Source organism: Battus philenor, unplaced genomic scaffold, assembly GCF_028537555.1.
Source record: "Battus philenor isolate CCGP_79_NKW_IND1 unplaced genomic scaffold, ilBatPhil1.0.hap1 SCAF_1, whole genome shotgun sequence".
Classification (NCBI taxonomy): domain Eukaryota; kingdom Metazoa; phylum Arthropoda; class Insecta; order Lepidoptera; family Papilionidae; genus Battus; species Battus philenor.
Genome location: NW_027181661.1, coordinates 18,262,882 through 18,384,777, shown reverse-complemented (window position 1 = coordinate 18,384,777; position 121,896 = coordinate 18,262,882). Strand labels below are relative to the sequence as shown.

General features: G+C 33.0%; 4 protein-coding genes across 16 annotated transcripts; 1 reads left to right on the top strand and 3 right to left on the bottom strand.

The window, feature by feature from the left end:
• Window positions 1–691: 691 nt before the first annotated feature.
• Window positions 692–25,901, bottom strand: LOC137933102 (ankyrin repeat domain-containing protein 11). 13 transcript variants are annotated; one of them, XM_068777096.1, is made up of 17 exons: window positions 25,715–25,901; window positions 25,437–25,593; window positions 25,204–25,359; window positions 22,399–22,656; window positions 12,099–12,269; window positions 9,031–9,226; window positions 8,784–8,952; window positions 8,457–8,664; window positions 8,249–8,385; window positions 8,047–8,166; window positions 7,710–7,763; window positions 7,193–7,256; window positions 6,910–7,076; window positions 6,115–6,299; window positions 5,570–5,678; window positions 4,806–4,967; window positions 692–3,501 (listed from the first exon to the last, which is right to left on the bottom strand). In XM_068777096.1, the coding sequence occupies exons 2-17, from the start codon at window positions 25,570–25,572 to the stop codon at window positions 3,328–3,330; spliced, it is 2,466 nt and encodes an 821-aa protein (XP_068633197.1). In that variant the 5' UTR covers window positions 25,573–25,593; window positions 25,715–25,901; the 3' UTR covers window positions 692–3,327. The 13 variants fall into 13 exon arrangements, with proteins under 13 accessions (XP_068633197.1, XP_068633445.1, XP_068633026.1 ...); XM_068777344.1 differs by having other exon boundaries at window positions 8,805–8,952; XM_068776925.1 differs by having other exon boundaries at window positions 8,249–8,394; window positions 25,715–25,900.
• Window positions 25,902–27,178: 1,277 nt separating this feature from the next.
• Su(P) (prostaglandin E synthase Su(P)) lies at window positions 27,179–40,266 on the top strand. Its single transcript, XM_068762290.1, has 5 exons — window positions 27,179–27,508; window positions 33,866–34,075; window positions 37,083–37,285; window positions 38,630–38,842; window positions 39,758–40,266. The coding sequence occupies exons 1-5, from the start codon at window positions 27,233–27,235 to the stop codon at window positions 40,020–40,022; spliced, it is 1,167 nt and encodes a 388-aa protein (XP_068618391.1). The 5' UTR covers window positions 27,179–27,232; the 3' UTR covers window positions 40,023–40,266.
• Window positions 40,267–41,653: 1,387 nt separating this feature from the next.
• On the bottom strand, window positions 41,654–48,116 carry LOC137920173 (uncharacterized). Its single transcript, XM_068763434.1, has 6 exons — window positions 47,982–48,116; window positions 47,307–47,437; window positions 46,292–46,547; window positions 45,939–46,123; window positions 43,293–43,494; window positions 41,654–42,530 (listed from the first exon to the last, which is right to left on the bottom strand). The coding sequence occupies exons 1-6, from the start codon at window positions 48,073–48,075 to the stop codon at window positions 42,409–42,411; spliced, it is 990 nt and encodes a 329-aa protein (XP_068619535.1). The 5' UTR covers window positions 48,076–48,116; the 3' UTR covers window positions 41,654–42,408.
• Window positions 48,117–59,930: 11,814 nt separating this feature from the next.
• LOC137919887 (dendritic arbor reduction protein 1-like) lies at window positions 59,931–69,396 on the bottom strand. The gene is made up of 8 exons (XM_068763111.1): window positions 69,276–69,396; window positions 67,239–67,339; window positions 65,795–66,232; window positions 65,468–65,650; window positions 62,986–63,148; window positions 61,543–61,602; window positions 60,712–60,950; window positions 59,931–60,142 (listed from the first exon to the last, which is right to left on the bottom strand). The coding sequence occupies exons 1-7, from the start codon at window positions 69,394–69,396 to the stop codon at window positions 60,760–60,762; spliced, it is 1,257 nt and encodes a 418-aa protein (XP_068619212.1). The 3' UTR covers window positions 59,931–60,142; window positions 60,712–60,759.
• Between the last annotated feature and the right edge of the window lie 52,500 nt (window positions 69,397–121,896).

Sequence of the window (121,896 nt, the reverse complement as noted above, 5' to 3'; positions counted from 1 at the left end):
CCATAGATATCATTACATCGATCCCCCATAGATATCATTACATCGATCCCCCATAGATATCATTACATCGATCCCCCATAGATATCATTACATCACAGGTAGACGTCTACGTCCTTGCAGGCCTGAAACGATGACTATACCTGCCCAGTTATTAATATCTCTTTAAGGTGTTATTAATTCCATATTTAAAAACCTTGAAGGTGTGTATCACCTCTATAGATATATTTGTGGGGAGATCTGTATTGCAGTGTGTAATATCTACTAGTTTTTTTCGTCAATTACGTTTCAAATTAACATTTCCACACAAAAGAAATTATTTGTTCATTTTGTATACATCTCGTTATTTTAATAATAAGTGTTCGGTTTGTTAACCCTTTCGTTGCCAGCGCCGGAGTTTGCCGGCATTCACATTGCAATGTTGGCTTATATGTAGATCTCTGTTTTAATATTTATCACAGCCAAATAAACTACTAAGATTTATCCTAACTTCCATTTTTAATTAATATACCATTAGAATCTTTATATATGTAACATGATAAAATTCAATGTGCGCTTTTGGCGACGCTCTGCCCGATGCAGTAGTGTTACTTTGGCAGAAGGGACTGCGGTGAGGAAAGAGTTTTAATAATTTTGAACTATACAGTGATATATATATTATATATATATGAAATAAATAAAACAAATGTTTAAGAGACATTATTTATTACAGACACCGAAGACATACATTTATCGAATAAATTGTTCCAAAGGACAATGGTAGACTTGTTTAGGAAAATACATTAATTGTTTTGAGATCTGTTTTGACTTTTAAATTAATTAAAAAAAAATCTATAGAATTAAATCAAAAGAAATCAGTAAATAATCTTAACAGGTTAATAAAAAACACTTCCGCCAAATATACAATTCCCGGGGATTTCCCATTTCCTAACCAATCGTTTCCTATATCCCCCTTAATGTTTTATACCTATAATAATAGGGGTCCACAAAAAATAAGTGCGAGCAATGTTAGCTATATATCGACCTTCGTAGGGGTCCCGGGAGCCAAGCGAAATTAATTACAGCTTAAATAAACAACATTTAACAATGTTGCAACACAAGGAAAATCACAGAGAATTCTTATAAATAAAGGCCTTTCACAATTCATTACGGCGATATCGAGAACATGGGACAATAATGTGATAAGAAGTAAAACAACATGCAAATATCTTAAAATACCCGGCAGTCTTATCGTCCCAAAGATATTTATGTATTGGCAGATCGCAATTACTTTTAAATAGTTGTTTACTGCCGCCATCACTGGACTTCGTATCCAAACTCACGCGTAACATTTTAGATTTAACAACTAAATCGCCTAGGGTGAAATATCTAAATTTTAAAAAAATACACGACATTTAGAGAAAATCTTAACGTTATTAATAAATTCGAAATTGTTAAGTCTAGTATAGAAAACCAATTGAACGAGATTCTCGCCAATAAATTGTAAAAGGTCATGTACACAAACACTTAGACTTTTATAAATGAACAGGGCTGCCAAGATCAAAGTAATATAGCATGCAACATTACATACGTCTACGGAAAAAAAACTAAAATTAAACTTAGCAAGTAAATATCACAAGGTATACTGCGAATCAAGTTATGGGACGATCACAAAACGAAAACATATTATATAGAAATATAAAACTACCCGCGAATGTGAATAGACAAAATGATTGATCAACGTGTTGAAATTTATAACTGATATATTGTGATGATGAACTTAGAACAAAGTGTACTAGGATAGATGGCAGCCCTGTTGCTATTTCAATCATAAGTTTCCGTCAGATTTCACTGATGATTCACAAGATGGCGCCAGGTGTATCCGGCTCATAGCTTTTACAAAGCCAGTTCGCTACCGTTGACCCGTTTAGAGTTCATCCGCTACCGAATTACCACCAGAAACACGCCGACACGTCCGAGAAATACCCAATTATAGTGATTAAGTTAAAATCATCACCATACAACCAATGCGTTTACGTTGTATTATTTCACAGCGAAATCCGACGAAATCTTATATATAATAAAACTTTTCTTACAGCTAAGTACATGCGCAAGAGCAGAGCCTCTGACCGTTGTGCCATCGCGTTCATTTAGAGCGATGCGTCATCAAATCGCTTAGTAAACTTTAAATTTTACTGTCAAGTTATCTATCAGTTAAATCCTCTCGCGAATTTAACTAACGGATCTGTCTGCACTTGTAACCGGCACCAGATACTGTGCTCTTCACGCATTCAATGGTTTTACACCTACATATTTTACGTAGGCCCGTAAAGGCCGGAGTATTTCAACTGATAAGGACGTGTTCAAAACTAAAACTTGGTACAGCGGGTACGGATGATCAGCGAACAGTACGGAGGCGTTACCTAGACGCGGATCATACGTCACCGGTACAGGGGTCCGCGAGAGTTGACCCAATGAAGGACCTGTTAAGGTCCAATTAAATACAAAAACGCAATTTAGCGCCACCGTCTCTGACGATGATACCAACTTGCTATTATAATTTTTTTTTAAAACGGATTGTAACGGAACAAAAAATATTTTAAATACAACAATGTACAACTTAAAACTAAAATCTTAATAAATAAAAATCTTTAAAAAACTAAATAAAGTATTTTAAACTATAGAAATTAATTTAACAAAAGTGAATCCGTTAGAATCCTAAATGAAATATAATTAAATGTACATATATATATATATAATATAAACAAAATGGCATTTAAGGTGTTGATGCCCGTGTACACTGTTAAGGCTATGCTTTCAGACAATCTTTTGTCAGGTGAAAAGCCGAAAAAATAACCATGACAGATGCAATAATTTAGATTTTTTGATGTCTGATTTGTTATAATTTCAATTGTCAAAAGCATCGGCATTACCAGTGTACAATTCTAGTCAATTGTTTACCAACTGGATATTCAATGAAGTTGTTCACGCGTACAGTAATGTTATATATGAAATGGTTGATCGCTTCAAGGGCTGTCGGTATGTACAGAGGTTGCGGTCAACAAGCTCGGCACAAACCGGCAGATCCTCAAAACTGATCCGGGCGTGAAAACTCCGCTTAGAAAGGAATGACGACTAAAACTTTAAGAGTTTGTTAAAATCCAATTTTGTAGCTCCGCTTGAGTTATCACCAATAGACGTCTTTAATACGTGGGCTGTAACAAACTTGCGTTAACATGCACTTATGGAATACGCAATGTTGTTACAGCCGCACAGTGAAGTTAGTACATTGAAATAAATGATAAGTGAGCGCCATCTAGTAGGCATTCGATATAGGCAACAACTTAAAATTCAAGCGGGCAAGTCAAAATTCGACACGTGTATCTGCGGCACGTGCATGGGATCTATCTTAGGCGTGGTCTTATAGTCGCACATTCCCATCTCCTTGAGTTTCCACTCCCAGCACATACTCTGTACAGCGTGGAGAGTTTCAGCCTCGGTGTGTTGACGTCGTAGCATCCCCTCCTGTTGGTGCACGGTGTTACATTATCATTCATATAAACATACTACCCTATCACCTGTTCACTTGTAACAGTCAAACTTAATGCATCATCTCCGTTGCTGGTAGAATCAGTTACTAACTGACCTCTACTTGGAGGAATGAATATAAAAACATTTCATAGTAATCAAATGTCATGTCACTAAGCCCTATTAGTTCCAGAGATATCATTGACACGATATATAAGATCTAAATATCATAATTTACAATTATAATTTTCTAGCTAAAACCGTGTAAATCGAAAAGCTTGCAGAAAATGCATAATTTTGCTATTTATATTTTTAACAGTTGTGATTTATTTCAATATTTTAAGGTGTGCACAGAAATAAAAATAAAATGCATTGAACAAGATAAAAATTTTAATATTTTACGTAATCATTGTTTTTTTGTTTTATATAATAACAATACATTAAATAGAAAACTATCACTATTAGAAATTGCTTGCTTGCACTTTCATCGCTCGTAGTTTGTTGTTCTGATTCGATGTATGAAGCAGAAATATTTGTATACGTGTTCAATCACAGTAGCCTCTAGTAGAGTGCGATAAAAACAAAAAAAAAAAACTTATTTGGAAAACAGTGTAAAAGCAAAAACGTGTAAAACGAGTACCATGTAAATCGGGGAATGGGTGTATACTAATGTGATCAAAAAGTAAACTCCTGGGCATTAGGAAGGCATGTTGTTTATCATAAGTTGGTGCGACTGTCTACATTTGCCAAGCGACAGTTTGTCAAAAGTTGGAAGAGAGTCGTTTGGATTGATTGATGTCACACTGGATTTGAATCCGTGTGACTTTTTGGCTATTCAGCAAACTTAAAAGACATGCAGGGACGCAGGGAAGATAGAGGAAATAAAATCCATCCCAACTGTTTCGAAGACAGGAATAAGCATCAGCAAGTGTGTTTTATCAGATAGGAATTACTTTGATTTGGAATAATAAATAAAGAATTTATATTTAATCACAGTACTATATATATGATTACAAATATATGTATGTAAAATTGTATCAACCAACCCTTTAATAATAATTTCATATATTAAAATTGAAAATTTTTAACAAACAAAGTCAAAACTATTTCATAATCAAGCATGTGATTTGAAACAAAGCCAATTTATAGTGTGGTTAATACAAAACATCTATACCCAAGAGCTTAACAAGATACAAAATATAGTCAAGATTTATTATATATATGTTACTTGATCTGATTTGTATGTAAATTATAAAACAACTATGGTCCTGGAGGAGGCAATTAGTGTAACCAACACTTACTTTAATCTTCTCCCATTTGTCATCAACCTCTTGGAGCCAAGAGTTTATCTGGCGGCCGTTGCATCGTGACCGCTGCGCATTCCTCTTCTCCTCCTGTTCTGGAGCCAGGACGTTGTAGACTTCCTTATCTCGCAGTATCGTGCACACGGAGAACGGTAGTGCCTGTGTCCAAACATAGAAACCTCGATGTAGTATATATACATTGAATATTTAAAAAATCTATAAATGAACATTTTTACATTGATTTTAGTTCTTCACCTACCACGGTGATTGTAAATTGGTGTAAGGCTAGCTTATTTGTCAGCAAAATGCCTTTACACCTAATTCCAATCATCATTTATATAATAATAATTGTGATTCACTCTTGAAAAATGTCATATTTATTTTTTCTATTTCAATAAAACAGGCCAAAACATCTGGCTGTTCAAAATTTGTGAACACTTTTTCTTTTTATATTATCATTACATGGTTATTATTTCTAAAATCATTGATTTTGTAATAAGGGTACCATTAGTTACAATAAACACATCAATTATATGCAATACATTAAAACTAATAGACTTAGTATCTTTAATATATTAACAAATTTATATGTATATATATATACACACTTTGTTCTGACAACTATATACCTCTACCCCAAGGTCAGTGCTGATTTGTGAATATCATCTTTTAGACAATTAGTGCTAGATGTACCAAAACTTCTTATTAGTTTTTCTTTTACAATTGTCTTAGATAACTATTGTATATTAGAGTGTAATTACCTGATTAGCTACAGCACGCTCAGCACGTCCATGCACACGCAAGATCTCTTGTTCCACTGCCAACACCAATTTCTCCTTCTCTACTAGGTGTTGGATGCGAAGGCGAGTTCTGTATGAAGTTAAAAAAACTTAAGTAAATAGTTAATTAAAAATAGATTTAAAACCATATGCATGTAACAACCATACCGATTTAATAACTGTTCACTTTAAAAATATACTACCTACTATCTACTAAAGATCATCATTATGACAGATCTTGCAATGCCTGTATCTAGATACACCTACTTCCTGTGACATTGGGTATGTGGTGGTTGCTACTCTAGAAGATTTCATCTCCAAATGCTACTTCAATTCTTCGCGCTACTCAGGTGACCTTGTTTCTTCTGCATATCTTCTGATTCTACCTTGCAGTGTAACATCCTAGTATAGTCCTCTTCATTATTCTCCAGGTGATGTTGTGTTGTCTTATTACTCCCATTGTAAACGACCATACGTCGAGTAGCTCAAATTTTGCACACATTATTAGATATAATTCTAGAATTTACCTCTCTTTCTCTTGTGTCAAGAACTCTGCCATCATCTGGCTTGGCAGATTCATTGGTATTTCAACAGGGGGCTCAGGGTTGACGTTGTTCTGCAGCGTGTAAGTGCAGCGATTCATCAGATACTTGTTGAAGTCCTTTGGTGGTTTCGGCTTCACTGGAAACAGGCTCTTTTGGCGGCGGTCAATCTGTATAACGGAGAAATATTTTCACTTATTATACTTAAGTAAAATAACGTTCTCTTTGGCAATTTAATATACAAAGGGGTAATGTAAATAAACCTATACAACTTATTAAGAGCAAAAAAAGATTTTTTTTCATCTTAGGGTTCAATTGCCCATAGAATGGTGCTTAATCTTGTTACCAAAATAATTTGATAACACCATAATTCTTATAAAATACTGTTTAGATATATATATTGGTGCTCCAGCCTATCTAGACCATAGGTTCTCAACAGAGTTGCCGACTTCTAGTGGGCTCTGGATATTTCCAAAGAGATAGCCGAGATATGTTTTAGATTGCCTAAATAAACAGTAGAATATTTAAGTAAGTATTAAGAATGTGCGTTATAAATCTTTCAAAGTTTTAATACCTATGACCTTGAGTCTAGGTCCTAGACCAATAGTTTTTTAGCTTTTCTAAATTCTTACACCTCCCATTGTTACATATATTTTTTATATATAAAGGAAAGGTTTGAATTCATTTCGAGTCTACTTTTGAATTGCCCCTCTGTGGGGCGTGGGCCACCATCCCAGACTGTCTGTAAAGAGGCAAATATAAAACAAGTTGTGATGATACCTGTTTGCGAATGTGGATGTACATCTGATAGGGGTTGGACTGACTGACTGTAAGCGCCATGCTGCTTTCATGTGCAGTCTCACTTCTGGTCTCTCGCGTATGATTGTCCTTGGACGCCTTGATCTTACGCTTCCTCGGGTGCAATTCTATAGAAGGACCAGGTGCTGCTATATGGTATGAAACACTAACATTGAATACAGAAAAAAAAATGTAGCAATATAAATCAAAATAAAGCCCCGAAATAACCAAAAAGAAAAAAAGATTAATATAACAGAATGCATACCAGAGGTTTCACCTTTGCCTGACGGGTGATCGTGGTGATCTTGGCCCTGGAAATTTTTTTTAACCTGTTCACGTAATGGTAAGTAAACATTATCGTCTGAACATATACACACCAATTAACAAAAAACATTAATGTAAAAAAATAACAAAAAATAATCGTACAGTAAATAAATCAACATTTACTAGGATGAAATGTTGGCAATTAAAAGAGTTAGTTTTTCAGTTAGTTTGAAGGCAACATTCATATAGACACTGATATAGTACAAAATGCATGCAAACAGTGAAAGTAAAACAGAGACATTCACTAGTAATAGCGTTGTTTGATCCAACGTAATGCGTATGCGATATACATTGTCGCGGTTGTACCGTTCATTTAATTGCATTGGTACATTCATACCCGTTATGCAGAGACCTCGCACAGATACTTTCATCTCCATTGAGTAAAAACAAAATCAAAACAGAGAAACAAAATAATAATAATAATTATTAGTAATAAATTCAAAACTGTGTTACTTAACGAGTCTAAGATTTGAAACTCGTGCGTTGGCAGCGTTAGTATCACGCCATCTCGCCTTCGTGGGTTTCATAAAATCAAATTATTTTGTATTAAAAAATATGTCATTGTTAAATGTTTCATTTACATTAAATTGACAATATTAGATTGGCATGTAAACATTAATCAGTGAATCAGTAAAATTATTTTTTTTTTGGTAATATAATCTGTTTGCAATGTTAATAGTTATTACATTAACTTGTACAGGGCAGTGAAATGCTTCAAAATTTATTTTTTGTTAGTAAAGACAATGAGAGAAACTGAGAATCATTCTGCAGATTTAGGTTGAATTGTATACTTACAGATCCTGATGGCGGGGGGCTCTTGTTGGCGTTCAGGGCTTGATTTGCCCCAGAGCCATGTGGAGAAGTTCTACCCTTATCATCATTCGTTCTGTGTGAACGGAGAACTCTCTGCCCAGTCTGTAGACAAAGTTAAATATTATTATGAAAATAAAACAAGTGGTTTTGCAAAATAATTGTTTTTATTTTGTTGGTCACATACCTTACCACCCTCACTGAGTCGTTTGTCATCGCAGATGCCGTCCGAGCTGTCGGAAGTTTGTCCTGTATCAGTGCTGGTGCATGGTATGACGTACGGCAGTGTTCCGCCACCACGACCTTTGCCTCCGCCCCTCGGACCTGTGCCGCCTGGTAAAATGTTAATTATCAAAAATGATGTGTTAATTTAATTTTGGAAAAGAGAGATTTACCTTCTTCCTGTTCATTCCTACTTCCAGACCCACTGGCACCTCCAGGGATGACGATTTTTAGTGGAGGCACTTTTGGAGCGGAATCGGTGCTCTTTTGGTCATCGAGATCGTCGCCACCGTCCTTCGATAGGTTCGCCTTTGGGCTAGCAACCGGGCTCTTCCTGTCCTGTTTGCTCTGCGACTGCGACTTGGCACTACCCGACTTGCCCTACACAGGAAGAGTTTCAAATAAATATATAGCAGAAAGAAATGATATTACAAAAAACAAAAGATAACTAAAAATAATTGATTGCTCCTCGAAAATAAAAAGTTTTAATTGTATTTTACTTGATGCGCTTGAGTGTTTACTTTTCCTCCGCTGCCTTTCCCCGAGGATTGAGAGCTTTTGCCTGATGATCCGGATCCTTTCCCAGCGCCCTGGTTACCGCCGCCCTTGCCCAAGTGTGAGCCGCCTGTTTTACTTGCCGGTCCCGGCGGCTTGCCACCACTAAGGGCTCTGCAAATGGTGAGCATTAGTTTAAAACAAACTATTCCTAATTCTCATACATAAGGTAATGTTTTCTAGTGTAAGTACCGGCCGGGTCCACCTCGCGCTACGGGGGCTGGTTTCGCCATCGGCTCCTTCTCTTCCGTGTCCTTCCTCTTCTTCCGTTTGGTGACTTCATCTTCGCTCGTCTCCACATCCTGCCCATCGAAATTCCTTTTCGCATTCGATGACGGTTCGTCTTGTGTAGACGAGATATTACAGCTACTCACCTGATTCGCCGCCTCTGGAAAAAACAACAAAGTGTACACTTTAACATCACCAGTTCAGTTGAAATCCTAAAACTAACAAATTTTTAAATTTTAGCATATGTTCATTAAATTATGCTGGCTAGATGAACCAGCAACATAATCATGGTTGCGGGTTGTCGCTAGGAAGTGGGCAGCGCAGGACCCTGCAGTGGGTATCATCTCTGTTTGGTGTGGGACTACAGTTTACGTAATAAGTTCATCTGATATATTTTCTTATTAACTTTTATCCTCTTCCTTCCTTCACAGCATCTCTCATGCTTTTTCTTTCTTTCATCCATCATAAAATTTTTCACTTCATAAGCATTATTGTCATTGATCATGTAGAACCGAATCTGGAGTGATGATCACCCACTACCGTCCACACGTAAGGTAATCTGTTCAGATTTTGTAAAGATCGTTGGAATACGCTAAAAGCAGGCGGTAACTTCAAATTGATCCTATTGGAAATCTATAGGGAAACCTTATGCCCAACAGTGGACAACCTATAGCAGTGATAATGTTATATGGTCTACACCGTAGAATATCGATTTACGTTCTGTGGTATGCGAAGTAAAAAATATTTTTTTTAAATAAATTATTAAAGATTTAATTTATTATTACAAGAAATCTATGTTACATATTATTTGTCGATTTTTTCTGGTAAGTATCAAAATTGTTTTATCTACCACACTAAAATGCATTTTAAAAGAAGGCGGTGTTACGTAATAGGTTAAACAATGAGCAATTTTGTTTTAATAGGTAAATGTCTAAATGGAAAACAGAGTCGAAATATATTACAATATAGGTATATAATAATATAGGTATATAATATTTTATTTGCAAAATAACAATGCACAAGGATTCAAGTCATAAATTCGTTGCGTGATGCGAGAAGAATTGATTATATAAGCACCTGACCTGCGCATTGGGGAAGTCGGCCGAGAGGGGACATTATATAGGAGTTGAGACTAAAGTCTAACCTACAAATACGTTTATAAATCTACTCTTTTATTTACTTTTATATCCTCGTAGTGAATTACGTTACTATTTTAAAAAAAAAATCTATTTACATAACCCGGCAGATGATTTGGCACGTGGTCATCTAGAAATACGATCGATTTTAACTATTCCACATATAGCAATACATTACGTGTATTGTATTTATATAAATAATCGAATAATATTATCGTCGTGCCATATCACATGCCGGACACCGTACTAGATATATATTTATCGCGAACGAAGAAGCTAACTAATGCTTTATTCTTATTGATATATGAACGCGTTAACCCCTAAATGCATGACTTTTATACTTTCAAGAAATATATATCTTGCAGATAAGTACACTACAATGCAGAGAAAAATAGAAAAACATATGTATGTAATGTTTTTTATGCTTATTTATTTTAAAAACCTTATGTTGATGATATAAAACACTATGGATATACTGTTCACTATTGTATTCAAAGTGGCAGTGGCAGTTTTTCATCATTATGCATTTAAGGGTTAATAAAGATCGTGATCTGAAAAGAAACTTGTATGAGTTATATTAAAACATCTGCTTATGGACAACGAAATATACAAGTATCGATTTTTGAACAGGGCGTGGACGTGTGGACGTGCGTGCCAATAAATCAAAATATGTTTTTAAAGCTTCTTTCCCCTTCGATTAATTACTACGTGACCTGATACTGCGTATTTTCCTTCTGATTGCTTTTAATTTATTACATTTATAACTCTTAGGTTATCTCTTACAATTTACAATGTATCTTGTGCATTTATACACACACACGTATATCGTTATAGATCTATATATATGACGACAATCATACAGATTTATTATATCGTCCAATAAGATATATAACTATTAAATGTTTATTATAAAAAATTCGTCACAAAAAAGAGATTTTTTTAAACCATGATCTAAATATTTGGTCATTAAATAAAAAGAATACTTCTTATTTGAAATCTTCAATATATGCAGTAGTGACTTTTTTTTATATGTTATATATACAGTAAGGAAGTGTCATTGTGAAAATAAAACTAAAAAAATAAACATAACTAAATCATTCACATAGCTTTTTAAATAATTATTATGTGGCATTTTGAGGTTTTATATGTTTTTTTATTTTGGAAAGAAACATATAACAAAATTTTGATTGTCTCAAAAATTTTGTCCTATAATAAATGTTTTACTATGATAGTGAAATTATGTAATTCTCTATCAAACTCTTGAGCCTTACTTAAATATAATAATACCTGTAAGAGTAAATATTAAAAAAGAAATAGTCTCATGTATGTCTGATTTAACTTTGCTTCCATAAATGAGCATAATTACTGCATGTAATTAGAACAAAATAAATATTAAAAGTGTACATGAAATATAATTTCAAAGGAGTGTCTTATAGAAGATAACATCCCAGCTATACCTACAGAAAGTATGATAAATCAATACAATGTATTCAGGTCACAAAATGTCAGGCCATATCTGTAGGGGTATTAATAAGACTTGTTGTTCCATTTGCAAATAAAAACTTATTTAATCTAATTATTATGTAATTGCATCACAAGAAAAATATTGTCTTCTGGCATTATAGGAATTTATATGCTATAAAGATTCTACTGATGACAAAAAAATACAATTAAAATACTGCTATATTAACTCTGTAATATGAATATATGTATATTTTAAATATGTAAAATAGATTGATTGTTTGAATGTTTTAAATATATGCAAGTTGTTGCTTGAACCGCAGAAGGGTACCGACCACTTGATGTGGTATAACCAAGAAATGTTATATGGGTTTGTACCCTTTGTATGTTGTATCATGACTGGAAAGGTTAAATATAAAAAGATTTGAGGTTTACCATCTGCATTGTTGACTTTGTCTTGGGAGGTGGCGTCTTTATGATCAAAGTGGTCGCCCGATGCTAGCACCTCCATGCTACTTCGCTTATTGCTATCGCTGCCGCTAGAAGCATTGCCTCCCTTCTTGGTGTCATCCCTTGTACGTCCAACGTGGGCTGCTCTCGCTGTGTCTGTAATTTTAAATTTTATTATCACAACTGCTATACATACATACACATCAACACATAGATATATTTCCAGCACATTGATCTAAGATATATTTCTTTTATATATATAAACACATAGAATATAGTTACATAAGAGATATGAAATATTCCACATAAGTACTACCGCCAGCATACAAAAATAAGCAATTCATAATTATTCAAGGGGAAATGATTGGTCAGATTAACAACATATTTTATTTCTATAAAATTGGTCAAGGAAACATATATGAAATTGGTAGAGAATTAATATAATTTTCCAAAGTAATTACTAAAACATTATTCATATTAGTGATTGTTACAATAATTCTAAACAGATTTAATAACAGACATTAACATTTCAATTTAAATAGATGTAATTGAAAAAAAAAAGTACATTTGATTCTTGTTAACATGAATTTGAGGACATCCCAATAAGACTTAGTGGTCGACGAAACTTGCGAAAAAAAAATTAAAATAAGCAAATAAAAAACTGGAACATCGATTCTCACAAATATATTCAAAATTCCTACTTACCTAGGTTAACCGCAAGATTAGTACACTTGTTAAACAATTGTAGAATATATTAGTAAGCACATAATATATTTCACAAGATGTTTACACTGGATAATTAAATGCAATGAGTAGGTTAAGTTGAAACAAGTTAATGTTATAAAAAGATACTTTCTAGAAATAGAACGAGAGTCACCTATTCCGGAACTGAAATGAATCAAACGGAACAGACACCTCGTTTCATTGAAACGGATAATACAATTGTATAAAACATAAAGATCGATAACGTGCAGCATTAATTACCTCGTCGATTTGGTTCCTATGTTTAAACTCAATCTACGCGTAGAGGTCGAAACGGTTCGGTAGTAAGTACTGTTCGTACATTGTCACGTCAGTCGGGTCATTAATATTAGTCTAAACAGAGTAGTGTAATGAAGTCCGGCGTGCCTTCTACATTTATTATACTCGATACAAAAATGAAGCAACCATTAACTCCCCTTTATTGTGCGAGAGTGCCCGCCTTTGCATCTCACGTCGTCCCGCTCTATTTTGATATCCACCTTGATTCGAGTGAGAATTGTTTTCAACCAAAAAAACGCGCTGTAAGGATTCGCGAAACCACCACCACCAAGTTGACGTTACTAAGCGGCCATAACGACAGTTTTAGCAACGCCCAACAAACATGCGCGTACCAATTGCGAAAAGATATATCGCGAATGACGAGCTCAAGAAAAATATTATATATTTTTTAATATTGCAAATAATAAATTAACTGACCTTAAAGAAAAAAATAACTGTAAGAATAATTAGCAGACTAGGTTATATCCAGATAAGGTAAACACGAATGAAAACGTGACGCCACAAGCTAGTTCGTGTAGTGTTCACGGCGCAGAGCGCATGCGTTCCGTTTTACCAAAATGGACGCCGACTCTATAATCTATGCTACTCTGTACTAATTCCCCGCGATCATATAAGATTCACTTACTACTTATTACCACAATGTTAATAAAGAATTTAACGTAAATACTTGTAATTTTTTTAATCGATATTCAATGAAAAATCGTGAAATACGCATCCGAAAATAAAAATAACCTATACATTAAAATATTTAATAATTTTATTTTAAACGACTAAAATATTTATTATTAGTATAGTCATCAATAATGGCGTTATTTAAATTAAATATGACAATATTTTGTTTTAATAAAGATGATTTAAGATTGAAATAGCTCGGAAATAATATAATTTTTTTATTATTATTTACAAAATTTTATTGTAATATGATAAAAAAATAGACTATAAATTATTTATATATGTAAATACATCTATTCATTAACAAATTTGTCTAAGCTTAAAAACTAGTACCGGAACGTAAGTCCCTGTCTGAAAACCTTCTATATCTTTCTCTCTCTAAATATATTAATATATATTGGGTACTAAGATATATTTCAAAATATTTACCATAAATAATTGCAATTTATAATATGTAAAATTGTTATTAAAAATCCAATTAGATTTAAAATGTTTACAAAACGAAAATATATAACCGATATATATTATAGTTTGACAGTTGTAAAATAATTATGTTCATTTTTAATACTGGCAATCTATTTCAGTTACAATTTTATGTATATATGAAACGAAACTATTTAAATAAATCTGATCATGTACGTCACAAAAACAGAAATCCTAGAAGATATCTGTAACACAACAGGAAATACGTAAATAAAATAAAATATAATATAAAATAAACAAGATCTAACCTAATCCACGGGTCGTGTTGAACGTACTCACATAAACTATATTCCTTTAACTGCGTCTACTCGATAAATGCTTTAATTCAAATTGAAAGCATCTTCGCAGTGAAAAAATGCTTTTTAAAATTTATGAGTCTAATTTAATCTTTACTCTATGATTGATGTGAAAGGTATGCGGTTATTGCTTAGTGAAGGCGCAATATCTAGACATATAGTTCCAACTACGATGGCGGTTGGATTCAATAAATTCTGCGCATCTAGTCTAGGTACCTGAGAAAGTCTAGAAATAGCATGTAATCAATAACGATTGGTGACGGGGAGAGCACGGGGGGATGCAACCATTGAATACTACACCTGTTGCAATAAATTAAGGTCCATATTGCACTGATGCAGTGGTTGACGATCAATAAGCAACGGTCGCAGCACTTGCGCAGTTCAACGCTTATTATATACAAGGCCTGATACCTGTATGACCTAGGTCATCCGGGGGAGCGAATTGCCTCGCTCGACGCATCCGATAATAACGGACTACTATCATATCTTACTTGTGTATTTTAAATTTATTATTGTATTTTATATATAACAATAAGTTTCGTGACGCGGCAGTTGAAGATTTTCCATTCAGGCCGCATGGAGCGTATACCCACACTTTAAAAAATTAAAAAAAAAGTAGTTTAAAACGTATGATTTACATCTTTTGCAATACTGCAAAGCTATAATTAGCGATAAAAAGTAATAAATTTTAATATGCATTACGTACGCGCATACGTGATATGAAGTTATCCATATTCGACCCTATTATTCATTTTTTTTAATAATCCTTTGTTTTTTAATGAGAACTGCAAATGGCCTGAACGGAAAGTGCAGCGGGGGTCCTATACGCTCCACATGCGAATGAATGTCTTAATGTTTAATATGCCAAAATAAGGAACACCAAAAGTATTTTATAAATGATGTTCAACCCTAATGGGTGGATAACATCTTAAAATCCTTTCTTAGCTGACTTCTACTTTACATAATAAATATTACTATAAAAGTTCAAGTTTCCAAGTCCTTCGATTCCAGAGATACTGTGATGAGTCAGCATATTGGTGTCAAAAAAAATCTCTAAAAGATATACAGACATAAACATATATATCGGAGAAAAATATCCGGTTGCAATGATTAAAAAAAAAAACAACGCTTCTATCGATTTGAAATCTGTCGAATTTGCCACCCACACGGCGGAACGATGATATAAAAAGTCGTGGGAAGTGAAACGCAGATGGGCTGTTATGGCGATTCTGTGGGAGTCCTGTGCGATGCAGTGGGCATAGGGTTGACATGATTAACGAATTTAAAACAAAATTAAAAATAATTAACCTCACTTATAGAATTCTTTTTTTAAATATATACGTAATGAAGGCAGTGAAAATTATATTTGCAAATAACATTCGAATGCAACATTACTGAGTTTCTTGCTGTACAAACAAAATGAACACGTGTACGTTGTTTAAATTAAGCATATACTTCCTTTGTTGTTTATCATAGGATTTGTATTGTGTATCAAAAGGCACTTCGTATATGTCAGGGGACACCAATCCGCGGCCCGAAACCAAACGTTCAATTTCGTTTTAAAAAAAATTTAATTCAAACATTGATCAGTATTAACTAAACAGAATATGAAAGAATATCTGACAAATGTTGTCAATTATTAAAAAAAATTCTTATATATATTTTTACACAGACTATCAATAAGGTTGGCCACCCCTGGTATAGTACATAGAATAAAAAAATAAAATATTATTAATAATAAATACTTTTAAGCAAAGCTTACTTCACCTGTTTACAGAATACAAACTGGAAGCCTTTTTCAGGAGGTTTCGGATTGGATACAATATTCAATTATTGTTTACTAGAGGTATACTTCGTATGTACATCAATAGATGGAGCCACTAGTTTATAGCGGGTAGAATATATATATACTAGCTGATCCCGCAAACGTTGTTTTGGTATGTATGTAAAAAAATAGTTTTTGGTGAAAATTTAGGGTTGTATGTATTTTTGTATGCTGTATCATAATAATATAAAAAAATTAGAGGTGGACTACCCTTAACATTTAGGGGGATGAAAAATAGATGTGGGATTCTACACCTTGGCCGATATGCGCGCTAAGATTCACGAAAATCAGTCGAGCCGTTTCGTAGGAGTTTAATCACGCACACCGTGACACGAGAATTTTATATATTAGATTAAATGCAACAGTTTTAGAACTCTTTTAAGATAAATATGGGTGTTGTTGGGGATCATAAAGGAATGCATTCGATTGCTTGACTGACTTGGCCTCTCGTACCGGGAATTTTTTTCTTTTCAGCTGATAGACGCGCATTGCAAGGCCACTCTGACCGTATCCAACGACTTCCCATGACCGTCCGTGTCATGGTCCACCATTTACAGAGCTCACCATCCTCGACTCGACTCGTGGTCACCACTTGAAAACCTTTCGGTTGCAAGAGCGATATGTCCTGTCATTACTACCACTTGAACTTGTGGTTTGATCTCATTTCTGATTCGCTATTGCAGAATTTCGACCATAGCTCTTTAATATTTAATAGAAACAGGCGTTACCTCGCGGAAGTCCATCCTAAGTAAGAAAAGGACCAATATTTAGCCACTTCCGCACATGTTGTTGTTCAGCATGCCAAGCTGAACCTCGCGTTTATACATCAAATTAACCAAACTACATCGGATGGCAACTTAAAACGTTTGGTTTAACCAACAATGCAAGCGGTTGCATGTAGTTCCAAATTATATCCGTTCCAACACGGTCAGCCATACGGCTGATATGGCTATACGTAAGGCTCAGAAGGTCTGGTTAGAGGCGGAATCTCGGTGGTTTAAGATTAGATATAATCTAAAATTACATCTGAAAAAAAAAAACATGTGCGGAAGTGGCTAAATATTGGTCCTTTTGTTACTGACCATAGCTCTCCCCATTGCTCTCTGGTTGACTTTGGGCTTAATTATGAGGGCCCCAAGTGACCATCTCTAAGATTCATACGTCATCACCGGCAACACATATTAGTCATAGGTCAAATAGTTAAAAGTAAACTGCGTCCATGTCGTTTCTGTATAATTTTTTTAAAACCTTAACTAAAACCGAGACGAAGCCGAGAGAATCTTTTGGGAGACTCTGATTACAGCAGACCGCCAAACTTTAACATCATTCACGCAGACACACGATAGAGTAAGAGCGAATTGTTTTTTTTTTTTCGCTTGTCGACTCTTATATGGAATTAAGTCATATTAACTATTTAAAAAAAAAAACTTTTGAAAGCATCTGTCACTTAACATTTTTACCGCCTAAAGACAATTGTTTTTTTTTTTTACCAGAAGCCGTAAATAAAAATGGGTCCGTATTAACTTGTCAAAGTAATTTATGATACGTTTAAAAAGTATAATTTTATGCAAGGAGGTTATTCTTTCGTTTTTAATATATTTAATAATTTGAGAATTATATACGACGTTTTAGTAAATGTAGATGCCTCTGTAGTGCAAATAGCAAATATAATTTAATAAAAGGACCAATATTTAGCCACTTCCGCACATGCAGTGGTAGTCGTGCAACAAAGTGCACCGCCTGCCAGCCTGCTGATAAATGCGCATGCGGCAAACTATGCGAATTACACAACTACCACTGTTAAATCACTCAACACGTGTTTCACACCTCCACGGGGCATCTTCAGGAGTTATGTTACACCGATTAGTGCCAAACACAGAGTTAAATATAATTTGAAAAAGACGATTTTATAACTAAAAGTAATGATATACCTATATGTAATGTTATTTTGTATATCATAACCTCGGGCAACACTTTATATTTTATATACAAAACCGATAACAGCAATAAGCAAGGCTTGTTGAAAGTCATTTACGCATATCTCTTTCATTGCACTATGAACACGTAAAATATGCTGTGATAATTTATGATTTTGAATGACGCTTCTATAAAATTTATTTTTATAAATCGTGCCGTAAGGTAAAAGGGCAAATAGAAGCTTCCCATCTAAACTTTTTTATCATATAAAATTTGATATTATAATTGAATACATGGTTTGACAAAAATTATTCAGACATTTTTAAAAATCCGGCCTGTTTTCAAGTTCCAAGTGTATCCCTAGGAGTTATTTACTTACACAAATTAGCAGGGTTCCGCGAAGAACTAAAATCTTCACCTATGAATTTATACAGAAAACTAGCTGATCCCGCAAACGTTGTTTTGCAAAAAAAAATTGATATTAAAAGATTGATATGAGGGTTGATCGTAGAGGGGTGAAAATTTATGGTTGTATGTATTCTTGTATGCTGTATCATAAAAAAATAAAAACAAAAAATTTCGTTAAAAAAAAATTAAGTGTGAACAACCTTTATTACTTAGGGGTATAGAAAATAGATAGTAGCCGATTCTGAGACCTACTGAATACGCATATTAAATTTGGTAAAAATCAGTCAAGCCGTTTCAGAGGAGTTCAAGTTGGAACACCGTGACACGAGAATTTTATATATTAGATGTTTTAAGAAACTAAGCGACCGATATATGTAAAAACTTTCATGTCCCATATTCAGTATGTGTTGATACTTGAAAAGAACTGACGCCGTCGGCATCGTTCAGACACGCAAAAGGGACTTTACTTCCACTCACATGACAATTAATTAATAAAATAATCCTCCCATTTTTTTGGAAAAATTTTGGAATTATATATAGCTATTCGTTCAGAGAACCTCTGCAAAGTATGTATTTTCGTATCGTTAAAAAAAGTTCAATTACCTAACTTATAATTGTCCTATTTACTTTTAAAAGTCATTAAGAAATGCTTTATTTAAAAATCAGTATGTAAACAAGGAAAAACAAAAAGAAAAAAGAATTCGAAATACGAACACTTTTAAAACAGCGGCCAATATTTTTTTAAATTTAATTATATGGAGTTAGCAACTGCCCGTTCTATTACGGCTTCACGTTAAATTTAGAAGTCGAATAACAAAAAAAAGTATGGATTGACGAAAATTAAAATGACTTTTTCATTTTAATATTTTTTCTTTATATATGTTATAGAATCTTGGCCTTCCAGAACATATACTTCATTGTGTTTAATTTAAGAAGTAGTGGTTATTGCAATAACTGAAATGAACGTCATACCAAGGTGACAGGAGCAAACGTGATTTGTTAAGATCACATGTTTCATCTAAACAATAAAGATTTTAAAATAAAAATCGATTATAAAACGAATCGATTTCGCAAACGATATAATAAAATCGCATTCGATAAACAGTTTTAAAATTCGAAATGATGTTAATAAAAAAATATAGAACAGGTAGGACGTTTAAAAATGATACACGTTTTTAATTTTCTAATTATACTGTTATTCCTTATGAAACGATCACCGAAGCACCTGCGTCATCCCATTTCGACACACAAATAAGGAGGTCGATTCCAAAAAGTTTTCACAACTCCGCAGGCACTATGACGTCCGTCCAATCGCACGAGCGTTGTGAAACATTCCCTTAAATACGCTATACAATTAAACATGGGTAAATGAGAACTGGGATACTAATAATATTTACCGTACATCTAAAACACCTATATTATTCTTATTTTGTAATTAAAAAAAAAAAACCCTTTATTGTAAATACTATGATTTGTTTTTGTATGCTTTGCATTGATCTTTTAATCGTTCCATATTTAAATTAAAACCCTTTATTATAGATAAAGATTAACGAAAAAGTCTTCATTAGCCAGATAACTCAAAAATACTGCCTTTATTAAGTCCCATCACTTAGTCCGAAAGCCTATATAAGTGACGATTCTTTATACATCAATTTAAGTAAGATTGCTGCTTAACTATGCATTTATAAGCGACTGTTGTATAGCTTGGTTTTATTTTTGGACCTGAATCCCACTGCTGCCCAAATTGAAGACTCGAATTTAAACCTTCAGGACGCGAAAGGCTCCTAAGCCTAAAATCTCTCGGTAGCAGAGCTCGTGGTCTACCGAAGGAGCTTCGTCTTGGGTCAAGTAACACATATACACGTGTAATAGCCTAGACTAAATTCAAATAAAATAAAAATCAAACATACCCGTAGAGAAATCTATGATAAACTATAAATAGTAATAGACATCTGCAGTAACATAAAACAACTGCAGTGTTTGAAGATGAATGAATGGAAAGGAATGGAAGAGAAAGACAGTTGCAACTGTAGAGTGAAAGAACGGAAAGATAATAAAAGGTATGGAAGAAGAGAATAGAAATAAAAAACAGGTATGAAAAAATGAATAAAGAAATATAAAACCCTGTTCCCACAAAAATAGGGATATGAAAAGAGAGGTCCACAATAGCAGAGACCACAAAAAATAATTGCCCAGATCAGTGCTAAGCAACCGATGTGCCGTAGATCGGATACGAGTGTGTTGAAATTTTAAAATTTTTAATTATACATGTTTTGTATTTTGTATTACTCGTCTCACGAATTCAGCTTTCGGTGTATCGCTAAATTCTAGAAAACATTTTAATGTTTAGATGAGAAAAGGTTGCGAAGCACTGGCCTAGATGAATGTTCGTTTTTCAAACCACTATTACTTTTTAATTAGGGTTACCAATGTAATCGGTAAATTTTTAATTCCAAATTTAAATAATGGTGTAATGTTTACACAGCTGCACAATTATTCGTAGAATCTGCTGATTCGAAGTGGCAGGGCACGAAGGGACGCCTAAAGTAAAACCTCTTTTAAGATATGAAGGGATACCGAGGAAATATCGTCTCGTTCCGCTTCGAATTACATTTTCACCGGATTGGGAGGAGAAATGTCAAAATTTTGTAGGATTTTATTATATTTTATGGGTCTCTTTCATAAAAATAATCAAATGTGAGTATTTGGTTTCTATGGTTTTAGAAACTTACTTTGTCATATATATTTTTGTCGTATTTTTATAAAACTTTATAAGTCAGATCCCTCGTGTAACAGAAAAACTAATGCAGCTCCTTAAGTTCTCATTTATCCAAATTTGACTGTAATATGTAGACAGATTATTCAAAAAAATATATGTTTTTTTATTAACGTCACAATAGATGTCATCTACGAATATGACGTCATAGTTTTATTTTTAATTTTTTAAATAAAGAATAATCTGTCATAATAACCGTTTGCGATCGTCGCCAAATATGGCGACGTCTCTCAGGGCATTTTTAAATGTGGAATGCGCACTCGATGCTATTTTTTAACCATCTATCTATATTGTTATTAATCTGTTTTTAATCTGTACCCGAATATATTAACCGACATAATTAATATTTATTACCTGTGCAATTTATATAATAAAGTGACATACGAATTTTTTTTTTATTAAATAAATCGATTAAAAATGACAATCGCAAAGGATTAGCTTAAAATTTAATATTGATATCTCTAATCGTATAAATTCATTTTATAAATCGACTGCTTCTAAGTAGAATAGTTTAGAAAGATCATTTTAAAGAATGACCATTTGAAATGTTTTTCAAAATAATATTAGCAATATTTTTTACTTATTTAATATCTTTAGTCTGTTGTATTCAATTAGAGAAATATCAAAAAAAACATCTTGCAAAATAGCCTTTTCTCATATCGAATAGTAGCATAAAGACAATACAAATATGTATGTTTATATACAATTAGAGATAGCAAGTGATTTAAAGAACAATTCGACATTGCAAGTTATGATCCCTGTGCCATATATACAATAATGTATCATTGACTTTAGTTTAATCAGGAGCTTAGATGTTACAATAATGTAAATACAAAATATAAAAGAGAATATATAAATTACACTTACCTTTCAATGTCTGCAGATACTCGAGGATATGAGGGGCTGCATAGTCACAAGGAGTCTTGCCTTTGCTGTTTTTAACAAAAGGTTTCGCTCCGTGGTCTATTAAAAATTTGACCATCTTCAAATTGCCAGAGGTTGTTGCGTCATGAAGTGGGGTGTCATCGTCTAAACCTTTAGCATTAACATTGGCACCACCGTTAACAAGTTCCACAACAACTTGGTGCCATCCGTAACTACATGCCTCATGTAGTGCTGTCCAACCTAAAATTTAAAATGAACAATAAATTCTACAAATAATATATATACATCAAATAACTTTGTTCTTTTTGTGAATGAATGTTATAAAATAATAAAAAAATTACAATTATAGCTTTTTGATTTATATAGAGCAATAATGTACATAAAGCATAATTTATTTAATCCGATTCATCAACACAACACAGTTGCCATGCGTCAAATTAAAAAACGCAGTAAAAATAACATATCTGTGCCAATTTTTATATATAAATTTTAATAGCTGCCAAAATAATCAGAAATTATAGCACAAGAATTCATATAACAAAGCGCGACATTTATAAGTGATGGAATAATGAGTAAATTATAATTATGAACTGTATTTGTCTTTTAGGAATTCTAAGTTTCAAGTGTATTGAAAGATTACTGAAATTATATGATATTAAAATAATACATAATTTATCCAAATTTCACAGCAATGCAACATTTGACATATCTACAGTAAAAAAAATGCAATTTATATTCCAATAGCTAAAAGAAACAGGGATCTCCTAAGACATACATTTCGTACCATGAGATGCATACCTGATTTTACTGTACCCCTCAGTAGGTTGGACATCCAATAAGTCTCAATTTGAGGTTAGCCATGAGTTAAAATTTACACAAGAATTACAACCAATTTTCATAATCTTATTATAATTAAATTAACATTTATTAAAATAATTTCAAAGTTATGTTTTCCTAACTCGGCAACAAACCATTACATGTACCAAAATATAATGTAACTTCAATCAATATTCATGTAAGTCAATTTGTGATATATGTTTTTAAAAGTATCTTTTTAATGTAATGCAACAATTGTATATATGTATGTTTGTTATGTATGTCTCAAGCTATATAGTTATGAATTTTATGCGCTATGCATATAAATAAAAATGTTAGTTCTGAATATATTTCAAAATGTTGTACATATAATTTGAAATCATTCACTGAGTAGTGAAGAAATTTTAGAACATATAACATATATGTGTGCAGTCTGAATTATTAATTTAAGATCTTTCATTATATTTAGTTATATTCAGTTATTTAAACACTCTGATGGAAATTAATATATTAAATAATATTTTCTTGTATATTTTGTAATAAAGAGATACTTCTTGCATATTCATCCTATTTTAAAGATATATATATATATATATATATATATATATATATATATATATGTATAAATTATACCATATTTAATAGAAACCAATGTTTCACCAAATTAATATGAACCTCCCTATGAATTGAATAACATACATTTTATTCCAGTCTTTGTTTTAGGTTGCCATATCAAATATCTTTAAGCCAACCATCTTTATTTATATGAAACAGAATAATTACAAATTTAGTGTTATATACATAATACAGTATTAATTATTGGGAGATGTGTTTGTCAAGTTTTTGTTTTATCAGGTTCAATCTGAAATATGTCCAAAGCAATTATAAAATGTAATGGACTTAATTTCAATATTTTAAGTATAGAACACATTATTTATATGTTAATAATTTTTATTATAACCATACAAATATGTATTTCTTTGTTTATATAAAGTATGTCAAAACTGTGATATACTGATCAAATTATAATTTTTAGTTTGGCAAATATATTTAGTGCTTTTATTTTAATATATATATATATATATATATATATATTTATATATATATTCAAACCATTATCAGCTTTGTGCTTAGTGGTATAATAGTATGAAAGTATTTATTTTCGAGAGACAGGTATCCATTAGGCAGTCCTATTTTTTAAATAAATTATTCCAGTGTAAAATATCATGTGAAGTATCAAAATCTATTGATTTTATGTACGTTACCAAGAAGTTAATATATAGGAAGTTATATCCATTTGTCATATAACATTAATTGCATTGTATGACTGGAATATGATTCCATGTCATGTGATCTCCGTGTGAACATGTATAATGATTGCATATGCTTAGTCAGCATATCTGTAATGGTACTGTAGAAATTATATATAATTTATCATAAGACACTGTAAATGTTTATTACAAACAAATAAATTGATGACATATACTTTTATAAAACAAAATTTTTTGCATATTTTATAAATAAATAGCTTTGTTAAACATTTTATAATGTTTAGTATTAATTAATTTAGTTTTTAAACCACGGTATGATAGATTTGTGAGATGTTTATGGTAAAATCAATAACTTGAACAATCTATCAGTTTTATATGTTTATTATCTCTGGACAATTTTGTTCAGTTTTAATTCTTTTTGTTGATTTTTATTATGTTTAAAATGAAGAAGTAGGCCAGAGACTCAAAAATATGCTCATTGCTGGTGCATATACAACTAAGTTGCTGTGTTCAAGAATGTTGGTAAAAATGATTGAGGATATTATTGTAAGATAATCAATTTATTTATTTAATAATGCACTTGTGCAATACCTAAGCTCCTGAATAATTAAGAAATAGGCTTCCATATGCCGTTTATCAATAAACATATGGAGACATATAAACTATTACAATGATATAAATTATTGTATCTATAGCTTACCCGCAAAGTCAGGCACGTTGGGATCTTGTCCTTGATCTAAAAGCTTTTTCACTTGGTCATGGTCACCTCTTATTGCAGCCACATGAAGTGGTGTTTCTCCACGTTCGTTGCGCTGCTGTCTAGTGCGCTTCCTCTCTTCAGCGGGAGACGGAGCGGCTGCATATGAAAAGGGCGGGAAGTCTTACATGACCTACTTCTTATCCACACATGATGTTGAGGAAATGACTGTTCACCTGGCGGCGCATCCTGTGATGAGATCTGCATGACCAGTGCCAACTGCTGCCGCTCCGACATAGGCGCGATAACCTGAGGTCGGGCTGCGCCATCAAGCCCCCGCCCGGAGCCCCGCGACCGCGACGTCGACGGCATGCTCCGGGCATAACCACTCGTCTACACACAAAGCATCAGCATTTAACATTTCAATACCAGCAAATGGCACATTTTAAAATATCTCACGGCGAACTATCGCGCCAATAGTTACATTGCGACGTAAACCAAGTTAAGGACTCACCTTCCCTATAACGTTAAAAAAGTAAACTGGTTATTTAAAATAGTATGGTAAAATCACAAGTAATAAACAATAAAATATTAAAACGTAATTTACGGCGAGGCATTTTCAATTCACCAGAAAATGTAACGTTTCACAAGTCACACACATCGCGACGGACAACGACATTCGACATTTCAACAAGCAATCTTAGTGATGTTTTTTTCAAGTCTCCGCTAATTTGAGGCGATATCGATTTGGTCGAAAGATGGGCTGTGAAGTTATAGCGGTTATTGCTTTTATAGCGTCAATCGTTATAAAAATCGTTTTTTTGACAAAATTAATAAAATAATATAACTTCTTATTAACTAAATATTTAATTTCATTGCATTATTGCAAGCTTTTACTTTAACAAGTATTTCAGTGATTTATTAAAATAAAAAATATTAATAATATAAAACTAGCAATTGGTTATTGATTCTGGGTAATGATATAGAAAATAAACTATAATAGATAATATTTTTAAATTAGTTTTGCCATATCAAAAGCAGAATGGCTACATCCTTGATATTTTGGTAAAATTAGTCATTTTTTTTAACCCTATCTTAAATATTCTCATTAATTTTTGTTATAAATTATTACTCACTTACGATAATTTAAAGCGATAATTTGAACATGTAATATGAATAGAGTAACGGAAGAGTGAAATTTGGCTAAAACCGGAATTAGATCGAAGCTCCTTACAATGGCATGTTTCATTTTAAAGCTACAAGAGTTCCAAAAACATCCCGATCTAGGAAGAGCCCACAACAAATTCCGACGAGCTTTTATTTTATAGTCATTTAATATCCTTAATATAGTAAAAGATCCCTTAATTCTGAAGCTGTATTATCTCCTAAAAATATCTTGACACTTCAATAGCATTTTTATACAAGCTTATGCAGAAAAAACTTCTTAAATTTATTAAGTGCCAAATTAACTAACTGCCCACAATAGAGTTACTTTACTATTTCTAGTATTTTTATTTACGAATAAAAATCGAGAAAAAGGAGAGTCTAATTTTCAATTGGAACTAAATTTGTGAACTAAGCATGCTACAAACAAGCTTAAATAACGGTAACGTGAAAAAAGCGGGTAAAAACTGAAATGTCCGCGTCTAGACATATCTAAAGGTGTTGGAAATGTATTCAATTGCAAATGGCTTATGAATTACGACATAATTTATTTTTTTGAAAATAGGCTTCTTCTGAAAAAAAAATCCTTATTTTAGACGATAAGATATATTTATAATAATGCATTGCAATAGCGTTTGTACTTAGGTACAAACATTATATATAATATTATGTATGTATTTTTTAACGATTCATTGTTTAATATAGAAAACAAATTTATTCTTTAAATATCGCAATCGGTAACGGCTTTCCTGAATCATAGACGAGATTTAACGTCACTCATTTTCTATGATTATCGATTTTATCGTTTCATGTTGACGTTCGTTTTTCTTTCTAGTAATGTTTGAAATAGAATTATAATATAATTAAAATGTGGCGGCCGACATTTACGGTATTTCGAAAAGTTATTTTACCATCTATAAAAGACAATATTAATATTTCGAGGATCTTTTATACGACCAAGAGCCGGTTACCAAGGTCAACTGCAAAGTTAACCCTTATAAGCGCGAGTGTCGGAATCCTAGTTGGGGCAGGCTATGGAGGTTATACACATTACGTAGTTAATTCAAAAAAACATACAAAGCTCACTGAAAATGAAGAGTATGCCTTTCTGAAAGAAGCCCCTAACTATCAAGCGCAATATAAGGTAAGATTATGTAAATAAATACTGCGAATAATTAAGACAATCTGCGTGCAGTATGATAGATAAATAGACTGTGTAAATAAATACATTACTACTTGCAAGAGATTTAAATCTCCGTACAATTGTTGTTTTGTGAATTTGTTTATGAACAGAAATCACATAACCCAACCCTTTGCACTTGTTTACAAAAGTGAGGTCGAATACATTAATATTTTAAACTGACATAACATCTTAGCCTTTCATGGATACATTGCGCAGGTGTTTTACACCCGTTGTTTTGCAGGAGATGCAAATTCACTGTGTTAATACTGTTCGATAGTATATTATCTTTGCCCAGCGAATAAAATGATGTATCTAAAATCTGAAATATGTATGTTAATTGCGCAATCATATATACCATAATAATTATATATTAAAGAGGCATTAAAATGTATTATGTATCCCAAATTTGAAGCGTCAATTTTTATTTATTTATTTGAAATCCTTGAATTATGTGAATATTTATTTTGTTATATGTAAATTAAAGCTATTTAATAATTTTAATGAATTAACATCTTTTAATAGATGAATGTGTAATGCTTTTGCAAAATTGTTGTGTCTACATGGATGCACCAGTGTGGTAATTTGATTTAAATTAGTGTGTATAATTTAATAATAACATTCTAAAATAACGTTTAATTCTAGATAGTTTCATATGATGCCTTTTTCACAAATAGTGAAGGAAATTATAATAACATATTTTGACAAACAAATATTTTGGTGTGTTATATTAATACATATTAGACTGGTGTGTTGGACAGCCACATTCGCACACTTGGATGAGTCTTAACCTTATGATTGGCTCACTACCAGGCTGGTAATAACAAGAATATACAATATAGTACATGGCATTCGATTTGGCACTTTGAAAACAATAGTTTTTAAAAACACAATCGCATTTATTATTCTATATACATGTACAAAGGTAGGCACTTAGGATTTAAATATTATTTCTTGTGGGATTTCTCTAGAGATATACTTGAAGGAACATGGCTTACAAATTTAAAGTCGTAAGCTTATGGTTTACGTAAATATAATATTTGGTGACCACAACTGGAAAGACGCTACTTGGAAAGGCCTATAGTTGAACTGACATAACCAAGGTTGGGAGAAGTAGCTGGATGCTGTCAGTGCAAGACCATCCATTAGCAATCTGTCAGGGAGGTTTATGCTTTGAAGTGGGAGTTGTATCGACTGACATGAATGAATGAATAAATTAATACCTTCCCAAGACTAGTAATCTCTGAACACTCATAATTGACTGGTGGAGATTTCCTATTAGGAATTATTTATTCAAAAGATTAATACTTTGAATGCAAGATATTTCAGATGTGTAAAATTAAATGCTATAGTTACCTATGGTGCTTGAGTCCTTTGAGCTATGCAATTGTTTTATGTTATACTAGCTGAGCCTTTAACTGTGTGGAATTTAACAAAAACGATTTTAGTTATTTTCGTTTTGTTCAAGTGTTTCTTTTAAAAGAAAAGTAGGCAATGTTACCCCCTTTTTAAATCAGATACCTGTCAGTATATATCCCGTCAAAATAGATCCAGCTATTTCAGAGATTAGTCAGAACCAACAAACTGATGTACAAATATACCTGCAAAAATTTGAATAATTTAAGTTTGGGTATATATACCATGTATATTTTTATATGCATGTAGTAATAACTTAACCTGAATTTTTAATATTACAAACAGACATTCAAATCATATTTATTTGTATAGATTTAGCTCAGGTACAGTTTTGTATATGGCGAATGATTTTTTTTGGATTAACTGCAATTCCTTGTAAGTTTCATATTTTACCATTAAAAACATAACTTTTTTTATGGCCAATGCATTTATTTGCATAAAATATACTTAAACAGAGATAAATATATAGACTTAAACATTTATAGCAGAGTGTATGAGCAGTGGCAGTTGACAGGCCACATGGCTTGCAGAACTGATGAGTGTTTAGACCTTAAGGAGGGGATGCAATGGACTGGTAAATGTAGGATTTCTATACACAAGGTGGAAGTGATGTGGTTGTCAGAAGCGCTTGGATGCAAGCCGCTTCTTCTTCTTTTCAGTTTTCTGCAAGATATAGGCTTCCACCAAATATCAGCACAATAGCCGCCCCTGCGTTGACCACACCCGGTGATTTCCTACTTCCAACCGGTGCTATTATAAATCCTCCCATGGCTCCTCTGTTACCAGTCTATGTCCGGCAGCTGATTGACTTCCTATGGCTGTCGTGATGATGATCATATCGAAAGCATTTATTTTACTCACAATAAGTTACATAACAAATAAACAGTATATTTATAAATGTTTGATATCGTAAATATTTATCATACAGTTGCGCCTATTTTGAATATGTTTACGGAAAAATACGTCCACATATTTATGATTCAGTGTTTTTGTCGATGTTTTGATATTTGCCTGCATTGCATTATAATTGACGTCATGCAGTTTCTCATGAAAATGAAATATATGGTGAATTTCATTGCGAAATGTTTTTTTAACTTTGCTTATTTTGCTGATTTTGTTTTGTTGCTTATGAATAATATTTATAAATATATGATCATGATAGTGTAGTAATTAAAAAAATATTTTGGTCATGTCGCAAGTTTAAATCCTGAAAAACTAAATGCTTTGTGGTTAAATTTTAATACCGGAAAACCGATTGATTTGTTACCGCTCAGGCATTGATTTGTATACTAGATGGCAAAAGGTTGTTGATAACGAAGTTGAACATGTTGTTGATTAGAAATAGAAACTTGTTAAAAATGTAGTCGTGTGATTTGAACTTAAGAAAGCGACATTACTTTCCGGTCTTATATCTGGCCTGTCCCAAAAACATTTATGGTACTATCGAATATGTCTCGAGACGTGACCATAGCTTAATTCAAGACTATATATATATATATATATATATTTATATATATATATATATATATATATATATATATATATATATATATATATATATATATATATATATATATATATATATATATATATATATATATATATATATATATATATATATATATATATATATATATATATATATTATAAGTGTTCTAACATTAGTAAGAAAAGGACCGATATTTAGCCACTTCCGCACACGGGAACGGAACTCTATGTTTGGCACTAATCGGTGTAACATAACTCCTGAAGATGCCCCGTGGAGGGGTGAAACACGTGTTGAGTAATTTGGCGGTGGCAGTTTTGTAATTCGCATTGTTTGCCGCATACGCATTTATCAGCAGGCTTGCTGGCGGTGCACTTTATTACACGACTACCAGTGCATGTGCGAAAGTGGCTTAATATTGGTCCTTTTCTTACTTAGGATGGACTTCCGCGAGGTAACGCCTGATTCCATTAAATGTTCTAACATTACATGCATTTGCGATGTCCTTATATAAATCTCTGAGTGTTTGTGGCATCAACCTTAAAAATGGATGAAATTCTATGTCTACTGTTATCATTTTACGCGAATTGTGTTATTAAGCATCTTAAAATACAGTTAATATATGTATAATATTTGCAATAAATACTATGTTTTTATATATTAAGTTTTTAGTTGAATAAACGCGGTTAAAGTTATTTTGCTGTGAATAAAACTATGCGAAATTTCATGGTAATTGACCTATATACTTCTCTGTCCTACTGCCCAACGCGACATGATTATTCATATATAACACATGACTTATAGTGATAAATAAATAAGAACATATTTGAAAATCTGTATTTGTATATAAAATTTATATTTACTTTTGCGAAATTTTATAATGATTTGTTACACAGAAAGCCATAAAAGTGAATATATATATGTGAAGCGAATTTTGTTGTTAGCAACGCTTGTGCCACCCGGCATTTAATTTGGCACGTCAGTCTATCTGTACGATAAAGACAATCACAACACTAGACTCTTCCGACCTTTGTTTCTTTGAAGTTAGACGTGCCATATATACGGAATTAGACATCATATACTAAGTAGATATAAGAAAATATATGTTGTTCTGTTTTTAAATTTCTCAAGTTGTGTCCATGCTAATGCAGACATTGTTTATGTAAATCTATTAATTTATATCAATAATATGTTACTATCATGACCAGGGGTGGCCAAACTTTTAACCAACGGCTCAATTTAAATTTAAAAATGTAGTTCGCGGGTCGCACATAAATCACACTTAATAATAATACATTACACAAAACTTTATTTACTAATACACATCAGAATTAAAAAAATAAACATAAACAAAGTGAACGTTTCACATAACAAAAATGATCACAATTTGGACGATGTTTTTCCGATACAATCTGATATATATATATATATATATATATATCAGCCGGAATTGATGAGGTACCTTCATTCCCTTTTTGAGGGACTGTCACTGACCAAATGGCATTTGCATATTCACGCGTGTTTCAAATGGCAGGACGTAGACTTCGTCTAGCCTAAGATCTGTTTTAAAGTACCAAAGCTCGTGATCACCCGGGGCGATCTCCGCACTCTACTATTTTACCGGATTGCGAGATCGCAGAGTTCATCAGTGAACGCTTCATTCAGTAACTAGACTCAAGGGTCCCATTAACAAGACCTCAGTTTGAGTTGTCGCTCGTCGATAACACCCGTGAGGGCCGAACCTCGCCTTGGCCGGTTGATATTGTTTAGCTAATACTACTATTCCCGTTTAGGAAAGCTTCAGCGCTGAAAGAAGAAGTAGCGGATAAAAATCCAGGAAAGCTTTTATCTAGTATGAATGGTGATTGACTTCCCCTGTGATATACGAAACGACTCCGAACGAACTCGTTTCCGACGAGACGTCGATAACAAACCGTTGTTATCGAATGCCGTGGTAGCTACACGAACGCATCCTTACTTCATCCTTGGTTACTCCATCCTTGGCTCGCCTGTGGTCCACGCTGCCGTCCCAAGAATATCAACACTATACAGCTCTACTCGGGTAGAGCGGTTTACAAATAGAATGTGTCTATCCATTTTCTGTTTTATTTTTAAGTTCACAGACCTTTCAGCAAGCTGTGAAAGTCCCCGCGCTAGTAGCATCAACATACACCGAAATATTTGCTATTTGATATATTAGATGTTGTGCTGCTAGCAGGTCTAGGCTTAGTACAGCTTCATCATAAATTGAGCCCGTGGAAACAGAGCTCCACGGACTAAATACACCGAAACCAAGTCAAACCAAGATATATATCTTTATCTTATAAATAGTCTTTTTCAAATCTTGCTTAATTTTAAATTAATTAAGAAAAATCAATAACATTCAAAGTAATAAAACACACTAATCAATAAAACACCACACTAGGCAAGGCCTGCCTCGTGAAATGTATTACATTTTGAATAAGGTTTTAGATTCCCCCAAATTTTTTTGTGTCGTAGACCTCTTGCCATGTTTTTCCGTGTTGGGTAGACCTAATACTTACCTGATATTGATTTCCTGTAAATTTCTAACTGTAGTGAAGCTTAGTGTTAAAAACTTAAAATAAAAACACATGTTAATTTATACATTTATTAATTGAATTTAAATTAAAACTGCTCAAAATAAAATTTTGTATCTGTTATGTAAAATATACGTAACATTAAATAAGTTTATTTCATAACTATAAATAAAATAACATAAGCAATAAATCAATATTTTTAGTGAGAAGGATGAACTTGATGCTTTAATAATAAATTATCAACATTTGGCGTCAATTTTGTAAGAGTTAATCTTAAATCTCCTCGGCTAATGATGTCCAGTCTGTGGACCCCCATTTTCATTTCATGGACCCCTAATTTTTTTTCGTTGACGTAGACCCCTTGCAGGTTGTCATAGACCCCCATGGGTCGATATAGACCACTTTGGGAATCACTGCTTTAGACTGACGTGTAACGTTAAACATTATTTAAAGTTTGGCCACACACAAACATTCTATGTATGTTCGTAAAAATATTTAGGGGAATTACAATTTATTTTTGAATTATTTTGCTTGCGCCCGGCTAACGGAAAATTGACAAAACATCATCTTATATATATTAGGGATACCGAAAAGTAATGTTGTTTCTGTCGACATATAAAGAAAAACCGATTGATTTGTTACCGTTCCGGCATTGATTTGTATATTAGATGGCAAAAGGTTGTTGATGACGAAAGTTAATATATTGTTGATGAGAAACTTGTTGAAAATGTAGTCGTGTGAATTTAACTTGAGAAAGCGACATTACTTTCCTATACCCCTAATATTTCAAGATGTATGCAATGTATAATATATCTAAATAGTATGTAACAATTGTATGTATATATGTTGTTTATATTTCAGGTGGTGAACGAGTCGGATGCGAGTAATCTGCAGTTGGTTTTGTTTCAATACCGGACCTGTCCATTCTGCTGCAAAGTCCGCGCGTATCTGGATTCGAAGGGTATCAGCTATGAGATAGTAGAAGTCGATGCCGTTCTCCGTCAAGCGATAAAATGGTCGGAATACAAAAAAGTGCCGATTCTTTTGGCTAAAGTCGATGGCGGATATCAGGTTTGTTTACTTCAGCAATAACTGAAAAAGTATGTACACTTAGAGCTATACATACATATATATATATATATATATATATACATATATACATACTTATATATATATACATATATATATATATACTCGTAATGATATATATATATATATATATATATATATATATATATATATATATATATCATTACGTTCTTTATTATTTATGAAAGCATGTCATATATTAATAGACAGCCTATCACCTATGTACTCTTAAATAGGTGTACTATTTACAATTACCGTGAATAAATTGATCATTCAGAAATATGTTACAATGTTTTTTTTTCTATTGGAACGTGTAAAGTCAATAGTGGTATACTAAGTGGCAGTTGGACTCCTAGGGCTGTATAGCAGTGTCCGTGCGATGGTAGCTATACGACGTCACTCGAATTTGCGTGTATTACGCGGACGAGACTCGAGATACGATCGCAAGGTTAATTCATGTGAATACGGCAACCACCGCACAGACACTAGCGCACAACCCGAGGATGGCATTATGGAGTAGTAATGAGAAAGTGAAACGAAACGTGATCTTAAAATCTGGGCATTGTCAGGGCGACGTGAGCAAACAAGGCACTGATGACTTAAGAAACTAATAAACGCGAGAAAAAAAACTGGAAGTGTTAAATGTAATTGTTAAAATAAAGGCACGCGCGCTAATATCTATATAAAGGCGTAGTAATAATTGATTTGAATATGCAGTATTCTGAATTATATAAGGGGGACCGAAAAGTAATGTCGTTTCTGTGCATGTCTATATATTATAGTAATTTGGTAGCTTATTACGTTAGTGTAAGACGTGAACTAGACGGCAAAACGTTGTTAATAACGAAGGTGAATATATTGTTGATTAGAAATAAAAACTTGTAAAAATGCAGTCGTGTGAATTTAACTTCAGAAAGCGACATTACTTTTCGGTCCCACTAATAAAAACGTTATTTCTTAATATATTAACGTATTTATTATCTTTGAAACCTCTGCTTTTTAAACGGTTTTAACTAGTTCGACCCGTACGGAATTTATTTGGGTCAAAATTATAAATTGAAATTTAAGCACCTTACCGTTGTCAGATTGATCTGAAATTTGGTACACACATTTAATTTAGATGACAATACAATATAATAAAATCAACAACATTATAAATCTAAGATGGCCGCCGATACAAAATGGCGGATTACGTATTTTTCCTTAACCTCCTCAATATGGGTATCAAATGAAAGGGCTACACTAGTGTAATCGTGTCGTGACATAATCATCGTGTTTTACTAGTAAAACACGATGATTATGTCAAAATTTGAAATTCAAGATGGACTCCGTTCCAATATGGCGGACTAGGTACATATTTTTCCATAAGCACCACAATATGGGTATCAAAAAACCGTTTAACTTAAAAGTTTTTTTAAATGTATTTATTGTATAGAACGAACTATACATTGATTGACAGCAAATGTGCTAAATAAAGTATTTACTTAGTCTGGCCATAAATACTGTTACTATTCAAAAAAAGAAAATATTACGTTTGAATTTGGAATCTGTCATTTTTATATGATTGCTTGATGTGTTTTCTTATTTTCGCGCCATTATATTGTTAAATATTTTGTTATATTAAAATGGAGTGGGGTGATAAAGAGAACCGAATCGCTGTGATTGCCTTACATAAAGTAGGTATGGAGAAAAGTGCAATTTTTAAAACCCTCCACCCGCTTGGTATTAGTCAAATGTTTGTTTACCGGGCTATTGATAGGTACAATGATACCTCCTCTGTTTGTGACAGAAAAAGATCTGGCCGTCCACGTACCGTTCGTGTGAAAAAGGTGATTAAAGCAGTTAGGGAAAGAATTCGAAGAAATCCTGTCCGTAAGCAAAAGATTTTATCTCGGGAGATGAAGATAGCTCCTAGAACCATGTCGCGTATATTAAAAGATGACTTAGGACTTGCAGCCTATAAGAGACGTACTGGTCACTTCTTAACTGATAATTTAAAGAAGAATAGGGTGGTAAAATCCAAACAACTACTTAAGCGGTACGCAAAGGGAGGTCACAAAAAAATTTTGTTTACGGATGAGAAAATTTTTACAATTGAGCAGTATTTTAATAAACAAAATGACCGTATTTATGCTGGAAGCTCTAAAGAAGCTTCGCAATTAGTAAACAGAGTACAACGTGGGCATTATCCCACTTCAGTGATGGTTTGGTGGGGTGTTAGCTATGAAGGGGTGACTGAGCCATATTTTTGTGAAAAAGGTATTAAAACGTCGGCACAAGTTTATCAAAATACCATTCTTGAGACGGTAGTTAAGTCTTTAACTAACACCATGTTCAATAACAAAGAATGGTGCTTTCAACAAGACTCGGCACCGGGTCATAGAGCTCGATCCACCCAATCTTGGTTGAAAACTAACGTTCCGGACTTTATCAGCACTGAAAACTGGCCGTCGTCAAGTCCTGACCTAAATCCATTGGATTATGATTTATGGTCAGTTTTAGAGAGTAAGGCTTGCTCTAAACGCCATGATAATTTGGAGTCCCTAAAACGATCCATTCGGTTGGCAGTGAAGAATTTTCCTCTAGAAAGAGTTCGTGCTGCTATTGATAACTGGCCTCAACGTTTAAAAGACTGTATTGCAGCCAATGGAGACCACTTCGAATAAACATTGTATATTTTTAATAGTTATATATTGATGTATTAAACTAACTCACTATGAAAGGAATAAATGTTACGTATAAAAAAAAAATCGTGCTTTTCTTTATAACAATATTTATGGCAAGACTAAGTACATAGATATTCAATATTCTTCCTTCTTCTTTTGAGTCATTAGACTGCACTGCAAGGTTATAGATCACCGAAGATGAACGTCCTTACACTTGAGTCTGTTTCTATGACTTTAACTATGTCGTAAGTCCACCTAGTGGGAACTCTATGCCCACGCCATGCATAAGCTAGTTAAAATTTATGTTAATAATTTTTTTTCAGCAACTAATGGATAGCAGTGCTATAATATCGGTCGTGGAAACGCACCTTCGTGATAAAGTATCGCAGCTTCGTGATGTAATAAAATTTTATCCCATCACGAGATACGATAATGAGGATGGTAAAAGCGTAACAGATATAACAAATAAATATTTCATAATGCACAACTCACCAGTGCCTGATGAGAAGGAGCGGAAAGAGGAGAAGTAAGTTCATGTAATATAATTTTTAATTGGTAATCAGAAAATAAAGTAATGTTACAAACTCTAAACAATAAACACGGAACCCCAGGATCAATTAAGCACAAGAAAAATATTTCCACACAAAGCTCGACAGTTCTAGTAAAATTGACTATATAGGAAAATTAATCCTTGTGGTAAATAAATAGGTGCCGTATTCCCGTGAACTCTAAACTAAACTCTAGATGTTATTTATAAATTTTTGTGTACGGTTCTCAGAAATTCTAACCGAGTACTATCTCGAACTTACTAGAACCTTATTTGTATGTATAAATAAGTGTACTCCCCATGTCGGCAGTGTTGTTCGAGTTATAAGATCAAGATCTTACCACCAGTGATATAAAGTGAGGATTTGATAAGTTATTTGAAAAGTGATTTCTTGAGCGAATAAGAAACGAAAGTATAATTTGTGAATAAAGAAGAACTCCTTGTGAATCGGTGGTGTTTCATTTCAAGTCAGAATCCACAGTACGTAACAGTAGCAATATACTGATGATAAGGATTCAAGGTGTGGTCGCTTACGATGGGCCTGACTAGAAGAATCAAGGTGAACCAGGTAGCATTGGAGAAGAAAGGAGGAGTTCCGCAGAAGAACCAATGTCAACGATGCAGATTAGAGATGGGCGAAATGTATCCCTGACAAGAAAAAGAGTGATTTATATGTTTTAGATCCTGAGATATATAACACTCTTTTATATCTCCAACTCATTCAGCTCAGTGCGGCTCGGAAAAAGAATAAGGCAGCTACCACTAAAATATGTCCTTTATATCATCGGCTTTTTTAGCTCAGACTCTCTCAGCCACGACATGGACAAAATTGTTGATAATTGTATTTGGTTATGTGACAAAATATTCCGCACAGGAGTATGCAGCTGTGGTGTTGGTAACAAACAAACTAATGACCATGATCGTGTAATTATTGACACGATAATGCAAAACAAATGTACGCTGTTCGTTGAGGAAAAGCGTCTATAGCAGAGCGCCAGAAGGCGCTGTTCGCTGAAAGAAAGCGTCTATAGCCGAGCGCCAGAAGGCGCTGTTCGCTGAAAGAAAGCGTCTATAGCAGAGCGCCAAAAGGCGCTGTTCGTTGAAAAAAGGCTAATACAAGACTGACTTAAAAATTTTTGTTTTACTACATCCTTATGTTACATTTTATGGTTTTGGTTAAAGTCAAAAGTTTAACATGAATAAGTGCATTAATTTACTCTGTGCTTTGTATGGGAAAAGTCTTTTTATCACCATTTTACTATATCTATTTTTATCTATAAGAATTTTTCTATTGTGTTGTAATGTGTTGTGTGTCTTTTTCAGTGAGGAACGCGAATGGCGTCAGTGGGCCGATAGAGTATTAGTTCATACGCTCTCACCTAACGTGTATCGAACACCTGGAGAGGCTTTGGAGACCTTCAAGTGGTTTGAAGATGTGGGTGGATGGAGACATTCCTTCCCCAGTTGGGAATGCGCTTTGATGGTGTACGGTGGAGCGGCAGCTATGTGGATTATCGCAAAGAGGCTTAAAACTAGGTAATATATACAAATAAATACAATAAGAGTGTCTGTTTGTCCAGACATGTTTCAGTATTTATTAATTAATATGTATAATTAAGAAAAAGTCACGAACTAAATTTAGATTGTTAAACTCGATACACAATAAGTATCGGATGTACACTCACAAGCTGACCAGATGATCTAGTGCAGTGATTCCCAAAGTGGTCTATATCGACCTCTAGGGGTCTATGACAACCTGCAAGGGGTCTACGTCAGCGAAAAAAGTTTGGGGGTCCACGATAGTGGATCTCAACCCATACACTGATAGTACCTATTTACTTACATCATACTATCTTATAATATCAAAACATTTATATTATTTATAAAAGTACCTATAAAGTAAAACAAATATAAATGTTTATAAAATTGTGTAAGTTGCAGGATGTTGGTATTCGCTTTGTGGTCGCAATACATTTTGAACTTGTAAAAACCTGAGAGTCGCAGTCCTTGACGTTGCACTGATTAGTTCACGTCACTCTATAAATACGAATGTGGGTCAGATACGTATATTCGTTTCCTGAATCTTGAAAAGGAAAGTGCTTAGAAATTATTTTAAAAAATATAAACAGATAGTACATCACACAAATTATAGTGAGTCAGTGTTATTTTGTTTGAGAGCGTTGGAGAAGTTAGAAATTTACAGGAAATCAATATCCGGTAAGTAGGGGGTCTACCCAACACGGAAAACATGGCAAGGGGTATACAACACAAAAAAGTTTGGGGAAATCTGATCTAGTGGATCATTCAAGTCTTATTGGAAAATTTAGGGGGAGGTTTATGTGCAGCAGGAGACGGCATATAGCTGAAAAAACGAGAATGATACAAATTTAGACATATAAAGATGTTGTCATTCCTATTTTTTATATATTAAATTGTATGGTATCTTTACAGACATAATATCCAAGGTGATGTGAGACAGTCACTTTATGATGCAGCCCGTTCTTGGACCGATGCTGTAAAGAAGAAAGGCACCCGATTCCTGGGCGGAGAAGAACCTAATCTTGCTGATGTGTCAGTGTATGGTGTGCTCAGTAGCATTGAAGGATGTAAAGCTTTTCAGGATCTTCGAGAGAACACTGATATCGGCAATTGGTACGATGAAATGGGGAAGAATATGGAAGTTAAAAGAGGCAAGGTTCTTGCATTGAATGTGTAGTCACAAACATGACTTAGGAACAAATTATATGACAGAGCAATAAATTGTATGACGGAGCAATAAATTGTATTAATAGGTCAGTTAATGTAACAGTTAAAATAACCTAAGGTTCAGTTAGAACTTATTATTACTAAATGCCTTTGTTGAAACTAGCGCAGTACATATACAAAAACATAGTAAAAATAATGATTTTGCACTGAAGGAAAAATATACGAACAATAAAAAATAATTAACCCTTTCGTTACCAGCGCCGGAGTTTGCCGGCATTCACCTTGTGATGTGAGCTTATGTGTAGATCGCTGTTTTAATATTTATCACAGCTAAATAAATTACTAAGAATTATCCTAACTTTCATTATTAATTAATATACCAATAAAATCTTTAAATATGTAATACAAATGAGAGAATTCAACGTACTGCGATAATGAAAGGGTTAAAAAATATAGTATCTACATTTTAAACAGTTTAGCAAAGCACTTTCGAAAAATAAGGATAAAATGTAAATTTAAACATATGTTTATACATATACTACTGCAAGGTTCGGAACATTGAATCTACTAAAATTTCTATATTATATATAGGTTACCATTTTTTTTTGCAGTGACGCCTTTTTTACATACAACCTTTATAATTTTAATATATTTTCAATTCTAGTGCATTAGGTAATTCCAGTTTCAATATAGGTATTTAGTAAAAAATAGTTTTAATTTAGATAAATGTGATATAACCAAAAAACTGTTTAATATATATAACATCTTCAAAGATATATATGCTTATTAGTCATATACCACATACTTTAAAACCATATTTTCTTAACGGATAGAAGTTATCATTACTTTTCTTTTATTGAAGATTATAGTTTTTTTTTTCAAATTAAATAAATATTTTCCATAAATGTACGGTTTTTATATTTTTTTTGACTGAAATAAGATATTTTTCATGGAATTATCTCAACTCAGAATAAGACAGTTTATTGACATATATATATTAGTTTTACGCATTACAATTCAGTCAAAAAAAAAAACTAAACATGTCTTTCATATTTATAATTAGTATTTCATGTAATATCTTGTATATTTCTGTTTTAAATTCTCTAATTATTTTTAAACAACATCAAAAGGAGACAGCTGATTGCATATTCTTTACTTTGATTCTATAGAAATAAGACAGTTTATTATTATTTGTATAAAACAACTGTCTCATATTTAATTTTAATAGTCATCCATGTCCTACATATTATTTATTAATGTTTCATATATACCAAGGTTGTTTATGTTGCAAGTGTTATTATAATTGAATTGTTATTACTTGTTTAGTCTCCTTTAGTATTTGCCAATTAATGCGATATTAGTATTATGTTGTTTAAAATTATTATTAAAATAAAAGAAAAAAAAACATTGCTTCATTTTCTATTTATTACTATCCATATATATGTTTAACCCGTAAATGCATAATTATGAAAAACTACAACATACCATTTAAACTTAAAATTAAGTGCATTAGTGTTGTATATCTGCAATATAAGGTTTTTTTTTAAGAAATGAGTATAAAATTTCTATTTTTCCCTGCATTGTAGTGTGCTTATCTGCCAGATATATATGTATTTTTAAATATAAATAAAAATTATGCATTTAGGGGTTAATAAGGAGAATGCATTAGCGAGAACGATCAACATATAACAGCACAGCGAGCTGAAGAACAGTGGACTGGTCATACAATCCGCAGAACAGGTAACCGCTGTGTTCATAGAGTTCTGGAAACTTAGACCATGGTCCGGCAAGATCAGCGTAGAACTTCCACCAACAAGATGAACAGTCCAGCCAGCTATTGGGAATCTATATCCAGCTGTGTATATCCTAGTGTTAAAATAATAGTCGAAAGAATAACATGGTACTTTTAATCCATGTCGTTCTTTCAAGTTTATCCGTTGTGTTTTCTTTTTACAACTATGTAAATACATTAAACATAGTACATAGTATCTATAGCTAGATTTTTATATAAAAAAATACGTATATTTATGATTAATTTTTGCAGGCAGTTGTTTGGGTAAAGGGGAATGTATATCCTTAGTTGTTAACACTAAACCTTTTACACCTATTTTCTGTGAAATATGTTATAAAAATTTTTTTTCTTTTGGAACGCAACAGTACAACTGACAGTAACTATGCAAGGACAGATAGTAAATAATAATTAAATTTTATATGCACTATATCAAATGAGGTGTAAAACAATGGTGACAATTAAATCAGATATGATTACAGGATCAATCAACCTGTATATTTGATTTCAACGGTACTCCAGTATGATATATGATCCAAATTTGTATAACGTGAAATGAAATAGTATAAGTGTGTTGTATCTGATTGTAGTGGTGTATGTGTATAGTTTAGCAAGCTATTTGGTTATAAGCCAGGGAGAATCCTCGATTGGCGACATCAGGTGGCGTGGTAGCTGTGGCGCCTTCGTTGGCGTTCGTAACGACATATAGCACGAACGGCTTCGCTCCGGCTGTGAAACAAAAAACATTTTTAGAAACGTTATTAAATAACATTGATTTATAATGGTTAGGTTAGGTTAACCTAACCCTTTGAGTGTCCTTCGGAGTCGCGGGAGTTTAGGGTGGGGGCCCTAAACTCCCACTAGCTTCGGCGACTCTGAGGCGGACGATGGTTCGACGTGGTCTCGAACCATCGTGATAGCACCACGAGGGTTTCGGGGGTAGCGTATCCACGCATACCCCGGGCTATCGAAAAATAGCACGGCGCGCGGGAAGACCGCGTGGCGATCCCTGACCGGGAGATACCGCGGTCCCCCGTTTAGCGCAGAGGGTGACCACCGGGGGGGGGGGGATAGTGGGTAGGAATCCCTCATACCCCTGTCCTCCCCCCAGAGGCAGGGCATCTTGAATACCGGAAGCTTTCCCCCAACGAAACAAAAAAAAAACCCTTTGAGTGTGACACTATGGGGAATGGTCTCACGTTACCAGGCTTCGTTAAGGCGAAGAAAGAGCGTGTCAAGAAAACAAAGTGGAAAAACAATTTGAAGTATAAAAGTCGCTGTCCTATATGATACGTACGATAAAAAGGATAAATATTATCGTAGGTATAAATAAAAAAGTATGAATTGGTCTGACCTGGGGCTCCCAGAGGAGCGCTGGTGCATGTGCACACCCCCTTCAGAGAAGAAGGGGGTGTAGGGGGGGATGGAAATGCGGAATCTGATTGGCACGTAACTAGCAGTGTAAGTTAAAAAAAGAATAATAAAACTCACTCTGAACAGTCTGGAAGCCAAGACCGCAGAACCGATCAGTGCCGGCCGATACTCCAGTCGCTCCGATGGTGGGGTTGGGTATCACCACGAAGTCCGTGGTGCAAGCGGCGCCAGTGACAGCACCCACTGGTGTTCCGAGCACCGTATTATCAGAACCATCCACATCGCCGGTCACCGTGAAGGAGAATATATCATTCGCGGCCTGGTGATAGATTGATTTTTATCGATTTAATTTTTGGAACAAACGAATACATTACTTGTGATGTCTATAAAATATCTATACAAATAAATAAAACAGGCCTGTCTGTTTGTAATATTATAGTAACCGCATTTTTAATATATATTTAGCATTTGTCACCAGTGTACTATTGTTTTAATTTCATATTTTATAGTACTTTTATGTGAGAAAAAAAATATTTTTAATTTACATAATTTAGACGATACTTACCCGATTACAAATCATGACCAAAAAGAGAGGGTGAGAGAAATAGTTATTTTTAGTTTTTAATCTGAGATAATTAAATAAATATTAGACCAGGGGTCAGCAACCTAATTAATCAAGGGACCAATTTAAATTTTAAAATTGTTTCGCTGGCCGCACAAAAGTTAACTTTTATTAATAATCTACAAAATATTCGCGCAGACGCGTCGCATTTTGAACGAGTCGCAGTGTGAGTAATTCGCCACAAATTGTTTCCGTTTAGTATATACTATCATCTTATTAAAATTAATCATATAAAAATATATTGATGAGAGAAAATAAATTAAATTTTCTAAGTGCTTAGCGGACCGCGTAAACTTGTTAAAAGGGCCGCAAGAGGCATGCGGGCCGCTTGTTGCACATCCCTGCAGTAAACAGATATATCAAGTCGCTATAAAGGCGCCCCTGGCCTCTAGCTCGTGCAGCACCCTTGTGCAATGAAACCCTGGCGCCTCCTAGGCCTGACCCCCTTCCCCTCCCTGTAACCTGTAACTATTAGCTTTGCCGTCGTAATAAGGAAGTGTTTTCATATTCCAACAAGCTATTTTATAAGTAGGTATAGCTTACAGTATGGTATTGGTTACGGCCTTTCTTCTTATGACGGCAGAATAACACTCGTTGTTTTTATGCCTGTAGCAAATCTCTGTTGCCGCGGCTCCCGTGTGCATTGCACACCCTGCACTATAGGTTAAGCCGACCCTAGTTATAATTAATCGTTTAGTAAATAAGGTTTAGTATTCACTTGCGAAAACTTCGTATTACTGGCCAGTACGTCGACTGTACTTTTTAAAATTAAATTACGATTGCTCGTTTGAATTGAAAATCGAACGTCGATTTGAATTAGGAAGCCTTTAGATATTCGCTTTAATTGCGTTCAGGTCAAAACTGTTTTAGTGAATACTGGCCATCAAACAAGGAATGTACCACCGGTAAAACACGAATAAAACGTGAGATTTCTTTTTTCAAAAAATTGGTCGTTGTCACATTAGCCTATACAAGTGCATTGCAAGATATAGGCCTCTTTAAAGACATTTATGGGGGATACACCTTAGTTGCTACTCATCACCTGTGGGTTGGTGATCGCGGTATAGTATTACGATACTTAGAGAATGCTATGCGGTCTAAAAAATTGTTTATGAACAGTGGCAATCCTATATAAAGTATGAAGAAATTGTCACAGCAAAACTTCCTCTTTCACGCTTTCACTATTTGCGAAATAAAAAATGCGACCCAATTTTCTACATTCGCGGCTGAAAATTTGTTTACTCTCGTATCTAATAAGTACGTACATAATAATCAAAGGATTACAATAGATATCTGAATAAATATCCTTTGTAAATGCCGTCAAATGGACTAATAAAGAAAGAAGAAGAGGCTTCAAGAAGCACTGGAAACGTGACATTTAATTTGAAAAATCTTAGTGAAGATTTAAGAATGGCAAAGTAGCTTCGCAATTTATTTATGAACATTAATAGTCTAAGGAGTAAAATCTTATTTTTAAGAGGCAAATTGCTAATACGACTGCTGCATGTTAGTCTGAATTGAAGATGCTTTTAAAAACTGCCAAGCAAGAGAAAACTACAACATTCTTTAAACCATTGTTTAAGTCTTAAGATAAATAATCATAATATGCAAAAAAATCAATGTGATTGATATTTATATATATTTATTTTGTTTTTATTACGTCACCTAGAAACGTATCGCCCATAATCCAACATAAAGTAACATTTCGTATGCATGTTTTCTGTTTTCGCGGCATATTTATGGAACATATAACCTGAGAATAAATAACTTTTGTTTGCCCGATTAAGTGTTATATTTATATCGATATGATATATCGATTATAATTATTCTTTTATATACGAATACTTTTGATTTGGATTGATACGTACTTGATAGTGTTTTATTTTGAACGCTTTTATTTCTATGTGGACCAATTGATTAGAATAAGAAACCGTCAACGAAGAACGTGTTTTTTTTTCGTCGTTAATAACTTTCAACGCGTAAAAAAATGTTTCTAAAGAGCTTTTACTGTATATAAGATTATATCTCGGGAATAGTATCCGCGACATACGATCGCAATTCTAAATGCTCTATCGCTTGGTTACCAGTGCTCCAAAAAAAAATAAAACATATGGAGTCTATATAAAGAAAAAATTTCTTACCTGTGCGTATTGTATAGCACAAAATCCCGCTTCCATTCGAATGCATATTCCGTAATTCAAGTTGGCTATCTGCCGAGTTCCGGTGACGAGAGACGCGCTTAACGCTGTGTTTGGGGTGGTGCCGTAATTAAAACTGTTGATCACCCCTGTCTGGCCTGTGTAGTACTGCAAGCAGCCGTTTGGAGCTGAAACAATTGTCTTTTTTCAAAAAAAGGTTGATCATGCCTGCCTTAGATTATTGTTTGTGAAGATTTACACATTGAAATAGCCTAGAGATAAACACATCTTTCACAGGGTGTGCTATTTTCAATAATACACAAACTTAAAATTTATATAAAGCAACTAAAACTTACCAATTCCTGGACAGTCGCAGCCGAGTTGTGTGAGTCTGATGTTCCATCGCCTCGCGAAAGTTGTAGCCAGAGATGCTGTTACAGTGATGGTTATGGCGGCGTTCAGGTTGAAGTCCACGAAGAGGGTCTGGCCGGTGTTATCACCGCAAAGTGGTGGCACTATCGTGTTGCCGCCGGTGATGATGATGGAGTCGGTGACGCAAGCGCCGTCACCATCAGGCTGAGCCAGGACCATGTCCAGGAAGTCGATACGCAACTAGGATTATACATTTTGATTAATAAATAATAAAACGTGGTTAACAAACTGTCTCCATGGTGTATTATTTATTATTTTTGATAAATTGTCTTATTAGCTTATAGGCTATTAATTAAGGTAAGCTTTTATCATAGATATCAGATGTACACATAGGTTCATTCTGGTTTAACTAAGAGATAGAACAGTGGAAAGCACGACTATTAATTTGAACGAGTAAAAGCAGAAAAAAAACTCAAATTTTTGTTTTATTATTATGGCATCATGATAAATTATTGTATGTGTTTTTAGTAATGTATGTTTGTATATATGCATCTCTCCTTCATGTCTCTCATCTCCATCCAAAGGTTGTCTGGTAAAGATCGCTATCGATAAGACCGCTTCTTGTACCATATGAATTCTCTTTTTTTTCTAAATTATTGTCTATAGTGTACAAAAAGTGTTAATAAGCAATTGAATTTGAAAAAGGGAGACATAGAAAAAGTTTATTGTACGTAGCAAAAATATTAAAAGAAGGTAGAAACTATGATATATGAAAATATATGACGTAAGGTCAACGAAAGCTTTTCAGACGGTAAGGCAGTATTAAACTTTTTTATTTAACAGTATCCGCTATTGTTGACTTTATTGCTCCTTCCTAATTGTTTATCGACATTCTTTTTTTTTTTCAAATTTTCATATGTTCTTCTAAATATATATATATATATATCTCTCTCTCTTATTTTACCCGTCACATTGTTTTCCATTCATTTCACAACTCACCTGACATACGTTCGCATTGCACCTGTTCACTATCAGATTGCAGCTCTGACCGCCTGCAAATGCCGCCGGGTATCCAGGGCTAGTGAAGTACGTGTTGTTCACATTAGTTCTAGTTCCACAGGACCTGGAGACTGAAGAATGGTTTACGTATTAAAGTTATAATTATCCATGTTAGAAATCTACTGACAAGGCCATAGGGTTTTCTTTGTGGGAGTCGTATATACACTGACGTGATGTCTGAAGGAATAACAGGTGTAAGATTTTGTGGGCGAGCGTAGCCGACGGGCGAACTTAGTGTGCCGAATTAGTGCAGCGGGCACATGCACGCACCGGTGGCGCGGGCGCAGACCTTTTGTTACTTTTGTTTCTTTTATTTCTTTTGCGCCTTTGTTCTATTGCCCGCTTTCACTCGGTCGCGGAGCACATTGCGCCCCAGAGTCCTACGACGAATGCACGTCCTTTTTGCTCGCACTCAAGCGCTAATAAAAATTTGTTCGTGTGTTAAATAAATTGATAAAGTGTTACAAACGTCTTTTAATAAGCCACTAACTCTTTATCTTCACTGATTGCCACGGTGACCTATATTGTGATGTTCACATTTATCAACCTTGTATGTGCCAGGCTAGGTGCCACTTTAGACGAGTAAAGTTACATTGGTGGAAGACGAGTACTTACCAATACAGCATCTTCCTCTTCTAGATGCGCACATGCCTGTAATGGTGCCGTTCAGATTGTGACACTCGCGCCGCGCCAAGCAAGTACCGTTCATTGTGTTTGTACTGGAACAATCGGTGTTCGCAAATCGTACAATACTCACGAACGGAAACACTGAAATATATCAAAGATTTTTATTTGATTTATACGAAACATCGCTAAAGAAATGAACCTATGTCCTATAAACGGATTTATATATATATCTAATATATAAAATTCTCGTGTCACGGTGTTCGAACTTAAACTCCTCTGAAACGGCTTGACTGATTTTTACCAAATTTAATATGCGTATTCAGTAGGTCTGAGAATCGGCTACTATCTATTTTCTATACACTTAAGTGATAAAGGTTGTTCACACTAAAAATTTTTTTTTTATTTTTTTAACGAAATTTTATGTTTTTATTTTTTTATGATACAGCATACAAGAATACATACAACCCTAAATTTTCACCCCTCTCCGATCAACCCTTATTTTTTATTTGTAAATTAAAATATCAATTTTTTTTGCAAAACAACGTTTGCGGGATCAGCTAGTATATATATATATATATATATATATATATATATATATATATATATATATATATATATATATATATATATATATATATTCAATTATTTTTATAAGCGCTCTTTTTTTGCTACTTTAATTTTAGGAACTATGTTATTTTTTGTACTCGCTTCCCACCGCTGCCGTTGTGTTTTGTAGGAAAAAATCAAAATAAATATTACTTTTCTTCCAAAATGTGAGAAAAATTACCAAAAATTTGGAATAGGTCAATTTGAGCCCAATTTCTATTAAATCGGATTCCTTTTTAATTACTTACTATACATGATCCAAATTAGCAATAATTACATTTAAATCAAAATTAGAATAAACTTAAATAAGTTATTTTGTAATAAAATTTAAATCATTTAAAATCACTTTAACACGTATTTCATAATAAGTTTTCAGTTAAGTAATGTATATATTTAAAAGAGAGTATGTTTAAAAAATCGTTGTGTCTCAGGACAGTCTACAAAAATGTAAGACTGTCCCACAAATATCGGAACGTGGAGATTACTTAAACACTTCATGTTATAATATTAAGTTAACATTCTATATCAATGATTTACAATGTTTTATATGTATAGCACAGAGGTATATACATTTACCAGAGATAAGATAATAAATAATTCTATATATAAATTATAATATATAGGATTTACGTAATCTTTATTGAAGAGGTAAAAGTATATATTACCGCAGTATTCAAAATCGATATTAATTACTGTTGTATATAAAATATTGCGTTTTAAATTTTTTGCATAAACATCAATATTATTAAGGATTCTCCATTTGCCATTTGCCTGAAGAAGAATTAATTAGAAGCCTGCATCCAGAGTCTCCCATCAACCTTAAGATCGCGTGTCATAGACTGAATACTGACCTTCTTGTAATGTTAAAAATAATTAACAATTCAAAAGTGCGAGTAAATGTCTACTTAAATGAAAATATTCAAATTTGTATTTGTCCAGTTCGTGTGAGAACACCCTACTCCGCCCTTGGAAGTTTGTGTAGAGAACACAACACAGAGAAGATTATTACAAATTAACACACATATATACAAATATACCATAATATATATATTTAAATATCTACATATACTATTTATATAAATATTATAATAATAAAATACAATTACAGTGATGATTTCGTCAGATTTTCAAGGAACAGCTTTCAAACCTTTCATTAGAAATTGTTGTTATATATTCATCATAGTATCTAGTTTATATCATACTCGGGTTCTTTTTGCATTCTTGTCACGACGTATACAAATGATCACTATATCCAAATAAACACTAATATCTATGGGAAGATATACCATAATCGCCACGTTTAGCAGGCGATTTGGCGATCGCAGTGCAGTGGCAATCCTATATAATAAATGCACAAAATGTGAATTATATACCTGCGATCACGTGTCTTAGTCCTCTATCGCTATCACTGTTGATTATGAACAAATAACATTATGTTATTAATGCTGATTTTACATACCGCGATTATTTTACCTATATTTACGTACAGTTATTTACTTAGACAAATACTTTTGCTGCATAGATAGATATTATAAGATACTAGCTGATCCCGCAAACGTTGTTTTGCAAAAAAAATTGATATTTTAATTTACAAATAAAAAATAAGGGTTGATAGTAGAGGGGTGAAAATGTATAGTTGTATGTATTCTTGTATGCTGTATCATAAAAAAATAAAAACAAAAAATTTCGTTAAAAAATAATTTTTTTTTTTAAGTGTGAACAACCTTTATCACATAGGAGTATAGAAAATAGATAGTAGCCGATTATCAGACCTACTGAATACGCATATTAAATTTGATAAAAATCAGTCAAGCCGTTTCAGAGGAGTTCAAGTTCGAACACCGTGACACGTGAATTTTATATATTAGATTATTTAAAAGTGTATTTTGCAGCAAAATACGAAATTGTTTGCGTGTTCGTGTTTGAAATCGCAATAGGAATAAAGGAAGCACAAAGTCGCCACTGCAAAATTTACATTTAAAAATGTTATTCACCTACTTTGTTCCCTCATTTTATGATACTAAAAGTATTGATAGGTATATTATAAAAATACAAAAATGGGTATGAAAAGGAACGATATATAATGCCTTTGTCAATACAAACAAAGTGACAAGCTTATAATCGCAAGATTACGAAATGATTTTAAGGCTTCGCGGGTGATATATACTCACATATTTTTCCTTCCCTCTCTCCTGTTTGTCCCTCATAATTATCCTCTGAATCTTCACCGTCAAAATCCTCCTCGTAAACTGAAAAAGCTGCCACTGCCACAAGCAACCCAGCTGCGACGAACCAGAAAACTTTGTTATCCATTGCGCGTAAACTTTGAATTCATTCAAAAACACTTAATATTCAAGTTATATATAGTTATTGTATTATAAATAGGTCATATTATCGAGAAAATTTGTTTAGCTTATCACAACGCGGTAGAAACGCGAAATGAGAGTTGACAAATCTATGTTACTATATATAAAGTAGGTGATAACGGGGTTTCTGTTTGTGAAAATCGTTAGGGATGTTACCGTTTCTCATTTAGCGCCTGTATTTCTAACTGGATTCTTTAGAATGTCGCTAGGTGACGTATGATCTACACGTGTAATACTCACACATCTATATCTATTTCAAACCACTAACATATAACATTACAATTAAGTTTACTAATGTAATTGGGTCATTTTTTTATTACAAACTATAATAATCCTGTAATGGAATTACAGCGCAGAGTGCCTAGCCTAAGAAATCTTTTAATATAGCGAGGCTCGATTATTCTCCATGGAGGCTTTAGCCGCTACCTTCTAAAATATTAAGGCCGCTGTGCTATTGCATGTTTCACATACAAGAGCTCATATATACAAAGAGTTCCATCGTCGCTAGACCAACAATTGGTTTACTTTACATACAATTGGTCTACTATAATATTTAAACCGAAATTTTTATAAGCTTGTAAATGAGAAAGTAGTGATAGAGAATCAATTACACATACAGTAGATCAAATACAAGGTGTCCCATAAACCAACGCCGTATCGAAAATAACTAGTTTTCTTGAATAGTTTTTAAATACAAATTTTCATAAGTCTGTAAATGAGAAAGTGATGATAAGCAATGATAGAGAATCTATTATATATACAGGAGTTTATTTGTATACAAGATGTCCCATAAATCAACGCTAGGTCGAAAACAGCTGGGTAATGAGGATGATTTTCAAATTCAAATTGTTATAAGGGTAAATAATCGAGAAAGTAATTATAAGTAATGATAAGCAATGATAGAGAATCAATAACTCATACAGTAGGCCACATACAAGATGTCCCATAAATCAAAGCTAGTTCGAAAACAACTGGGTCACTTAGATGGTTTTTCAATCCAAATTTTCAAAAGCCTGTAATTGAGAAAGTAATTATAAGTAATGATAGAGAATCAATTATACATATCGGAGGTCACAAACAAGTATCCCATAAATCAACGCCAGACCGAAAACTAAATGCTGGCATGCCTGTATCAAAGCTGACTGAAAAAGACGCGGACGCAGTTGATGATGATCACACTTAATCTGACACTTGTCTACAACGACGCCTGTGTAGTTGCCGACGCAGATACCGATGATGACGCCTGTGCCGAGGTAGACGAAGATAATAACGATGACACCTAAGTCTAAGCCTTATATCAGAGCTGACGCACATGGGTAGTTAGACAACCATGCTGAAAGAGACGCGGACGCCGTTGATGAGGACTACACTGAATTTGACACTTGCCTACAACGACGCCTGTGTAAGTGCCGACGCAGATACCGGTGATGACACCTGTGCCGAGGTAGACGAAGATAATAACGACAACGCCTACGTCTAAGCCGTCGCAAGTGCTAACATCGACGCCTATATCAGAGGTGACGCACATGGGTAGTTAGACAACCATGCTGAAAGAGACGCGGACGCCGTTGATGAGGACTACACTGAATTTGACACTTGCCTACAACGACGCCTGTGTAAGTGCCGACGCAGATACCGGAGATGACACCTGTGCCGAGGTAGACGAAGATAATAACGACAACGCCTACGTCTAAGCCGTCGCAAGTGCTAACATCGACGCCTATATCAGAGGTGACGCACATGGGTAGTTAGACAACCATGCTGAAAGAGACGCGGACGCCGTTGATGAGGACTACACTGAATTTGACACTTGCCTACAACGACGCCTGTGTAAGTGCCGACGCAGATACCGGAGATGACACCTGTGCCGAGGTAGACGAAGATAATAACGACAACGCCTACGTCTAAGCCGTCGCAAGTGCTAACATCGACGCCTATATCAGAGGTGACGCACATGGGTAGTTAGACAACCATGCTGAAAGAGACGCGGACGCCGTTGATGAGGACTACACTGAATCTGACACTTGCCTACAACGACGCCTATGTAGTTGCCGACGCAGATACCGGTGATGACAGCTATACCGTGGTAGACGAAGATGCTAACGACGATGCCTACATCTAAGCCGACGCAAGTGCTAACATCGACGCCTATATCAGAGTTGACGCACATGGGTAGTTAGATATCTATGCTGAAAGAGATGCGGATGCCGTTGATGAGGACCACACTGAATCTGACACATTTGCCGTTGACGCGCATGTTGAAGATGAAGCAGACGTCATTGTCAGTCAGTAACAGATGACTGAAATGACGCAGAAGCCGAAGACTCCCGTGTTGAAGCCGGCGCTCCAGTCAACGGTGAAGTCAGGACACACTGATGTCATCGTTTTTAAAGTACAGAGTAAGAAAAGAACCAATATTTAGCCACATCCGCACATGCAGTGGCTTCAGGAGTTATGTTACACTATACTCCTGAAGATGCCTCGTCGAGGGGTGAAACACGTGTTGAGTAATTTGGCGGTGGCGGTTGTGTGATTCGCATTGTTTGCCGCATACGCATTTATCAGCGGGTTGGCAGGCGGTGTACTTTGTTGCACGACTACCACTGCATGTGCGGAAGTGGCTAAATATTGGTCCTTTTTTTACTTAGGATGAACTTCCGCAAGGTAACGTCTGATTCCATTAAATATGTAAGTCAAAATGGTCGTAGGTCGAATTTCATACAAAATAAATGTTATGACAGACATATATGTATATATTATATAAGCAAATATAATGGCTTTTGTTTCTGATTTTTAATTGTTATGATTTTGGTTAGTTAATTAAATAACTACATACATAAATAAATATATATATAAGCATTATTCTGGCATATAGTCGATTATCATCTAAGCTGCTGATATTCATTGCTGTCTCTTGAGATATATCAACGAGTGTAGTGGTAGTGTTTTTTGTTTTTATAAACAAATCCAATTTTGTTGGGACAGTTCGTTTTTTCTTCTCGTTATAAATTTCATCATAACAGGCAATTGCTTATTGACTATTACGTTGTACCTTCGAAAATCTATCGTCTGAGTCCATATTTTCAAATATTTTAATTGCCTCTAGAAATTGCGTCGTAAATCGAGAACTGACTGTACCTGTTTTGGTCTCATAATGTTGCGGTGTTTATATCTAGTGAATGTGATAGTATTGTTGCCGCCAGCACCTACACTTAGTGATTTTGTGTGTTTAGCGGCAGAGTCAAAGTAATGAATCTACGCCTGGTACAGGAACTGGGTGATCGTTGGCAGTTCCAGTCGACATATAGGTTTTAATTGATGCGCCTGCGCAGTCTAGATTGCAATGCTTTCGTCTCATAATCGTCCTGTAGTAATCGTCGCCGTTGGGGTTAAAGTCTTCGTCTTTGTTACTGTCGTCATCAACGGCATCTTTCACTTTACCATCATCATCATTGCCTTTATATTCATGAAAATATACATATATCATAAAGTGTGGAACATTGACATGAGATTTACGAATAATTTTATAAATGGGTTATCATAATACAAAGTTTCAGGGTTGCTATTTTAAAAGTAAAAAGTTAAAGTGCAAAGCCTTTATAAGTTTATCATTTTCCAATAAATGCAATTACCTTAATTGTAATGATTTTTCATCATTTTATCAGTAACATGTCCACTGCTTGCTGGGTTGGAAACTAGGGCTTACAATACCGAACTAAAATCTGTATACTGGTATTTTATATTTGAAATTTCAACTATTGGTATACCGGTATTAAAACCAGTATTATTAATAAAAAAAACTTGTTATTTTTTTACTTACCTCAGTTGCTATATCAGTTTAATATCAAAATCTCACAAACTCAGTTGTAATATCAAAATACAGGTATTTTACAAAAATACCGATTTATTAATAACGGAAATATATCGCCCGGAATTCCGGTATTGTAAGCCCTATTGGAAACGACATATCCAGTGTTGTAAGATATTAATGTCTATGGTTTGGTCCGCCTTGTTAATCTTATGCTTGTAGTTATTATGAAATAGAAACATAAACATATAAGCCTTATTAATTTATTAAAAGAACAATTGGTGGTTAAATAAAAATCCAAGTGAAATGTGACTAAATTTATTTATTTCGTTCTGAAGTGTAATATTTGCAGCAACGTATTTGACAGACGTAATGATATATGGCATAAACTAATTTTAGAACGCTAGAAGACATTTTTAAAAAACTTACATGAATTAATAACTTTAAATCAGGTAGCGAATGCTCTTTTAGGGTAAAGGTAACTCTTAATATATATTGTCGAGACATTTTTTAACTACATTTAATAATATAATAATTTAGCGAAAGTTTTACGTATTTTTGTTATCTATTGGGTCACCGGTATCAGGCACCATAATTAAATTTTTAAAACATTTAAATTAAGAATTATTTTTAATTTTTTTTATTATGGAGGTCACATTTAATTCAAATCACACTAACACTTTTTTTGTGACATAAAAAACAATTTCGCGCCATTTTAGTGACAGTATTTCTTATACAAACCGATGACCCAATATAGACATCCGAAATAATTATCGTCGTATGAATTAGACTTTCAAATTGATATTTGTTATTAATTGATTCAATAATCACGAGTCGCATAACTTAAAAGATTCGTTTCAAATAAAGTTCAAGTGAATAGGCAAGTTCATTTTCGACGAAATAATAATATCTACGTGTCGAATAGTAAAACAATTTACTTATTTTAATTAAAATAATTGTTAGTAAATCACACATCTGGCAACACTTATAATAAAACGATACGTTAAATCCATAGCTACCGCATGCATATTCAACTTTTTACATTTCAACTTTAAAAAAAATAATGTAAACAAAATAATAAAAGAATTTAAAAAAAAATTGTCATTGGTAATAAATTAGCTTGTGACTTAGTCAACGTGTACAACTAGAATTCTTATAATTATACAACCTAATTAGAGAATACACGAACAACTCTTTTAAAACTATGAATTAATAAAAAAATATTGTTGGTACATGAAAAAAAAAACAAGCAAATAAAGAAAATAGATGAGGTAAGTCAAATATTATATACAAAAGACACACTTATGACTACGGTCTTTATGTAAATGTAAATTTATAATTAAATTCACTTAAAAATATGGCATCTCCGTAACTTATGGCAATTACGTGTTTTAAATATAATCGATTGAGAGCTAATGCGTTGAGAGATATATAACATTTAACTTTACTATTCATTATTGATTCGTTATTACATGGCTGACAGACGTACGAGTAAACACGCGTACTTGTCTCGGCGACCTTTTTCGCTTGTCACTTGTAAATAAATTTAAACTAGCCGAGCAAGTTCCACAGCTATCGAAATAGTTCCTAAACAACAAGACCTCCTTGGTTATCAACGTCAGAGAACAATACGGGTTCGTGTCGTGCAAGTTCGCGAACTTTAACACCGCGATCTTTTTAACTCGAATGTCTGTTAACCTTCTTAAAATATTGTTTTTGACATCGAATGAATTCAATTTTATTTTGATTTATATAAATATTACGTTAAATATATTTGGAAAATTTTAAATATTTTTATTGTTAAATCTGTTTTAAATTTATTTTCTATTTAAATTTTTCTTATCAGATTTATTTTTATACGCTTATTTAATCCGTTTTCTCCGGGTTATTTTATGTCTAAAGTATTGTATTACAAATTCGGTGTATTACAGGTTATTAAAGTTAAATGTTAAGTTATTTGAGATATTCCAATTTCCAAAAATAAAGCCTCTAGTCATTATTGATTTAATAATTTTGAGATTATATATAATACATATATTAATTGAGAGAACAAATTGTATTTCAGTTTAAATTAAGAACGGTTAATTTAAATGCATATAATGTGGCAAGAAGAAATAATAAATAAATAATGAAAATGATTTTTCAATTCATTTCATTACTAGATATGAAAATAAAATTAACGTTGGTTTAAATTTCTTTACTAAATGTATCTCTTGTCAAAAGCGATCGATATATTCTAAAAGCTTAAAATTTCTTTTAACCCTAATAAAAGTTTAAAAGCTCTTTTCACTCACGTCCGAATCCAGTGAAAATATTTGAGACGATATTTAACTATATTAATATAGATTATCTTATACATTTTAAACAGGAAACTTTGTTAACTTATTTCACAAAGGCACTGTTTATTAAAATAATGACTTTAAAGGCTTTCGAAATTTATTATTTATTTACTGTGATCAAAAGGTAAAGTAAAATTTTCATTTATAACTCCCGGGTATAATGAAGACAGGTAATTTTTTTTCCTAGGTTGATAGGTCTGTATATAATATTTGCCAAGCGTCTGTTTGCCAAAAGGTTTAACTATCTTCGAGTAATTCATACCGGAAACACTATATTCGTCTGATTTGTCTCCGTCTTTTGGCTGTTCAGTGAACTCAAAAGGCCAACGTGGGGTCACTCTTTTGACACGACTGAGATAAAAACCTAATCGAAGGTCTTCAAGACTATATCTGAAAAAGACTATTCCGGCGGTTTTGTGTACTGGAAGAATCATTGGAAAAATGTATTTCATCGGATGGGAATTTCTTTGAAGAGTATGAAATCGATTTGCAAGAATAAATAAAGAATTTTCTAGATAAATTCACCTTATTTTTTGATCACAGTATTATATGAAGCATCACTTATACTATTACAAATCACTAATGACTATATAACAAATGTGTACATGAAGTGTAAGGTTTAAAATTACGTGTAGAAAAGACACTAATCAAGGAATTGTGAATATGATATAACATCAGTGGTAAAGGACGGAAATTGATATCCTGTTCGATATTTACATATATAAATTCCTTAATTATTTATCGTACATTATAAACAATGATCGGAATATGTTATAAGATTTGAAAAGAGAACTCAGCGAAGCCAAAATTATACAGGTAGCAAATCATGTGTCCATGAATAATTTAATCGATCTTAAAACCTTTTGCAAGACGGTCTACCTAATAAACATACGTCAACCGTCTCGCGGCCGCCATATGGAGCCCCATTTACATTATCCACAATCCACTTATTCCGAACATAGTTTATAAAAGTATCTTTTTTTTTTAAATTTCTAAATATAATACCGAAAGTTTACATCATTAAATTGTAGCGTCTTTGTTTTTTTTTTCTAATGTTTGAAAATAGAACAGTAAATTTTTAATAATGGCGTGATATTTTTGACTATGTTAGATTTGAAATACAACGAGACTAGATAGTGGGACCTGAAGTTACTTACCTATGACGTATAGAAATGACAATATCTAAAGTCGGATAATAAATAATTTTAAAAAAAGAACACATTTTTTTAAAGGCAATGATAATCGACACGGCCTATTTTAAATAATTTATTGTTTTAAAATATAATCAAGTAAAACTGGGTAAATGTAAAACTCAATGAGAGAATCTTTACTATTCTTTTGTTATACATATATAACTGAGAAATATAAAATAGTAATTTTTAATTAAACCTCTTTAAATGACATTACTACTTGCCTGTTTCTATAAGCGACAGATTTACTATATTATGATACAGTATTAAATAATAAGGCACTACTTTTATTTGGACCGGACTGTCACCGCTGCCCAAATTGACTGCATCAGCAGGTTCAAGGTGGCAGCGCGCTGAAGGCATCAAGGCCTATTTTAAGGTAGTTCGGGCCGCTACATTCAATTTTTTATGGCCCATTCTAAAATATTAAACTTTTATTTCATTGAAATATCCAAATGCCTCTCTGTATTGTTTTACATAGTCTATCAGATTTTAAAAGTTTTGATAAAATTAACATACCTAAAAAACATAATAACATAATAGAATTGTTAAAGAAATTGCTAGATATATGATCCACATTACGTATATAGCGGACAGTCCCACTACGTCGGACTGTCCTGTCTGCGGCGTCAACATGCGCGCCCTAGCGCATTGACGCGCATGTTTAACGTATTTTATAGGTGTGACATATATAAGTGAGACAGATCCCTTTTTTAAAAGAAAAACAATTCGCGGTCTCTTGAGCTCTCATTTGCACAGGTTAGACTGTATAAATTTCATTTAAAATAAATATGTGGTTGTACAATTCATTACATATATAAACAAATGTTATTACATATATAATATGTAGTTTAAATTCGAAGTAAACAGTTGATGCGTCGACTACCATGCCAGCTCCAATTTTAATAACATTGATCATAAATAAATATGTAATTATAAAACAAAATTAAATTTTATTCATTTAAGAAAGTAAATAGATGTGTAGCAGTAATAAATGAATAAATGTAATAAATAATACTCAATAACTCAGGTCATAGGATCCGAGAACACGTCTGAACAACTAACTCTAATAATCTAAAGACTAAATGATATTTATTACAATAAATGATATCCTATAATATCTTGGATATTCCACTCTCTTATGATTAAATTATCTTATAATAAATTAAACATATCTAATGAATACTTAGACCTCTTTAAAACAATATTTTCGCGACACCGTCATTCACAGTGAGCAAAAATTACATTTTTATAAATCTTTATTTTACTATTGCATATTTTTACTAAATTAAATGAACCACGAAAACAGATTTTTTAATTAAACCAGTAATAATTAATGAAATTACGATTTATTCAAAATTGATTTTAGAATGTAATAATGATATTTAAATCGGGTGTCGCGAAATTCAACATAAAAGTTTTATTACTTTTTAAATGTACATACATATAGGTTTATAAAATACTTTGTGTGTGTTGGTTGCTTAATAGATGACTTTCTAATGTTTTATAATAATAATTACATTGGTATATAAAGCAATATCCTTGGTAGTAATTGTACCTAATGCGCTTTTGAAATGATTATCTTATGTAATGGTTAACTTTTGTATTGTGTGAAATGCTGCCTTCCGTCAGTTTTCACATAATTCTTTATGATAAATATAATAAGTGCTGCATACACTCTAAGGTCATTTTGATTGTTCGCATTTGATGTTGAGTTGATTCAACTCGTTGCGGTTCCTTCTAGAACTTCCTCGGTGTCCAGTCACAGTACACTGTACAGTGTGTCCATGAGATTTGAATCCAGGGCGCATTCCAGAAAGATGTTTTCATTACATTCCTCCTGGAAAGATTCACGTCATTAATTTAGACATATTTCACATACAGCCTCATTTGTATAAAAGCTTTAAATGTAGGAATATATTGCTTAATTTCAGGAAAATGTTTAAAAAAAGAACGAAGTCGCAGGTTTGCGGGGGCAGAGCACAGAAGGCGTTTATTCCGGACGTTCATTAAACAGCCAGGCTCGCGAACTCCCATTGTAATATCAGTTCAGACTGCTGTGTATTATTACAATTTATAGTTTTTTTGTGGCCACAAATGCCGTAAGGTAGCGTGTCAAATTCCAACAAGATGTTAAGGATACTCTCATACAAAATTGATTTTTAAATATCGAATCAATTGATGATTCATTTACATGATTGATGTTATATTGTTTATATAAAATATTGTTGAATTTCATTCAAATAAGGGCAAATGTTGAGTTAACTGGTCGGGTCTTCTCAGCAGATCAGCAACTCTAACTGAAGTTAGCTTACTACTTACAATGACAAAGTAATTAAAGATTTAAAAAAGTCTACTTGAATTTTTCTAATTGAAGATATGTTTGTTTATATGTGGAAGTATATCTACCTGAAGTGGGGGAGGTGCGGGCGGTAGTTCCCCGCCCCTCCTCGCGTGTCATTTAGACGTCTTGGGCAGGTGTCGTTTCATGTGCAGAGCTAAGTGGTCCGATCTGGCGAAGGATCTCTCGCAGACTGCGCACTTGAACGGCTTCGCTCCGGTGTGCTTGCGGTAGTGACGCGTCAGTTCGTCGGATCTCGCGAACCTCCATTCGCACTCCGGCCACTGGCACGTGTACGGCTTTTCACCTGAAATTTATTTACGACATTATACACCGCGATATTTCACGTTACACACAACCTAATTCTTCCTTTTTGATTATTTCTCTACTGTTTTAACCAACATACGCTCTGTCACTATCAACGTTGTCAACCAGTGACAACTTACAATAAATAAATATATATTAAAAGCCTAAAGAATAAGAACAAACACAACTGTCATTAATTAATTCAATTTCCGGAAATAAATCGCTGTAATTTCAGGAATGATAAATGACGCATATCTTAAAGTTTTAGCTGGCATATGCCTACTAAATAGCATCATTTTTTTTAAATAATAGCAGCATATTTCATCTTTATTTTAAATCGCACGTATAAACCTTTAGATTTATATACAAAATTTATTGTATGGCATTGTAAAAATAAATAAAACATTCAATAATCAATCCAAAGATTGTCATAATTGACAATACAAAACAGATTATAAAACACATTTTGATACTAGTCTAACAGATAATATAAAAAAATTTCGCATACGCAAAATAACAGATAATTCGCAAATGCTATATACACTTAAAAGCCATAATATATCGTTATAAAATAAATAGCATATGTTTATTACCTGTGTGAATACGTTGATGGGCTTTGAGATGCGAACTTTTCGTGTAGACTTTTGTACACCCTGAAAACATATTTATTATATATATATGTATCGACATAATGTACGAGATATATAGAATACTTTCATTTGTAAAAATGGTATTTTTTATCAGTACTAAATTATATATATGTCATCGGATGACGTTGGATGCGGGACGCTTCCAGTGTGTCCTATTGGACATTTGTGGGAATGGGCTATGTCCAACTGTGGTCAACCTACGGCTGAAATAATGATGAAAATAAAATATAGAATTCCATCGCTAAAGGAATCAGACATGAAATCTATATATTTATCTTTGCATAAAAAATAAATACTTCCATTGATTCGTAAATATATTTCAGATTTGTTTTGCCCAAGACAATGTTCACTTTTATCTATTCCGTGCAATTGCAATGTTATACAATATATCTGTATCTAACGGAATACAACAGAAAAAAGGTAGTAAAAAAACAACAACTACATTTAAAGCAAATTATTTTTAAGTTTTGATAAAGCACCGCATTTGTTGTAGGCATTTGGTAGATCAGGATGTGTTTAGAATTTTTACAGCCCAAGGAATGCTTTTATATATGAGCTGATTGAAATTATGCTCTCCTGGTATTATTATTGACTTGTATCGTTGGTCATGACTTCCTTTCCCGAGATAGATTCTTATATAATTCACATTTTGTGCATTAATTATATGATTACCGCTATTCACAGAGAAGTTTCCAGATGATCAGTACCATAATAACACGCTGCAATCGCTATCTGGCCTGCCAACCGTGGCGATTATGGTATATCGCACATAGATACATTTGAAACGACAGCGACCAATGTAGATAATAAAGTAAATAAAAAAGTAAAGGTACGCTTCTTTGGTCTGTTTTTGAGTGTTTTTTTTTTACCAAAACTCATAAACAATGTTGCTATAGCACAGTTATATTTAATGATATAGTGTATATCCGTTAAAAAAATGATATCAGGATACATTCAACATACACCATTCACCCATGTTACATTCACGCATTGCCTTCCATTCCTCGCCACAACTGTTACACGGTTTTGTTTTGCCTTACATCACCCATCACTCTTCAGCAAAACTGCAAGAAAATGTGGCGGCTATCCTCTTATTCCAAAAGGAAGGTATGTTGCCGCATGTAATAAGATTGTCCAGAGTAAATTTTATATTCCTGGACCTCTGTTTACTTGAGATCAATTACAATAAATCTGCGCAAAGCCGCCATGTGGACAGCGGAAGGCTGGTGATTTTGGCGATCTTTGCGGGGAAGTCTGTGCAGCTGGAGATTTGAGGATAATGATGATGATTATGTTTTATCTGTGGTTTTTCATATTAAAAAATAAATAAATTCGCGATCGACAACCACAATTCTGTGTGTGTGTATAAAAGCATAAGAAGATCACCAATGAAGTCGCAGTGATGGACTCTTCTTTTCTCCAACTCAGGATTGTTCCTCCGATTGTACTTGACCGGGGGTGGTGGCGCCAAACGCGAATGGTTCAGAGCTGTGTTCGCGTGTGTTGCCGGTGAAGCTTGCTGCGGAGTCATCTGCATTTGGGACATGCCCTGGACAAAAGAATATCAAAGCTTTTCAATTAGTAAATAATATATCTAGATTTTATTGTAGTGTAGTTTAATCTGATTGTAGTTATTGATTATTATCGCAATATACTAATAATAACAATCTTAACTTTGTAATAACTTAGTCTTATATAGAATTCAATGTTTATTTTTTAAATACTTCACTATTACAATTATCGGTATGTAAAGGTAGCCTTTGTAAACTTTTATTCTCTTATTTTATTTTAAATGAAGAGATAAATTTTTGATACTCTTTTTCTTAAAAATGTAATATGTAAATATTTAATAGAATATTTGTCGATTATCTATATCTTTTACATAATGTATTCACAGATTTTATATGTTAACTTGTAATTATTCTATTATACATACATAAAATAAGAAAAAATAAAAACAGATCTTTTGATTATCAAAAATTCCAATGGTATGAACAGTGGTAGATCAGCGGTTGAAATTTAGACTTAGGATCCCAAGTAGCGGGTTTGATTTCTGGGAATCTTGTATATTTCATAGTTTGTGCATTAAATATTGAATTGTCACTGTTCAACGAGTTTCCAGAGGAAGGTCAGGTGCGACCTATGCGTACAATACCACTCTGCGACCTCCAACCTGCTAAGCCTGCTGAAGATACCTTTGAAGGAAACGGTCAGGTCATAGATGGTCTTAAACGACGACTTACAAACATAACTATCATGTTTTTATCCTGAATTGCCTTTTATTTGTTTTGAATGACGTCAAATGTTTGATAGTAATAAGTGTTTACATATATAATATAGTTTATACGTAAAATAAAAAGTGTTGTGTTAGTTATTCTTATTGAAATTTTACTTTTTTTTCTCTTCATAACATTATATAGACAATCTCTTGTTTATTTTAGTAAATTTTATGACTAATTTTTATGTATAACTAACACTTTGTTTTAACTAGAAATCAGTTAAACTATCCAATTCTACGAAATGATTTCTACAATTCACTTCTAGAATTGTAGTGAGTCATGGAAATTTAATTGACATATGGTTGAATTGTTAATTTAACGTTAAGATACTTTTCACACGATAAACGTTTTCTGCGTTTTATTTTCAGATTTGCTTAATAGTTGCATCGTTGTCGCATATAGGTTGTCTGTGTGAAACAGCCTTTATGTCATAATTAATTAGCTATTTTTTTATTATTTACCGTTCTAATTTTCTTAGTATAACTAAGGTCGAATTGGTAATGTAACTTATAACTCTATAAAATACAAAATAATTGAAAACATATAGTTTTTATTGTGAATTTATAAGTTCTATGGTTTATAAGTTACGTAATTTGTTTTAATTATAATTATGTGTCTTGATGTGTGCGTTACATAAGTGTGTGTGTGTGTGCAAATCTCTTCATTTAAAAACTTTCCTTGGCCTCCGTTCAAAAAGAAATTATATATAGTAACTTAGACAAATTTCAAGTGAAGAAGATTAAATTAAAAGATTAAAATAATATTATATTATTATATTATTTATACTTATTGTTATTTATTTAGTAACAAATTGTGGGCCTTATATATATATATATATATATATATTTATATATATACAGTAACACAGTAGCCTACAATTTGTTACTAAATAAATAACATTAAGTATAAATAATATAATAAATATAACACTTAAATATATATTCTGAATATCGGGGTTTTTTTTCGTATATAATGTTATTTTCAGAAAAATAGCGTTTACTCTTCTGTTAATTTTAATAGCAGGATGCTATAGCTGATTTAGCAGTTGCTTTTATCGAGCGGCATATAATGTGTTATCTATAACATTTTAGAAGGAAAGCTGACATTTCAGACAAATGTTTTTAATACATTACTAAAAACAAAATTTTAATTTGTTACTTTTTAATAATACCCTGTACTTGTATCCTATGTCGTGTTTGTAATAAATTATTTGCCGTGAAAAGTAATGAGTGATACTTGACGTTTTTATTTTGTATCAGTCTTACACTACTGTACCCAAAGGCTTCTTTCAAAGGTTGAGCTTGAGTACTTCCGAGAAAGCCTCGGCACAGGTCTCTTTATTTCATCGACGGATGTTCTATGAAGTGATTTGGCTCAAGAGCTCCTAGGTGACTTAGGCTTGAACTGTCACCCATAGACAAAACTAGTTAAGTATTTCGATACAAGGGCGCCCTAGAGGGTCGGATCCCGACTTTACAACCTCTTCGGAAAGCGTTAGCGCTGGTAGAAGTGTCGGAAACACCATTAAGGCTTCTATCTAATCCTTTGATAGGGGGTTGAACTCCCTTGTAAGATCCGGCTTCGAATACCTGGGGATGATGATGCGCATGCGAAGGATGCGGCGGCACGTGGGGTGCGTGCGGCGCATGTGGCGCGTGGGTGGCGTGTGTAGCGTGGGCCGCATGGGAGACGTGCGTCGCGTGGATTGCTAGAGGCGTCCGTAACAGCGGCGGCGGGTGGTAAGGCGGCGGCGGCGTCCTCCGAGATCCGCCCTACAAACAAATTCCATTCTGCTTTTTCATGTCACCTCTTTGCAGACGTCATTGAGTACAAATATTATATAATACATTAGGATATCGCTGAGCAAGATATGACAAAACGCTTCAACGCAGGCTTCGCATAGCAAACAGTCTTACCTGAATGGTATTCCCCGGACTGCCCTGATCTGATCCTGGTGGTGTCAACGGGGACATGTAAACAAGCCTCGATGATGGGTACTTGGCGAACGGCGGCGGCGGCTGATGGTGCTGATGCTGAGGAGGTTGCGGATGCGCGTACGTGGGCGGCGCGCAGAGCCTCTCCGTTTTGATTTCAAGAGGGCTGAGGAGTGGTGTCGCGCACTCCTCCAGCAGAGGGTCGTCGGCTTCCAGCTTGACGTGTGTCGCTCCCAGCGGTGCCAGCATGTTCGCGTTCTCTGGGTCAATGTTCCTGATCGAGGAGGCGATGTCTTCCCACAGCGCCGGCCGGAGGAAAGCATCGTCGCGCGAGGATGTGCCGCCGTCGAACAGGTCCATGTGGGGGGGCGCCAGTGACGCGCCCTCTTGTTTGCAGAGCAGCGACTCTAGCTCAGATGTCTGTTGGTACAGTAAACATACTAGTTATACAAATGCTCGATATGAAGTATCAAAGTATCGACTAAATACAATTTGTTTTAGGGTTTTCTACAAAACTTGGCGACTAATCATGACAGATAGATATATATCTAAGTATCTAGAAGAATTGCCCGTGCAGCCGATGTCTGTTGAAGTCTAAGTAGACTCCGTACTAGGTGAAACGAAGACATAGTCGCTGGAGGCGAGTAACTAGAGATTGACCATCGTGACCATTTATGGGGAGGCCTTTCTCTTCTCATGTTCATAATGGACAGTAAATGCGATGTGGTAGAGATCTACTGTCTAACCTTCTCGTCTCTTTATCTTTGTAGGTTTATACAAATACAATCAAATTTACTGTCACATATTGTGTTTCTTATAAAATTACTAGCTGTTCCCGCAAACGTTGTTTTGCAAAAAAAAATAGGGTTTTAATTAACAAAAAAAATAAGGGTTGATCGTAGAGGAGTGAAAATTTAAGGTTGTATGTATTTTTGTATGCTGTATCATAATAAAATAAAAACCAAAAAAAATGTCTAAAAAATAAAAAAATAATTTAGGGGTGGACCACCCTTATCACTTAGGGGTATGAAAGATAGATAGTAGCCGATTCTCAGATCTACTGAATACGCATATAAAATTTGGTAAAAGTCGGTCAAGCCGTTTAGGAGGAGTTCAAGTTCGAACACCGTGACACGAGAATTTTATATATTAGAAGTATCCACACATAGCCCAAAGAACTGGGGAAAGTCTAGAAATATTTTGATGATGGAAGATTGACACTTGTCCATCTATTTCTGCGACTAGATAAGACCATATATAGCATGATACACTAGAAGGGTAAACACTTCCTCGTTGATATCTGGTGAAAACGTTGCATCTTCTTTTTATTTCTAGCAGACGGCGGCTCATCAAGGCGGCCATGCGCTGCACATCCATCGACTTCTCGAGGCTTAAACCATCATCGTTCCATCTACGCCGCGTATACCAGCCCGTGGTCGAATAGAACTTTATCTAACAGCCCAAAAAACACAGGATCATTGGAAATAGGTGTGACAGATTTAAAAGGGGGTATGTATAGTTCATTTCCTGTCAATTTATATGATTTCAGAAATAATAAATAGCTTTATGATATAATTCGTCAGGGCTGAAGATTGGCTATCTTCTAGTTCTAGTTATTTCACTGGTTTTTGGTTAGTTTAATATCATGTTAATTTGGAGTCAAGAGTCAAAGAGATTTACTATTATATGATATACAGTGCGTGTTTCTATTGTTAACAAAGGACTGTACTACATGCATTTGTTTTATGTTGATGTATTATTTATATTATACATTTTATAAGATCTACTGTGATGCCATCTAGTGAGGAACGTTTACAACTAGCTAAGTATATTATTTAGATGCAATGAAATTCAATTATTAATATAGCCTTTTATGTAAATGGTATGGTTATAATCATTTTGACATTTTCCAATTTCTTCACGGCGCGCGGACAGGCTGTGATCTGCGCTTTGGTTCCGGAATTAGCATACAATGGCTCTCAACCCACGCGACGCTTTCAGTCGCAGGTGACAAGGTGGGTTCCTTATAACGCGATTAAACTAACATGGCTCATGATTCGCCGACTTTGAACTTATTTTTTTTAATTTACTTATTTCCATTTTCAAATTTCACTCGTAGGAACATTTTTAAATTTGGAAAGTACTTCAGAAATAAAATACGCACTTTTTTCATTCATTCAATAAGTGGTCATTCTTATGTACGATTTGTTAGCTGATATATGTAATTATATACAGAATGTTATAATTTAATATTTGTTCACTATATATCATTGCAAAGTCTGTATTGCCAGAAGTTATTGGCCTGAACAAATAAAATATAATCTCAAAATAAAAACATAAATATTTTGAAAAAAAAACATTTAACACGAAATTGTAACGTCCAACACTAAGCAAGGTTGAAACCAAATGCAGGATAGGAAAAACGATAGAAGAGACTACTATCCACTCCATTTTGCTAGAGAAAGAAGGCAGAAAAATTTTTCTAAACTTCTGCAGAACAGTAGCCAAAATGTATAACAGAAAGTGCAATACAAAAATGTATAAGAGAAGTAATTATAATATAAATAAATTAAATATGTAAATACTAATATTGAAAATAAGAGAACTGTGATATATAAGTATAAGATGTATATATATTGTATAAACAAACTAAACTGCATTAACTGCAGAAGAGAGAAATTGACTGAATTATGGAATGAAGAACAGAATGATAGAGATTGTGAAGAATGGAAGAATAGTATGAAAATATTAATAGGGAAGTGAATGAAAAATTTAATATAGAAAGTAATTCCCTGTTCACAAGAAAATAGGGGGTGGCACGAGAATAAAAAAACACAAAGCAAAGAAAATTTTAAGGTCCACCAAAATAGTGGCCATTATCTAAATATATATATATCTAATATATAAAATTTTCGTGTCACGGTGTTCGAACTTGAACTCCTCTGAAACGGCTTGACCGATTTTTACCAAATTTTATATGCGTATTTAGTAGGTCTGAGAATCGGCTACTATCTATTTTCCATACCCCTAAGTGATAAGGGTGGTCCACCCCTATATTTTATTTTTAATTTTTTAGACAATTTTTTTGGTTTTTATTTTAATATGATACAGCATACAAAAATACATAAAAACCTAAATTTTCACCCCTCTACGATCAACCCTTATCTTACATTTGTTAATTAAAAACTTTAATTTTTTTTGCAAAACAACGTTTGCGGGATCAGCTAGTATATATATATATGTATGTATACAGGTAGATTGCAAATTTAAAGATTGCCACACTGGTGACGTATACGGACAGATATGACTTAGAAATTATATGTAAACACGTTTAGATAGTTGTATGCGCGGCGTGCCGTGGTCCACCTTAGGTTGTGCCGTGCGTGATATATTATTTCGCATCAATAATTATAATCTCGTGCCCAGATCAACCTGCTCGGCCGGTGAGAAATATTGAACTCACCAGATGCATAGTTTATCGCATGGAACCTCCGCCAGGGCGACTGTGTTGTAAGTAAGCCGGACCGCGCGAATTCCTTCCATGACCTTTGTGGATCGAAATATTGCGCCACTGCCTCCTCCATTGCGGCTAGACGAGCTTAGGCAACGGCGCATAGATCACGCAGCGCCGCAGAGCCGTCGCTTGCGCGTAATTTTTTATACATCGCCGCATTTATACGCGAAAAATTTAAACCGTTGCATTTATGATACGTAATGTACTTTAATATTTTACTTACGTTCGAGATTAATTATCAGTTATTATATTTTCAAGTGTGATTCATTCGATTTTTAAAACGTGATTCTTATTTCAAATTATTCCAACCAGTAGTATAGTGTTAATAATGTTACATTTTTTTATTAAAATGCGATATGACAAATATTTCTATCAGTACGAAAGACGCGGATAGTAAACAATATTTAATTTTAATGCATAGTAATTTTAACTTAAAAAAATTTTTACTTCGTGTTTTTTTAAATTATTGATTTTAGGATAGGGTGTTCTATACACTAATTGGCAGCTAATGATCTATAAATTTAAATTATTATATATTTTAATCATTTACACCTATAACAAAACACCCTATGTATTTAAATACTAAAATACTCGATTTTATATTAAAACTATTGTTGTAATATAAAATCGAAAATCCTTTTTACCGCATTTTTATATATACCTACTTTTTATATAGTAAAATAATACACAAATACAAAATAAATCAAACATTCTTACAGATTATTTCAAAACATATACTCGTATAGTATTATTATAATATTGTTGATACAATTCATTTGTTAATAGATCGAGCGTTCTAATAGTCACATATATATACATTGCTACTTATTGTCAAAAACCTTGACGTGATATTAACGAAACGCAATGTATTTGACACATTGTACATTAATCGAAAAGTCGACTTTGAGTATAAATAATTTCGCGTTTTTTAATTGTACGTCGATATTTTCACATGCGTATTACATTGCTGGTTTTGTTGGTGTAAAACCTATGCGTTACATATATAACACGTAATGGATATATTAATATGTCTGGAATACATGTTTCGAAATTTTATAATTTTGTCTATACAGTTTTCTCGACCGTAAGTAGAGTGACTTTGTTTGTGAATTTTTATACATTACCGCTTTACTTGTATAATTTAAGCGTTAAATTTCTGACAGGTAATGGAAGTGATAATTAGGATTATAAACGTACAGATTTATTTTGAATTGTATGCAGAATTGATATTTTAATATAAGGTGTTTAACATAATGTTACTCATATTAAATTCCCTAGATTGGATTAGAGCATTATTGTACATTGCCGTTTTTATCGTGTTGAATTTAGATGACGTATTTCTGACAGGTAATGGAAAACATGGATAGCGTATATATATACATTACTAAGCATTAAATATATATTTTTTAATTTCTTATTTTTTAAATATCCAAATTTTGATTTCTCATTTCTTTAATTTATTTATGTCATATAATTTGTTTAAGATCGTAATAAGTTTGTATAATCTGCTTTCAGTATTTAAAAATATGAAGCTGGCACACATTTTTAGAATAAATGCACAGTCAAACTATAAAACACGAATAACATACAGTACATAAACGAAATATAAATAAAGTTAAAAATGGAAAAAAAGATATTAAATGTGTGGAAGGAGTTCACGGTGATTTACACCAGTATAACAAAGGCGGTATATAGATAAATACATAGCATGTGACAGTGCAGTGGTAAAAGGCGTCTTAAATTTTATTGGCATGTTATATAAATATAAAGAATATGAATCAAAAGTAACTGATACACAGACAGACATAACTCGGAGGATTGACAAGCAGTTGTCAGGATATGAAGCAAGCAGAATGGAATATCCTCACTATCCTTGAGGTTCTGGAGTCTTTACTCCGTTAGTTCTTTAACACGGCCAGGCAAGCCCAGCATAAGTTGTTCACTCAAAAGGTGGTCAGAGAATCTTACTAATTAGTTACTCTTCATCGACCGTATCAACTTATTCCTGCATAAGTAAGACCGCCCAGATTATTACTTTCAGAGGAATATGTTGTGCATCCATAGGAACCCGTTGCGTGATGCTTTATGTTCTGAAATGTACGATGGAATTTGTCCAAGGAGGTGATGAACCACCTAAGTGTCCTTACTCTGAGGAGAATATCGCGAAAACACCCTGTACCTGACTCACATTTGAGTTGATAAATAAGTTGTCATTAATCAAGGTACAGAGGCAGATTGAAGGACGCTATCGGAGTGGGCGCCCAAGGGCAATCATACGGTGGTAGCAATATCACGTCACACACGTGCGTGTATTGCACGGACGAGACTCAAGATGCGATCGCAAGGTTCATCGATGTGAATACGGCAACCGCACAGACACCGGCGCACAACCTGATGATGCCAATGTGGAGTAGTGATGAGGAAGTGCTTGCATGAATCGAAATGTAAAAAACGGAACATTTTTAGGGCGCCGTGAAAAACCCAAGATTTAAGTTCGGAAATAGTTTAAGAGACACTAAACACTGGCTTGTATAAACGCGGACTAAAAAAACTAAATGTAATTGTTATAACAAAGGCATAAACACCGATGTCTGTACGATATAGAAAAAAAAAATTGGAAATCTATGGGTAGGTTTATGTTCAACAGGGTGATATTGATTGTAAGTAAATATCTTACTAACAGTAGTTTAATTAGTTAATAATTGAAAGAGGTATACTAAAAAAAAGTTTATGGATTGTACTCTGAGATGCTTGTATAGTTTAGGCAGTGAACTGTTTATGTATTTTAATTTATAAGAGTGTATAATCTATGGTCGGTCGAGTAGCAAGGTGTTCTATTCGCTTCAATTTAGCTCATTTGCGACTCCGGCTAAATCAGTCGGCGCTCGCCGAATGGGCCGCAATTGTGAAACTAGAGAACCACCCGTCGACCGGGCCGAGATGGAGAAAGACGCCATACCTTCGATTTTATCTAACATTTTAAATTATAGATTCCTTGTTCTGTGTCAGGTCAAACTTAACAGTTCGATATTCGAATCAAATATAAATAGATTGAATGTTAAACATTACCAAATGCGACGCGGACCTGTGTTGCGCAAGCAATGGATAAACATTAAGCGATTGTTATTATCAAATCACAAATTATTATGAACCATCGGGTTTGTTTACTGAATATTTGAAAACTATACTCTGATCTATAGGGAAAAATAAACTAATATTGATTTTATTTTACTTCAATTCGTGTTTATAAATAGAATATTATAACTGAAAATTTCTATACCATGTGAAATTATACATAATTATTTTTAAGTTTCTATTTACTTATACTTTAAAAAAGTACATTATTTGTGACACTTGTAAATATAGATTTATATTCGTGACCGCTGCCATTATTGTTAGACAACCCTACAAATATACACCAATACCTCACTTTGAGTCGTGGTTACGTTCCAAAAAAACACGACGCAAATTGAAACGTCGCAAAGTGAATTAAGATTTTCTATAGTAAACCATGTAAAGATCGAAGATGGGTTTTAGGGTTACGAAAATACAACTTTTAAAAAAGAAAATTGAACAAATTAAACATTAAAAAAAAAATAATATAACTCTGCCAATAAATAAATTGGAATAATATATACCTTTTTTGTAACCAGAAACAACACGTTAAAATTTATATAAATTTATTATTCTCTTTCTAAAAAAAGCACAACACACTACGTAATTAAAACTGTACTCCAAAATTAACAAAACAAAGTGAAAAAAAACCGTATCAAAATTGCGTCGATTTTTAGCTAGAAAGGGAATCCCCGAGTTTTGATGGCATGCCGCAATTAGAAACAAAAGTGTTGCCATCTTTTGAAAAAAAAAAATTTTTTCAATAAAAATTAAAGACTCGAACCCAAAACAACGTAACCTTGAAAATCTAAAGACGCACAGTGAATATTAGTACTAATTAAGCAGCGACGCAACTTCGAAAAAAACGCAAAACGAAACGACGCAAAGCGAGGTATTGGTGTATTACATTCTAGTTCCAGACGTGAATCCTAAAGATAAGTTAGATACATTTATTTTGATCCGGATGCAGACTTACCCTATAGACATCTATGTGAAGATATAATAGCCGCGCTTGGCAAGGAAGTCGAAGACTGCAGTTTGGTATTATGGTACGAAGAAAAAGCTGCTACACATCATCTTGAAACTTGAGTGAGTTGAGAGTGAGAAATTCTCAGTATTAATTAATTGTTTTATTTATTAATGGAATAACCTCATATCTGGCGATAGATCTCCACAAAAGATAGCCAGGACTGGTGATGAACTGCCTGCTTCCTGCTACTTCCTGTGATTTTAACTATATCGTCTGTCCAGTGTCGAAAGAATTGCAGGAACGATCTGCCCCAGCCCATATATAAATACATTGCCCATATATACGTATAAGATGTTTATAAGATGTCTTTTAATGTTTATAATTTTGATTTTGAAAGTCGCTATGTATTATCCCAAAATTTGCACCGAACTATAAAATGTGTAAAGGTTACATACTTATATTTTAGATCGAGAAAATTCTCTTATCGAAAATATTATATATAAACTTTTTATTTGTATCTAGCTGATTTTGATGACATTAAAAAAACGTTACATTTTTCGAAAAGAGAAACAATTTAAATGTAAAATTTTGTATCGAGTTCTTTTGAATCTGCATTTATTTCAGTCAAAAAGAGTCAATCTAATGAAGATGTTTTATTTTTTTTCTTGTAAAATTTAAATACGTAAGGCAAAAATAAGATTAGTCGTCGTCGTCGATTACTTTATCATCAGCAAATTTTTCGTCATCGTGGTTGCTTACTTCGTCATCAGTATATTCGTCATCATCGTCGTGGATTACCTCATCATCAGCATAGTCGTCGCCGTCGACTACTTTATCATCAGCAAATTTTTCGTCGTCGTCGTTGCTTACTTCGTCATCATCGTCGTGGATTACTTCATCATCAGCATAGTCGTCACCGTTGACTACTTTATCATCAGCAAATTACTCGTCATCGTCGTTGATTACTCCGTCATCAGCATAATCGTCGTCGTCGTGCACTACTTCGTCATCAGAGTCGACTACTCCATTCGTTATCGTCCTCATCGTTTCTTCAACTATTTTTCATGGAAAATTGTTATCAATAACTTATGTTATAAATTATATTCTTAATCAATTACTCGTCGCTCCTATCATATCATCGCTATGTCCTAGACATGTGACGTCTTATTATTTTCCAGGAATATTGTGAGCAATACATCTATTTCCATACATTTATATAGAAATGGGGTGATACGCAGAAGAACCAAGGTGAAGCATATCGCTTGTGAAACCGATAACCGTTGTGATCAAAAGCTTCATTGTCCACCAAGAACTGGTAGACGCGGTGCTGGTAAACCCTCCACAGGGTTGATGACGTAGTTAAGATTGCAGGAAGCCCTGGATACGGTAAGAGAGGCCTATGCCAATCCATAAACTTGTTGTACCCTTTTGGCTGCTGTGTTACTGTTGATGAAGAATTTTTTTTGCCATCACCCGATAAGATAAGAAGTGATATATAAAGAACTAAACACCGTTATCCTAATGGAATAAACATTATCGTTTCAGTTATGCTGTGATAAGATATAGTTTAATTTAATCGCGAAATATGTTGACGATGTTTTTTTTGCATTTGCTTTTTTTATTGATACATGTAGGATTGGTGTATCGGCATTTCAGCTGAAGCTTGTTCACTGGATACAGGCTTTTTAGTAGATTTCTAGGTTCTAGGTTTAAATTTAATTATATATATTGCTTAGATGTACATTTGTTTGCATATGTCAATTACAGTACTCGGCGATAAATAAAGTAAAACACTATCTCTGTTCCACACTACCTATGTGACGTTTTGTTAGTTGTTGTACTTCGTGCGACAGAGATAACGTTCAGCGACGCCTAAATTAGCCGATTGTCTCTTTCCAAAGGTCGATGTGCAATATTTATCGCCGGGTAACTGTATCTACCTTGTCAGGGGACTATTACCACACACTATTACCATTTCTATATGTCTAGTTTGCAAGCTATATCAGTGACTTTCGTTCAAGTATATATCTCCTCATTTGAAGGAAAACCCCAAACATGTTACTATGTAAGATCGCTAATGGTGTACAATTATATATCTGTTTGGTAAATGGTGAGAACAGTCATCTGTACTAACTTCTCTTATATCTCTTTCTCTTATGTATTCTATTCTCGTGGATTCGCGAATAAACATATCTATAGTAAAAATAACTTGATCGCTCCAACGCTTGAGTAAGATTTAACTATACAAAGAACTTTTGTAAATTATAAGACAAAGTGTACACGAAAATGTAACGAAGGAAGCTGTATAGGCAAAGGAATCCATCTCGAACCACTACTCGAGCCGTCACTCCAAATTTTTATTGGATTGGTAGACCGCTTGAGACCTCGACTTGGATCATTACTTAATAAGGCTTTGGAATTTCGATCCAAAGGTGAAAATGATTAATTGCGTGAGCTTGGAGATGAAAATCAAATGAATCCATTATCTAATACAGGGTAGACACAACATCCGACTTCAGTGTAATCGTTTTTTATTTTAATATTTCAGTCATGTACTATATAAAGTAATGATTCGTAACAATAACAAAACAACTAGTTTAATAAAGAAATATAATTTGTAAAGTACATTCGTGCACGATCTACTTTCAACTTCAATTTGAAAATTTTTTTGTTAATAACATCTGGTTTCAGATTTGCTTATTATAAAACTTTTTATAATAAACTTTTGATAATAATACTGTGATTAAAACGTAAAGTAAATCTGTTTATGAAAATTTAGATTTATTCATTTATTATTTCAAATCAATTTCATCACCTTCAAAGTAATCCTCGTTTAAACGCAGTTTTTTTCTTTTTTTTTCAGCCAATTGAAGCCCACTGTAAGGCATAGGCCTTTTACAAAGACCGACTATTACGGACTTTATCTGTTCATTTCCAGAAACTTCATGTGACCTATTCCAGCCGTCCACAGCAGGCCTATTCGGCTACCGACTCTTCGATGAGATGAGATGAGATGTGATCCGACAACTGCCACTTAAGATGAACAATCCTTGCTACGTCGATGATCTTGGTTCTTCTGCGGACTTCCTTTTTTTTTTTAATGACCCCCGCTATTGGGGGCCTCTTGTACCCCTATCTTGTGGTGGATCAGGGTCTTTTTTTGGGCAATTTATTTTTTTCACTTAGTTTTTTTTTTAATTTCCGTTCTCTGCTTCCATTCTCCACATGATCTTTCATTCCATTCTTTTATACCACATTTCTTCTTTCTTATCCTTTAGCTCTGTTCGTCTATCATTCTTCTCTTTTTCTTTTTACATTTTTTGATTTATATTTTGATTTTACATTTTTTTTACTCATTATTACTTATTATATAATTATTTCTATCACAGTTTTGTTTCTATTTACGTTTTTAATCTATTTATCTTTTTATACTCTGTTTGTTTTATTTCTTTCTATCGCCCTTTTGGCGATCTCTTTACAAAGGGATATGAACGCCTGTTTGTCATCGCCGCTTATCAGGGAGGCTATTGTCTCCTCCCTGATTTCAACGCCAGCTTCTGCGGACTTCGTGTATAGTTCTCCATTGCTCTCCAGATGACCTGGAATCTTCTTATAACGCCTGTTGTAAGTGACCACGCCTCGGATCCTGGAGAAATAGGATGTCTCGATTCCCAAATCCCCTGACTCTAGCGGTTGTCATATTGATTTCTATCGTCAACTTCACGTATAAAATAATACGAAGATATATATAATAGAGATTCACTTCGATACGAAGCTATTATATGACTAAAGTCTGCTATATTTTATTGCGTACGACGTGATATATAATAGTATAGATAGGTATATGTCCATAAATCGTTTATCGGCTTAGAGCTTTTCTATTCAGGTCCGTGAGCCCACCAATCACGGACCAGCATTCGCGTGACAAGCAACAATATATGAAAGTATTTTTCCTTCGCTATTCTGAACGCTTTTAGCCGACATTTTAAAATTAGAACTATGTATATCGGTGAAAGTATTGTGGACTCTCTGTGTTAAACATACCTACAGGTTAATTGCTTATATATGTATAAAAGTTTTATATATTGTCTTCGAAATGCATAAACGTCTTTTATAAATCGTGTCACGTTAATCTGAAATATATTATATTAATTAATTTTTTTCTATATATCAGGACATAAATCCACTACAACCTAATTGTACAAGCCTTAAGACATTGTTATTCTGTTTCGAAAATTTACAAAAAAATATAACAGATAAAAAATTGTGATATAGAAGAATAGTAATAATAAAAGAAAATAAAAACTAAAATTGTTAAAATACATCTGTATTTTATTTTACTATTTTATTTATCTAAATAAAATAGTAAAATAAAAATTTGTAAATATGCATTCAAAAAGGAAATAGAGAAAAAAGTGGTTCATGAACGGTAAAGGAATGAAAAGGAATGAATGATTATATGAAGAAACAGATGAACTAATGACAGATATTGAGACGAACAAAAGAAGAGTGAGGAAGTAATCAAAAAAGAAAGTGAATGAATTATTTATTGAAAAAATTGTTCCTGTGAACCCAAGACTGAGGTTAGAGGACCATAAAAAACAACTGCCTGCTGTACAAAGTCAGCAAGGACAGACAATAAACAATTAATTTCAATAGTAATACGAATTTCAAAAAATATTTTTCTTACCGTAATATCATTATGTTTAATATTTCTTAAACCAATTTATATAAGACAGGGCTTCTTAAACTATGGGTCGCGACCCCAAATGAGGTCGCGAAACAAAATTCTGGGGTCGAGAGATTTTAATGTCAAATATTTATATATACTGTTATATAACATCACTAGAGTTGGCGGAATACAGTGGACTTGCAGCGTCTAGACACGCGCATCTGTTGAAGGTTTTGAGTTATCTCCATCGACAGCAGTAAACGATCGATGATCGCTTTTATTATACTGTGGTAATTTAACCCTTAATAGCCTAGAGTTTCAATTTTGATACCAATCTTTTAAACCGAATGTTCACATTACTATTAGTTTTTTTATAGGTTGGCTTTACGAATTTTACTGTTGTATAATATTCTTTCCAACGAAATTTAAAAAAAAAATATTTTTCCCTTCATCTAGACCCTCAAGTAAACACAGTAATATAAAAAAAATCACTTTCGTAAATTAGGCTATTAAGGGTTAATACTTACTACGCAACTATTTGAATATATTCCAGCAAATTAAGACAGAATCTACTTTTATTTTTGTAACTATAATAAATACAATTTTATAATTTTTTGTTCAATTTTTAATTTTAGATTTTTGTATGTTTCAAAACGAATTTTATAACTATATATTTTCATATGTATATGTATATTGTTACCTAATAAATAAATCATCAAAAAATATAAATTATTCTTCATTTATATTTGTATGGGGTCGTCAAGAAACTCGCAATCATAAATGGGGTCGTGAATGACAAAAGTTAAAGAAGCCATGATATAGGATGTTACGTACATTAGTTGATTGCAGATGTGTTATACATTCACCTTTTTAAAAGCCTATATACCTATTAACAATAAAAAATACAGGTTTTTTGACCCCTGTTATTGGGGATTGCTTCCACCCCTATCTGGTTTGGGACAGAGTTGTTTTTTATCTTCACTAATATTTCACAGTCTTTTTTATTTTCATTCCCAGCTGTCATCCTTCACAAAGTCTATCGTTCTATTCTTTCATACCTCATTCGATATGTCTTTCTCTTCCATTCTGATTGTCATTCGTTCATCGTCTCCTTTTCTCTCATTTTTAAGTTTTGACGAAAATTACATTCTTTTATCATTTCTACATACCATTAACATTATCACAGTATAATTATTTTCTAATTTATCACAGATATTTGGGTTTTATATTCTATTTTATTATCATTTATTTATGCATCTTGTTGTTTCTGTTGCCCAATATCAATTTCATTTATTCATTTTTGTTACTTGTTTGACAATGATTTCGCAAAAGTTTAGAAATGCTGGCCAACTGTCAGTCATTTATTATTGAGGCGATGGTTTCATCATTTGATTTATCATCAAACCGGTGAAGGTACTCAGAGAACCCTCCGTGCACCGTGAAGAGCTGGACCAAGACGGCTTCCACCCGAAGCTGTGGAGCACGCGATAGACTAGATGGCGTCCGGGACAATACACAGGATATTACATATCTCCCGTTGACTTATCTATTTTTCTAATGAAATACGAAAGGTCAATACTTTTTGACAGTATAAAGTCAGTCAGACTTAAAAATAAAATTGACAACTTGATACATACAACCTTCGTTTTAATTTAAAGTAACAATTCGCTTTACGTGCACCAGTGTCCCGATATAATACTCTTGTATGAGAATTTCAAATTGTTCACCATCATCCCGTTATTGCATTGTTTGCAAAGCTCTATTTCCATAATTCAACTGAACACCCACTCTGTTCTTTCTTCTTGTAAGCTCGAAGCTAATCTTTGTTATATAAAAATGACACTTATAGCTAACTGAATACAGTTTAAATTACAGAGATATGCTGTAAAGACTGACAAGGATGATATGTATATTCGCAAGGAAGATAATTGTTTCGACGCTGTGAAAGCTCGTCCTTGGCTGAGGACATCTGATACGACTAGACATTCCAATGTTAATTATTATATTTAAAATTCACTTCGTCGGAATGCTTACATACTTTATCTACTCTGTAATATTCTTTTCAATCCTCTCATTCCTTTTATCTCAAATATAGATTTCAATTTTTTCATGGTACACACGAGAGACCTTTTGAGATCATCCAAGAATTTTAAATTAATAATTCCGGCGCATTCATCTTTGTACTACGTACGTAATATAAGTCAAAAGTCACTACCGTTTTAGAGTATAGGTGTATGACGAGTATAAATTAAAAAAAAAATTACATATACAATCACCCTATATAACTGAGACCATACAATAGCATGTCTGTAATAATATATCTAGTATAAAAAACATATTCAAATATCTCGTGTATTTCGCGTTATATTTCGTAGCCTTGCGTTCACTCCCATTGGGCGGAGAGTTAGTTATCGATCGCTCCCGCCCGCCCAAGGGCCGCCCAACCGTCATGGCACCCTCCGTGTGCACACAGCCTATAAAAAGTTATTGCTATTACTTATTATCACCATAAGTTTTTCCAGTACGTACCTACTCGCCCGTCGCTCGACAAACTCTCACACTTTTATCATCATACTGTTCAATATATTACAAGGCAAATGAATTTAATATATATATATAAGTATGACAACTTAATGATTTTATTTATTATTTTGTTTTTATTCACGACAATAAATAAAATAAAAAATTCTGTTCATACCTCTTGTTGCATCAAAACTTGTAAATGCCTATAATGAGTGAACATATCAGATAATTAATATTATTTTAACAAGATATTGTGATTAATGTGTGTTCAATACTTTATCTGTGGTTGTTTTTTTCGAAATAAATAGTTTATCTGTATAAATGAATTGTCAAACGTGTTGCTAAGCGCAAATGTACAGAATACGACTATCGTATAACTTTTTTATGTTTTTTGAAAAGAGAAATAATCAAAATTACGAGTAAATAATCATAGTTTTTTTTTGATTCTCTATGAGTATGACTGTCACTAATTTGAAGTAAAGGCGTTATTGGAATCAAACTTAAATTAAATGCCTGACTACTATGAAGGGTCATGCCATTTTGGAAAATTCGTAATGCATTGTGTGACCATATGCGCTGGTCCATAGTGGACCGCAGCGTAGAGAATAGTCTCTTGGTTTCCATCCTTCCTCCGTTTCAGTAATCAAAAGTGTTTCTAAAATTTAATCGTATACGAAATAGTGAAAAAGGATACCTACTTTTATATTATCATTACATATTAATAAGATATTACACCAATAAATATAATTATATATCTGAAATACGCTTAAATTTTTTTTGTATTGATTAACATGGAACAATATTTTTTTAAAAGCACGAATTTGAAAGTATATTGTGATTAAAGAGTAAGTTAAATTTATTTATAAAATATAAGTTAATTATTTATTTTTATAAATCAATTTCATTCTTTTCAAAGTAAACACCTTCCAAAGAAACGCACTTTCAACCCCTTTTTCCAGTCTTTGAAACAGTCTTCGTTCGATTTGGTTTTATCTCCTCAATCTTGGCAAAACGGCATCCCCGCATTGAGCTTTGAGTTTGCTGAATATCCAGAAGTCGTATGGACCTGAGGCGAATACGGTAGTTCTGGAACGGTATTAGTCGAAACTTGAACGCTTTTTGTCAAATAATTGACCGATTTTAGTACAGATCAAGACTTAAAGCGTTTAAATAAATTTATATACTTGACAAAAACACGTGTAATTCGTGGATAATTAAACCATTTGACAGACAGACGTTTTGCAAATGTTATAGACAGTTCTTCCAATATAGGAAATAAATACATTTAAAAACTTTTAAATTAAATGGTTTTTTGATACCCATATTGTGGTGATTGTGGAAAAATATGTACCTAGTCCGCCATATTAGAACGGCGTCCATCTAGAATTTTAAATTTTGACATAATCATCGTGTTTTACTAGTGTAGCCCTTTCATTTGATACCCCATATTGAGGGGGTTAAGGAAAAATATGTAATCCGCCATTTTGTATCGGCGGCCATCTTAGATTTATAATGTTATTGATTTTATTATATTGTATTGTCATCTAAATTAAATGTGTGTACCAAATTTCAGATCAATCTGACAACGGTAGGGTGCTTAAATTTCAATTTCTAATTTTGACCCAAATAAATTCCGTACGGGTCGAACTAAATAAAACCGTTAAAAAAAATTACGTGTCTTCTTAATGTTTGGAAGTTTTAAATGACAATTTCAACTTACTTTTTAACTGCAGTATATATGTACATATGTAAAAGGTTATGAACAGTGGTAGTTCAGCAGTTGAAGACTGACATTTGCGATCGTAGGTCGCTTGTTCGATTCTCGGGATATAGTCCTATGTAATCACACTTTATGCATTAATTATATAGCATTGCCGCTGCTCACAACTAAGTTTCCAGAGGATGGAAAGCAGTTCTGCGTACCATAATACCACATTACAATCGCCAACCCATCTGCAAATCGTGGCGATTATGGTATATTCAATTTTGATCACAGTAGTAAAACGTTGTAAGGAAAATCGCATATTTTATATGACCATTTCTCCCATACTCTCTCTTTTAAGAAAATTTTTACGAACATAATGAGTTGGACATTGGCATATATCTTATGCCCCAGTGGAGGTAAAATGGCAAACTTAAAAATTAATGTCATTCTATTTATAAATTGATTCATATTAATTTTCACATACGTATTATATAATAAAAAAGCGCGCGTTTGGTCGCCTCTTACCTTTAAGATGGAAAATAGAAAATTTTCATCTGGTTCAAGCCTGTATCAAATTGAATATATATATGGATATATATGATATGAATATATATTATAAATTGAGCCCAATTTTATAGAAACTTGAATCAAATAGAGCTTCAGTCTAATGATATAGAGAAAAAAACTACTAGTGTTCCAATACATTCTGACCCTTCATTAAAGACAGTCAAGTTTTTTTAATGATTACATTTTTAAATGTCCAATATGTCTCGGAAAATTTATTTTATAATTTATTTCTAATTATTTTATTTATTTCGATTCATAAAAGTAATGTTCGATAAAATAATCAGTTATTAATTATTAGAATACAAGTTGCGTATTATAAATATATTAGATAAATATTCGCTTTAAATAAATTAAAAATTTAGATTAAAAAATAGAAGTCATATTTCAGAGTGATCATTTTATACAGGTAGATTCAAAATAGGTGTGAAAGTCGAAAAGTATTTTGCTGATAAATGAACTATACATTTACCTGTTTAAACCTTTTACTAATTACCCTGTATATATAATAATTATTCGGAATTGCACCTCAATTTAAATTATATATGAAATATGACAGACATTTATAATTAACTAAATATAAAGTGAAGTTGTTGTCGGAATTTGTTTTTAGAACACATTTTTCATAATGTACGATCGGGAGTTGTCAAATGTAGCGTAACGTAAACACATTAATGACGTAATATCTGATATTAGGTCCCAATGCGGCAACGAAATGAGTCAAAAGACACTGTAATTCGAGTTATGTTTGCATTTCCCATAGTATTTGGTAAACTCCGCTACGAGGGTTGAGGTGGGTTGACGATGTATACCAAAAAAAAAAAAATATCAATATTTTTTTTTATTGAAGAACGAGGGTTAAGTTGCCAATGAATATTTGGCATAACGTTCAAAATATCTTTGCCTTTTTTGAGTAATTAAAAAAGTATATTACAGCTCCTGTCATATGTCAATTTTCGTATAAAGTATTTGCGCACTATTTTCTCTAAAATTAGCTAAACAGTGTCTGAACCATTCTTCGCAGATTGAAATCACTTATATAACAAATTATTATAATATATCGAACTATTTATATTTAAGGGTGTTATAAAAGTTATATATCAATAACTGGAATAATGTTGCAAATACCTTTGCCTTTTTTAGGTTAACTCATATAAGAATACTGTCAATTTTAAACGTCAAATCTTTTATGAAGTACTATATCTGCCCAGCGAATTCGTCTTCATGAAATTTGACAAAAATGTTTAGTTTAATTAGTTTTTTTTTGTTTTTATTTTATTTATGTAATCCGGACATGAATTTTACAATTTACATAAATTCTTATGTCATTCACAACTCGAAAAGATGTAATTTGTTATCTATTTTTGTTTAAATTTAAATCAGCATGAACTGTCACAGCAATACATGAAAATAATTGGGACGATAATGGCGCCATCTGTCAGAAATTGGTCATACTAAGTTAAAAACCTTCGTGAGCTTATGCACAATAATATTGCTAAAGATCATCACATGATCAAGTGCATAGTACGCGATTTTATAAAGGACATACAGATATACATTGATTTTTATGTGTAGATTATCATTGCTTGATCTATAGGTTAACCATTGAAGCTATTTTATGATTTGTTAGTTACTTAGATAACTTGAAATTGACGGAGTGGATAACGTAAAATGCTTTAAAACATGTATTTTTTATATCGCAGAATGAGTCAAATGTGGAGATGTAAGAGTGTATGTTAGTGAACAGGCCAGAAAATGCAGTAAATATGGTCACTGACGCCTTTTGGTTCTGGGGTAGACCACAGACCGGCAAGCGCATCATAGAACGAAAATCTGTTGGGCACGTCTAAGTCCAGCAGTGAACATCTTATAGTTGATGCGATGATTATTATATATTACGCTTGGCATAACGTTCTAAATACATTTGCCTCCTTTTATTTAAAGAACAATGCAATGTCAATGTCACTGTCAAAAAAAAAAAACTTAAATAGTTTCGTACATATCACAGCACGTAATGCATCAATTGCATTGCATTTGATGGAATGTAACGAAGCACCGGCTAGAGTACTCCCATAGCGTGAATTAGCACAGTTTTGCACGCAAGGAAATAATCTCTCTGCTATACTGTACAATAAATGTCAAACAGGTACCTGCTATTTGTGTTAAATCGCTTTTAACGTTATATTTGCTATTTATTTCTGCTGTTTATGCTATATCTGCTATTTACGTTCTATGCTATTCAACGAAATAGGATTGTCAAATCTCCTTACTTCTTTTGACTTGATGTGTCATTTGTAATATTTAAACTTCTATCTAATTATAAATCGTAAAAATAAGGCTTGTGTAACAGAGTCAAAGGTACAGACACATTTCATACATTCTGCTATACAAAGCAATAGTTACATAATATTTATAATTGCATTATAACAGATTGTTCTTGTGATGATACAGCGTGGTTGTTTTTAAGTGTTAAAGTTTTAAAATGGTAAATTTATAGTTGACTTACTGTCAATTATTGTATGGTACACCCTGTAGAAAAATCAATGGTTTAAAAAAAATCGTACTGCCAGAAGCTACTAGCCTGTCGCATTTTAAAAATTTAATAAATAGTTGTAGAATATTCCTGAGTGATCACTTAATACAGGGTGTTTAGAAAAAGATTTCAAAGCTTTAGAGGCTTCTTCTGAGAAATTAGTTATACATTAAATAGTTTAAGGATTCTATACCTGTCACCAAAAACAAATAAACCACACAGGCCGTTCTATTGCGAAAAGATTTACCGCTGAATATAAGACGTGCTAACTCACTATTTATAAAAAAATGGTTAAGTTACTAAGCAATTGATTATTTATCATTTAAAACATTTTTTATGTTTTTTGTTCTTTCTGCAGCAAGTGCGATTCTAGTCAGTATGATGTTTTTATTTATTATATATCAAACTGTGTTTATTATCTAATATATAAAATTCTCGTGTCACGGTGTTCGAACTTGAACTCCTCTGAAACGGCTTGACCGATTTTTACCAAATTTTATATGCGTATTTAGTAGGTCTGAGAATCGGCTACTATCAATTTTTCATACCCCTAAGTGATAAGGGTTGTTCACCTTTAAATTTTATTTTTATTTTTTTGACTAAATTTTTTGTTTTTAATTTTTTATGATACAACATACAAAAATACATACAACCCTAAATTTTCATCCCTCTACGATTAACCCTTATTTTTAAATTGAAAATTAAAAATATTTTTTTGCAAAACAAGTTTGCGGGATCAGCTAGTAAGTATATATAATTCAAAATATGCTTTCATAAATATTTATAAGTATATGTGTATATGTTAACTACTTATCTCTCTACTCTTTCCATACTATGGTTGTCTATACGAAATTTCCTCGTGTGATAAGTAATAAATATACATATATATTTCAAGCTTATAAAATAAATAATACAAAAAACAATCATCATGTACACAGTATTATAGTATTAATATTCATGCTGCGGGGAATTACCAAAATATACATTTAAAAAAATATATTAGAAGAAGCGGTGTAAAAATTCCCCGGGGCAATCCACGCGGCGTCTACGCCTAAGGGATGCAGTAAACGTTGTTTTAATAATAAAAACATATTAGCTGCATCGCATGTCCATCTTTTCGTGACCACGCGGTTTTACACCTGGTCAGGTCGGAGGGTCGATCGGGAGGGTGCTGAGGGCACAGAGGGCCGGAGGGAGAAAGAACCGTTTGTCAGTCCACTATCGAATGCTTCCATAATGTTTATTGAACCCGTGAATTTTTAGGCCACGATGTAACTCATCGTTTTATAAATTAACTGTCATTTAAAGTTGCCATTCCTTTTGCCTATAAGTTAATGCTTCTGTTTATAATGTTAATATTTCTATTCTAGATGAATAAAGGGCAAAAGTCTTTATGACATACAGCCAAGCAAGTTATTTATCAATTTGAATTAAGAATACACCCGTTTTTTAGGTTGGAAATTATTAAATAAATTTTAATTACGTTGTAATTGTAAATGCGTATTTAAAATGATCTTAAGTGTCAAATCTTTAAATACCGAAGATTACCACGGTAACCAATGTTGCATGTCCATCTAGTGGAGTTTCTACTACTCTTTTATTGTTAATAAAAACCTATAAACATGTTATACATCATATATACATGTATAAACATACACATGCCAAGATGTTTCAAGCGGGGAACTTAATTCTATACATATATATACGTAAATGATTTTAATATACAGCATTTTTAATGTACCAGAAATTTATATGTTAATACTGTTCACTCGTTTATAAGTGTTATATTTATGGTGATGGACGAAGTTACAATTACCATCAACTATATATAAACTTCTATTACTGAATCTTTCGTTTTGATCATACTGTATAATAGTAGAAGTGATGGTAGCAAAATGATATATTAGAATCTATCACAAATAAATAAATTTATGTAAATATTGCGCGTTAACTACGCAATGATCGAATGTTAATCATAAAAGAACGAGCAATGTATTATAAAGTAAGTGATAATGTTGTCCGTTTAAAAGGAAGTGTACAGTGGTAAGAGATATATTTTTGATGGTGATATTATCTGTTAGCCTTAAAATATTTTCTTTGTTTTATTTATATACAGGATGATTTGTGTAGAAGCTTTAAAATGGTGAATGGATATGCACATTCGCTGTCAATGATAATATACTAAAAAGCGATATAGATAGTAAGAAAATAAATAAAAATTAAGTATACATAAATTGTTAAACTAATGATATAAATAATAAACATTAAATTGTAGAACTCTGAAGAAAAAGAGAAGAAAGTAAGACGATGTTTGGAAGGAAAATATGGAAAGGAATGAAAGACATTGAAAAGGACGAAAGATGTTTATGAAATTTAATAGAAATTATTAGAAAATAAATTATATAAATAAACACCATGTGTATCCATAATAAGGGTGAAACTAGAGATCTCCAAAACTTCTTAAAAACAAATAAATATTAACGAATAGCGTTTTCAAAATGCCAAAAGTATTCGGTCTATCGCATTAAAATAAAAAAAATAATATAGTCAAGTGTAGTATGCGTAAATATTATAAATAGCTTTAAATTATTTTTAAATGAGAAGTTAAATAAATTTTAATATTTTTTTAATTCCTTCCGTAAACGGGCTAAAAGCTCCCGTCATTGGCATGACACTTAGGTCAGCCCCGCCACGTGTCGCCGTTTATATATTTGAGTCGTTTTTATTACAATAATGAAATTATTCAGCGAAGCCGAGGGGCAGTCGCGTGTCGGGCATGCGGCCCCGCTTGTCCGATGCCCATTACCTCATTAGATCCCGGTGATACTAGCCTTGGTAGGGGTAGACTGACTTTTTAATATGATGACGCTGTACGCGATGCTTTCTGCGAGGGTGTGATTTTACGACTGGCATGCGTAATTGACAAAGGAAATATTTAAATATGGAATCGCTCGCCACCAGACATATTGACTTCTTTTTTTTTAAATGTAAAAACATTGCCATTATAAAAAGTATTTTTGTGTTTTGGTTATCTGTACATAATTTAGGATATACTATATATATGTCTTTGATAGTAATATCTATTTTGTTAGAATTTTCTGCTGAATTTGAAGTCATTTATATGGACTAGAAATTTGTCAAATAATTAATTTTTTTTTAATTATGATATCCAAAGTAGGACATTACATATAAATACTTATGAACATAGTTTAAATTTTTTGACTTACGTAATGTTTTTCGTTAATATAACATTAAAATAAATATTACGTTTATCATTTAAATAAAATTAACCCAATAAATGTAGGCTATGAAACATTGATCATCGCATTTTTTATATTTTAATTGCTTAAAACGAAGTTGTAGTAACATAATACCATTTACGCTTTTGCCTTTCGTTATATTCAAAAACGAAAAAAAAAAATCAATTAGCAAGCAAAGCCGTGGTAACAATCTGGCAAGAAGGGGGTCGATGGTGGCTAATTAGTTAATGGAAGCGCCACATCGCCTCATCCCCCTATCTACCCGACGCCAACCCCCCCACTATCCGCCTACCCGCAAATGTATTGTGGCACGCTCTCGCCGACCCGGCTACCGCTCTGATTTCCTAAACGCGATATACATCGAATACTCCACAGCGTAAATTACAAATATATGCTAAACATTTACATACTTTCACAGTAATGTATACGATGCTTTTATTAATCGTTCGTTTAAGAGTACCTTTCATGGTAGCTTTTTACTTTCATTTTAAAAGTGACAATAGATCAATTCAGAAAGCGGTGGAATGTTCTGGAGTTCAAGGAAGCGGAAGAATAAACTAGAAATAAATCGTCATGTTGTATTTCTGAGGAAAACCGAAGGAAGCAAGGTTATATATGGAAGAAGATGGCGTACGAAAAGAAGGAGATTGAGACGAATAAAAGATGTTTTGCGGCGAAAAATATTACGTGATAAATTAATTCTGGCAAAGTCTCAGTGAACCATGAGAGAACTGAACGCGGTTCTAAAAACGGGATGCATTAAAAAAAAGGAAGTTGATATAGCTCGTGTCTGACTAAACATTTCTAAAGGTAGTTCCCATAGGGTCCATGCACTAAAAATATTTTGAAAGATGTTGTTATGTGGGAAAATAATTTGATTCATGTTTTTATCAAATTACGCTTATCTGGTACTTTTTTTATTAAGTTACATAAGTGATAACTTAATTATCCTACATTTAAATTTCTTCCAAGATTTTTTCGTGCGTATTTTATTTGATCGTCAATTGATTATACTATCTCAAAAAAATATAAAAATGGACATAGAGATATCCGTTGACTTAAAATAGATCAATGAGCTTAATCACAGATTAAACAATGATTACCTTTCTATTCGATAAACCTAATGCATGTTGACAAGAGTTTAACATCTGATTATTGAACGTAATATTTGGTTGCTACTTTGAGATCAAAATGTGTTACTATTTTTGTGATAAATCTCACAAATAGACAGTAAAGTAAATAGTAAATGAATAAAAATCTAAGCATTCTTCTTTTGTGCACTCTGAATAGAGTGGTTGTGATCATTTTCCTGTCGGTTCTGGTGTTCCTGATGCTCATCCCAAGCATATGCATGTAGCTCAGTGTTTGACAGAGTGATAGCATTCTTCACTGACTTATCAGTGACAGTTTTGATGATGTCTTTCCATTTTGGAGGGGATCATCAAGCATCATCTCTTGCCTTCCACTTTTCCTTGCACCACCAAACGAACCATTGAGAATGTTTTCCATTACGGGTGCCATATCTGAACAATTATAAGATTCCTACTTGCACATTCAACCCTTCTATATCGAGATCTTTAAGTTACGACATTAAAGTATGATTTAATAGTAAATTAATCAATGATTAGTGTTAATGGGTTTATTTTAACCAATAGAGCTGTGATTTTAATTGAAAGAAATATGAGATACGGGCCTCTCCAGACCGCCCTGGTTTGAACTCGAGCTAGGCGGGCGCGGCCGCCGTGTCACTTGCCTATCTGTATTCTCATCTCGACCTCTAACAGCGATGGTATAAGTTTGAAAGAAGGCAAACGTGTGAGAAGTAATCCCATCAGTTGATGGTACACCATCATGGTTTAGGTGCTGAGAGCTGAGCAACGTGCGTCGAATTTTGCTGCAAAAAAACCTTTTTTACTAGATCAGAGTTCCCCAAACTTTTTTGTGTCGTAGACCCCTTGCCATATTTCTCCGTGTTGGGTAGACCCGCTACTTACCTGATATTGATTTCCTGTAAATTTCTAGCTGTAGTGAAGTTTAGTGTTAAAAACTTTAAGTAAAAACACATGTTAATTTATACATTAACTAATTGAATTTAAATTACAACTACTCAAAATAAAATTTTGTAAAATATACGTAACATATTAATATTTTTTTATTTCATAGATACTTTTATAAATAATGTAAATGTTTTGATATTATAAGATAGTATGATGTAAGTAAATAGGTACTATCAGTGTATGTATTGAGATCCACTATCGTGGACCCCCATTTTCATTTTATGGACCCCCAAATTTTTTTTCGCTGACGTAGACCCCTTGCAGGTTGTCATAGACCCCTAGGGGTCGATATAGACCACTTTGAGAATCACTGTACTAGATGGTCATTGCTATCGTCTCTGTAAGGTGAATGTCCTTTTCTTATCGCTATCTACAATAAAAAAAAACATATTGGTTGTCTTATTTAAACTTGATAACTTACCTGTACTCATATGTTACGGTTTGCGCATTAAAATATCGAAATTTATGAAACGTTTCCACCTCTTCCATTTTACAATTACTTCCGCGACTCTTGTGACTAATAAAACTATATATGGCTTGAATATAAAATCTTATCAGTTTAACGACAATTTTATATCGCATTCCACTATAACACCTTTTAGTGTTTACGTTAATATTTTAAAATTTTGTTTCTTACGTTTCGCATTAAATTTTATTACGTGTAATTTTTAACGACTTGTACTTGCCAATACTGTCATAGATACTTGTTAAGATTTATTTTTAACGCTCGTTCGAATTTCAAAGTAATTTAACCCTTAATAGCCAGATTTACGAAAGTGATTTTTTTTTTAATATTACTGTGTGGAAAGAATATTATACAACAGTAAAATACGTATAGCCAACCTATAAAAAAAAACTAATAGTAATGTGAACATTCGGTTTAAAAGATTGGTATCAAAATTGAAACTCTAGGCTATTAAGGGTTCAATTGGATTGATCTTTCTTATAATAGAATCAAATTCAAATTTAGAAATTCTTTATTCAAAATATCGTAGATTATATTTCTTGTTGACGTCAAATTGAGTGTACCATCTATCCGGATGAAATGTTTACATTTGAAACACCCTGTATAGTACACTTTCCCAACTTGTGCTATGCTATATGAAATAATATACAATTTTGATAGTCTTAATATATAAACGATCTTTGATATTGTTTTTCTATCTACAAATGTATCTAAATATATATTGCCACACATTCCATATTTAAATATCGTAATAAATTAAAGAGATTTATAAAACGGTGGTAACATAGTGGTAGAAGTATGACACAAGCGATTGTATGTCGCGGCTTGGATTCCCGGGATACATTTTAAATAATTCATACTTTTTGTATTAATTATATGAGAGCTCACACACAAGTATTTTAGATAATTGCATCAGTGTCTTTAGCGTGCTATAATACTATTACAATATTACTCCAATAACTAATCATCCTGTATATAAGTTGGTTAAATGTAAGGAAGTTACATGCCATAATTACTTGAAAGATTAAGAGATATATATGTATAATTTATTCATTTATTTAATTACACTTTTCTGTACACCATACACAATAAATAGAGAAGAGAAAAAAAGAAACAATTTATATGGTACAGGAGGTGGTTTTATTGCTGGAAGCTATTTCTATCAGACAAACCTTTGGATGAAGATGAGAGACATGAAAGAGAAGCAGTTTAGGTTGTACATACAAATACATACACTACTATACACACATACACATATACAAAATTTTGTATAAATATATATATATATATATATAAATATATACGTGGGAAAGTTACTACATAAATACGAATAATTAAGAGATGCTACATAGTTTCCATTTTAAAGGCAAAGGAAGTGCTCTTTTACCATCTTCTTAAATGCTGACAGCGATTTAGCGGATCTCATTGGTTCTGGTAGTTCATTCCAATAACCTGACAGCGACGAAAGATTTCTCCATAAGCATAATAGAATGAGCAGGCATAGTCAATTTCAAGATCCTAGATGATATAAGCAAATTATCACGTGAGTCACGTAAGAAAATAAATTTAGATATAAGGAGAGAAACACAGACAGAACTGAATTTTTGTTGATTTTAATATTGGTTTTATGGTTAGCTGATATTATTTACGAAAAATATTAAGTAAATCAATAACACTCTGAAAATATTGATTACTTCTGCTATGTAGCAGTTCGTTACCGTCCGTACATTTATCCGTATATATATTGCCCTAACAGATACGTCAATGGATATCGAAAAATTGCTCCTAGAATTCGTCTCGTAACGTTAATAGTCGTTGGTAATAAAAAACATATAACTTGTCTTCCTTCCAAATTGAATGGACTCGCTGTTTGATATGACCATGCGATTATATATCTAATAACGAGGGCAGTAAAAGCTAGTTTCGTGTGATGTTTTGGAAGTCTATCGTAAAACTGCATGGGGTTAAATGTTGTAGTTAGAAAATATAGGAGGTCGTTAATAAGGCGTTCTATTGATGTCGATGGTGTATAGATGGGTTAGAGTTTTTTTTTTAATTATTATCAGCCATAGATAATAATTTGTCACATGCCTTTTTAATTTAACATAATTATTAATTAATTTTAACTGTGAGAAAGTGTATGTGTATGGGTGAAATATATAAGAATTGTCTGATATTTATTATTTTTATATTTAAAACAAAGTATTGAGTTTCTTCTTGGGTTCTTTGCACGTTTCTACCTGCCATGTTTGAGGAATGACGTTTCAAATTTAAACATGTTTTTTTCATTTTACACAATCTCTATTTTTATTTACACTCAAATAATCTCATATGCATCACATTTCTTAACTTATCTTCGTTCTTAGACGACAGGAAGCACATGGGCTTTTTTATTCTTTAACAATTTTTGTACATTCTCTTTTTTGTTTCAATTTTAATCATTATCTCTCTCACTCATATTTCTCTGGTTAACTTCTATTCTTCTACACTTTCTTACGTCTCCTTCGGTTAAAATATTACAGTGAGTTTTCTTTATATCATAGTGCAATTTATTTTTAGACATTATTTATTTACTTTCTTTTTGACTTGTCAAAGAATTGGTTTTGTCGTAATCCTATTGGCAAAAGCCCAACGACTTTTTTGATGCCATTTGTTAAAACTGCGGGAAAGTCTACAATACTATTGACACGTAAATTACTTCTCTACGGACTATGTGTTTGGCACTAATCGGTGTAACATAACTCCTGAAGATGCCCCATAGAGGGGTGAAACACGTGTTGAGTAATTTGGCGGTGGCAGTTGTGTGATTCGCATTGTTTGCCGCATGCGCATTTATCAGCGGGCTGGCGGGCGGTGCATTTTATTGCATGACTACCACTGCATGTGCGGAAGTGGCTAAATATTGGTCCTTTTCTTACTAACGTAAATTATGTCTTAATGTGTTTGTAAAAAGAAAATTAGCCGAATCGGACGAGACATTATCAAGTTATTTGCTTAGCAACACATTCGACGAAACAGTTATAGTTTTATTTATATAGATAAGATTATCTATACTTAGACGCACCGAAGTGCAAACATTCATTTTAAAATATATCTACACGTTGTCATGTTTTCGTTTATTTTCAAGACGATGTAACAAATATTAGCAGGCCAATTGTAAAGAACTATACCAGACACACATCTTCAAGGAGTGGAACGTTGCTAGAATATTTAGAGGAAGATTTAAGGAGTATCAGAAGGAAGATGTCTTCTAGAATAAAAGCGAGATGGAAAAGGTTTCAGAAGCTATACAAAGATTTGTAGCGCAATAGAAATGAATGAAAGCACGAACGATGTAGATTTACTTAGTAAGAAAAGGACTAATATTTAGCCACTTCCGCATATGCAGTCGTAGTCGTGCAACAAAGTACACCGCCCGCCATTCGATTAGTGCCAAACGCAGACTCTGTGTAACATAACTTCTGTATATGCCCCGTAGAGGGGTGAAACACGTGTTGAGAGATTTAGCGGTGGTAGTTGTGTAATTCGCATTGTTTGCCGTATGCGCATTTATCAGCGGGCTGACGGGGGGTCACTTTGTTGCACGACTACCACAGCATGTGCGGAAGTGGCTAAATATTGGTCCTTTTCTTACTTAGGATGGATTTCCGCAAAATAACGTCTGATTACATTAAATAGTAGATCTACTTGTTACTTTATGGTACAGTGAATGGTCCAAGATGCAGAGGTAACAAGGGAATAGCCTCATTGAAACATTCAACAGTCTATGAGTAGAGATCAACTGCGTGAAAGTAATGGCTGCTGCAGGAACGTTGTACAAAGACCTTCTAGAACTAGACTCTTTCCTCTTCTTTATAAGGTAAGAAGATGTCTTTAATTACACAAATGATATGTATATTGTATGTAGGTTTATCTTTACTGTCTATACATGCACATGTTTTTTCTGAATAAGAATATATATATTCTTATTACAATAGGTATATGTTACAGAGAAATAAATTAAAGTAATATATATCGCACTTTTACAGTTGGCAACACTAGCTGCAATAAGGCTTTGACTCATTGTATGCATTAAACACTGCGACAGCATTGTTCTTCCATCAGGACCATCTTTATTATGTGGTCCCACGACTCTAAATCAAAATTGAAATATTATTTTTATTTGTAATTTTTTGTAGTATACGTAATGTAAATTATATAGCTTGCTGCATATATAATGATCACTGTTTTTTATATTTGAATAAAAGAGAAATTAAAAAAAATAATACTTACAGATTAAAGATATTAATAAATAAATCTAAAGAATTTACCTTGGTATATTGTTATAAATATTACATATTTTTAAATTATTTAATTTCGGTGTAATATATATACAATCCAGACATAGGATCTATGTTAGAGGTTTATTTTGATACGGAAGTAAATACAAGTGATTCAGATATCTATTAAGTACAATGATATACAGGATAATATAATAGATATAAAAGTTGTAAAAGGTTGAGAGTATACGTAAGAAAAATGTCCCTTTTTCAATAAATGTATTCGATACAATTATATAAAAAATCAATGGTTTCAGAAATAATAAATAAAGTAATGATAATATAGTTAAAAATGTGTTTTATAAAATACTAATTATTTATATTTAAATTGATTATTGTTCACTATCTATCTCTGTAAACATTGTACTGCCAGAAGCTACTGTCCTTTCGTATATGAATAAAAAAATATTGTTGCATCATTTAGATTTATATAAAACATATGTATAACAAATACTTTTTCATATATGTTTAGTATATGCGTAATTATATGAATATATGTATTGTTGGTGAACGGCAGTCTTAAACGTTACGAGGAATATTTCGCCTCACTATGTTTTTAATCAAATATAGCTTCGGAAATGTTGGAGGTTTATTGAATAACTATAATAACTTTAAAATTAAATTCAAAATGATTTTATTGAAATAGGATTTTACACGTAATTTAGAACCATAGATTATTTTAGTTTGTTGCCATTGGATAAAAATACAAATCTGTTGAGAAATGACGGAAAGAAAGTTGTTTATATATGATATATATATATATATATATACCTATATATAATACAAATGAATATAATATTTCAATTTTGATTTATAGTCGTGGAACCGCATTATAAAAATAAAAATGGTCCTGGTGGAAGAACAGTGCTGTCGCAGTGTTCAATGCATAAAATGAGTCAAAGCCTTATTAGAGCCAGTATTGCCAATTGTAAAGTGCGATATATATTACATGTTCCTATTGTTATAAGAATATATATGTATATATATATAGTCATGTTAAATCAACAAACTAAATTGAACACATTTAGACCATCTAACAATTATAAATTGAATCAAAATTCATTTGATAGAAAAGGAAGGCGACATCGGCAATGCAAGAAATGAATATTGCAAGTAGTTCGATATATATTTAAATTCAAACAGAACAATCATTAAATTTTTAGTGCATTTATAGTTACGCTCGTTGCGGGTAGAAAATTGTTTTTAATTATACCGTTGCGTGTTCGTGTATCGAATGAAATCGCAAAGTGATGTAATAATACATTTAAACGCTTGTGGAACAAAAAAAATATAAAGTCTTCGTGATTTTTCCACATGGTTACACTGATGCGGTATTGATACATCGCACCGCAATTATTAAGTCTTGTAGTTTACATGTCCAGTTTATATTTCGCAATAAATCGTACAAGATTATGTGTCGTAGTGAAATGAATGCTCTGTTTGCATATTACCAAATGTCATGTCCATTATATAAGACTCTACTTCTATCTTCTTCTTTTTTAGCTGATAGACGCTCACTGTAAGGCACGGGCAAAGATCGACACGATATCTAGTCTTATGTTGTCCAAATTCAGTAACTTCCTGTGGTCTTAACTATGTCGGAGGTCCACGCTTATTCAAGCCTCATTAACCGCTTCGTGGTCGTCACTAGATAACCAGTCGGCCCCAACGGTCGCCACTGCCATTTCAAACGAGCAAGTCTTCGAGCTACGTCGGTGATCTTGGTTCTTCAGCAGATCTCATATCTGATTCTCTGGATGATCTTGAGCCTTCGTATGATGTCGTAACTGACCACATTTCGGATCAAATTCATCTACTGCCTTGTGGTCATAACTAGAGAACCTTTCGGCTCCAACGGCCGCCACTGCCATTTCAAACGAGCAAGTCTTCGAGCTAAGTCGATGATCTTGGTTCTTCAGCAGATCTCATATCTGATTCTCTGGATGATCTTGAACCTTCGTATGATGCCTGTCGTAAGTGACCACGTCTCAAATCAAATTCGTCTACAGCCTTGTGGTCATAACTAGAGAACCTTTCGGCTCCAGCGGCCGCCACTGCCATTTCGACCAAGTCTTCGAGCTAAGTCGATGATCTTGGTTCTTCAGCAGATCTCATATCTGATTCTCTGGATGATCTTTAGCCTTCGTATGATGCCTGTCGTAAGTGACCACGTCTCAAATCAAATTCGTCTACTGCCTTGTGGTCATAACTAGAGAACCTTTCGTCATAAATTTTTCTGTATAAATCCAAATAATTGTGTCAGTTTTATTTTATTCAAACAATTTCTTCATTGTGGATGACGAGTATTTTCCTTGCAGACAGTGTAGTGACTTTTTAATATATTATTAGAATATATATTCATCAGACATTAGCGTTCGTGCCTTTGTTTTTACAATTACGTTTTATATTTCTGAAATGTTTATTGTTCAAGTTATCGTATGCTAGTGTTTACTAAGTCTATTAATCTATTTTAACGACGCCATAATAATGTCCAGGTTTTAAAATTATTCGTGCGAACACTACCTTATCTCTGCACCATATTGGCATCATCAGGTTGTGCGGCAGTTGCCGTATTCGCCACATCAATGAACCTTGCGATCGCATCTTGAGTCTCGTCCGTGCAATACACGCACGTGTGTGACGTGATATTGCTAACACCGCTTGACACTGTTCTACAGCCTGAAGGTGTTTATTATTCGACGAAGAATGATGTCCACCTTCCCCTTTAGATTTAAACTTCATGGAGTTTTTAATGACTGACGGAAATTTATCTGGACCTCACCACTCATCGATGACTGACGCCAATTTTCATTACAGATTATAGTCTCTATCTAAAGTTGTCTAAGTTATTCAATGACTAAAACTTTTGATTAATTTTGAAATAAATAGCGAAGCTTTTGTTTGAAAGGTGCTCATATTTATGTGCAGTATACACGAATCTATGGTCACATAGCTTTCCGGTTCATCCTATAACTGTACTGGTTTTAGGTTTGATATCTAAAACCGCCCGAGTTAGCCTTAACGTGAACAGATTTCCAATAGAGCCTTAAGGTTGTATGATGGTCAAAGACGATGAGAGCCTCCACACTTTCTTGCGGATTTGTTGCAGTGAGATGGATGACGTAATTAGACATAAAACTTTGTAAGAGGAAGTGTGGCGAGGGATGGGAGGCGATGGGTGAATGTAATGTGGGTGAATGCTGTATGATGAATGTATACTGAATGATAGAAGTTTTGAAAATGAGAATGGGAATGTGAAAGTAGGAGGTTGTGTTGTTGTCCCCAAAACAAGGAAGAAAGAGTATTTACAAAAAGGTTCTATTGTTACGAAACGATCAACAATGCGTAGAATGCTCTGAAGGCGAAGCGACAACTTGGTAAAGGAAGGTACTGTATGCAGTACTTCAACTTGTATATTTATTACACTGGATTATTTTAATTTATGATATTGACTCTTTGATCGTTGTAGTATATATATAGATAGCTATCAAAACGTTGCAGTATTATAAGAATATACATATACATCGTTTTTTTGTAAGAGGTTAAGTTTGTAAGAAAAATTGAAAATGGTATGGTTTGTGCATTTTTTATTTGTTTTAGATTCAACGGTAACTATAATTCCAGGGTTAAGTAAAGAAAGGATTCTTACTGTTCTAGACTTTTGAAATTGATTCGGTGATTGCCGATAGAACCTCCGTTTAGGGAATAATATCTGTGTATTAATAATAAGGGAAAATACATTTTCTTCAATGTTAAGGACGTCTATCCCCTGGGTGGATAGTAAACAGAAATGAGGAACACTGTAGAGAGATAAAAGTAATTGGATTTTTTTTTAATATGGTCCCCGCTGTTGGGGACCTCTCGTTCCCCTATCTCGTGTGGGACAGGGACTTTATAATTCTAGTAATTTATTCATATATTTTTTTTATTATTATCATTCTTCTCTTATATGTATCATCTTATCTGTCGTACTGTTTCTTTCATTCTACAATTTTCCCAGTCTTTCTCTTTCATTCCATTAGCCATACAAGTAACTGGATTAGTAGATTGAACTGGCAGTTGACAGACCTCATAGTGGGGAGAACAGGTGATTGATGAGGTTACTTAAAGTATTGGATTGTATAACAAGGATCAGGACTTTATCTACCGGGCCTTTTAGAATACTTTGGAGGCCTGCACCAAGTCGAGAACGTCTTACTGCTGAAATTATGATTATGAAATATACTAGCCCGTCGATGTTGAGGTACGCGGCGTGTGATTAGGCACTTGTACTTACGTATTTAAATTGTATAAGTGTACAAGAGATTTTATGTGATAAATTCTTAAATATTCAGTAAGTTTTTTAATGATAAAAATAAAACTAGTGCTCGGTTGTTATAACGAAACAGCGAGTATTTCGAGCGAAGGCCTCGTCAATAAATAATGGGAATGTTTGCGAGCGATTTAGAAAATGTCTACAAAAGGCCACTATAGTAATAATGCCCACGGTGTCGTGTCGCCGTGAGGTCTACTTCCGGTGCTTTCGCCCAATCACTGCGATGGGCGGGCGGTTAGGGCGGTCTCGACGTCGATATGCGCACGCACGCTTCCTTCATTTGAATCTTTATCGGATAGGCTTTTATACGTTTTCAGAATTAATTAGGCCTAGGCCAATTTACTTCTTCAACTTAATATCTAATTTATGTATCGTTTCAAGTTCTTTTGTCATTAAGTAATACGTTCATTTATATAGGTAACGCTAAGTGTGGTTTTATCTTTACTGTTTTTTTTATTGCAGCGACCTCCTTAAATGTTCTAACCTCTTTGGTGGAGTCGCCGACCACCCTTATAAGGTAGTGTCCGCTGTTACCTTTAAATATATTTATAACGAAACAATGAATTATGCACAAAGAAATAACGAAATTGATTTAAGTACTAAGGTTACTGAAGGATCTCGAAGAATTGCTATTATAAAGTAGTAGTGGAGGGGGCATATCGCTAGACTATCTTAGTGGCAACCACGAGGTGATGAACAGATAATATAGTCGTGATAAGTCGGTAGACGCTGGCGTCAGAATACCGATGATCGTGACTATATTTAGGTGGAGGCCTATACCTTGCAGTAGGCTTTTATCTGCTGATATTATTATGATGACGAATCAAATCTAACCAGCAGATTCATCAATATATATATATATATATATAATAGCTGTAAGAGTTGTGTAGCTAAGAGTTGATCGTAGAGGAGTGAAAATTTAGGGTTATGTGTATTTTTGTATGTTGTATCATAATAAAATAAAAACCAAAAAATTTGTCTAAAAGATAATTTAGGGGTAGACCACCCTTATCACTTAGGGGTATGGAAAATAGATAGTAGCCGATTCTCAGACCTGCTGAATACGCATATAAAATTCAGTAAAAATCGATCGACCTGTTTCGGAGGAGTACGGTAACTAACATTGTGACATGGAAATTTTATATATATATATATATATATGTATATATATATATATGTATATATATATATATATATATATATATACATAAATCGAGCACGAAGGTAGTAAAATTACGTCCACGGCTGGACATAGGCCTTTCAATTACATTAGAAAAGATCATACGGTATACCCGATACATTTAACTTCAGGCCCCTGATTAGGTCGACATAGTGAAGGGTGCCGGAAGTCATTGGATACAGGCAGCACAGGATCGATCATTGTTGTCGTCTTTGGGGACCTTTAGTTTTTATAATTAAAAAAATATATTACTTTATATTACCTATTTTAGTTGTAACATATATATTGTATTAATAAATCGTAAATTACTGTGTTATATGTAACCTGTGATAAGTTGTAAGTATTGAAATACGTAAACATACAATAGCTTACATTTAAAGACACATGTTTTTACCTTCTGTCTGTCGTGAAAGGGATGAAAGGTAAGGGGTATTCAGATTCAGAACGGGATTAAATTGAGTAGAAGGTTGCGCGTGTTAAGGGTGTGGCCTTTATTTTCTATGGCAGCGCTGTATTAAAGTTGTTTTATTGTATTAGCATTTCTAGAGGTATAAAGTTAGTTGATTTTCTTGGTAAATTAATAATACTGTGATCAAAAAGTAAGGTGAATTTGTTTATATAATGTAAATTCTTTATTTATTCTAACAAATCAATTTCATCACCTTCAATGTAATCCCTGTCCGGTCTCTTTTTCCGGTACAGCCTTCAAGACCTCCGATTCGGTTTATCTCTAAATAACCTAGAATTTCAATTTTGATACCAATCTTTTAAACTGAATGTTCACATTACTATTAGTTTTTTTTATATAGGTTGACTGTAGGAATTTTACTGTTGTATAATATTCTTTCCAACGAAATTAAAGAAGAATCTAAAGTCATTATTGTTTTATTTTATCTATGAGTAGTATGAATATTAAAAAAATCACTTTCGTAAATCAGGCTACTAAGGGTTAAATGTCAGCCGTGTCAAAATGGCGTCACCGCATAGGCTTTTTGTCGAAGTTTTGACGCTTATTTTTTAAAAAATAGCGCGATTTTAGTAACAATTTAGATGACGCGTTTAACAAAATTTAAACATTTGACTAAAACACGTGTAAATCGGATATAATTGAACCTTTTCACAAACTTACGCTTGGTAAATATTATATACAGTTCTACAAACCTAGGAAAAAAATTAACTGCCTTCCTATTGTTATATGACAATTTCAACTTACTTTTTGATTACAGTGTGTAAGTACAAATAATAATGACACTTGCGATCGTAGATCCCGGGTTCGTTTCTTGGGATGCAGTCTTATGTAATTCGCACTTTGTACATTATTACATAGGATTGCCGCTACTCACAACCTAATTTATAGAGCAAGCAGCCCTGTGCACCATAATACCACACTGCGATTACCAAGTCACAAAGAATGGCGATAATGGTATATCCTCCCATGGATTTGTTTAGACAAGACCTATCATATATATATATATCACTTGGAGTAGGTGTCTATGATCTGAAACGTCGACAACATAACATATAAAAGAGAGATGAGATATAAATAAAAACTTTTTACACATTTTATGGACTGTATAAAATTAGTTACTCTGTTGCAGATAAATTTTAACAATACACATCATAAAAACATGTATAATTTATGCTAATATTTGCAAATAATATCCTATTACAGTGTGAAAGGTTTTTTAAACAATGAAACTTATATAGCTATATGATTCTAATAAAGATATTGCGAAGGTGACTTTATAAAAAGTTTAAGTTAGTTGTCAGTTCTTGGCAGATCAGTTCTAAATTTGAAATTAAAGTTTGAAAATTTTGTTTTTGTTAAAAGCCTTTTGGTTTCCATTGCTGTGACGCCCATTGGGTGTGATCTTAATTCATGGTTGACTGTATTATTAAAAGAAGCCTTTTTCATAAAGTCAAAGTGAAAGTTACGTAAATTAGTAACTGTACAGTATGATCTATTTTTTATCGTTTATTTTAAGATTTAATACTTGAAATTAAATTTTCAGTAACTTTAAATTTATTTTGAAATTTTTGATCACTCGATTGGCACTAAATTAAATTATATGTCTCAATAAAGACCTGTCTGACAATTATATTACATAATACGCAGATTTTTCTACGTTTCAGCCGATGGTCGGCCACTTCAAGATATAAGCCTTTCCCAAAGATATTCGCTATGACCAGTTCTGGGTTTCCTGCATCTGGACACTTCCCATGACCTCAGCTATATCCTCGGTCCATCTAATGGGGGAGTGGATCCACGCCGCGTTTACCAGCTTCTATGTATATATGTATGTAAATTTGTAATGACATTTTTATGTATTTAATGACAAAAAGAACCTAATATACATTCTAAATTAATTATGTTTATTTTAAAACCCTGCACATTTCAACTTATTTAATTACTTTTCATGATAACCATGAATTTATATTTTTAACTGTTGTAATTTTCTTTTTAATTTATAAATGACACGTGCTTATTTTGTATTTCGAAATCATATTGACACGTCCCGCATATCCGATTGCATTTTAAAAAAACAAAAACAGGTGTCTTAATACAAATGAAATGTATTATGTATGTTGGATGAACTTAACTGATTATTTATACAAAGCTAAAAGTTGGCCAGTCGTATGCAAATAGAGAAAACAAATAAAATTTGTATTTTAAATCGATGGTCTCTTTCGTTGTTGATCGAGAGCCGAGAGGCACCAGAGTCGACCATGACCACGATCACTGATCACTGATCACTGATCACTGATCACGGATAAACAGAAGACAACAAGCCTCTCCAAGATCGCCACCATGACCGCTCTCGTGGTGCATCCAATGACTTCCCTGGACCTCAACTATGCCATCAATTCTGTCTGATTACATCCTTACAACCTTTGACAGCTAGGGATAGATGTTTTTATTATCTGCCTCGCGACAACAAAAAATACATAAAAAATTTTTGGATTTCCTTCGAGTTTTTCGCTTTGTAACTCATTTGATAATACATTTTTATCTATATACAGTACGTTTATTCGTGTGAAAGCTATAAATAGATTAATACATAGCTCATTAACTAGTAAAGACTTTTAAATTTTACACCTTTATACAATCAACCTGTATAATGTGGTCACTGTGATAGTCCAGTACAAAAGTATTACCAGTTACAGATAATAAACAACTAATTTTAATTATTAGAAACTTAAAAAAGTAATAAAAACTAGTCATCCTGTAAGATAATGATAACATTGACTTTAGATAAGTAATGATTGGTTAAGAGCCCCTGGATCTATTAACGAATTGAAGAGATCCGGGGACTCTTCTTGTATCGACCCAGAACAAAATATTTTGAATACAGAACCTCAACAAAAAAAAATATTGTAAATCAGTCTCAAGCCGTACCTTTTATGACATTAAAATTTTGAATTGAGAACACGTAAGCGAAAAATTAAAAAGTGTACGTTCCAAAAACAAAAAGTTATAGATAAATAAGACGGGGCGTTTTTGAGTACGTATGAATGACTACGCGCTGGAATGCGACGCACGCGCCTACGCACACAGGCGCGATGCGCATGCGCACAGCCACGCACACTAGCGTAAAGCAAACTAGTTATCTCACTCACACAGGCGAGACGTAGCGTCTGCCTCTGACACACATAGGCTGCGCACTAATAATTTGTTATAACGTATATTCGACAACAAAACACTGCTAATAATATATAGCATTTTAAATTATACTGCTATTAATATTTTTAACATGTTAAATATTAATACAATTGTCACGACGTAGTCGAAAACTACAAATATTTAATATAAAATAAGTATTTAAAAAAATATTTTAAATATTTAATACGTGTTTACTTAATTAATGCAACCATAATATTTAAATAGAATGACAAGTTAAAATGTAATTATTTTTTAGACAAATTTTATATTTAACTTAAACATCGACTAAGCATTACGCGTTGTCAACAAAAAATATTTTCATATTTACATAGAAAATTTAGTTTAAATCTAAAAGCTATATAGCAGATGTCATATATACAACGAAATAGCTATTTAAAAAAAATATCCATGTTAAGAAGTGGGTTCGAAATTTAAAAATGACTTTTAATAGTTTGAACAGATAACAAATGACATCTCGAGACGACTGTACAATCTCTGTTGAATGGCGTTGTCAAACTGGAGATTACTATTTGCCCGTTACTTCTCTCAATGAATGGTGCCTCCTAAAATTGAAGCTAAAAACATAAATCTTATCATGGGAAATTGAACTATCGGCAAGTCGGTTTAAAGTTAATTTTTCACAAATCTTATTATGGTTAAATAACGCATTCTTTAGATTTTGACCCCGTGTCAAGAGGAAGTGACGTGTGCGTATGCGAAGTTACTTTTTTTTCGGATGCTTTCGGCGCGGGAAACGCAGCGGCTTCGCCCACGCGGACGCCGGAAACAAGCTAAAGATTTAATCGTCGCATAAATGTTGGCATGCCGGGCACGATTCCGTCATTAGACTTTGTATTTCGCCTCTAGAAAAATGGAAGCCAAGCGACGATAAGGTCTGGCAAGGAAATATTCCTCAAACTTAAAACTAAATTAATCGCTTACTCTGCGATACATCTGTGAAATGAGACGACTGTATCACGATAATAATTACACTGTTGATCCTGCCACAGAATAGAAAATTTTTCATTGTACATCAGTAGACTAAATATATTCATTTGTATATAGGATAACAAATGTATTGTTAATATATTTTTGCAATATACAGATATCATTGGAACACCGTGGATGTCCAAATGTATTTCAAATGATGAATCAGAACTCAACAATCAGAAAATTGCATATATATATATATATATTCTTCTATTATATGGGGCCTATCGTTCTCCTATATTAAATCTATGACATAGACTTTTGTTTCAAATAATTTTCAGTTTCATTTTTATTTAAATTCTCTTTTATCATACTTCTCAAGTTCTGTTACTGTATATTCTTTCATTATTTATATTTTCTTCTATGCTCTTTTTCGTCAATATATGTTTAATAATTAGGAAATGGTAATAAAATAAAAAAATAACAAAATTATGGTAATGTGTCAAATTGGTCTAGGAACGAAGATGACGGAAGGAAAGTGACGCACGCGCAGACGTTTTGAATGTGAAGAAAGATACAGATTGTATGAATGATGAAAGGAGAAAGTGAAATAAAAGAAGCCTCTTCGGACTTGGTAATATGATTTAGAAATATTTCACCTCACTACTGAAATTGTTAAATTTGAAATCACAAATGGAAAAACTTTTGATCGCCGGAAAAGTATTTTGGTCGACCATTGTGATCAAATTCAAACCACGTTTATTATTAGAGCAAACAACATACACAAACTACATATAGTGTAACAAAATACGCCAAAATCAAAACAGTAACAATCTTTAACAAAAATTTAGTATATCGATGTGCTAAAGGATTGGTCGCTGAATAAAATCCACGTGAAATGTTCAGTACAATAATTTGTTGTTAATTTACGTTCATATTAATTAAAACGTCTCATTATATATACGTATAAGGTATAACAGAAAGTGAAAATTTGCATGGTGCATTCGTTAACACAAACGTCGTTGTTTTGCTGTTTATTCATAATGGAACTACTTTATAAACAGTCATTTGAGGTATTTTCTTATTATAGACTTCATAATTAATTCTGTTTCATTGTAAACATTGTGTGTCGTGTTTTGACATATAGAAATCAAAATGGCGGACGTGATGAGAATACAATATTATTAATAAACTTAGAGAGATATAGATTAGTATAGTATAGTTTCTTGAGCGACGACCAAGATGGGAAGTCTTCCCGGGAAGTCAATGGCTGCAGGAAGCGCAAGACCAAGGCATATGTCTTGCAACCGACGCATATTAGCTAACAGCATATCTTGTCTTGTCTCAGCGGGCTGGTTTCCACAACTAAGCGGCAATGCGCTCATTTTATGACGTTGCTGACCTAACCTAACCTAACCCAACTCCTCGAGAAATCCCAGCTGACCCTTGATGTTGCCGGCCATCTTGGAGAAGCACCTCGTACACCCGTATACTGAAGTAGTACATGAGCAGCAGTCTCGTCCTCCTCCAGGCACGCTCTGCACAGAGGACTGTCCGTACCGCCTAATGTAAATAGAAGTTATAAAAACCATGAACGATTAAGTTTCCTGCCATCAAAGGCAGTCGGGGTTGCGACAGCCGGAGCAGGGAGTTAGAAAGCGGCTTATGGTAGACATTGCCTCTTTTGCTTGTCAGCACTCATGGCACATCCATTGCTCTCTGTGTTGACTCCTAGTACACTTAGCTACTAGCTGACAGCATTTGATTTAACACTTTTTATAAAAGTATAATCTTTCGTCAATATACGAAGCTGTTCCAGCAAGACAAGGCTCAATAAAACTAAATTCATATCGACTAGATCATTCTAGAAGTAGCTATCTAATTGCATGTACATCTGTAAATAGAACAAACTTTAGTGTTTTGTTTCATCAGAAAAGTGTGATTAAATAAGACGCAATTACAATCTTAATGGAGAAGGTAAGTAAATACCATAATTAAAAACAATTAGGTGATTTAACTACTTGTACCGTATTTATATATACAGACTTATTTTATATATTGTATTAAATATGATTTTTCTATATATGTAAGTCATGATAATTGTCAGAAAGCAGAACAAAATTCTTGGAAGCATAATTGTGTCATTTTTTTATTACAAGTCAGCGTAACTAATACGGAGTACAAGGAAAAACTAAAAACTCCACCCAAACGTACTAGATCTTTGAAGAAATAAAATCTTAGAAATTAATGGTAGGAAATAGGCAATATATTTGTGAACAGATGCCTAGGAGAGGTTCATGCTGAGCTAACCTGAGCTCAAATAGAATAATAAATGTCATAAATATAAACAAATGTAATTTTTTAAAATAGATTTTTAAAGCAAAACTATATGGAGCCATCGTCTTAATATTTCCTTATCTATTTTATTTGCTAAAATAAGTGGTAACTTAAATGTCGTAAAAAACGCTTGCCGTCTGCCGTCGGATTTACGACAGTTTGCAATCTTCGTAATATAAAAAAAAATCGAACAAGATCTGTAAATTTAAATTGTGCAATATTTTCATCACATTTTCCTTGGAAAACTATTTTTCGAGGTGATATAAATTGCTTTTCACGTAGACTGGAATGAAACAGCGATTTTTTTTGGAGGTTATGTCAAAAATAAAATTTACCCCGCCAAACTGTCACAAGGAACGTAGTTTAGTTTATAGACGTTATATTAAGACGTTTATATAATTGCAATAAATTTATTCATTGTTATTTATTTATCATGGCATCTTTTATTTTTAATCCTACCACGAAATTTAAAATTTCTTTTGAGAAAATATTTATAACTGTTCTTGTGTTGCACAATTTTTTCAATCATTGCCTTAAAATTGTTGAAACATGAAAATAGCTTTGAATATTTATATTTTTATTATTAATAATTAATGCTATTTTTGCTATATTTAATGCCAATATTTACAAAATTATTATTATCGATTAGCATTGCGATATATTTTTTTTATAAAAATCGTATTTAAATAAATTTAAAAACATTGTAACAAAAAAATAATCCATACCGATAGTGTTTAACTGCGTTTGATCAATTTGTTATTTTAATATGCAACAGCGGAAGGTATTTTGGAATTTTTATGAATGAATTCGTCTTCAAGATGGCGGACGATGATAACGGGATTCCGGTGATTCTCATTGTACGGAATACGCGTCGGATATATCTGAGGTTTGTAATTTGTTTAAGAATTTTTTACCTCAATAAAAAATAATGGAGCACATTTATACAATTAGTGTTATTTTTTTTAATATAGTTGTTCTAAATTAACTTTTTATATGGTAACTCTTTATTAAAGTCATGCATAAATGTCAACGTTTCTTGGATTTTTTTCGCATTTGTTATTTATAATAGACAATCTTATTAAAAGTCAAATACTAAACTAATTATTCAAAATAAATGAAAAATAAACGGAGCCAGTTCGTTGTTATAAAAACAATGTTTACCTAAAATTATAATACCTATGTATAAGAGGTTTGGTGTACGTTGATACTTTTTATTAATTTTTTTAAAATTTTTTCATTTAAATCCTTCTAATAATAAATTAATAAGAGAGATAAACATAAAATACGTTTATTCAATGATATTAGTACTTATTGATTGTCTACTCATTATCTATATATATTATTAATCTATTTTATTTTTGTCTTTGACCTGCTTCGCCAGGTGTTTTAGTTATAGAGAAGAATCTCTACAACAACATATCTTTTAATAAAGTTTAACACAGAATAGATATAGCTTATATGAAAAAAAATAATGGGACGACAGCACTGCCAAGGATTCATATCATTTAACTATTCGTTTATTAAATAATGAACTTTATCCGTCAATTTATTTTTAATATTTTTTTACGTTTTGAATTTTGTTAGTGGTAATCCAAAAATGTTTTGCGGCATTTTATTAAAAAAATCTGATTCCGTTTGTAACAAATGAACTTATTGTATTATTATTCCTTGAAACCAGAAAATTATGTCGAAATAATATAATATAATAATAAAGACTTGTGACAAATGGTTGGCGGAAGTGTACAGATCACGTAAAATTGTTTTTTTTTTAAGAATACAGACAATGATCTTTTTCGGACGAATAATCTGGAACTATTTATGATAAAAGCGCGTGTTGATGAGAGTGTAATTAAAAAAAAATACTTGAAAAGGTTGAATGTGGAGAGTTTTGGGAAGAAAAGTAGTGATTTATGATATTCAGTAAATTATTAAATTTATTGCTTTAAAACAATTTTACTTATATTTTTTTAATAAAGTGCACACAATAGTACACGTACAAATTACAGATAAAATTAATGTTATTTATCTATTACAAAAAAAAACATTATAAAATTAAAAATAATAAGTATCAAAATGTGTTATAGTACTATAATCAGTATTGTCATAAGCAAACTTTTAAAATTTACTATTGTCAATTGCGAAATTGTGAAATCATTTTACATTTAATTCACACGCCAAAACCTCTTAAAGCGAAGGTATAAATATTAGTACCAAAAAAAAAGTTACGTATACAGTGTGTTTTATATGTGTAAAATATTTGAAGCAGTGAATGTATTAGTGTAGTAAATGGATCCAAAATCATTTATTTTACAAAAAATAAATAACAATGATAATATAGTAAAATAAGTCGTTTTTAAAATTCGAATTACGACATTTTCCTGTTCTTATAGACTTTGTAACACTAACAGTTAAAGTCTTGTCACATTCTAAAAGAAAAAAATGAATTAATATATTTCAGAGTGATCATTTTATACAGGGTGTTCTGAAGTAGCTTAAAAGCCTTCTACTGAAAGATGATTTATATTACAGCTTTTATATATATAGCCATTCATCCTGTATATGACAAAATGTATCAAGCGAAGTTAGCATAGTCACGTCGTTACACGATAAGAATAATAAAGAATAGTCGTCCAGATACAATTTTACGATCGTTTATTAGTCGTCTAATTTGTGTACGACGAAGACCGTTATCTGCGATGGTGATATCATCATATAGTCGTGCCAACTCTGAACTCTACATGGGTAATATCTGAGAATGGCATTTACTTGTTTCTCCACTGTAAAGATGAGTTTCCCATATTTTTTAAAATTTGTAACAAAGCTTAAATTATAGGCTATAATATCGGGATATTTTTTTCATATATAATCTGCTATAAGGATACTATCATTGTGACACTGAAGATTTTTTATGAATAAAAAAAGTTGTGAAGTAAATATTCCCATACAAACCACAGAGAATACAAAATATCTGTCAAAGCAGCTGTCAAAGATTTGACGTTTACGACATTTGGTTAATAAAAAGGTTGTTATGTTTACAGGTTTTCCTCTTCAGCCTTTAGATGCCACAGGATCACTGTTCTTGCGACACCAGCAACCAGCGACTTTCAGCGACCTTCAAATGTCACCATACTGCCATTACCTGCTCGTGCTTGCATCTAAAGAAATATTTTGTGCAGATTACGAAACAGATAATGTATTTTTGTATATGATTGTTTTATATTATTAACATAATAAATCTATGAAGAAGTTGCTAATTTTAAAATACTTTTTTGTATTTCTTATCAAATATATTTAATAAGATTCTGACTACTTCTGAAACTAGTTCACATAAAATTTGATTATCAATCAATTCAGACACAATCATGAATCGAACGAAGTCTTACTTTCAGAGGGCGTGGTGCTTTACACGTCCTGAAAACTTTTTCCAACACTGAAAACTTGTTTGACGTTTCAACCCCTAAACATTCCTATACAGAAATAAAATAATAAAAATGTAAAAGAGTAATGAGGGATGTATGAAAGGCGTTACAGAGCGAAAGGGAAAGGCAGAAGAATTGTGGCAAGAATGAAAAGAACGAAAGATCATACGATGTATGAAAGTCGATAATGAAAATAAAAAAAAAATGTGAAAAAATTAAATAATGTTGATTAGTCCCTGTCCCACACAAGATATGGGGTACGAGAGGCTCCCAATAGCTTGGGCCACAAAAAAACCCTGAACATCCACAGCTAGGCATATGTGTTGATGATACCACCCCAAAAATCTGTTCTTTTCCGGTTTAGATATACATTATTGCTTTAATAAATTTAGGAATTCCGAAGGCTTGCTATAACTTCGTTAATATAACGTCTGTCTCTCGGATATGTAGACTCGGAACATGTGATATTACACGACTAGATTTATCCCGACAAAGTGAAATGACAGTTAACTGTGCAAAGGCTTGTGCAGTGATCGAATGACCACTATAGCTCTGCCGTGATCATATAACTAAGTAGTAGAGTTAACAACATTTTTATTAAGAAAAGGACCAATATTTAGCCACTTCCGCACATGCAGTGGTAGTCGTGCAATGAAATGCACCGTCAGCCAGCCCGCTGATAAATGCGTATGCGGCAAACAATGCGAATCACACAACCGCCACCGCCAAATCACTCAACACGTGTTTCACCCCTCCACGCGGCATCTTCAGGAGTTATGTTACACTGATTAGTGCCAAACACGGAGTCATTCAGTCAACATTTTTATTTATCTATTTATTTGTGTATTTATTGAATGGTCACCGTTACTATATTGGCATATACAGATTTAGTTATATATTTAATTTAATTATATATACAGTCTGAACATCGTAGGAGGAAAAACTCTAGAACTTCCTCAAGAGCTTCGGTTCAGCCTGATAATACTTAAATACCGGATTGTAACAAAACGCCTTCGACACCAACGATACAATCTCCTTCAACTTATCATGATGGGAAAGGTCGCTGGTAAAAGGAAGGTTGTTAGGAGAAAGAAGTCGTGGCTTCGTAACATTAGAGAGTGGACCGGAATCGCCAGCGCTGCTGAGCTATTACGCAGAACCAAAAATAAGGAAGAGAGCAGGAAGCTGATAGCCAACCTCCACTAGTTGGAGAGGCACTTCAAGAAGAAGAACAAAACGCCTGCCTTGAAGAGGGACGCCACTCATGACGGCACACCGGTGTTCAACTGCAAACGAGGGCTTCTAAGTCGCTGGTGCTTAGAGTGAAGGTTCTACTCCCATAAGATTGAAATCTCGAAACAATTTCAAAGCATCACTGGTGTTTTATGAGTAGTGTGAAACGGGTGTACCTCCAAACGGACTATTCTAAATATTATAGTGCAGAAGGCGATCACCGATGAAGATGGGTTCCTACCCCTGCTCCTCCGTTCCTGCCTTACTGAGATTCTTATGTCACTTAAACCTGTCCTCCTCCCGAAGGCCTGCGGTTCCATTTGCACGTGAAAGTACTGACTTTACGAACGAAAAGGTGTTATTCATTAAAATATAAAAGTTGCATCGCTTATCGTAAACCATCAAATAGTTGTTTGACCTAAAAACTCTTAAAAAAGTTCCACGGAGCGAGCTTTACTAGTGTGAGCTCAAAGCGACGGACAGTCATGTTGATATAACTGTCGGGGGTCGCGGGAAATTGACGACAACGCCTACACACCCGCAGCGGTACTGTCGCGTGAACAAGTGCTTCATAAAATATATATATATTTTTTTAAATTAAAATACATAAACAAGATCTTTACCGATAGCTTCATATTAAGGTAATGATATTATAAATAAATCCCTACGTATTGCAATTCAGATTAATTTAGCCAACAATTATTTATATTTTGCTTTTTAATTGAAGGTTGAATTGGCAACATAAAAGTGTTCGATAGAAAACTATATAGTATGTTGAGAGTATACATATAACGCTTTATTATATTTGTGAAATCAAATATGGTAATTGTTTTTGAAATGAAAGTTGTATTTTCGTTAATATTGTACAGCGATCAAATTTAATACAAGTAAATAAATTATAGATAATTTACCTGAAACTAAAGAAATCACATTCAAAACATTTACACACATCGACCTTTGGAAAGAGACAATCGACTAATTTCGGCTTCGTATAACGTTATCTCTGTCGCACAAAATATGACTGACAAATGTTTACGTCACTAGTGTGGGACCGAAATTAACCGATTGTCTCTTTCCAAAGATCGATGTGCAATATTTATCGCCGGGTATTGTAATCGGCTTATGAAAACCAGTGTACATCTAAGCAATATATATTATTAAATTTATATAAATATAAATGATATTGTAAACTTTTGTTATCGCATGTACATGACATCACCTGGAACACGAGCGCAAATTAGAATACCAGTTTTCTTGTTAATATTATTTTATATATGGTGTTTATTTTATTATTAGACAAATGAAAATTATGACCACGTTTCTGAATCATTTTAACGGATGCGGCGTTTTTATTTCGCGTACGTTTCTTGGTTTTTATGTGTTTTATTTTAACATGCACCCTGTATGTGAAACCTTTTTAATTATTTTTTTTGGTTTCTCAATGAATATTTAGTGCTACTTTAGAGAAACAGGATCTTTTATGTTATGTATAAAAAATGAATCCCTATTTCTTTTGGTTACGCTGTATTTTGCGGACTCTACCGATTTCATTCATCTTTCTTACTCTGTGTTTTTGACTCTGTGTTTGGCACTGTGTAACATAACTCCTGAAGATGCCCCGTGGAGGGGTGAAACACGTGTTGAGTGAATTAACGGTGGCAGTTGTGTGATTCGCATTGTTTGCCGCATACGCTTTTATCAGCGGGCTGGCGGGCGGTGCACTTTGTTGCACGACTACTACTGCATGTGCGGAAGTGGCTAAATATTGGTCCTTTTAATAAGGGTTTATGGCTGCATATGAAATATCGATAGATATATCGTAAGTGCAGTCGCTAAGTGTTTCTGGCATTAAAAAAGGATTAAAATTATGATGAACTAACAATTTGCACATAAAAGAGCAGTAGCATTTACAAAGACTAGTTCAATAGTTTTTTAAATTAATCACAGATGTGTAATTTTATATTAATTAATATATCAGTAAATTGATGTTTTTTATAATCTGTACCAATTCTAAATTTAAATCGTGTGGGTAATTTTATATAAAAATTACGACGTAGTTATATACATGTGTCAGGGGTCAGTAACCTTTTGACTTTTAGTGCATAAGACGTCAAAGTTGGACATAGGCCATATGGACAATTTTATCTTTTCCTGGTTCTTTTTTATTTGTTCACTCTTATATCCGTCTTAGTATCTTTAAATCATTCTTCTGTTTTCTTTTACCTTTCTTACATCGCCTCTTTTAATGCACCATTCTTTCCGGACTGCTACTTTATAATATTTATTACACTTTCTATATTTATTTTTCTTTTAATTTATATATTACATAATCACATAATTTTTTAGTCACAATTTACAATTTATCTACTTTTTCTATTATCATTATTTTTTATTATGTTTTATTACTTTCCCTATAACCTTTCGGTAAAACAGAAATATCTTGCCGCTTTCCCTACTGTTCACCAAATGAAATGATGTTCCTTTCAACCTTATGTGCCCCAAACACGGAACAGCTGGTGATTAGGTGCACCATAATCTGGTCTATCTTAGGGTCACAGACGTACTAGGATTCGCTGAATTTTACTCATAGAGTAAAACCAGATATTCAGCGAATCCTCCGTGCATTGTGAACATTTGGACCAGAACTGACTCTAGCTGGATTTTCCGGAGCGGCCCACTGCCCATTGTCACTTTGAACCAGCTAATTTACTGAAATATACCGGTTACCTTGGTTCTAAAACTCTCCTCATCTCTCTCACTCTCTTGATTAAATCAGGTTGAGGAATTTCGAGCGCGGCTACCTTAATGGTTCTTTTAATTATTTACTGAAAATGTAATAAATAAACATTATATTATTGATAGAAGAAAACCCTCAAACATAACGTCCGAAAATTTTTATATATACCATCAATTTTAAAGCCGTTTCAAAGATTTATATTTCGACGTTAAATATATTTACATAACTATCGCCAATAAACTTCGTAGAGCGCGCATGTTATTCATAATATAACAAGCAATGTATTATAATGTAAGCGATATTGTTGTTTTGTTTTAAAAGGAAGTGTATAGTGGTGAGAGGATATTTTTTTGCTTTCTTTTATTAAATATATTAATACTCCTTATATTCGAAGATAAAAGATGACCGGTACCACTCTGCCCGGATCCAGCTACATTCCGCCACTTCAACCATTTCGTCGGTCCATCTAGTGGGCTGTTTGACCACGCCGAGTCTACAGCTCCAACTGCGTCATCAGCGGAAAAGGACGCTAGAGAGTCCGTAGTTAAACATAAAATATTGTAAGTCTTATTATATATTTAATCTTATTAAGATAGATTTATTGAAATTGAAATAAAAAATGTAAAAATCTGAGAAACAAATTGATGTACATGAGAAAAATAAATAAACTAAATAAAGCTGTGATACTGCAATAGAAAATACAACTAGAGTGTTTGAGAATGGATGAAATAAATGGAATGATTGAGAAAGTAAGATGGAATTATGGAATGATAGAAGGAAGAAAAAAAAGATATTGTGAACTATGGAAGACGAGGACGAAAATAAAAAATTCTTGTAAAAAAATTTTTTAAGAAATAAAAAACCCTGTTCCCAACAAAATAGGGGTAGTAGGAGAGGTCCCAATAGCGGAGGCAACATAAAACAACTGTCATCAGCACTCAATATATTCCACTATATCCATCCACTATTTATAGAGCGAATGAGAAAGAAAGATGAATTGTTGTATGAAAGAGAGAAAATAGACTGAAAGAAAATGAAAATGTAAAGAAGGAAAGAAGAGAAAGAAAATAAAAATGAATGTGAAAAAATATAATTGTAAAATAAGTCCCTGTCTCACCATAAGATAGGGGTACGAGAGGCCCCAATAGTGGGGGCCATAAAAAAAATATATACTCCACTCGCTGACACTTCAGACAAACAATTCTTCGTGCTATGTCGATGATTTTGTTTCTTTTTATATCTATTTATTTCTGATAGACTTCTCCATTACTCTGGGTGACTTTGAGCTACCTTATGACGGCCATAGACCACGCCTCGGATCCGTATGTCATCATTGGAAACACAGTTCAAAAACCTTCATCCTCACACTGCGGTATTTCGAATGAGATGTTACGAGGGTAAACGCTGCTCATTAGAGATTGATTCGGCGCGTGGTTTCTTTATTTCCAGTATTTAATTTGTGTATTACATTTTCTGGGAACATCGATAATCACTTTTAAGCATTTATTGAAGGGTAATTGTCATTTTTTTATGAATTTTTTTCGGCCCCAGTTATTGGGGATTGCTTCCACCCCTATCTGGTTTGGGACAGCGTTGTTTTTATCTTTACTGATATTTCAGACTTTTTATTTTCATTCCCAACTGTCATCCTTCACAAAGTCTATCATTCTTTTCTTTCATACCACAATTCAAACTGTCTTTCTCATTCTGATTGCCATTCGTTCAGTGTTTTGACAAAAAAAAATTTGCATTCGTTTTTTATTTCAATTTCTATTAACATTATCACGGTATACTTATTTTCTAATTTATTACAGGCTTTTGGGGTTTTATGTTGCACATTGCATACTGAATTTTGTTGTTTCTATTGTCCAAAAAATTTTAAAGGTTAAAACATTAAATATGTTGATGTAAACACAGTGTAAATATAATTTCTAACAATATTTGTGTTAACGTTTCCATTCTTAACTGGCCGCCTAAAACGATAGGCCGTATAACAGTAAATCGTTTTAAAAAAAAAAAGCAGTCAATAATGAAGATTTACTACTGAGTCGCGCAGGTGGCTTGATTAGCGGGCAACACGTCGGGTACAGTCGGGCACAAAACTATATTCGTACATTTTATATTTTTTTTTGCCAAATCGCAGATGCTAATTCATATCGAGATACAAGAACATCTGTTCGAAGTTTTCTAACCATCTTTACCTAACGCCATAAATCAACGGAAACTTGACTATCGTCCACATGATTCACTTTAAAGTCAAATCATTTGCATATATAAAACTTATAAGCGTTTTGACACGAATAGCGAATGAATTTTAAAACATTTTTTTTTACTGTAACTCCGGAATAAGATATTTAGAGAGACGAAATAAATTCCGTTCTTTATCGTCGAAAGGGCGACAGATTGTTTTTATAAACGTGACACATTACCTTCTACTGTATTCGTAACATTATTTATAGCCACATTGTACATAATAATCACTTTAAAATATTACGCGAAAAATTCTAGATTTAAAACAAGGCTCTAAACAACACGCCACCAATGAGTCCTTTTATTTTGGAAAAGAAAACAAACTACTAGTAATAACTACAGGGTCGAGTTCACGCAATAACATGCTGTTCCATATTGGGTATATTAAAAATAGATATGACTTCAAAGTGGTGATGAAGTAACGGGTGGTGAATGGCATCATCGCTTCCCTGATGCCAGATAAACGCCGCATCAAATTCTTAGATTATTGCTGGTACGTTGTTATAGTTATAAACAAAAATAGAGACAAGATTAAAAATATAAGGTCGGATATAATAAGAAAAAAAAAATTAAAAATTTGTAAAGTAAATTATATCAAAGTGTAAGGATTGTAAATAAAAGAAGGAAAACAGAAGAAACTTTTATGAATGAAAGAAGTTTTAGCAGTAGAAATACAGAAGTAGACAAAAACAAAAATAAAATAATTACAATTGTAAAATTGTTGCCAAATAAAGTCACAAATACGGATGAAACAATAGGCCCACAATAACTGGAGATAAAAGATCAAGGCCTGATCAAGTCAAATCAGCAACTGAAATCCCCACTTGAGAAAGGTGAGGATAGTGTGGAGAGAGCTTGTGATCGATTCTTCCAATGACTTCAAAAAAGAAACGACATTTAAATAAATAAAAGAAACATAAGAAGAATACAAAATGGCGGCGATGTCACATTTCACGTATTTTTAAAACAACCTTTGGATACATTTAATAAATTGATAAAAAAAGAAATAGAACTATACATTATATAATGTACAAATATAGACAACATTTCAAAATTAACAGATAATGTATAATTTATTTAATTATAAAATAGATATACAATACAAAAATATTTAATTGAAATAGGTATCTATTGTTGATTATAGTTGTAAAGGCATTTAAGAAGAGATTTATATACATTTATAGCTCACAATTGCAACCACCTGTATAATGTGATAACTACGAATTTTTTTTTATTGGATCACGACTGTTTAATATCTGGCAGTACAGTCTGCAAGTACAGATGTAATAAATAATTTAAATATGGAATAATCAGAATTTTGAAAATGATTTTACTATATTATTATTACGTCATTTAATCTTTCTAAAATAATTGTATTTTTTATACATTTGTTGACAGCAAATCATTTAATATATAATATAGAGCTGTAAATTAAACGTGTAAATTATCGGTTTTGGTAAATACAGCTCCATAGATGTTTTTTTTCATTACCTTATTTATTATTATTAAAACCGTTGTTTTAAGAATAGGGCTTACCCTGTACTTTTACATCTAGTATACAATCCTGTATGTCATTATAATTGTTTAAAACTTTTTTTAAATGCCAATGTAAAGATTTATATTTGTAACTATATATATTAAACTCGATACAAGTATTCAGATAGTAATGTAAAAAGGAGGTTGATTAATATCATAATAATTATTCTATATATACAATAAAAAAATTTTGATTGGATCTTATTAAAAATGGCGTCGGTAATAAACCGTTCGTTCGACGTTGGTCCCGATTTGTAATACGAAATGAAAATAAAATAGCTAATGGCCATAGCTAATTTATGGCCATTTCGGAATGTTTCCTTTTATAGTAAAAACCTTTTAAATAAATTAAGAATAATTGAACGAACGAATGAATGAAATCATTTATTAATAATGAATACATTCGTTCATTAGTAACAACGTTCTAATGAATTCTTTACATATCAAATTTATATTCATAATACTGTGATAAAAAAGTTAGATGGATTTGTTTATAAAATGTAAATTCTTTATTTAAACTTCCATTTTCATTCCTTTTAAAGTGATCTCCGTCGGATAAAACACATTTTTGTTAACGTCTTTTCCAGTTCCGAAAACAGTCGGAATAGTCTATTCCTGTACAGCCTTCAGGACCTTCTATTCGGTTTTTACCTCCTCAATCATGTCAAAATGGCGTCCCCGCATTGACTCTTTAGTTTGCTAAACGGATCCAACTCAAGTTTTTAGAAAGAAAAGTTGCGAAGAACAAATGACATCGACAAATCGAGACTTGATACGTTTGAGATAAAAGAAACAAACGCTTGGCAAATGTTACAGACAGTCATACTGATCTAGGAAAACAAATTACTTCCCATCCTTATTCCCTAGAGTTTTAAATGACAATTTCATCTTACTTTTTAATCGCAGGATATAAGAATGATTTTCTATTACCCTGGATCATGCCATAATTTGAAATGACTTTTCTGATTTCGTTCATAATTTTTTTGTTTTATTTTTGAGATTTGAACAAGAAATTTTGACGAAAGCGATGACATTTAAATTTGACGTTTGACAGTTTGCTTTGACGTTCACTAATGTTTCGTATTACTGACCACTATGACAACAACGGTTTGTTTTAAATCATTCTTTTGCGTTTAATTTGAAATTAGGACGAGGATTTGAATTTAGACGCAGTCAGTATTTGTGCTGATTTTGAGGAGCAAATACAGACAAACTACGGCAGTTTGACAGTTTGACATGACGAAATTTAATAATAATTAATAATTTATGTAACATTTAATAATAATTATGTGATCAAGATATGCAGAGATAGATGGTAAACAATAATTATTTTTAATATGTAGTACAGCACGAACTACGACTGACAAATGTCACGTCACTAGTGTAGGACAGAGATAGTGCTCTACGAAGCCGAAATTAGCCGATTGTCTCTTTCCAAAAGTCGATGTGCAATATTTATCGCTGGGTACTGTAATCCGGATTGAAAAATTCTTTTCATTACTATATTATCATTATGTACTATAAATTTTTTTATTAGTATTTGGATAGGGTTAACGAAATATTTATTGACAGCGATATGTACTATATAATATAGAGCTGTAAAAAGAAACTGTAAATTACCGGTTTTTTGTAAAACAGCTCTATAGATATATGTTTTTGTGTCATTACTTGCTATAAAGTAACGCACGGTTATCCGTCAATCTCTTTAGTGGCTGTCAACTTAAGGGCTACCATTCTTGAATTATCATGTGGATGCGAATGGGGACTTGCATTTAGAATTAGCATCCAGGGTCCGAGTTTCTATCAGTCCGATCTAAATCGGCTTAACTCTACCCACGACCGAAAATCACGAGTTGCAACGAACGCTGCCGCTCGTCCATTAGCATTTCGATGCGATCGTAAAGCGAACGCCGCAATGTATCGCATGGTGTTGCTACAAGTCGGAAGCGCGAAGCTCTCGTGTCTGGTTCAACGTCCGACGAAGCTTTTGGCTCATTTGTCATCGGAAAGATAATAGTAAACATTCGTCGAATCGACAATGGGCCATATTCCCACTTTGTTTTATTTAACACGAAGGTTAGGTTGATTTATTTAAGTTATTACAAAAAAATCAACTACGATAATATTTTTTAGTTTCTGTAATTTATTTATTAATATTCTTCAATATTACTTAACTATTTAATAATGTAGTTTACTTATTATATTCATGAATATTTTTTTTTAATATTTGTTGACCAATGACATGGATCACAATCTGTCGTTGGATGCTCACAGTGCAAGACAGGTCATCATGGCCATCTTGAAGGAGGCCTAGGCCTTGCAGTGGGCATCTATATGCTGATATGATAATTGTAATTTACAATGTCTTCTCCAAGGACCAAAATCGGTTACTCTCTCAAATCTATTGTTTACATTTTATTAACTGTAAAATCTCAATAATTAATATTTACATAATTTTGTACAATTTTTAAATTTTTATTTCATCACTAACTGTGCCCGCGACTTCGCATGGAAATTAACAAAAAATATCTAGCTTGTTAAGTCTTTTCTTATTTAAGATTTTTTTTAAATAAAATTGGCCTAGTTACTTTTTATCTACCTGCCAGAAAAGTGCAGTCAAAATCGGTCCACTATTTCAGTGATTAGTCTGAACAAACAGATAGAATTTTTGTTTAAATGTAATTTTTGTATATGTACCGTAGATATATTAAAATGGACGAATATTAGAGTATATTTTAATATAAGAAATATACACTCCAATTTTATTTATTTATATAAATAATGAAAAT

Excerpts from the sequence above, each read along its gene's own strand:
- LOC137920173 (XM_068763434.1), bottom strand. The coding sequence starts at position 48,075 with ATGAACGGTACTTGCTTGGCGCGGCGCGAGTGTCACAATCTGAACGGC. Across the intron at positions 46,548-47,306 it reads GCAATGCGAACGTATGTCAG|TTGCGTATCGACTTCCTGGA; the intron begins GTGAGTTGTGAA and ends GTATAATCCTAG. Across the intron at positions 42,531-43,292 it reads TGGCTTCCAGACTGTTCAGA|CCGGAGCGAAGCCGTTCGTG; the intron begins GTGAGTTTTATT and ends TTTGTTTCACAG.
- LOC137933102 (XM_068776925.1), bottom strand. The coding sequence starts at position 25,572 with ATGCCGTCGACGTCGCGGTCGCGGGGCTCCGGGCGGGGGCTTGATGGC. Across the intron at positions 7,764-8,046 it reads GCCCCCCGCCATCAGGATCT|GCGAGATGGCGTGATACTAA; the intron begins GTAAGTATACAA and ends AAACCCACGAAG. Across the intron at positions 7,257-7,709 it reads GAGTTTCAAATCTTAGACTC|GTTAAAAAAAATTTCCAGGG; the intron begins GTTAAGTAACAC and ends TTACGTGAACAG.
- LOC137919887 (XM_068763111.1), bottom strand. The coding sequence starts at position 69,396 with ATGGAGGAGGCAGTGGCGCAATATTTCGATCCACAAAGGTCATGGAAG. Across the intron at positions 67,340-69,275 it reads TGCGATAAACTATGCATCTG|GAAATGAACTATACATACCC; the intron begins GTGAGTTCAATA and ends ATAAATTGACAG. Across the intron at positions 61,603-62,985 it reads CCATCACTGCGACTTCATTG|GGTGTACAAAAGTCTACACG; the intron begins GTGATCTTCTTA and ends ATATGTTTTCAG.